At 44.8% G+C, this 124,399-nt stretch overlaps 5 protein-coding genes across 7 annotated transcripts in view; 4 read left to right on the top strand and 1 right to left on the bottom strand.

Moving 5' to 3' along the window:
* The window catches only part of LOC139584225 (potassium/sodium hyperpolarization-activated cyclic nucleotide-gated channel 3-like), a 36,663-nt gene extending 26,439 nt beyond the window's left edge, over nucleotides 1–10,224 (top strand). The window contains exons 6-8 of the mRNA XM_071415829.1: nucleotides 930–1,170; nucleotides 3,451–3,615; nucleotides 6,012–10,224. Of these exons, the coding sequence (XP_071271930.1) occupies nucleotides 930–1,170; nucleotides 3,451–3,615; nucleotides 6,012–7,660 (2,055 nt within the window). The 3' untranslated portion in view covers nucleotides 7,661–10,224. The remainder of the gene's footprint in view (nucleotides 1–929; nucleotides 1,171–3,450; nucleotides 3,616–6,011) is intronic.
* Nucleotides 10,225–17,310: 7,086 nt separating this feature from the next.
* LOC139584220 (pyruvate kinase PKM-like) lies at nucleotides 17,311–42,345 on the bottom strand. Of its 2 annotated transcripts, none has more exons than XM_071415820.1 (11): nucleotides 42,230–42,345; nucleotides 39,383–39,557; nucleotides 38,510–38,601; nucleotides 33,724–33,855; nucleotides 32,154–32,340; nucleotides 31,699–31,969; nucleotides 31,269–31,419; nucleotides 27,232–27,384; nucleotides 23,022–23,188; nucleotides 18,319–18,500; nucleotides 17,311–18,095 (listed from the first exon to the last, which is right to left on the bottom strand). In XM_071415820.1, the coding sequence occupies exons 2-11, from the start codon at nucleotides 39,531–39,533 to the stop codon at nucleotides 17,989–17,991; spliced, it is 1,593 nt and encodes a 530-aa protein (XP_071271921.1). In that variant the 5' UTR covers nucleotides 39,534–39,557; nucleotides 42,230–42,345; the 3' UTR covers nucleotides 17,311–17,988. The 2 variants fall into 2 exon arrangements, with proteins under 2 accessions (XP_071271921.1, XP_071271922.1); XM_071415821.1 differs by having other exon boundaries at nucleotides 42,234–42,317.
* Nucleotides 42,346–57,826: 15,481 nt separating this feature from the next.
* On the top strand, nucleotides 57,827–59,572 carry LOC139584223 (uncharacterized). Its single transcript, XM_071415827.1, has one exon. It carries the CDS (start codon nucleotides 58,445–58,447, stop codon nucleotides 59,570–59,572), a length of 1,128 nt encoding a protein of 375 aa, XP_071271928.1. The 5' UTR covers nucleotides 57,827–58,444.
* A 30-nt stretch (nucleotides 59,573–59,602) lies between these two features.
* LOC139584224 (cytochrome c oxidase subunit 5A, mitochondrial-like) lies at nucleotides 59,603–66,684 on the top strand. The gene is made up of 5 exons (XM_071415828.1): nucleotides 59,603–60,243; nucleotides 63,587–63,706; nucleotides 64,088–64,209; nucleotides 65,746–65,863; nucleotides 66,546–66,684. The coding sequence occupies exons 1-4, from the start codon at nucleotides 60,171–60,173 to the stop codon at nucleotides 65,857–65,859; spliced, it is 429 nt and encodes a 142-aa protein (XP_071271929.1). The 5' UTR covers nucleotides 59,603–60,170; the 3' UTR covers nucleotides 65,860–65,863; nucleotides 66,546–66,684.
* An 806-nt stretch (nucleotides 66,685–67,490) lies between these two features.
* On the top strand, nucleotides 67,491–115,119 carry LOC139584219 (AT-rich interactive domain-containing protein 3B-like). 2 transcript variants are annotated; one of them, XM_071415818.1, is made up of 9 exons: nucleotides 67,491–67,787; nucleotides 69,308–69,946; nucleotides 91,517–91,591; nucleotides 98,356–98,428; nucleotides 110,327–110,510; nucleotides 110,815–111,071; nucleotides 111,443–111,709; nucleotides 112,872–112,967; nucleotides 113,140–115,119. In XM_071415818.1, exons 1-9 carry the CDS (start codon nucleotides 67,764–67,766, stop codon nucleotides 113,277–113,279), a joined length of 1,755 nt encoding a protein of 584 aa, XP_071271919.1. In that variant the 5' UTR covers nucleotides 67,491–67,763; the 3' UTR covers nucleotides 113,280–115,119. The 2 variants fall into 2 exon arrangements, with proteins under 2 accessions (XP_071271919.1, XP_071271920.1); XM_071415819.1 differs by lacking the exon at nucleotides 67,491–67,787 and adding an exon at nucleotides 67,880–68,095.
* The last annotated feature ends 9,280 nt before the right edge of the window (nucleotides 115,120–124,399 follow it).

Genomic DNA, 124,399 nt, shown 5'->3' with positions numbered 1-124,399 from the left:
TACAGTATGTAGAGGATAAGGTTCCATCTGGGACTCAAACCCCTATGACTGCAGTTATTTATCACCCTAATGATGGCAGGGCGTGATGCCTTCATCCCATTGGCTAGTAGATAGGACACATTCGGACTTTGTTGAGGAACGTTTCCGTTCGATATTCTGTGTAGCGACCCCATTAACGTGATTACTTAGCTGTCACCTGTAGACTTCTCCAAATGGCACCCTATTCCCTATTTAGTGCCCTACTTTTGATCAGGGACCATTAGGCTCTGGTCAAAAAGTAGTGCACTACATAGAGAATAGGGTGCCATTTGGGACCGGGTATATGTTTGCTGCAAATAAGGGACATAGTGTATTTTTTTTATTTAACCTTTATTTAACTAGGCAAATCAGCTAAGAACAAATTCTTATTTTACAATGACGGCCTAGGAACAGTGGGTTAACTGCCTCGTTCAATTGGCAGAACGACAGATTTGTACTTTGTCAGCTCGGGGATTTGATCTAAGCAACCTTTACGGTTACTGGTCCAACGCTCTAACCACTAGGCTACCCGCCTACAAAATGTTTATCATGATACCACTAGTGTAAACAAAGATTGAATTGTAATGTAGTCTAATAAATGTCTAAATGTGGCCACGCTTTATGTTTGTCAACAAGTTCATCGTTATGCTATTGGAATGCTATGAACGTGGGATTGTTTTTGTGTTTATATTGAAGATTTGACAGCCTCTACATATGATATATACCAATAGATCTCTGTTCATACGTCTCTTAGAAGTGTCATAGGAGCCCCTACAAAATGTTTATCACGATACCACTACCTCGCTAGCGTCCTGAATCTTATTATCCCGTTGTCATGGTGATTGTTGATGTGTTTTTTGTGTACTTAAAATATAGTTTTATTCTATTTCATGATTTCTGTCTTTTTGCAGGAAATCGTCAACTTCAACTGTCGTAAGCTGGTGGCTTCGATGCCTCTGTTCGCCAACGCCGACCCCAACTTTGTGACGTCAATGCTGACCAAGCTGCGCTTTGAGGTGTTCCAGCCCACGGATAGCGTGGTTATGGAGGGGACCGTCGGCAGAAAGATGTACTTCATCCAACACGGGGTGGTCTGCGTCATCGCCAAGGGCAACAAAGAGACCAAGCTGTCTGACGGGTCCTACTTTGGAGGTAGGAAAGATGTCACCTGTCGCCTCTGTTATAATATCCACACTGACACACTACTAACAATGAAACAATTTGTATCTTTATTTATTTCTATAATCTTTATTTATCTAGGGCAAGTCAGTTTAAGAACAAATTCTTATTTACAAATGACGGCCTACACCGGGCCAAACCCGGACGACGCTGGGACAATTGTGCGCCGCCCCTATGGGACTCCCAATCACGGCCGGTTGTGATACAGCCTGGAATCAAACCAGGGTCTGTAGTGGTACCTCTAGCACTGAGATGCAGTGCATTAGACCGCTGTGCCACTCGGGAGCCCCATCAGTGGTGTAGTGGTAAGACACTAGGTGGATAAATACTGATCATCATTCGTGTTGAGTAAAGTAAGGTTCCCTCTACTTTCAATGCATTTTTCCTCCCATTTTCCTACCATTTTTCCTACCATTTTTCCTACCATTTTTCCTACCATTTTTCCTGCCATCCACTACACCACTGGAAACAATGTACTGTAATTACGTAGCTTTGGGATGGTGAGTATTTGAAGGTTGAAGTTTTAAGTGTATTTGCCATGTGTAATGAATACATTTTGGGATCTTACTCATTGGAGATCTCATAATAAAAACACAAATAAACACAATAAAACACACAAAAACACAATTAAAACACAATTAAAACAAAATTAAAACACAATATAAACACAATTAAAACACAATTAAAACAATAAAAACACAATAAAACACAATAAAAGTTTGAATGTGGACGGTGTCAATACTCGCCCCTGGGGGACCCCGCATCGTTCCGAGATATTTGTTTGATTTATTTATGGAATTTATTTGACAGAGACATTTGCCATTTAATCAATATTTCAGTGTTCACTTAATATCAATGTTGATGTACCGGCGTTAGCCAAATAGGCAAATTTAGCTACATTTGGGCCATAGTTCCTGGGGATGGGGAGTGGAAATAGGATGTTGTCGATACGTAACCCCGGGGAACCTCACATGGGTGCTGGAGGACTTAGGGGGAGATTCCCAGGGATGTTGTTCCCCAAACATAATCCATTTGATTCATTAGATTAATTTATATGACTCTGTGTTACAGACAAGACAATAAATTACACAAATCATCTCACAAAGGGCTTTGGATTTAGTTGAGGTTGAGCTTCGTGGTGGAGTTACCACTGTGTCTATTAAACTGTAACATGAGAATATAATCCATTCAACACGAAGATTAACACAAAACGAAATGTGTGTTATGCCTGTGCACTGTATTGAACATGCATTCATGATCAGCAAAAGATTTGTGAAATCTAATAAATAAATAGATTAAAAAACGAAATAGAACTAAAGGAGGCCAGAAAGAGAGAGAGAGACACACACACACAGACAGACAGACAGAGAGAGAGAGAGACAGACAGACAGACCAGACAGACCAGACAGACACAGACAGACAGGCCAGACAGACAGACAGACAGACAGACAGACAGACAGACAGACAGACAGACAGACAGACAGACAGACAGACAGACAGACAGACAGACAGACAGACAGACAGACAGACAGACAGACAGACAGACAGACAGACAGACACAGAGAGAGACAGAGACAGACAGACAGACAGACAGACAGACAGACAGACAGACAGACAGACAGACAGACAGACAGACAGACAGACAGACAGACAGACAGACAGACAGCTTCCCTTGTTAATACTCCTACATTTTTTTTTACTAAAATGAAACTGTTTTATTTTGCTGATCTGACTGGCGATAGAAGGACCAGATGAGGTCAGAACAAACTGTAAGCTCTAAAATTGCATTAAGTGCTCCGTCTGTGGAGTTAGTCGAGAAAACACGGCTCTTTTTTGTGTTTTATCGACTTATATTGATGATATGATAATTTATTCTGACTCTCTGTCCTCTGGTGCGTAACAGTACAGTACATGGGGCTCATCACACACAGCTCTGTTTCATAATGAGAATATCAGCCATTTTGTTAACAGTTTGTTTTTGGAAATCAAAATATTCATACTGTATATTGTGTTTCCCTTTTACATAGAAATAGGGCATGATGAAATAGGTTTAATATTTAATGTAAATTATATTATATTATATCCCTGTGGCGCTAGGCTAGGCTATTCTAGTCAGCGTTTCTGATGAGAATGATCCCGGATCCGGGATGGGTAGTCCGTAGAGGTTTTAATGTACAGGTGCAGACAAAACAAACGCCAAGTGGTCGGTTGACAATCTATTCTATAACTGAATCATTCTTCCGATCCCTGCAGAGATCTGCCTGCTGACTCGAGGCAGAAGAACGGCCAGTGTTCGCGCCGAGACGTACTGCCGTCTGTACTCTCTGTCTGTGGACAACTTTAACGAGGTCCTGGAGGAGTACCCCATGATGAGACGGGCCTTCGAGACCGTGGCTCTGGACCGGCTGGACCGTATAGGTGACAATTTACAGAGGGCCATCAACCTAGGATTGGTTTCCCAAAGCCTTTCGTAGCTACAGTAGTATGATATTCCTCTCAAGAACCTCTCAACCTAGGATTGGTTTCCCAAAGCCTTTCGTAGCTACAGTAGTATGATATTCCTCTCAAGAACCTCTCAACAACCTAAAACAATTTGTAAAAACGAGGCATATTGCTGTTCTACCATAGTGTGAGTTTGTGTCAGCGAGAGAAATAACATGCTGTGCCAGTCACTGTGCCACTCACTGTGCCAGTCATTGTGCCACTCACTGTGCCACTCACTGTGCCAGTCATTGTGCCAGTCACTGTGCCAGTCACTGTGCCACTCACTGTGCCAGTCATTGTGCCAGTCACTGTGCCACTCACTGTGCCAGTCATTGTGCCAGTCACTGTGCCAGTCACTGTGCCAGTCACTGTGCCAGTCACTGTGCTAGTCACTGTGCCATTCACTGTGCCACTCACTGTGCCACTCACTGTGCCAGTTAGTCCTGTGCCAGTCACTGTGCCAGTCACTGTGCCAGTCACTGTGCCAATCACTGTGCCACTCACCGTGCCAGTCACTGTGCTAGTCACTGTGCCAGTCACTGTGCTAGTCACTGTGCCAATCACTGTGCCACTCACCGTGCCAGTCACTGTGCTAGTCACTGTGCCAGTCACTGTGCTAGTCACTGTGCCACTCACTGTGCCAGTCACTGTGCTAGTCACTGTGCCAGTCACTGTGCTAGTCACTGTGCCAGTCACTGTGCCGGTCCTAGAGCAGCTCTACTGCACTATATGTTATCTATGTACTGTTCTTCATGCATGTTAATTATAACCTGGAAGGATTTTAACTGGCTGAATATGTGAAAAGAAAGTGTGAGAATTAAATTTAGGTAAGCCGATGCTGATATCTTAATCTATCTTAACTGTTTTAATTTCAGAAGGGGAGAGATATCTCGTTGCCCTGAGGTAAAAGCATTGTGTTAAAAAGGCCCTCATTTAGCTGTGGTTTAATGGATGACAGGCAGGGTTTGATAAGCCCTTCTATGGTGTGCAGAACCAAGGCCTCTCTCTAATTCTGTTTCTCTCTAATTCTGTTTCTCTCTAATTCTGTTTCTCTCTAATTCTGGTTCTCTCTAATTCTGTTTCTCTCTAATTCTGTTTCTCTCTAATTCTGTTTCTCTCTCATTCTGTTTCTCTGTAATTCTGTTTCTCTCTAATTCTGTTTCTCTCTAATTCTGTTTCTCTCTAATTATGTTTCGCTCTCATTCTGTTTCTCTCTAATTCTGTTTCTCTCTAATTCTGTTTCTCTCTCATTCTGTTTCTCTCTAATTCTGTTTCTCTCTCATTCTGTTTCTCTCTAATTCTGTTTCTCTCTCATTCTGTTTCTCTCTAATTCTGTTTCTCTCTAATTCTGTTTCTCTCTAATTCTGTTTCTCTCTCATTCTGTTTCTCTCTAATTCTGTTTCTCTCTCATTCTGTTTCTCTCTAATTCTGTTTCTCTCTCATTCTGTTTCTCTCTCATTCTGTTTCTCTCTAATTCTGTTTCTCTCTCATTCTGTTTCTCTCTAATTCTGTTTCTCTCTAATTCTGTTTCTCTCTAAGTCTGTTTCTCTCTCATTATGTTTCTCTCTAATTCTGTTTCTCTCTAATTCTGTTTCTCTCTAATTCTGTTTCTCTATAATTCTGTTTCTCTCTAATTCTGCTTCTCTCTAATTCTGGTTCGCTCTAATTCTGTTTCTCTCTAATTCTGGTTTGCTCTAATTCTGTTTCTCTCTAATTCTGTTTCTCTCCAATTCTGTTTCTCTCTCATTCTGTTTCTCTCTAATTCTGTTTCTCTCTAATTCTGCTTCTCTCTAATTCTGGTTCGCTCTAATTCTGTTTCTCTCTAATTCTGGTTCGCTCTAATTCTGTTTCTCTCTAATTCTGTTTCTCTCCAATTCTGTTTCTCTCTAATTCTGGTTCGCTCTAATTCTGTTTCTCTCTAATTCTGTTTCTCTCCAATTCTGTTTCTCTCTAATTCTGGTTCGCTCTAATTCTGTTTCTCTCTAATTCTGTTTCTCTCCAATTCTGTTTCTCTCTCATTCTGTTTCTCTCTAATTCTGTTTCTCTCTAATTCTGCTTCTCTCTAATTCTGGTTCGCTCTAATTCTGTTTCTCTCTAATTCTGGTTCGCTCTAAATCTGTTTCTCTCTAATTCTGTTTCTCTCCAATTCTGTTTCTCTCTCATTCTGTTTCTCTCTCATTCTGGTTCTCTCTCATTCTGGTTCTCTCTCATTCTGGTTCCCTCTAATTCTGGTTCTCTCTAATTCTGAATCAAATATGACAGCCACACCCAAAGATGACTGCAACAGATACATATACTAATCTTTCTCTCTTTGACTTTCTTCTCTACAGGAAAGAGGAACTCTGTGCTCCAACACAAAGTCACCCAGAACTCAGGAGCTGTGAACCTCCTGGAGAACGCGATCATCCAGAGGATCGTACAGCAAGACCGGGACATGGCCATCCAGAGCAACACCTCTCCCCTGTCCCTGGATCCCGACGCCCCATTCCCCACCTCCACCCCGGGGGTCATCTGGGGTCCCTTGGTCCAGGGCCCCCTCCAGGCCGCTGCAGCCACCACCTCCCTGGCTCTAGCCTTCTCCCACTCCCAGCTCCACGCCCAGCTCCCGCCGATCCTCTTTCACCGTCCGCTCTCTGTCTCCGAGTCGTTCAAGGATCCTAGAGGCCACCATCTGCAGAGGGGCATGTTTGTGGGCGTGTCCAGTGGCTGTGGCTCCGGGGCTGCATCTCCAGGCGGTTCTGTGAAGTTCCGTTCTGGAGTGGACACTCCGATATTAGCCTCGCTCCGGGCGCAGCATTTAGTCTCCACAGCCTCCTCCATTTATCCTCTGTCACCTATAACCTCCATGTACCAGCCCACCTCCTCCATCACCTCCACCGACTTCCAGGCTCAGCCCAGCAGAGCCTCTCCCTTCTCCCTGGGCCAGGGCTCCATCCGGGAGTATCCACCCTCCTCCTGCATGGCCCAGCTCCAGCACCACCACCCCTACGGCCCACCACAGACCCACCAGCAGGAGGCATCAGGGAGGCCCACCATGGGCACGCCGAGATTCCCAGCCCACTCAGCCCCCTCAGGTTCCACCCTAAGCCCTCTCATCTGTAGCTCTGTCAGCCCCATCCTGAGCCAGCTACAGAACTCTCACTCTGACACTACCAGCGCTCAGCAGCACGTCCAGATGGGACCTGGTCATCAGGAGAGAGCAGGCCACCTCCTCCTCCCCCACTGCCCCTACACGACCACAAGCCCTAGCAACCCCACCCAGCACCACAGCTCCAGTGGGTTTCTATCTATATCTATCCCAGAACAGGCCGGCGTTGGAGGTGTCGGAGTCCCATCGTCCCTGGTGCATCACAGTCTGGCAGGCCTCCACCCCAGTCTCCTTCCACAGGTTCTCCCAGAGCACTCTGCTCATTCTTCCTACTTTGCCCTGGCCTCGCTGGCCCAGTACGGGTCAGGGGATGGCTCCCCGGCCTGTACCCCACCGGTAACACACAGCCCCACCATCCAGAGCCCGCTGACAGGCAGGACGGTGCTTCAGCTCCACAGCCAACCCTCCAGCGCCAATGGCTCTCACAGCTCCCTCACCCCACAGACATCATGCCCTCCCCAGGTAGATGGGAGAGGGCAGAGGGCAGAGTCCCTGGTGGATCTATTCACGCAGGATGTCAGGACTATCTCCACTGTTTCCACCTCGGGCTCACACAGCTATCTACCCCAGGAAGCGTCTCTCTCCATACCGTCTCTCTCCATACCTTCAGGGGGGCTTGGTTCCTCTCTCCCCATGATGGGTGGTAGCAGTAATAAATGGTACAGCCCCATCCCAGGGCACGCCACTCCTCTGAGTCACTACACTCCCGTGGGATCTGAACCTCCAACTGCCGTGAGCCAAGAAGCACCGAACTCTTCGCAGCCCATCCCCAGCCGTCCTGTTACATCCGGGGCAGAGTACACCGTCTCCAATCTCCCTTCCAACTTGTGAGGTTTAAAAACACCCTCCTGCCATGCCTGAACTATGGGGAAATTGTCTTCGGTATTGGTATTGTATTTTTTTTTTTTATCGCTAGTGTAGGTTTTATATTATTCAAGGAGGGTGTGAGGGAGTGCGTATCTATATTGCAGGAAAAAGACTTAGGATAAAGATGTATTTTTTTAATGCAGATTGAATGAACAGAGTGAGTTCCCAGCGGGCGAAACCAGTTCTGGTTGTAAGCGATTGGTAATGATGTCATTTCGACCACCTTTGCCCGCTGGGTTAAGTATTTTTCTACAGTACAGTGGTACTACTACTGTACTTTGTTGAATGTGGAGGTACTGTACCAATATGGATCGCTGGATAATATTAAACCACAAGAAAGTATATTGACCAATTTCCGTAAATAAAATATATATTCTAGCCTATATCCTCGCTTTGTAATTTTGTGTTAAAGTATTTGTTAAACATGCATATTTATCTAACCTTTGACCCTAATAGAGATTATAACACCAAAAATATTGACCTTTTTGAATATTATTATATTTTCTCAGTTTATTGTGGTTCCTGTTTCACTTCCTGTTGTGTGGAGAACGTGAGGCCACCCAAAGTTAAGAACTATGACTGAACTGCACTTTGGTAAATTTTCAGAGATTAACTGAAAAATGGAGACGGTATGTCTTCCAATATCTTGTTTTAGACGGATCCTTGTGTTTTCTAAGAATATATGTTTACATTCTGTATACGTTTTTAACTAGCCTAGATATCTAACATAATATCGCATCAAAAGACATGTGTTTAGTGACTGTGGATTTTAAAGTAAACAGTTTGGAAATTAATCATTGGGGTTTGGATGAAAGAAATACAGTAAGCATTGTGAGAATACAGTAATCCTTGTGAGAATACAGTAAGCCTTGTGAGAATACAGTAAGCCTTGTGAGAATACAGTAAATCTTGTGAGAATACAGTAAGCCTTGTGAGAATGCAGTAAGCCTTGTGAGAATACAGTACATCTTGTGAGAATACAGTAAATCTTTTGAGAATACAGTAAATCTTGTGAGAATACAGTAAGCCTTGTGAGAATACAGTGAGGGAGTTGCATTTAGAAAATAAGTAATTCAGCTTTGGCCATTGTCTGTCTGTCAGATTTCCTGCAAGGCACCTCCTCTGCTGACACACACACACACACACACACACACACACACACCCACACACACACACACACACACACACACACACACACACACACACACACACACACACACACACACACACACACACACACACACACACACACACACACACACACACACTTTAACAACTTCTGCCATTGTAGTCTGAGCATTAGTCACAGAATGATAGCCTTGTTTCCCCTATAGGATGCTAAAGGTACCGAGACAGAGGTACATCTGAGGTCTGTGTGTGGACTGGTCGGAATGACTCGACGCAGTAATCTTTGTGTTTGTGTGGGTATACGGACAGTACAGTCAGAGGAACAGTGAATTGAATTAGAAGCTCTTTGTCCATAACAACAGTGGACAGATGGGCAACAGAGACGTTCGCTAGACTTTAACACAAGATAAACAGGAGATAGGGGTGTGTTCATCAGGCACCGAACAGAAGAGAACAGACTGAAACAGGGAGGGACTATCTGGACCTTGTCCAATAAGAAAGGCTAATTTTTGTTTTCTGTTGCAAAAAAATGCTTTTAAAATGTTCCATTGTGTGACCTAATGAACAAGACTCAGGTTTGGATACACAAGGGGCTCTCTTCAGTCTGTATCGCTGATAGAAATGTAATGTTCATTTCCGATTGCGATGATATATGCAGCGTTTACCTTGAATTCAGTCTCAGCTAACGCGGGAACATGGCCTCTAAAATTCAATCGCAGCTGTAACGCTGAACTTTTCGTGATACGGATTGAATAGAGCCTGTGAATGGGGTCACCACTGGACAGTTAAATGTCTGAGAGACAACGATGATGTTTATATTGCACCAATCAAAAGGGTCAGAAGTTGTTACTTTGAGAACAGAGATAATAAACTCCTGGGTGTAATTTTTCTGTATATTTTCCTTTTGTTTCGTTGTTTTATGATTTAAGATTATCTAGTCATTATTATTATCTTATATTTTAACACCTGTTGACAAACTGCTGCTACATATTGTCATGTATTTCCATTACAAGGTTTACTATCCCCTTATCCAGTTATAGAAATGATTGTTCTGGTCTTCTTGACGACATTCTCTACATCATGTTGTCCACAGACATAGGAATGAGACATCTGTTGAATTGATCAATGATGAACTCTTATTTTGAAAAGGTTACTTTTATTCTGAAAAGATCAACAAACCAAGGCCTCTAGATTTCACCCAGTATCTCCATATCTTTTCATCCTGTTATGTGTGTATATAATTACATGTGTTTATGTTTGACTATTTTATTTATCTGACCTCTGACCTGTTTGTCTGACCTCTGACCTGTTAACTGATCTCTGACCTGGGCGAATATTAAACAGATCACAAGGTCATGCCCTTGAGAATCCAATCCAAACGCCAATCCAAGTTGCCTGGTTACTGGGGGTCCCTGGGGGTCCCTGGGCTGGGGGTCCCTGGGCTGGGGGTCCCTGGGGGTCCCTGGTTACTGGGGGTCCCTGGTTACTGGGGGTCCCTGGGCTGGGGATCCCTGGGGGTCCCTGGGCTGGGGGTCCCTGGGGGTCCCTGGGCTGGAGGTCCCTGGTTACTGGGGGTCCCTGGGCTGGGGGTCCCTGGTTACTGGGGGTCCCTGGGCTGGGGGTCCCTGGGGGTCCCTGGGAGCCTGAGCTGGCAGGTGGGGGCAGGTGTACACACACAGTCCTGTAGTGACTCTCTGACTGACCCTATAGGCAGGGATATAAATAACATCAGTCACTACTCAGTCACTACTCAGTCACTACTCAGCCACTACTCAGTCACTACTCAGTCACTACTCAGTCACTACTCAGCCACTACTCAGCCACTACTCAGTCACTACTCAGCCACTACTCAGTCACTACTCAGCCACTACTCAGCCACTACTCAGCCACTACTCAGTCACTACTCAGCCACTACTCAGCCACTACTCAGTCACTACTCAGCCACTACTCAGTCACTACTCAGCCACTACTCAGTCACTACTCAGCCACTACTCAGCCACTACTCAGTCACTACTCAGCCACTACTCAGTCACTACTCAGTCACTACTCAGTCACTACTCAGCCACTACTCAGTCACTACTCAGTCACTACTCAGCCACTACTCAGTCACTACTCAGTCACTACTCAGTCACTACTCAGTCACTACTCAGTCACTACTCAGCCACTACTCAGCCACTACTCAGTCACTACTCAGTCACTACTCAGCCACTACTCAGCCACTACTCAGTCACTACTCAGTCACTACTCAGTCACTACCTACTCAGTCACTACTCAGTCACTACTCAGTCACTACTCAGTCACTACTCAGCCACTACTCAGTCACTACTCAGTCACTACTCAGCCACTACTCAGTCACTACTCAGTCACTACTCAGTCACTACTCAGTCACTACTCAGTCACTGGGCCTGATACTGGTGGTGGATCAACCTTCCATTACTAACCCTCTCCACTCCTCTCCTCCCTCCTACCCCTCTCCTCTCCTCTCCTCCGTCCTACCCCTCTCCACCCCTCTCCTCCCTCCTACCCCTCTCCACTCCACTCCTCTCCTCCCTCCTACCCCTCTCCACTCCTCTCCTCTCCTCCGTCCTACCCCTCTCCACTCCTCTCCTCCCTCCTACCCCTCTCCACTCCTCTCCTCTCCTCCCTCCTACCCCTCTCCACTCCTCTCCTCCCTCCTACCCCTCTCCACTCCTCTCCTCTCCTCCGTCCTACCCCTCTCCACTCCTCTCCTCCCTCCTACCCCTCTCCACTCCTCTCCCTCCCTCCTACCCCTCTCCACTCCTCTCCTCTCCCCTCCTACCCCTCTCCACTCCTCTCCTCTCCTCCGTCCTACCCCTCTCCACTCCTCTCCTCCCTCCTACCCCTCTCCACTCCTCTCCTCCCTCCTACCCCTCTCCTCTCCTCTCCTCCGTCCTACCCCTCTCCACTCCTCTCCTCTCCTCCGTCCTACCCCTCTCCACTCCTCTCCTCTCCTCCATCCTACCCCTCTCCACTCCTCTCCTCTCCTCCGTCCTACCCCTCTCCACTCCTCTCCTCTCCTCCGTCCTACCCCTCTCCACTCCTCTCCTCTCCTCCGTCCTACCCCTCTCCACTCCTCTCCTCTCCTCCGTCCTACCCCTCTCCACTCCTCTCCTCCGTCCTACCCCTCTCCACTCCTCTCCTCTCCTCCGTCCTACCCCTCTCCACTCCTCTCCTCCCTCCTACCCCTCTCCACTCCACTCCTCTCCTCCTAGCCCTCTCCACTCATCTCCTCCGTCCTACCCCTCTCCACTCCTCTCCTCTATCCTACCCCTCTCCACTCCTCTCCTCCCTCCTACTCCTCTCCACTCCTCTCCTCTCCTCTGTCCTACCCCTCTCCACTCCTGTCCCCTGTCCTACCCCTCTCCACTCATCTCCTCCGTCCTACCCCTCTCCATCCCTCTCCTCTATCCTACCCCTCTCCACTCCTCTCCTCTATCCCTCTCCCCCGTCCTATCCCTCTCCACCCCTCTCCCCCGTCCTACCCCTCTCCCCTCGTCCTATCCCTCTCCACCCCTCTCCCCCGTTCTACCCCTCTCCCCCCGTCCTACCCCTCTCCCCCCGTCCTATCCCTCTCCCCCCGTCCTACCCCTCTCCACTCCTCTCCTCCCAGTCCTACCCCTCTCCACTCCACTCCTCTATCCTACCCCTCTCCACTCCTCTATTCTACCTATCTCCTCTCCCCCGTCCTATCCCTCTCCACTCCTCTCCTCTATCCTACCCCTCTCCCCCCGTCCTACCCCTCTCCCCTGTCCTACTCCTCTCTCCTACCCCTCTCCCCTGTCCTACCCCTCTCCACTCCTCTCCCCCCGTCCTATCCCTCTCCACTCCTCTCCTCTATCCTACCCCTCTCCCCCCGTCCTACCCCTCTCCCCTAACCTATCCCTCTCCACTCCTCTCCTCTATCCTACCCCTCTCCCCCCGTCCTACCCCTCTCCCCTATCCTATCCCTCTCCACTCCTCTCCCCTCTCCTACCCCTCTCCCCTGTCCTACCCCTCTCCACTCCTCTCCTCTATCCTACCCCTCTCCCCTGTCCTACCCCTCACCTGTCTCCTACCCCTCTCCTCTATCCTACCCCTCTCCCCTGTCCTACCCCTCACCTCTCTCCTACCCCTCTCCTATATCCTACCCCTCTCCCCTGTCCTACCCCTCACCTCTCTCCTACCCATCTCCCCTGTCCTACCCCTCACCTCTCTCCTACCCCTCTCCCCTATCCTACCCCTCTCCACTACAACAGAGGCGCCTCGTAGATTTGGATTGAATCTCAGATCAGGTCAAAGCCTAGTTAGTAAAGCTACAATCTGGAGTTCATTATATTATATTCCAGACGATTCCCATCCTGATCCCAGAGTACCTTTAAGATGGAGGCGTTAATGTGTTACTGTGTGTTTTATTTCATAAATATGTATTTTATTTTTTCCCCCATTTTGTTCCTTTTGACTTCCCCGTACCGTATGATTCCACGATGACCAATGGTAAACAAATTAATATATATATTTTTTTATAATGTTGAATTGGATGCAATAATAAAATCTCCTTTCTGGTGAACGACTAGTCTCTGTCTGTGATGTTGTGATTCTCTGTATGAATATGAGCAGTGGGTAGGTACGGCGTGAGATTTGAACATCTGTCGAAATTCCATTAGAAAAGTCACAGAGCTTTAATCCGGATTATAATTCTGTTTTTAACTGCCCCGCGACATCTAGTGTTGACATGTCAAATGGACAGGATTATATTCTTTCGTTTTTTATTTCAGGACATACTTTCTGTCATCTAATACACAGAAAGGGATTTGACATTGTGTATAATATATAATAGAAAATAAATTGATTTCATACTGTAGTTATTCATACCTTACATTATACCATACATTCATACCTACCATACCTGTCCAACGAAGTGTATGCCATTGCTTTGGTAATTGTCTGATTACTGGGACCCATTTTTCCTCTAATCCTCTGCCTGTAATGCAGCTGTCAGACCAGTTTAGTACATACCGTATGATTATCAAGGTCATGTATCCGTGTCACGCTAATATAACACACTTGCTAATGGTTTTTTCTCCGTGGCTTTGATGGATAAACTAAATACCTTCAGTTAGATGGTTGGAACGCCGCTCTGGTACTTTTACAAATAACCACTAGATGGTGTGAGACTTCTCTGGAAGTTGTTATTGCGTACGAAAGACAGGAAGTAAAAAATATTTGACATTTATTCACGCAATATTGAGTAGAATATTAACTTATGCTTGCGCTACATTTTGTACCACGTGACTTGGCTCTGGTCCAGGGCGTGCCCACGACTACACATGGCTGACTTACCTGGTATACTTGTCCCAGTGGTTGGGTATATGCAGTTATATGCCATATATTCATGTTCTTTTTGTGGGCATTGCATATGCTCACTTCTTAATCCCCAGGATGCGTATCAAAGTAGTGTAGTGGAGGTATACGCTGTATCATTTCATAAGGCTTTCAAGCGTCTCAAGGAGGTCGACCATTTTCTCGAAGTTGGACCTTCGGGAACGCCTACCATCTGGTTCAGATACGGGAAGGAGACGAATGGTTGACAGCCTTTAACACGACTGATCAATGATCCCATAGTGTTACAGGCCCTGGTCAACGATTTCGTCCGTACCTGTCCTAGACCTGCTGTTTTCAACTCTCTAGAGACAGCAGGAGAGGTAGAGATACTCGTAATGATCGGCTATGAAAAGCCAACTGACATTTACTCCTGAGGTGCTGACCTGTTGCACCCTCGACAACCACTGTGATTATTATTATCTGACCTTGCTGGTCATCTATGAACATTTGAACATCTTGGCCATGTTCTATTATAATCTCCACCCGGCACAGCCAGGAGAGGACTGGCCACCCCTCATAGCCTGGTTCCTCTCTAGGTTTCTTCCTAGGTTCTGGCCTTTCTAGGGAGTTTTTCCTAGCCACCGTGCTTCTACACCTGCATTGCTTGCTGTTGGGGTTTTAGGCTGGGTTTCTGTGCAGCACTTTGAGATATCAGCTGATGTACGAAGGGCTTTATAAATACATTTGATTTGATTTGATTTACCCGTTCGGTTCAGGAGCATGTTCTCCACGTCATGTCCAGGAACATGTTCTCCTGGAGAACCAGTTGTTTGTAAAAGCGGAGAAATTGTGAGTTCCATCGCTCCACGATCTATTTTCTGGGATACGTCATCGCTGCAGGGAACTTTCAGATGGATACTAACAAGGTGAGAGCGGTGGAGGAGTGGCCCCGACCCACATCCAGAGTGCAGCTTCAAGGTTTCCTGGGATTTGCTCATTTCTATTGCCGCTTCCTCCGGGGCTACAGCACCCTGGCTCCCACCCCCCCCCCCCCCCTCTCTGCACTCACCTCCCCCAAGGTACTGGTCCCCAGCTGCTGACCGTGCATTTTCGGATCTCAAGCATCGATTCAGTACAGCCGCCACCTGAATCTATCCGGACCCGTCCCATCAGTTCGCGGTGGAGATCGGCGTCTCGGACGTTGGACTGGGGGCCGTCCTGCCCCAGCGTTCTTCCCAGGACTAAAAGCTGCTTCCCTGCGCTTCCCTGCCCATCGTCTGAATCCCGCTGAGAGGAACTACGACGTGGGAAATCGGGAACTTCTTGCGGTCAAGATGGAGCTGGAAGATTGGAGACACTAGCTAGACGGGGAGGAACATCCATTCTTAGTGTGAACCGACCATAAGAATCTGGAGTATCTCAGCACCGCCAAGTATCCGCACCGCCAAGCGCCTCAACTCAAGGCAGGCTCTTTGGGCTCTTGTTATTTTCTCATTTTAATTTGACCATCTCCCACCACCCTGGATCCTCTCGCTTGTATAGCTCCGCAGCTACACCGTCTGACCCAGAGACCATCCTCCCTACCTCCTGTCTGGCAGCTACACTCGTCTGGGGTATCAAGAACCTGGTCCGCAAGGCGCAGCGTTCCCAGCCAGACCCGGCTAACCGGTTGTTTGTCCCAGATCCTGCCCGGTCCCTGGTCCTGGAATGGGCTCATTCCTCTAACCTTACCTGCCATCCCGGCTCCTGATGGACCCTGACTTTCCTCTGACAACGGTTTTGGTGGCCCAACATGGTTCCTGATGTCGTCACGTTCATCGCCGCCTGCACTGTGTGTGTGCAGAATAAGAATCCGCGGCAAGCTACGGCAGGACTCCTCACCGCACCTGGTCCCATATATCCCTGGGCTTTGTCACTGGTTTCCCTCCATCAGATGGCAATACCACTATCCTTATGGTGGTAGATAGGTTTTCCAAAGTCGCCCATTTCATTCCCCTTCCCAAGTTACCCTCAGCCAATGAGACGGCCCAGCTCATGGCACGTCTTTCCGGATCCATGGACTTCCAGTGGACATGGTCTCCGATTACGGTCCTCACTTCTCACCCCGATTCTGAAAGGCGTTCTGCACCCTCATTGGGTCATCGGCCAGCCTGTCCTCCGGGTTTCCTCCCCAATCTAACGGCCAGTCGGAGCTAGCCAATCAGGACCTGGAGACAACTCTTCGTTGCCTCGCCTTGTCTGTGTATGAATGGCACCACCCAGAAGTCCTTTGAAGAAGTGGCCTGGTGTTGCTGTTTGGTTCCGTTCGCCTTTTACCTTGTTGTCTTGGTTAAAGTTGGAATACGCCTGCAACGCCCTGCCCTGCTCGGCAAAACACCCTTCCCTGCTCGGCCACTGGTCTCTCGCCCTTCAAGTGTTCCTTGGGTTACCAGCCTCCGCTCTTCCCTGAGCAAGAGGAAGAAGTCAGCATACCCTCGGCCCAGATGTTCATCCCCAGCTGTCAGCGTACTTGGAAGAGAGCCCGGTACGCTCCTCTTAAGACCACCTCCAGGTATCGACAACAGGTGGCTTGTCTCCACCCTCCACTAGGTGTCTCCTATTCTTCCGCATTTCCCCGTGTATTTATACCTGCGTTTTCTATTTGTCTGTTGCTAGTTCGTGTTTTTTTTTGTCAGATCTTACCAGTGTGTTTCCCGTTTCTCCTGTTCTCAAGTTTTTTTGTTTTCGGGGAAACGTGTGTTGTTCAATACAAAACCGTCACGGAATGTAGCAAACGTTGAACGGAACTGAACGCACCCCAGACATGTTTCCAATGCGTAAGCTCAGACACACTTTGGAGTTTTACTCCAGAATTAGGAACGCTTTCAACCGTGTATGTCATCTCTTATGTTAAGATTATATCCTAGTTGCTGAAATAACCGTAATACCACCAGACAATGGCCTCTAAAGTTGCTTCATAATTCCTCATAACTCGCATCATTCATTTTCATTGACAATCTTTAGCGTGTCGCAAAAAAAAGGATAAATGTTGGGTGGTTTCGACACTGGCATAAGAAATGTTATTATATTATATGTTAATGAACCGTACGGTCACCACAGCAACATCTGAGGGCAACAAAAGTATATTTAATAGATGGGGGGAAATAACAACAGCAGAGAGGATCAGATGTTCACCTTTTTATTGGATGAATGGAAACCCAGTCATGCCCAGATCCCCCATAACCCTCGGCAACAACATGACGTTACCGTTACCTTTAACATGTCAGTGGAGTCTTACCTGTCTACCAGGTGAGGAGAAGACCCCCCCATAGAGCAGGCTCCTCCTTATATTCATAATCCACGTCAAACGTACTGGACCACAAAGTGACTGACAACGAGCGGCTCTGACATGCAGATGTGTGATTACAGTACAATGTACATATAGGAAAAAAAACACATACTTCATATTGTTCACCGTGAAAACTCAGTCAGGCAGATGTGTGTGTGCTTTCAGTAGGGCGTGTAACCTGTTGAAGGATGACTTGGACACAGTAGGTGAAACACCTATGTAATAATAACATAGGAATTAAGGAGTGTTGGAAAGTGACTGTCTGTGTATGAATGGCACCACCCCAAAAGTCCTTTGAAGAAGTGGCCTGGTGTTGCTGTTCGGTTCCGTTCGGTTTTTTACCTAGGTTGTCTTGGTTAAAAAGGTGGAGTCTAGAGAATCGTAGAGGACAAATAGATGTCTTCTGGTGGGGTGGGGGGGGGGTTATAGGAACAGGAGATGGGTAAAGAGGGGAGGGGTTATAGGAAACAGGGGAGGAGAGGGGAGGGGAGGAGTAATGTTCTTTGGAGTTTGTTCAAGGAACAAGCACAACACGCATGGTGTTGGTGTAACCAGCGCCTGGACGCCATCCGGTCACAACAATGATGACATCTCCAGACTTGAAGAAGTGACGGTGTTTGCCTGGAGGGAAGAGGGGAGACAGGAGGGTGTTAATGGACTGGTCTTTGGTGGGGCTCCAGTGCTACAAGGATCTCTTCAGCCATAGAAATACAGCGATATTTGCTAAATCTTCAAATCTTATCATTATATCTCGAATTTGGTCTTTCTGTATGAAAAGGTCTCTACAAATAAAGTTCAGTATTACTACTTAAACATTGGAATTTAACGCGTTGTCATTACTCACCCATCTCCAAGGCGAAGTTGACGCGGAGGTCGACATCCTCGGCCCAGACATCGTTGGCAGGCTTGGTGTACAGCACGGGGTAGATACCGCGGTACAGATGGGCCTGACGGGCGGTCTGGCCACAGCGGGTCACGGCGATGATGGGGGCACGGGGCCTGTACCTGGACAGCAGATGGGCAGACCTAGAACCAGACACAGGAAGGAACAGCAGGTTAGGGTGTGGAATGAAAACATATATTGCTGTGTGAAACTGCTTCACAGTAAACTTAAAACCGTAATTATTATGTAGCACATTAGAATACTTCTATAAGGGGAAGACACTCTATAGATTATAATAATTATACTATATCTAATGTAACATAATACTATATCTAATGTAACATAATACTATATGTAGTGTAACATTATACTATATCTAATGTACCATTATACTATATGTAGTGTAACATTATACTATATCTAATGTAATAATGATACTATATCTAATGTACCAATGATACTATATCTAATGTACCAATGATACTATATCTAATGTACCAATGATACTATATCTAATGTACCAATGATACTATATCTAATGTACCAATTATACTATATCTAATGTACCAATGATACTATATCTAATGTAACATTATACTATATCTAATGTACCATTATACTATATGTAGTGTAACATTATACTATATCTAATGTAATAATGATACTATATCTAATGTACCAATGATACTATATCTAATGTACCAATGATACTATATCTAATGTACCAATGATACTATATCTAATGTAACATTATACTATATCTAATGTACCATTATACTATATCTAATGTACCATTATACTATATCTAATGTACCAATGATACTATATCTAATGTAACATTATACTATATCTAATGTACCAATTATACTATATCTAATGTACCAATGATACTATATCTAATGTACCAATGATACTATATCTAATGTAACATTATACTATATCTAATGTAACATTATACTATATGTAGTGTAACATTATACTATATCTAATGTAATAATGATACTATATCTAATGTACCAATGATACTATATCTAATGTACCAATGATACTATATCTAATGTACCAATGATACTATATCTAATGTACCAATGATACTATATCTAATGTACCAATTATACTATATCTAATGTACCAATGATACTATATCTAATGTACCAATGATACTATATCTAATGTAACATTATACTATATCTAATGTACCATTATACTATATGTAGTGTAACATTATACTATATCTAATGTAATAATGATACTATATCTAATGTACCATTATACTATATCTAATGTACCAATGATACTATATCTAATGTAACATTATACTATATCTAATGTAACATTATACTATATCTAATGTACCAATGATACTATATCTAATGTACCATTATACTATATCTAATGTACCATTATACTATATCTAATGTACCATTATACTATATCTAATGTACCATTATAATATATCTAATGTACCAATTATACTATATCTAATGTACCAATGATACTATATCTAATGTACCAATGATACTATATCTAATGTAACATTATACTATATCTAATGTACCATTATACTATATCTAAATGTATCATTATACTATATCTAATGTAACATTATACTATATCTAATGTACCATTATACTATATCTAAATGTATCATTATACTATATCTAATGTACCAATGATACTATATCTAATGTAACATTATACTATATCTAATGTAACATTATACTATATCTAAATGTATCATTATACTATATCTAATGTAACATTATACTATATCTAATGTAAAATTATACTATATCCAATGTAACATTATACTATATCCAGTGTAACATTATACTTTATCCAATGTAACATTATACTATATCCTACATTTAGTACACAGCTGATAATAAGGGGAAGACACTCTATAGATTATAATAATTATACTATATCTAATGTAACATAATACTATATCTAATGTAACATAATACTATATGTAGTGTAACATTATACTATTATACATTATACATTTAGTACACAGCTGACTACTGTACAGTGTGTCCATACCAGAGGAGGCTGGTGGGAACAGCTATAGGAGGACAGGTTCATTGTAATGGCTGGGATGGAATAAATGGAACACACATCAGCCATTACAATGAACCCATCCTCCTATATATCCTACCACCAGCCTCCTCTGGTCAATATTGTATAGTGGCGCAGAGTGACTCTGAGCTTTGAATGGAGTGGGAAAGGAGTCAGGGAGAGGAGAGGAGAGGAGAGGAGAGGAGAGGAGAGGAGAGGAGAGGAGTGGAGTGGAGTGGAGAAGAAGGGGAGAGGAGTAGAGAAGGAGGGGAGAGGAGTGGAGTGAGGGACAGGAGAGGAGGGGAGAGGAGTGAGGGACAGGGGAGGAGTGGAGTAGAGAAGGAGGGGAGAGGAGTGGAGTGAGGGAGAGGAGTGGAGTGAGGGACAGGAGGGGAGAGGAGTGGAGAAGGAGGGGAGAGGAGTGGAAGAAGGAGGGGAGAGGAGTGGAAGAAGGAGGGGAGAGGGAGAGGAGAGAAGCGTGGAGAGAAGAGTGGAGAGAAGAGAAGAGTGGAGAGAAGAGTGGGGTGGAGTGTTGGAAAGGGAGTGGAGTGAGGGACAAGAGAGGAGTGGAGAAGGAGGGGAGAGGAGGGGAGGGGAGAGGAGGGGAGAGTTATATTTAACTTCCTAAATGTCAGGGTTCAGGACTGTAAAGGTTGGGAACAAGTTATGGGTCTCTGCTATAGGGCTGAGGTCAGAGGGAGGGATGGGAGAAATCTGGTGACACACTAGCATAAGGAGAATGTACTCTTAAGTCTACCGTTACTCCTTAAGGTCCAACGACCTTATCTTATTTTCTGAGGTAAACTGGCTCTGGCAGACAGCCAAATACTCCACCTAAACGTGAATCGATTCTCAATTGCGATACGGTTCTAGAAAGATAAATCCCTTTACTTTCATATCACATCAAAATAATAATTGAACAAATGCTAAATATACACTTACTGTACACAGTTCTAACCGGCTTTATAAGTTGCAGACGACAGTATTTTTAAGTGACAACACGTTTCTGGCGACCTTCTTCCGTTACACACGGGTTTTCGGGAACATGCTAGAAAGCTAACTATCTGTCGTCCGTCTGGTTCCCTATGAAGGTGTGTTATTAATTAATTAATTAGTAATTTAACCTTTTGCTTTCTTGCTGATATGAAATATACGTTCTTTACGTTTCCCAAGCGATGCGTGTTCACTTTTAGGAGCGAGAGTAGGGGCTCTTAACCAAAGTCACCCCCCAGGAAGAAGACACCTTCATCAATAGGCGCTAAAGGTGGTTAGCATCTATGAATTGGGTTTTAGTGACACAAAGGACTACACAGACTGGGTCTCTGCTACAGGGCTGGGGTGAGAGAGCGGCATGATGGGAGAGTTCTGGGTCCCTGCTACAGGGCTGGGAGAGTTCTGGGTCTCTGCTACAGGGCTGGGGTGAGAGGGCAGCATGATGGGAGAGTTCTGGGTCTCTGCTACAGGGCTGGGAGAGTTCTGGGTCTCTGCTACAGGGCTGGGGTGAGAGGGCGGCATGATGGGAGAGTTCTGGGTCTCTGCTACAGGGCTGGGAGAGTTCTGGGTCTCTGCTACAGGGCTGGGGTGAGAGGGCGGCATGATGGGAGAGTTCTGGGTCTCTGCTACAGGGCTGAGGTGAGAGGGCAGCATGATGGGAGAGTTCTGGGTCTCTGCTACAGGGCTGGGGTGAGAGAGCAGCATGATGGGAGAGTTCTGGGTCTCTGCTACAGGGCTGGGGTGAGAGAGCGGCATGATGGGAGAGTTCTGGGTCTCTGCTACAGGGCTGGGAGAGTTCTGGGTCTCTGCTACAGGGCTGGGGTGAGAGGGCGGCATGATGGGAGAGTTCTGGGTCTCTGCTACAGGGCTGAGGTGAGAGGGCAGCATGATGGGAGAGTTCTGGGTCTCTGCTACAGGGCTGGGGTGAGAGGGCGGCATGATGGGAGAGTTCTGGGTCTCTGCTACAGGGCTGGGTGAGAGAGCAGCATGATGGGAGAGTTCTGGGTCTCTGCTACAGGGCTGGGAGAGTTCTGGGTCTCTGCTACAGGGCTGGGGTGAGAGGGCAGCATGATGGGAGAGTTCTGGGTCTCTGCTACAGGTCTGGGGTGAGTTCTGGGTCTCTGCTACAGGGCTGGGGTGAGAGAGCGGCATGATGGGAGAGTTCTGGGTCTCTGCTACAGGGCTGGGGTGAGAGGGTGGCATGGGAGAGTTCTGGGTCTCTGCTACAGGGCTGGGGTGAGAGAGCGGCATGATGGGAGAGTTCTGGGTCTCTGCTACAGGGCTGGGGTGAGAGAGCGGCATGATGGGAGAGTTCTGGTTAAGGACTGTGCTGCAGTAGCTCGTGGTTCTTGTGAACAGAAACCGAACAGAAAATGAGTACAGAACGGAACATGTTCCCTCACCTGCGTTCTCAGATTAAATCAACTAAAATCTCCAGCACCTGTGGTGAATGCGTAACCAGACTAGCACAGCACAGCTCGGCTCGGTTCAGCTCAGTAGTGTGAACAGGGTATTTGACTGGGCTTAGAGAAGGTGTCAATAACGTCTGTCCTTCCCCTCAGAAGCAGCTTTGAGAAGTACAGAGGTTTGCTGTGTGACTCTCTGGTTCGTACCTGCCAGTCTTGGTGAGCACGATGATGGCACTGGCACAGCACTTGAAGGAAGCCTCGACGGCGCCAATGGCAACGGACTCAGTGGGGTCACGGGTCAGGTGGGAGGTACGACGGATTTCCTCAAACATCTGCCTGTGGTACATAGCGGCCTCTGCCTCACGAGCAATCTGGGGTGGGTAGAGAGAGAGAGAGAGAGAGAGAGAGAGAGAGAGAGAGAGAGAGAGAGAGAGAGAGAGAGAGAGAGAGAGAGAGAGAGAGAGAGAGAGAGAGAGAGAGAGAGAGAGAGAGAGAGAGAGAGAGAGAGAGAGAGAGAGAGAGAGAGAGAGAGAGAGAGAGAGAGAGAGAGAGAGAGAGAGAGAGAGAGAGAGAGAGAGAGAGAGAGAGAGAGAGAGAGAGAGAGAGAGAGAGAGAGAGAGAGAGAGAGAGAGAGAGAGAGAGAGAGAGAGAGAGAGAGAGAGAGAGAGAGAGAGAGAGAGAGAGAGAGAGAGAGAGAGAGAGAGAGAGAGAGAGAGAGAGAGAGAGAGAGAGAGAGAGAGAGAGTAATGAATAGAAAACATGCAATGAAGGTCGGTACAGATTTAGACCAGAATGACTCATTGTTGTGGCTCTGCCTTTTCCTAAGCTAGTTGGTTTGGTACACCACTAATGTAAAGTCCTGAGAACGAACAACTTCAAGATTCAGACAGCAACAGTCATACAGTCGTACAGATTCAGACAGCAACAGTCGTACAGATTCAGACAGCAACAGTCGTACAGATTCAGACAGCAACAGTAATACAGTCGTACAGATTCAGACAGCAACAGTCGTACAGATTCAGACAGCAACAGTCGTACAGATTCAGACAGCAACAGTCGTACAGATTCAGACAGCAACAGTCGTACAGATTCAGACAGCAACAGTAATACAGTCATACAGATTCAGACAGCAACAGTCATACAGATTCAGACAGCAACAGTCGTACAGATTCAGACAGCAACAGTCATACAGATTCAGACAGCAACAGTCGTACAGATTCAGACAGCAACAGTCGTACAGATTCAGACAGCAACAGTCGTACAGATTCAGACAGCAACAGTAATACAGTCATACAGATTCAGACAGCAACAGTCGTACAGATTCAGACAGCAACAGTCGTACAGATTCAGACAGCAACAGTCGTACAGATTCAGACAGCAACAGTCGTACAGATTCAGACAGCAACAGTAATACAGTCATACAGATTCAGACAGCAACAGTCGTACAGATTCAGACAGCAACAGTCGTACAGATTCAGACAGCAACAGTCGTACAGATTCAGACAGCAACAGTCGTACAGATTCAGACAGCAACAGTCGTACAGATTCAGACAGCAACAGTCGTACAGATTCAGACAGCAACAGTCGTACAGATTCAGACAGCAACAGTAATACAGTCATACAGATTCAGACAGCAACAGTCGTACAGATTCAGACAGCAACAGTCGTACAGATTCAGACAGCAACAGTCATACAGATTCAGACAGCAACAGTCGTACAGATTCAGACAGCAACAGTCATACAGATTCAGACAGCAACAGTCGTACAGATTCAGACAGCAACAGTCGTACAGATTCAGACAGCAACAGTCATACAGTCGTACAGATTCAGACAGCAACAGTCGTACAGATTCAGACAGCAACAGTCGTACAGATTCAGACAGCAACAGTCGTACAGATTCAGACAGCAACAGTCATACAGTCGTACAGATTCAGACAGCAACAGTCGTACAGATTCAGACAGCAACAGTCGTACAGATTCAGACAGCAACAGTCATACAGTCGTACAGATTCAGACAGCAACAGTAATACAGTCATACAGATTCAGACAGCCACATTCAAAAGCTAGATTCATACTAGTTTCTTTGAAGGGGCAAGGGGAACATAAAAGAGAGGTAGTCTCCTCGAGTCCACTAGTAAATATAGAATCACTGTGGTCTGCATACCTGAGGTGTTGTGATGCTGATCCTCAGACACATGCTGATTGAGAAATCTGACGACCCCAACGTCCCCATCCAATGCAACATGATGCAGAAAACAGATGCAGTGACAGAGAACAGAGGGATGGAGAGAGAATAGAGGGATGGATAGAGAACAGAGGGATGGAGAGAGAACAGAGGGATGGAGAGAGAACAGAGGGATGGAGAGAGAACAGAGGGATGGAGAGAGAACAGAGGGATGGAGAGAGAACAGAGGGATGGAGAGAGAACAGAGGGATGGAGAGAGAACAGAGGGATGGATAGAGAACAGAGGGATGGAGAGAGAACAGAGGGATGGATAGAGAACAGAGGGATGGATAGAGAACAGAGGGATGGATAGAGAACAGAGGGATGGAGAGAGAACAGAGGGATGGGAGGAGAACAGAGGGATGGAGAGAGAACAGAGGGATGGGAGGAGAACAGAGGGATGGGAGGAGAACAGAGGGGTGGGAGGAGAACAGAGGGATGGAGAGAGAACAGAGGGATGGAGAGAGAACAGAGGGATGGATAGAGAACAGAGGGATGGAGAGAGAACATAGGGATGGAGAGAGAACAGAGGGATGGAGAGAGAACAGAGGGATGGAGAGAGAACAGAGGGATGGAGAGAGAACAGAGGGATGGATAGAGAACAGAGGGATGGATAGAGAACAGAGGGATGGAGAGAGAACAGAGGGATGGAGAGAGAACAGAGGGATGGATAGAGAACAGAGGGATGGATAGAGAACAGAGGGATGGATAGAGAACAGAGGGATGGATAGAGAACAGAGAGATGGAGAGAGAACAGAGGGATGGGAGGAGAACAGAGGGATGGAGAGAGAACAGAGGGATGGGAGGAGAACAGAGGGGTGGGAGGAGAACAGAGGGATGGAGAGAGAACAGAGGGATGGAGAGAGAACAGAGGGATGGATAGAGAACAGAGGGATGGAGAGAGAACATAGGGATGGAGAGAGAACAGAGGGATGGAGAGAGAACAGAGGGATGGAGAGAGAACAGAGGGATGGAGAGAGAACAGAGGGATGGAGAGAGAACAGAGAGATGGAGAGAACAGAGGGATGGAGAGAGAACAGAGGGATGGAGAGAGAACAGAGGGATGGAGAGAGAACAGAGAGATGGAGAGAGAACAGAGAGATGGAGAGAGAACAGAGGGGTGGAGAGAGAACAGAGGGATGGAGAGAGAACAGAGGGATGGATAGAGAACAGAGGGATGGAGAGAGAACAGAGGGATGGAGAGAGAACAGAGGGATGGAGAGAGAACAGAGGGATGGAGAGAGAACAGAGGGATGGGAGGAGAACAGAGGGATGGAGAGAGAACAGAGGGATGGAGAGAGAACAGAGGGATGGAGAGAGAACAGAGGGATGGGTAGAGAACAGAAGGATGGAGAGAGAACAGAGGGATGGAGAGAGAACAGAGGGATGGAGAGAGAACAGAGGGATGGGAGGAGAAGTAGAAACACACAAAGCCAGTAGCATGGTGAGTGTGTAGAAGCCGTTAGTACATAGATCACAAACCAAAACCACACAGTTATACATTACTGTTATATTACAGCTACTTTTTGTTCATTCCCCTGAGGCGTCCCAGCAAACACACAACCAACACCACAACGTTGTCTCAACGTTGACCCTATGTCGCTGTTTGCTGGGACGATTCTGTCTATAGCCAGGTTTCCAGCCACACTTCCTATGTGAGTAAAGTACATGACAGGCCTGATGGTAACGGAACATTTTGTTTTGGGTGAACTTTCTAAAAACACAATTACGCTAGCCAAGGTGGGATGGTTTTTTGTGTCTGTAAAATTAATTATGCACAAATATTGGTATATTACGACTTGTCGGAAAAGCATTTTATTAAGGCTACAGATGAAATAAATGACGTTGAACTTCACAGGGTGGTGAACGTACACGGTGATGAGCTGCATGATGTGTTGTTATGTGTACTACGTCATCACGCACAGCCTTTACATCTGCAACAAGTCACATTTGATGGAAACTCATCTCTGGTGGGAAAACGTCCATATTGTTTTTTACATGCAGATTTGAGTCATATTCGGATGAAAACCTGGTCGCCCAATCGGATGGAAACCTGGTCACATTGACCACTCGTGAACTTGGAATCAGTGACTCTAGGGACTGCTACAGGGAAACATTGTGGATGTTGTGCTTGTGTTGCGAGGAGCCAAGGCAAGACCTGTAAGGGACGCTCTGCTCTCAATCTCTCACCTTGTGCTGTGTGCGGACAGCCTCCAGTGGGTAGTCTCCCTTGGCGGTCTCACCACTCAGCATGATGCAGTCGTTACCATCCAGAACGGCGTTGGCGACATCGGAACCCTCAGCACGAGTAGGGCGGGGCTTCTTGATCATGCTCTCCAGCATCTGGACCAATCAGGAGAGAGGAGAGATCATTAGGCACCAATCAACGACAGGATAGATTATTTACATCGATTCATTTACAGAGAGTGGCCTATTAGGCATAAATCTCTGCCCTTTCCTCTAAGGTTTGGTCAAAGGCTTGAGGGCTCCTCTTAAACCTCAAATACTCCGGACTAGCAACCCTGGTATTATCTGCCATTGAATTCAGTGTATTTGAGTCTTAACAGGTTATCAGACCCTGCTTTGGGTGTGCTTTGCAGACAGGGATGGAAATGAAGCATGTATGAGGGGGTCGAATCAGTGTATTTGTCAAGTGCGTCGAATATAACACACAACACAGTGAAATGCTAATGTTTAAGGAGGTCTAGTCATGTATGAGGAGGTCTAGTAGTTATGTATGAGGAGGTCTAGTCATGTATGAGGAGGTCTAGTCATGTATGAGGAGGTCTAGTAGTCATGTATGAGGAGGTCTAGTCATGTATGAGGAGGTCTAGTCATGTATGAGGAGGTCTAGTCATGTATGAGGAGGTCTAGTCATGTATGAGGAGGTCTAGTCATGTATGAGGAGGTCTAGTCATGTATGAGGAGGTCTAGTCATGTATGAGGAGGTCTAGTAGTCATGTATGAGGAGGTCTAGTCATGTATGAGGAGGTCTAGTCATGTATGAGGAGGTCTAGTCATGTATGAGGAGGTCTAGTCATGTATGAGGAGGTCTAGTAGTTATGTATGAGGAGGTCTAGTCATGTATGAGGAGGTCTAGTCATGTATGAGGAGGTCTAGTAGTCATGTATGAGGAGGTCTAGTCATGTATGAGGAGGTCTAGTCATGTATGAGGAGGTCTAGTCATGTATGAGGAGGTCTAGTCATGTATGAGGAGGTCTAGTCATGTATGAGGAGGTCTAGTCATGTATGAGGAGGTCTAGTCATGTATGAGGAGGTCTAGTCATGTATGAGGAGGTCTAGTAGTCATGTATGAGGAGGTCTAGTCATGTATGAGGAGGTCTAGTCATGTATGAGGAGGTCTAGTCATGTATGAGGAGGTCTAGTCATGTATGAGGAGGTCTAGTCATGTATGAGGAGGTCTAGTAGTTATGTATGAGGAGGTCTAGTCATGTATGAGGAGGTCTAGTCATGTATGAGGAGGTCTAGTCATGTATGAGGAGGTCTAGTCATGTATGAGGAGGTCTAGTCATGTATGAGGAGGTCTAGTAGTCATGTATGAGGAGGTCTAGTCATGTATGAGGAGTTCTAGTCATGTATGAGGAGGTCTAGTCATGTATGAGGAGGTCTAGTCATGTATGAGGAGGTCTAGTCATGTATGAGGAGGTCTAGTCATGTATGAGGAGGTCTAGTAGTCATGTATGAGGAGGTCTAGTCATGTATGAGGAGGTCTAGTCATGTATGAGGAGGTCTAGTCATGTATGAGGAGGTCTAGTAGTCATGTATGAGGAGGTCTAGTCATGTATGAGGAGGTCTAGTCATGTATGAGGAGGTCTAGTCATGTATGAGGAGGTCTAGTCATGTATGAGGAGGTCTAGTCATGTATGAGGAGGTCTAGTCATGTATGAGGAGGTCTAGTCATGTATGAGGAGGTCTAGTCATGTATGAGGAGGTCTAGTCATGTATGAGGAGGTCTAGTAGTCATGTATGAGGAGGTCTAGTCATGTATGAGGAGGTCTAGTCATGTATGAGGAGGTCTAGTCATGTATGAGGAGGTCTAGTCATGTATGAGGAGGTCTAGTCATGTATGAGGAGGTCTAGTAGTCATGTATGAGGAGGTCTAGTAGTCATGTATGAGGAGGTCTAGTAGTCATGTATGAGGAGGTCTAGTTATGTATGAGGAGGTCTAGTAGTCATGTATGAGGAGGTCTAGTAGTCATGTATGAGGAGGTCTAGTCATGTATGAGGAGGTCTAGTCATGTATGAGGAGGTCTAGTCATGTATGAGGAGGTCTAGTAGTTATGTATGAGGAGGTCTAGTCATGTATGAGGAGGTCTAGTCATGTTTAAGGAGGTCTAGTCATGTATGAGGAGGTCTAGTAGTCATGTATGAGGAGGTCTAGTCATGTATGAGGAGGTCTAGTCATGTATGAGGAGGTCTAGTCATGTATGAGGAGGTCTAGTCATGTATGAGGAGGTCTAGTCATGTATGAGGAGGTCTAGTAGTTATGTATGAGGAGGTCTAGTCATGTATGAGGAGGTCTAGTCATGTATGAGGAGGTCTAGTCATGTATAAGGAGGTCTAGTCATGTATGAGGAGGTCTAGTCATGTATGAGGAGGTCTAGTCATGTATGAGGAGGTCTAGTCATGTATGAGGAGGTCTAGTCATGTATGAGGAGGTCTAGTCATGTATGAGGAGGTCTAGTCATGTATGAGGAGGTCTAGTCATGTATAAGGAGGTCTAGTCATGTATGAGGAGGTCTAGTCATGTATGAGGAGGTCTAGTCATGTATCAGGAGGTCTAGTCATGTATGAGGAGGTCTAGTCATGTATGAGGAGATCTAGTCATGTTAGAGGAGGTCTAGTCATGTATGAGGAGGTCTAGTCATGTATGAGGAGGTCTAGTCATGTATGAGGAGGTCTAGTCATGTATGAGGAGGTCTGGTCATGTATGAGGAGGTCTAGTCATGTATAAGGAGGTCTAGTCATGTATAAGGAGGTCTAGTCATGTATGAGGAGGTCTAGTCATGTATGAGGAGGTCTAGTCATGTATGAGGAGGTCTAGTCATGTATGAGGAGGTCTAGTAGTCATGTATGAGGAGGTCTAGTAGTCATGTATGAGGAGGTCTAGTCATGTATGAGGAGGTCTAGTCATGTATCAGGAGGTCTAGTCATGTATGAGGAGGTCTAGTCATGTATGAGGAGGTCTAGTAGTCATGTATGAGGAGGTCTAGTCATGTATGAGGAGGTCTAGTCATGTATCAGGAGGTCTAGTCATGTATGAGGAGGTCTAGTCATGTATGAGGAGGTCTAGTCATGTATGAGGAGGTCTAGTCATGTATGAGGAGGTCTAGTCATGTATGAGGAGGTCTAGTCATGTATGAGGAGGTCTAGTCATGTATAAGGAGGTCTAGTCATGTATGAGGAGGTCTAGTCATGTATGAGGAGGTCTAGTCATGTATAAGGAGGTCTAGTCATGTTTAAGGAGGTCTAGTCATGTATGAGGAGGTCTAGTAGTCATGTATGAGGAGGTCTAGTCATGTATGAGGAGGTCTAGTCATGTATGAGGAGGTCTAGTCATGTATGAGGAGGTCTAGTCATGTATGAGGAGGTCTAGTCATGTATAAGGAGGTCTAGTCATGTATGAGGAGGTCTAGTAGTCATGTATGAGGAGGTCTAGTCATGTATGAGGAGGTCTAGTCATGTATGAGGAGGTCTAGTCATGTATGAGGAGGTCTAGTCATGTATGAGGAGGTCTAGTCATGTATGAGGAGGTCTAGTCATGTATGAGGAGGTCTAGTCATGTATGAGGAGGTCTAGTAGTCATGTATGAGGAGGTCTAGTCATGTATGAGGAGGTCTAGTCATGTATGAGGAGGTCTAGTCATGTATGAGGAGGTCTAGTCATGTATCAGGAGGTCTAGTCATGTATGAGGAGGTCTAGTCATGTATGAGGAGGTCTAGTCATGTATGAGGAGGTCTAGTCATGTATGAGGAGGTCTAGTCATGTATAAGGAGGTCTAGTCATGTTAGAGGAGGTCTAGTCATGTATGAGGAGGTCTAGTCATGTATGAGGAGGTCTAGTCATGTTAGAGGAGGTCTAGTCATGTATGAGGAGGTCTAGTCATGTATGAGGAGGTCTAGTCATGTTAGAGGAGGTCTAGTCATGTTAGAGGAGGTCTAGTAGTCATGTATAAGGGTGTCTAGTCTGCGGGCAACGTGTCGGACCTGTGTGGCGCAGGTGATGGGCTTGCCGATCCTGTTGCAGCGTCCGGTCATCATCTTCTGGGCGATGAACACCTTCTCTGTGGGGATCTCAATACCCAGGTCGCCGCGGGCAACCATGATGCCATCGCTAGCCTCCAGGATCTCATCGAATCTACACAGAGACAGACAGATAGTTATACAAGTCAGTATTATCCAGCATTGGGTATCTATATTTCCAAGCGGCTAAACTGATGCTCAAGACAGTAGGATCCTTCGAGTGGAGATCTCTTACTTTTTTACTTTTGAAAGTACTGAAAATGTACTAAATAGCCACTACAATGCTATCGTGTAGTCAGCGAGGCCTCTCTCTATATCTCACACACACACACACACACACACACACACACACACACACACACACACACACACACACACACACACACACACACACCTGCGAACGCCCTCGTGGTTCTCCAGTTTGGAGATGATCTTGATGTTTTTGCCCTTCTCTCCCAGCACCTTCCTGACGGCGTGTACATCAGCTGCCTTACGGATGAAGGAGGCGAAGACCATGTCGACTCCCTGTTCCACACCGAACTGCAGATCCTGGATGTCCTTCTCAGAGACAGCGGGCAGGTCCACAGCAGCACCAGGCAGGTTCACACCCTTCTTAGAACCCAGAGTACCACCATTTTCAATCTCACAGTCCAGGAAGTCAGCGCCTGGGGACAATAATGTGTGTCAATCACAATGCCACAGCCAGAACAACGGTACAGTAACACGTTTCAACAGGCAATAGAAGAAGGACTTTTAACTTTGGTGAAGCATGTAGCTACTTCCTGTCACTTTCTAGGTTGTGAGAGTGTTATTCTGTTTGCTACAGTAGGATGTCGCTAGGATACTCACCGACTTCCTTGACCTTCAGGGACATGAGGCCGTCGTCGATGTAGACGTGAGCTCCGACCGCCAGGATCTTGGTGATGTTCTTGTAGTCCAGCCACAGGTGCTTCTCGTCACAGTTGTCCTTGTACTTGTCGTCCAGGGTCAGCTTGATGTGAGCTCCCTTCTTCAGCTCCACCTCGGCTTCGCCACTCTGTACGGGGGAAGAATCATGTGATTACACAACTATTACTATAGTATTGTGTACTGTCTATCTCTAAGGGGAAGGACATGGATTATAGTATTATGTACTTTATATCTGTACGGAGAAGGGCAGGGATTATAGTATTATGTACTTTATATCTCTATGGGGAAGGACATGGATTATAGTATTATGTACTGTCTATCTCTATGGGGAAGGACAGGGATTATAGTATTATGTACTTTATATCTCTATGGGGAAGGACATGGATTATAGTATTATGTACTTTATATCTCTATGGGGAAGGACATGGATTATAGTATTATGTACTTTATATCTCTATGGGGAAGGACATGGATTATAGTATTATGTACTTTATATCTGTACGGAGAAGGGCAGGGATTATAGTATTATGTACTTTATATCTGTACGGAGAAGGGCAGGGATTATAGTATGATGTACTTTATATCTGTACGGAGAAGGGCATGGATTATAGTATGATGTACTTTATATCTGTACAGAGAAGGGCAGGGATTATAGTTTTATGTACTTTATATCTGTACGGAGAAGGGCAGGGATTATAGTATTATGTACTGTATATCTGTACGGAGAAGGGCAGGGATTATAGTATTATGTACTGTATTTCTGTACGGAGAAGGGCAGGGATTATAGTATGATGTACATTATATCTGTACGGAGAAGGGTAGGGATTATTGTATTATGTACTGTATATTCGTACGGAGAAGGGCAGGGATTATAGTTTTATGTACTTTATATCTGTACGGAGAAGGGCAGGGATTATAGTTGTATGTACTTTATATCTGTACGGAGAAGGGCAGGGATTATTGTATTATGTACTGTATATTCGTACGGAGAAGGGCAGGGATTATAGTATCTGTACGGAGAAGGGCAGGGATTATAGTATTATGTACTGTATTTCTGTATGGAGAAGGGCAGGGATTATAGTATTATGTACTGTATATGTCTATGGGTTAAGGACAGGAATTATAGTATTATGTACTGTATATGTCTATGGGTTAAGGACAGGAATTATAGTATTATGTACTGTATATGTCTATGGGTTAAGAACAGGGCTCATGATCAATACATACATTCTGATGCCAGTAGTGTTTTACAGTACTTGATGTATATCAGCTTCATGATATCATTGCTTGTTTGTTGTATTTCTTGCTGCTAGTTTGACCAATGCCTTCCTTTTGACCAAATCAAAAGGTAGACCTACACGATAGCGGGTAGGTCATTTTGGTACTACAGTCAAGAAATGTACCTGCTTGTCTCTGTTTTAATTTGTCTGTAAAGTGTATTTGTGATGATACACTTGAACTGAAGTTGGACTTTTCATAAAGATGTACTTCATGGTGAATGACTACTCACGCCCTTGATGAGTCCAGTCCTGATTTCGGGTCCCTTGGTGTCCAGAGCGATGGCCACTGGTCTGTACTCGATGCTGCCGGATCCGAAGCTCTCGGTGGCTTCACGGACATTCTTGATGGTCTCAGCATGATACTGAATAGAACAGAAGATAATATTATTTTTCTCCACAAAACGAAACAATTAAATTCCCACCCCCCCTGAACACCACACTGATGAGAGTCTGGAAAAGAGGGGGTGTCATATTTGTATTTTATTTAACCTTTATTTAACTTGGCAAGTCAGTTAAGAACAAATTCTTATTTACAATGACGGCCTACCCAGAGCCAAACACGGACGACGCTGAGCCAATTGTGCGCCGCCCTATGAGACTACCAATCACGGCCGGATGTGATACAGCCTGGATAGTATCACTTAGACATCAGAGGTTTTAGCATACCATGACACTGCATATACTATGGAAAACAAATTCTATGGGTCTGAGCGTAGAGACTTGAGGAACGCCAAATGTAACTTTAGAACTTTCAGTTGATTTGCCAACCAGCTGGACCAATAGTAGTGCTCAGATAGGTAGTGTGTTGAGATTTTAAATACACTTTAAATTAAGTTTGATTTGATTTACTGTAGGGGGATGTCAAATCATTCAGATACGTGTAACGATTCTCATTTTTGAGAACATCAATCTTACATAGGTATTCCTCTTGTCCAGATGGGATAAGGCAGTGTGGAGTGTGATGGCGATTGCATCGTCTGTGGACCTGTTGGGGCGGTATGCAAACTGAAGTTGGTCTAGGGTGGCCGGTAAGGTGGCAGTGAAATTATCCTTGACTAGCCTCTCAAAGCACTTCATGATGACAGAAGTAGGTGCTACGGGGCGGTAGTCATTTAGTTCAGTTATCTTTGCTTTCTTGGGAACAGGAACAATGGTGGCCATCTTGAAGCATGTGGGGGACAACAGACTGGGATAGGGAGCGATTGAATATGTCCGTATACACTGGTCTGCGCATGCTCTGAGGACGAGGCTAGGGATGCCGTCTGGGCTGGCAGCCTTGGGAGGGTTAACACGTTTAAATGTTTTACTAATGTAGGCCACAGTGAAGGAGAGCCCACAGGCTTTGGTAGCGGGCCGTGTCGTCAGTGGCACTGTATTGTCCTCAAAGCGAGCAAAGAATTTGTTTAATTTGTCTGGGCGCAAGGCGTCAATGTCCGCAACGGGGCTGGTTTTCTTTTTGTAATCCGTGATTGACTGTAGACCCTGCCACATACCTCTTGTGTCTGAGCCGTTGAATTGCGACTCTACTTTGTCTCTATACTGACGCTTTGCTTGTTTGATTGCCTTGCGGAGGGAATAGCTACACTGTTTGTATTCGGTCATGTTTCCAGTCACCTTGCCCTGGTTAAAAGCGATGGTTTGCGCTTTCAGTTTTGTGCGAATGTTGTCAGCAATCCACGGTTTCTGGTTGGGGAAGGTTTTAATAGTCACAGTGGGTACAACATCACTGATCCACTTGCTAATGAACTCGCTCACCGAGTCAGCGTATACATCAATGTTGTTGTCTGAGGCTGACCGGAACATATCCCAGTCCACGTGATCGAAGCAATCTTAAAGCGTGGAATCCGATTGGTCAGACCAGCGTTGGATAGACCTGGGCACGGGTGTTTCCAATTAAGTTCTTTCAGGGCCAACGAGGTATCTGCTTGGGGGGGGGGGGGGGGGGTGAGGGGATATACACGGCTGTGACTATAATCGAAGAGAATTATCTTGGTAGATAATGCAGTCGGCATTTGATTGTCAGAGTGACCATCAGGTTCTTGGTCACCTCCCTGACCAAGACCCTTCTCCCCTGATTGCTCAGTTTGGCCGGGCGGCCAGCTCTAGGAAGGGTCTTGGTGGTTCCAAACTTCTTCCATTTAAGAATGATGGAGGCCACGGTGTTCTTGGGGACCTTCAATGCTGCAGACATTTTTTGGTTCCCTTCCCTAGATCTGTGCCTCGACACAATCCTGTCTTGGGAGCTCTACGGACAATTCCTTCGACCTCATGGCTTGGTTTTTACTCTGACATGCACTGTCAACTGTGGGACATTATATAGACAGGTGTGTGCCTTTCCAAATCATGTCCAATCAGTTGAATTTACCACAGGTGGACTCCAATCAAGTTGTGGAAACATCTCAAGGATGATCAATGTAAATTCAATTTCGAGTCTCATAGCAAACGGTCTGAATACTTATGTAAATAAGGTATATGTTATTTTTATTTATTTTTTGCAAAAATTTCTAAAAACCTCGTTTTACTTTGTAAATTATGGGGTATTGTGTGTAGATTGATGAGGATATATATTTTTTTATATAATCCATTTTAGAATAAGGCTGCAACGTAACAAAATGCGGACGAGTCAAGAGGTCTGAATACTTTCTGAATTCACTGTACATCCATTAAATGCTCACTGCCTCCTGGTATATCGGTGTTGAAAGCCCAACGACATTCAACAAACAGTACTAAGTAGGAGCTGGCAAAGTGCAATTTAATATGTTATGTTATGGCCTAAGCATAGCCACATAGCATAGCAACGTAGCATAGCAACATAGCGTAGCAACGTAGCATATAACCATGTAGCATTGCCAAGTAGATTTAACAAAATAGAATAGCCAAGTAGGATAGCCACGTTGGTTATAACGATGTAGAATATCCAAGTAGAATAACCATGTAGAATATAACCAAGATTAGCCAAGTTGGATAACCAAGTAGTGTTAGCCAAGTAGATTAGCCATGTAGCATATAAACATGTAGCATATAACCAAGTAGTGTTAGCCAAGTAGATTTAACAAAATAGAATAGCCAAGTAGGATAGCCACGTTGGTTATAGCGATGTAGAATATCCAAGTAGAATAACCATGTAGAATATAACCAAGTATAATAGCCAAGTAGTATATAACCATGTAGCATAGCTACATAGCATATAACCATGTAGATTAGCCAAGTAGGATAACCAAGTAGTGTTAGCCAAGTAGTTTAGTCATGTAGCATATAAACATGTAGCATATAACCAAGTAGTGTTAGCCAAGTAGATTTAACAAAATAGAATAGCCAAGTAGGATAGCCACGTTGGTTATAACGATGTAGAATATCCAAGTAGAATAACCATGTAGAATATAACCAAGTATAATAGCCAAGTAGTATATAACCATGTAGCATAGCTACATAGCATATAACCATGTAGATTAGCCAAGTAGGATAACCAAGTAGTGTTAGCCAAGTAGATTAGCCATGTAACATATAAACGTGTAGCATATAACCAAGTAGTGTTAGCCAAGTGGCATAGCCACATAGAATATAACTAAGTAGTGTTAGCTAGCTTCTGGTCCCTAAACAGTTTCTGCCTATAGGAGAGAGACAGACTCAAAGACTCAATGACACTCACTTAACAGTGCTCTATAGTAGACAGACATAGGACAATTAGCCAGGTTGAAATGTAATGATTTGTTTATGTTTTATTTTAGAATAGCAAAGTCTTAGCTATTTTAGCATAGCCAAGTAGCTTAGCGTTAGCTCCTGGTCCCTCTAAACACATTCTGCGAGAACCTGAGACGTGGCTATTTACATCTCCTCCGACCACCTGACCAGTGACAGAGGTCGAGTTTCCTTTTGCCCTTCTGATAATGTCTCTGACCTCAACACATGACAGATGCCATGTAAACAAACATAAGTTCAGATGTCCGCGAAGATGTCTGTCAGAAGTTCCTGCCATTGGGTGTTGCTCTGTCTATCTTGTTTTTCCATGCACCACTACCATTCCCAAACAGACACTAAAATGGTGCCACCACAACTTGCCCTGTGACGTGGCTGTAGGCTCCTACGGCGTCAGATGCTAGCCCTTGACATTACCTTCCTTTCACGTTTTATCTCTAGCCTTAGAACTAGCTCACCTGATTCAACGAGTCAACTAATCATCAAGCAGGCTGAGTACTTGTTCGATGGAACAAGCGTGCACTAGTTCTGGCCTGAGGCAAAAATGTCCAGTCATGGAAGTAATCGCGGAATGGACTGGGAAATCCTGACCTAATTATAACATTGATACACATGTACACGTAACGTCATCCAGTGCTGATACATAGATACAGCACTGAACTTCAGAGTAGAACGTCTTCTTCGGACAAGCAATTAACCGTACTATTGACCTTTGAAAGGGCAATGGAATTCAAATATCAAACGTATCGCTTCGATATCTAATACTGCTGTATGATTTAGGGGTGCACTCCGACCCAGCCAGGGTGAAACAGGTCAAAAAGCCATGACTTTTAAAGGGGAGAGGTCAGTAGTGTGAACCCCAGAACCCTGGCTACCATCTGGCGGCACTGGAAGACAGACTGGCTGACTGGAGGAGGAGGAGGAGGAGGAGGAGGAGGAAGAGGAGCCACTAAAGTGCACGTAAGAGCGTTCAGATCAGCTTACAGACTGACATTTAAAAATCGTACAGTGATAATGTCACAATGAGGGTGGCTGGTGCTGCAGACTCACTAAAGGTTATAGGATGAGGATGGCTGGTACTGCAGACTCACTAATAGGTTATAGTAAGCCTACATCCAAACTGGTCTTTATATTCGGTTGAGTGAATGTCACCATATTGCTTTGACCTATCCTTTCAGACTAACAGGAGTAAGGGCTATGGGAATTCAGCACTGGTCTAAATCCTAGAACAGCTGTGGTGGCCTCAGTACTAGTGTCCTTTCCCTTGGCTTCAGTACTAGTGTCCTTTGCCTTCAGTACTGGTGTCGTCCTACTACTGACCTCATGAGTTCCGTGAGAGAAGTTCATTCTTGCAATGTTCATCCCAGATTTGATCATCTCCTTGGCCATGTTCACTGATCGGGAGGCGGGTCCTGCATGTGGACAAGATGACAAGCAAAGCTTATAGAGGGATATTGTGAAGGTTTTGGAGGGATATACCCCTACTGTGATGGTTTAGGAGGGATATACCCCTACTGTGATGGTTTAGGAGGGATATACCCCTACTGTGATGGTTTAGGAGGGATATGCCCCTACTGTGAAGGTTTTGGAGGGATATGCCCCTACTGTGAAGGTTTTGGAGGGATATACCCCTACTGTGATGGTTTAGGAGGGATATACCCCTACTGTGAAGGTATTGGAGGGATATACCCCTACTGTGAAGGTTTAGGAGGGATATACCCCTACTGTGAAGGTTGTGGAGGGATATGCCCCTACTGTGAAGGTTTAGGAGGGATATACCCCTACTGTGAAGGTTTAGGAGGGATATACCCCTACTGTGAAGGTTTTGTGGCCTATTGTAGGCACACCTCACACAAAAACCATGTGTATAGGATGTTGAGTAGTGTAGTGAGGTTGTTCAGTGGTGAGGGAGTGAGAGGTCATGAGGGGTGAGGTACGGTTGGGCAGTGAGGTGAGGTGAGGGGGGGAAGTAGTGAATAGTGAAGGGAGTGAGGGCGGTTGACTAATGAGGAGGGGTGTTGTTGACTAATGAGGAGGGGTGTTGTTGACTAATGAGGAGGGGTGTTGTTGACTAATGAGGAGGGGTGTTGTTGACTAATGAGGAGGGGTGTTGTTGACTAATGAGGAGGGGTGTTGTTGAGTAATGAGGAGGGGTGTTGTTGACTAATGAGGAGGGGTGTTGTTGAGCTGTACCGATGGTGCAGATGATTCCGGTGTTGCGAGCCACAGCTGGCTCGGAGTCGATGTCCAGAAGACACATGTGCTCCAGGAAGGTGTCGGCCATAGCAGCATGTAGCTGCTGCGTCTGGATGAAGGCAGAGCCCATATCCTTTCCTTTAGACATGATTGGATCGGTGTCTGAGAAATCCTGGAAATGGAGAGAGGGAGAGAGAGGATAGAGGTGTTGAGGAGATCTTTTGACACTGGGTTAATGTTCTACAACCACCTCTGACATATTGAACCAAGCCTCTCTAGATACTCCTGAAAGTTCGAGGTTGGAGAGGTCTTGATATCATTTTTCATGCCAAGTCTATTTATACTGTGTGTGTGTGTGACACTTGGCTTACACAGCTGCTCTGAGTCAATCCCACTGAATCAGGCTTTGATACTAGATCTTTGCACTGCCATGCTACCTACCAACAGACATAGCATATTAATGCTAGAGACATACTGTAGCAATGGAAAATGGACTCGCTGAAGTTTTCGGGTTTACTTTATAATGTGAAAGAGAATAAAAACCTGGAACATTTCAGAGAGAGGGATGGGGGGGGGGCTGAGAGTATTCATAATAAATCATCATAAATTTTACCTCAACTCCGCTTCAACCGATATTACCGATTTATTGATTGTGAATATTGTAACAGAGGTTTTAGTCGAACGTTAGAGGTGCACCAACTCAACTGACAGTGGCTCTGGAAGTTCAGCCTGACAGTCTGAAGGAGGTAGGGACTCAGCTGGCCACACACACTGTAGCAGCACCACCAAACTAGGACCGCAACAATGAGAGCATGTGTGACTGCGTGACTGCACACACACACACACACAGGCGGACAGGCACACCCAGATAACGCCCCCACGTTCCAGTCACCCGTAATGACCAGGGGCATAGGCTCTTGACGAGGAACTGGCCGGTGGCCACTTTTTGTAGGAGGTGGTTCTCACAGTGGGTGGGAAACTTGAGTAGTCAAAAAGGATTTAGCAAATATCACATATTAATTCAACGTTGGGAGGATATTCTTTGCAACCTCAAAATGATTAATTAACTAGTCAGAGCAACATTATACACATAGGTTGGCATAAATGTCATAGAGAACCTGACATGTACCGTGACACCAATCCCATCTATCATAGAGAACCTGACATGTACCGTGACACAATCCCATCTATCATAGAGAACCTGACATGTACCGTGACACCAATCCCATCTATCATAGAGAACCTGACATGTACCCTAACACAATCCCATCTATCATAGAGAACCTGACATGTACCGTGACACAATCCCATCTATCATAGAGAACCTGACATATACCGTGACACAATCCCATCTATCATAGAGAACCTGACATGTACCGTGACACCAATCCCATCTATCATAGAGAACCTGACATGTACCCTAACACAATCCCATCTATCATAGAGAACCTGACATGTACCATGACACAATCCCATCTATCATAGAGAACCTGACATGTACCATGACACAATCCCATCTATCATAGAGAACCTGACATGTACCATGACACAATCCCATCTATCATAGAGAACCTGACATGTACCATGACACAATCCCATCTATCATAGAGAACCTGACATGTACCGTGACACAATCCCATCTATCATAGAGAACCTGACATGTACCGTGACACAATCCCATCTATCATAGAGAACCTGACATGTACCGTGACACAATCCCATCTATCATAGAGAACCTGACATGTACCGTGACACAATCCCATCTATCATAGAGAACCTGACATGTACCGTGACACAATCCCATCTATCATAGAGAACCTGACATGTACCGTGACACAATCCCATCTATCATAGAGAACCTGACATGTACCATGACACCAGTCCAGCTATCAACTGCTAAAGTGCTACTCCCTTTCCTCGCAGATAAAACCATAGCAGACTGTTTGCCTATAAGAAGAGCTACATTATCTGGGGTGACACAGTCACTGGCGTGAGCAGACTTTCAGGGAGACATAGATTCATTCACATGTTTGGAGAGAGAAAAACAACAACATCCAAGTGGGTTTCGTTCTATAGGATTTTATTTTTTACTCTATGAGGATATTGAATTATAGAGCTATGATTCCAGGAGCTTAATAGTGGTTTAGTAATGCACACCGAGTGGTAGGGCTATGTCACCTACAGCTCTAGTGAAACTGAACAGTGGTTTATTAGCACATCGTATCAAAAGATAAGCTTCTGAATACAATGTCATTAAAATAGTAGAAAGCAAATTGTTCCAGGCTCTCTTTTTTTTTTTTTGCTATAGTAGAGGAGAAACATTGAGGATGACAGGAGGTGTCAGTGCATATCAAATAGAAATGCATTATTTCATTGTGAGTCATTTAGCAGACACTCTTATCCAGAGCGACTTATATTATGTCAATAACCAAATTGTTTTGCTTAATATTGCTCAGTTTCAGTCATGTAGGTATCCCACAAATTAAATTATACTTCATCAATGGAGAACATGCATTTGCATGAAACAAACACAATTATTTCACTGTAAAAATTTGGAACACAGGTATAAGTAGTTGTCATTACTTTTAATTGTATTCAGACTGAAATATAAAAATAAATACCCCATATTACACCATAACAATTTGATTCAAAACGTTCTGGAAGTAAAGTAACATTCAATAGTTAAAAGTCTATTACAACCTTTCTATAACCAAAATTGATAGAACAATGTAATTAACTCAAGACAGCTATGTTAATAGCTATGTTAATATTTTTTAGCAATAATTGTCCATCTAATGATAAATGTAAAGTTGATCATTTACAGATGAGGACGCAGTGACTCACCTACCGGGTGAACGTTGCAGGGACCAATGCGCCCACCAGCCGAGCTCTGGCGAAAGATAACCCCCCCAACTGACCGGGACTACTTCCCCAGACGAACATAGGGTATCCCTCCGATGTCACATGGGGTGACTATAGGGCGGAACGGTATAGACGATATTCCATTTATAATCCGTTAATTGTACACCAAATGTTTAATTATTGCTAACAATATGTATTTAGTATGATATATGTTAAAGTCTACGAGTATTTTGGGGGATTATAGACATAATTTTCACCAGCAGAGAGGAATGTTACATAAAAAAATACAAGCGTTCTAGGGCCTTCTCGTTGACAAATCAGAAAGCTTCCCTGCGCTACTTAAAATATGAACTGGAGGTATGTTTGCAAACGACACCATGGATAGTGAGTTCAACTGTAGGTAGAAGTTCATGTTGTCGAGACTAGAGCAGTGCAGGGGTTGCGTCTTCCTGGTCTGTTTTATGGATTTTGTAGTATAGAAAAATATTTTCTGGACAGTCTAAAATTCCCCAAATTAGTCTAAGTCAAACACTATTATTTGTGAAAATAAACTTTTGTAATCAAAAAGTAGTTTGAATGTGTTTTGACATTGGTTGCTTGCTTTACTTTGACATTTTTTATCACAATAAATAATATATAAATAAAAATAAAAAACAAAAGTGAAAAGTACAGGTGCTCAGTCGATGAATTTGCATTCATACCAAACATCCTGCCTTCCAAATAAGCATGGGCTATTCTACTGTATACCGCAGTGGTTCCCAAGCAGTGCGCTGTGGCACATCCGTGTGCCTTGAGAAAACGTGACCTGTAGAATGCACATGGAAATTTTGACTTGCAAGTACTAGTGCTGGTCAGATTAAAACATTAAATAGCACGTGGTTACATTTGTATCGTTCTTTAAAGTCTGGCGCGCTCAGGCTGTGGTTACATTTGTATGTAGAGAATATGTTCATTAATTAATGATTGGTTGGTAATAGAGCTACCCTATAGACAATGATAGAGGCCTCTAGCGGCCAAAAGGCCATTTTAGTATGGGCAGCGCCATTGAGGGCTTCCACCATTTTAAAGTAGTTATTAACGTAGTCATCTGGGTGGGGATTCCTATGGGTTGTAGCCTCAATAGCGCTGCCATTGCTGTCACATACGCTATAATGGCACAGATATGAAGATGAGTCCTCTATCTATCACTATGCATTTTGAGGGCACAGGTAGATGAGCTTTACTAGTGCAGATAGAGTGTGGCTTCTATCAACGTAATTGTCTGCATCATTTCCAATCCCCCATATCCTCCGATCCCCCTAGCCCTAACATCGCTCCCCTAATTGGAATAAACTAATGGACAGGTATACTTTTTTATTTATCACAATTTTCTTTAACCAATTTTGGTCTTTAATGCCGACAGAAAAGTTCCTCACTTCTCCCCCTTCCACTTGCCACTTCCATTTTTTGCAGTAATGCTGCAATTAGTTTGTTATAATTTTGAATAGAGCAGTCATTTGTTAGCAAAGTCATATGTATCATTTTGATTCGTCTGTGAAAACCATTAGCACAGGCAAGTCTGGTTAGGCTTAGCCAGAAGTCAGTTACAGTATTTCTTAATATGGTTCTGAACTTAGCTATACTACAGCCTCTGCCATAGAAACAAACGGAGCATGGCTTTGTATCCGTGGTTGCGCCTTTACAATGCAGAAAACCACTTGTCTGTAGTCCATGTGGTTCAAAACTAAATACCTATTTTACAGGAGCTACACTTCGTTTTTTTCTGGGCAGATTTGCGAGACGCTTTTAAAATGGTTACACACAAATTAACCATCATGAGTAAGGAACTATTAAAAACGATAAATAATATTTCAAATAAACCCTATATAATAACACCGTTTGTCACCAGAGCCTAGATGGTTTGCAGTATGGATCAGATGACTTGGAGGTCATTACCACTGTATAAATCAATAGGGGACATGTTATATCCAAGGTGTGCCACAGTTCAAAAAAGGTTGGGAACCACTGCATCATTACCATACCGGACTATATTTAGTAAAGGATGATAAACTGTGTGGGAAGTGGGCATACTGTCAATCTTTCAAATATGATGAGCTATTACATAAGCCTGTCTGGAGTGCCAGGTGGGCGTGGTTTGCACTTCTGGGATTCTTCTATTGGTTCCATTGCGCCAGACAAGCTCAGTCAAGAACAGCTAAAGTATTTAAAAGGATTCCAAATAGCATTTTAACCCAGGTCTGGATGGTGGCCATTGGCATACTATAAATCTGTGCAGTTATGTAATAACCTTATACCCCTATGGGCCAATGTCAGTAAAACTGCTGGTGAATGGATATGACATTGTATATTTGATAAGACGGTACTGTAAGTGAATAGCTATGAGCTGCATGTCTGTATGTCTGTTCAATACAGAGGCCCGGTCAATAGTAAAACCTATACTGTCTGTATGTCTGTTCAATACAGAGGCCCGGTCAATAGTAAAACCTATACTGTCTGCATGTCCCACTTGAAATACACCCCAGGTCATTAACAAAATGACCTACTTATTTTTTTGGGGGGGAGAGTGGAGTCAGTTACCACAGATGGACCACAGCCTGCTGGAGGAGGGTTCTATATGGCATGACGTGTGGCATGTTGTGTGGCACGACGTGTGGCATGACATGTGGCATGTTGTGTGGCACGACGTGTGGCACGTTGTGTGGCATGTCGTGTGGCATGACGTGTGGCATGTCGTGTTTCGGGTAGCCTTCCACAAGCTTCCCACAATAAGTTGGGTGAATTTTGGCCCATTCCTCCTGACAGAGCTGGTGTAACTGAGTCAGGTTTGTAGGCATCCTTGCTTGCACACACTTTTTCAGTTCTGCCCACAAATGTTCTATAGGATTGAGGTCAGGGCTTTGTGATGGCCACTCCAGTACCTTGACTTTGTTGTCCTAAAGTCATTTTGCCACGACTTTGGAAGTATGCTTGGGGTTATTGTCCATTTGGAAGACCCATTTACGACCAAGCTTTAACTTCCTAACTGATGTCTTGAGATGTTGCTTCAATATATCCACATAATTTTCATCCCTCATGATGCCATCTATTTTGTGAAGTGCACCAGTCCTTCCTGTAGCAAAGCACCTCCACAACATGATGCTGCCACCCCCGTGCTTCACAGTTGGGTGGTGTTCTTTGGCTTGCAAGCGTCCCCCTTTTTCCTCCAAACATAACGATGGTCATTGTGGCCAAACAGTTCTATTTTTGTTTCATCAGACCAGCGGACATTTCTCCAAAAAGTACGATCTTTGTTCCCATGTGCAGTTGCAAACTGTAGTTTGGCTTTTTTTATGGCGGTTTTGGAGCAGTGGCTTCTTCCTTGCTGAGCGGCCTTTAAGGTTATGTCGATATAGGACTCGTTTTACTGTGGATATAGATACTTTTGTACCTGTTTCCTCCAGCATCTTCACTACAGTCAAGGTATTAGAGTGGCCGTCACAAAGCCCTGACCTCAATCCTATAGAACATTTGTGGGCAGAACTGAAAAAGCGTGTGCGAGCAAGGAGGCCTACAAACCTGACTCAGTTACACCAGTTCTGTCAGGAGGAATGGGACAAAATTCACCCAACTTATTGTGGGAAGCTTGTGGAAGGCTACCTGAAACGTTTGACCCAAGTTAAACATTTTTAAAAGCAATGCTACCAAATACTAATTGAGTGTATGTAAACTTCTGACCCACTGGGAATGTGATGAAAGAAATAAAAGCTAAAATAAATCATTTATTCTGACATTTCACATTCTTAAAATAAAGTGGTGATCCTAACTGATCTAAGACAGTGTCAGTCATTTTTTACTTGGATTAAATGTCAGGAATTGTGAAAAACTGAGTTTAAATGTATTTGGCTAAGGTGTATGTAAACTAAATACAGGGTCAGTAGCTATATACAGGGTCAGTAGCTATATACAGGGACAGTAGCTATATACAGGGACAGTAGCTATATACAGGGACAGTCCCAGGGTCAGTAGCTATATACAGGGACAGTTCCAGGGTCAGTAGCTATATACAGAGTCAGTTCCAGGGTCAGTAGCTATATACAGAGTCAGTTCCAGGGTCAGTAGCTATATACAGGGTCAGTAGCTATATACAGGGTCAGTTCCAGGGTCAGTAGCTATATACAGGGACAGTTCCAGGGTCAGTAGCTATATACAGAGTCAGTTCCGGGGTCAGTAGCTATATACAGGGTCAGTAGCTATATACAGAGTCAGTCCCAGGGTCAGTAGCTATATACAGGGACAGTTCCAGGGTCAGTAGCTATATACAGGGTCAGTTCCAGGGTCAGTAGCTATATACAGGGTCAGTTCCAGGGTCAGTAGCTATATACAGAGTCAGTTCCGGGGTCAGTAGCTATATACAGGGTCAGTTCCAGGGTCAGTAGCTATATACAGGGTCAGTTCCAGGGTCAGTAGCTATATACAGGGTCAGTTCCAGGGTCAGTAGTTATATACAGAGTCAGTTCCAGGGTCAGTAGCTATATACAGAGTCAGTTCCAGGGTCAGTAGCTATATACAGGGTCAGTTCCAGGGTCAGTAGTTATATACAGGGTCAGTTCCAGGGTCAGTAGCTATATATAGGGTCAGTAGCTATATACAGGGTCAGTTCCAGGGTCAGTAGCTATATATAGGGTCAGTAGCTATATACAGGGTCAGTTCCGGGGTCAGTAGCTATATACAGGGTCAGTAGCTATATACAGGGTCAGTTCCAGGGTCAGTAGCTATATACAGGGTCAGTTCCGGGGTCAGTAGCTATATACAGGGTCAGTTCCGGGGTCAGTAGCTATATACAGGGTCAGTAGCTATATACAGGGTCAGTTCCAGGGTCAGTAGCTATATACAGAGTCAGTTCCAGGGTCAGTGCCAATACCATATTTACAATGGGGATACTGGAGTGATAGAGGTAGATATGTACAGTGTATATCCTTTCACTGTTTACAGCTGGTCTCCAGCTACCCAGACCTGTCTGATCAGCCTGATAGGGTATACAGCAGGTCTCCAGCTACCCAGACCTGTCTGATCAGCCTGATAGGGTATACAGCAGGTCTCCAGCTACCCAGACCTGTCTGATCAGCCTGATAGGGTATACAGCTGGTCTCCACCTACCCAGACCTGTCTGATCAGCCTGATAGGGTATACAGCAGGTCTCCAGCTACCCAGACCTGTCTGATCAGCCTGATAGGGTATACAGCAGGTCTCCAGCTACCCAGACCTCTCTGATCAGCCTGATAGGGTATACAGCAGGTCTCCAGCTACCCAGACCTGTCTGATCAACCTGACAGGGTATACAGCAGGTCTCCAGCTACCCAGACCTCTCTGATCAGCCTGATAGGGTATACAGCAGGTCTCCAGCTACCCAGACCTCTCTGATCAGCCTGATAGGGTATACAGCAGGTCTCCAGCTACCCAGACCTCTCTGATCAGCCTGATAGGGTATACAGCTGGTCTCCAGCTACCCAGACCTGTCTGATCAGCCTGATAGGTATACAGCTGGTCTCCAGCTACCCAGACCTGTCTGATCAGCCTGATAGGGTATACAGCAGGTCTTCAGCTACCCAGACCTGTCTGATCAGCCTCATAGGGTATACAGCAGGTCTCCAGCTACCCAGACCTGTCTGATCAGCCTCATAGGGTATACAGCAGGTCTCCAGCTACCCACACCTGTCTGGTCAGCCTGATAGGGTATACAGCAGGTCTCCAGCTACCCAGACCTGTCTGATCAGCCTGATAGGGTATACAGCAGGTCTCCAGCTACCCAGACCTGTCTGATCAGCCTGATAGGTATACAGCTGGTCTCCAGCTACCCAGACCTGTCTGATCAGCCTCATAGGGTATACAGCAGGTCTCCAGCTACCCACACCTGTCTGGTCAGCCTGATAGGGTATACAGCTGGTCTCCAGCTACCCAGACCTGTCTGATCAGCCTGATAGGGTATACAGCAGGTCTCCAGCTACCCAGACCTGTCTGATCAGCCTCATAGGGTATACAGCAGGTCTCCAGCTACCCACACCTGTCTGATCAGCCTGATAGGGTATACAGCAGGTCTCCAGCTACCCAGACCTGTCTGATCAACCTCATAGGGTATACAGCAGGTCTCCAGCTACCCACACCTGTCTGATCAGCCTGATAGGGTATACAGCAGGTCTCCAGCTACCCAGACCTGTCTGATCAGCCTGATAGGGTATACAGCAGGTCTTCAGCTACCCAGACCTGTCTGATCAGCCTGATAGGGTATACAGCAGGTCTTCAGCTACCCAGACCTGTCTGATCAGCCTGATAGGGTATACAGCAGGTCTCCAGCTACCCAGACCTGTCTGATCAGCCTGATAGGGTATACAGCAGGTCTCCAGCTACCCAGACCTGTCTGATCAGCCTGATAGGGTATACAGCTGGTCTCCAGCTACCCAGACCTGTCTGATCAGCCTGATAGGGTATACAGCAGGTCTCCAGCTACCCAGACCTGTCTGATCAGCCTGATAGGTATACAGCTGGTCTCCAGCTACCCAGACCTGTCTGATCAGCCTGATAGGGTATACAGCAGGTCTCCAGCTACCCAGACCTGTCTGATCAGCCTGATAGGTTTACAGCTGGTCTCCAGCTACCCAGACCTGTCTGATAGGGTATACAGCAGGTCTCCAGCTACCCAGACCTGTCTGATCAGCCTGCTAGGGTATACAGCAGGTCTCCAGCTACCCAGACCTGTCTGATCAGCCTGCTAGGGTATACAGCAGGTCTCCAGCTACCCAGACCTGTCTGATCAGCCTGATAGGATATACAGCTGTTCTCCAGCTCCCTGTTGTACTCCTTGTTATTCTTGAAGGTATTCTGTCCAGTATAATCTTCTTTTTAACTCCCATGTGATGGTTAACTGGTTTTGAGGTAACTGGTTTCCTGAGGTAAATATATTGTGTGTGGTTGTGTGACAGTGCTGCAGTGTTTAACTGGTTGTGTTGTGTCTCTCTCGGGTTATTATTGAAGGTATTGTGTCTAGTTTAATCCTGGGTTTAAGGTAGTTCACTAACTGGGTTTGTCTCTGTAGGAGGGCTACGCTACTGACCTCTAAAGACGTCCTCAGCTGGACACGGATATAGATTCAGTAAAGGCCAATCTACGCTGACACGGCTGTCTCTGTCAGCTACAACCAGTAACATAGAAGACTAGCCTTGCTGAACTTACTGACATAGACAGCAGGATGTGGTTTTGGTTAACATGGGTACAATGGGAAGGCATCTGCTCTCAACGAAATGCTTGTTATCAATAAATGACTCATGACTTTCTTTCTGTCTTCTTCTTCCTCCTCTTCTCCAGAGAGTGTGGGTCCGTTGACGATGTGGACGTTGAAATGCAAATCAATGTCATCTTCTTAGATATAAAATTGACTTACAGTCCCAGTCGGTATTAAATAGATCTTTGCAGCCCGGACGCCTTGGGGGAAAACAACCCATGGTCAATAAGGGATATAGACGATCTGGTGCCCATGAAATAAGTTATGACACTTTTAAAAAGACAATATAGACAGATATACATTCTATGGATACATCACAAATGGCACCCTATTTAAAATAAATTCTAGAACCCACTTTGAAAAAAAACGAAACAACATTCCACATCTGAGGAGAGGAGTGGCTCTGAAGCTTTAATCAAATCAAATCAAAGGAGAGGAGTGGCTCTGAAGCTTTAATCAAATCAAATCAAAGGAGAGGAGTGGCTCTGAAGCTTTATCAAATCAAAGGAGAGGAGTGGCTCTGAAGCTTTATCAAATCAAAGGAGAGGAGTGGCTCTGAAGCTTTAATCAAATCAAAGGAGAGGAGTGGCTCTGAAGCTTTAATCAAATCAAAGGAGAGGAGTGGCTCTGAAGCTTTAATCAAATCAAAGGAGAGGAGTGGCTCTGAAGCTTTAATCAAATCAAAGGAGAGGAGTGGCTCTGAAGCTTTAATCAAATCAAAGGAGAGGAGTGGCTCTGAAGCTTTAATCAAATCAAAGGAGAGGAGTGGCTCTGAAGCTTTAATCAAATCAAAGGAGAGGAGTGGCTCTGAAGCTTTAATCAAATCAAAGGAGAGGAGTGGCTCTGAAGCTTTAATCAAATCAAAGGAGAGGAGTGGCTCTGAAGCTTTAATCAAATCAAAGGAGAGGAGTGGCTCTGAAGCTTTAATCAAATCAAAGGAGAGGAGTGGCTCTGAAGCTTTATGTTTTTTTATTATTTGATTTTATGCATTTTTATAAATCTGCAACATTTTTGTTCTGGTTCAGTGTCATATTTTCAAGGTTGTGCATTTCATGTTTAATGTGATTTTCTTGCTCTGCACCTATCCTCAACTACCTACCTAGTATGACCAGGACCTATCCTCAACTACCTACCTAGTATGACCAGGACCTATCCTCAACTACCTACCTAGTATGACCAGGACCTATCCTCAACTACCTACCTAGTATGACCAGGACCTATCCTCAACTACCTACCTAGTATGACCAGGACCTATCCTCAACTACCTACCTAGTATGACCAGGACCTATCCTCAGCAATCCTCAACTACCTACCTAGTATGACCAGGACCTATCCTCAACTACCTGCCTAGTATGACCAGGACCTATCCTCAACTACCTACCTAGTTTGACCAGGACCTATCCTCAACTACCTACCTAGTATGACCAGGACTTATCCTCAGCTATCCTCAACTACCTACCTAGTATGACCAGGACCTATCCTCAACTACCTACCTAGTATGACCAGGACCTATCCTCAGCTATCCTCAACTACCTACCTAGTTTGACCAGGACCTATCCTCAACTACCTACCTAGTATGACCAGGACCTATCCTCAACTACCTACCTAGTATGACCAGGACCTATCCTCAGCTATCCTCAACTACCTACCTAGTTTGACCAGGATCTATCCTCAGCTATCCTCAACTACCTACCTAGTATGACCAGGACCTATCCTCAACTACCTACCTAGTTTGACCAGGACCTATCCTCAGCTAACCTCAACTACCTACCTAGTTTGACCAGGACCTATCCTCAGCTATCCTCAACCACCTACCTTCCTACCTACCTACCTACCTACCTACCTACCTACCTACCTACCTAGTATGACCAGGACCTATCCTCAGCTATCCTCAACTACCTACCTAGTATGACCAGGACCTATCCTCAACTACCTACCTAGTATGACCAGGACCTATCCTCAGCTATCCTCAACTACCTACCTAGTATGACCAGGACCTATCCTCAGCTATCCTCAACTACCTACCTAGTATGACCAGGATCTATCCTCAGCTATCCTCAACTACCTACCTAGTATGACCAGGATCTATCCTCACCTATCCTCAACTACCTATTATGACCAGGACCTATCCTCAGCTATCCTCAACTACCTACCTAGTATGACCAGGACCTATCCTCACCTATCCTCAACTACCTACCTAGCATGACCAGGATCTATCCTCAACTACCTTCCTAGTATGACCAGGACCTATCCTCAACTACCTACCTAGTATGACCAGGACCTATGCTCAGCTATCCTCAGCTATCCTCAACTACCTACCTAGTATGACCAGGACATATCCTCAGCTATCCTCAACTACCTACCTAGTATGACCAGGACCTATCCTCAGCTATCCTCACCTACCTACCTACCTACCTACCTACCTACCTACCTACCTACCTACCTACCTACCTACCTACCAACCAACTAACCATGGCCAGGACCTATCCTCAACTACCTACCTAGGATGGCAACTACCTACAGTACTTACTGGAAGCCCCACACAGGTTTAATCAATGTCAATGTCATATTAGCCTGGTTTCTATGCTGTCTTGCCAACTCCTATGGTCGTGGTCAAACATGTTGGCAACAAAACACAAAGAGATCCAGTACCAGGCTAATGCCATATACAGGATCTTAATTTGAGCCAGTTTGCTACAGCAGCAAAGAAAATCCTGCAGCGACAGTATCCAGGTTAATCTCATGTTTTATACAGTATCCAGGTTAATCTCATGTTTTATACAGTATCCAGGTTAATCTCAGGTTTATCCAGGTTAATCTCATGTTTGATACAGTATCCAGGTTAATCTCAGGTTTATCCAGGTTAATCTCATGTTTGATACAGTATCCATGTTTATCTCATGTTTTATACAGTATCCAGGTTAATCTCATGTTTTATATAGTATCCAGGTTAATCTCATGTTTTATACAGTATCCAGGTTAATCTCAGGTTTATCCAGGTTAATCTCATGTTTTATACAGTATCCAGGTTAATCTCATGTTTGATACAATGCCCAGGTTAATATCATGTTTTATACAGTATCCAGGTTAATCTCAGGTTTATCCAGGTTAATCTCATGTTTGATACAGTATCCAGGTTAATCTCAGGTTTTATACAGTATCCAGGTTAATCTCATGTTTTATACAGTATCCAGGTTAATCTCATGTTTTATACAGTATCCAGGTTAATCTCATGTTTTATACAGTATCCAGGTTAATCTCATGTTTTATACAGTATCCAGGTTAATCTCATGTTTTATACAGTATCCAGGTTAATCTCATGTTTTATACAGTATCCAGGTTAATCTCATGTTTTATACAGTATCCAGGTTAATCTCATGTTTTATACAGTATCCAGGTTAATCTCATGTTTTATACAGTATCCAGGTTAATCTCAGGTCTTATACAGTATCCAGGTAAATCTCAGGTTTATCCAGGTTAATCTCATGTTTTATACAGTATCCAGGTTAATATCAGGTTTTATAGTATCCAGGTTAATATCAGGTTTTATACAGTATCCAGGTTAATCTCATGTTTTATACAGTATCCAGGTTAATCTCATGTTTTATACAGTATCCAGGTTAATCTCAGGTTTTATAAAGTATCCAGGTAAATCTCAGGTTTATCCAGGTTAATCTCAGGTTTTATACAGTATCCAGGTTAATCTCAGGTTTTATAAAGTATCCAGGTTAATCTCAGGTTTATCCAGGTTAATCTCATTTTTTATACAGTATCCAGGTTAATCTCAGGTTTTATACAGTATCCAGGTTAATCTCATGTTTTATACAGTATCCAGGTTAATATCAGGTTTTATACAGTATCCAGGTTAATCTCAGGTTTTATAAAGTATCCAGGTAAATCTCATGTTGCCAGACAACAAAACAAACCATTGAACGGCTTGGGGCAAGGCTATTTTCAGATCTGTGTACCGAGGCAGCGACATAACTACAGCAACTGGGACGTTCCTATTTTCTCCTCTGCTATGGAAGGAACGTGCGACTAATCATTTCATTGGACGATGTATACCAATGCGTATCCCGTACATACGACTAAGAAAACTTGAAATGTCTGGCCATTAAAATGTATCTCTTGCAGGTCTTCCTTTTTTTTACTGAAACTAACCTGTATAACAATCTTCCTTCAGAGGAAGAGCTATGATGACTGCAGGAAGCTCTGGACAGTATCATGACCGTCAGGGAGATGACACACAGGTGACTAATGTAAACGGCAGGTAGCGACAGGTAGCCTAGCAGTTAAGAGTATTGGCCCTAGTAACTGAAAAGTCGCTGCTTTGAATCTCAGAATAGGCCAAGTGTCAAAAAAAAAAATCTGCCGTTTTGCCCTTGAGAAAGGCAGTTAACCTCCAACAACAATTCCTCTCCAGGCGCCGATGACTTGGACGTCGATTAAGGCAGCCCCCCCCCCCCCCCCCGCACCTCTCTGAATCAGAGGGGTTGAGTTAAAAGCGGAACACCCATTTCAGTTGAATGCATTCAGTTTTACAACTGACTAGGTATCCCCCCCTTTCCAACTGACTAGGTATCCCCCTTTCCCTATACAACTGACTAGGTATCCCCCCCTTTCCCTTTCCAACTGACTAGGTATCCCCCCCTTTCCAACTGACTAGGTATCCCCCTTTCCCTATACAACTGACTAGGTATCCACCTTCCCTATACAACTGACTAGGTATCCCCCCCTTTTCCTATACAACTGACTAGGTATCCCCCTTTCCCTATACAACTGACTAGGTATCCCCCTTTCCCTATACAACTGACTAGGTATCCCCCTTTCCCTATACAACTGACTAGGTATCCCCCTTTCCCTATACAACTGACTAGGTATCCCCCTTTCCCTATACAACTGACTAGGTATGCCGTTTCCCTAAACAAATGTACACTAATGTCCAATTCAGTAAGACTACTCTCACTGAAATTAAACGTTCAGGGTCCATATTCATCAAACAAGAAACAAATGGACACCATAGATCGTCTTGCTCAACCCCCTTTGCTGCCATGGCTCACATCAAGCAACAGATGACAATATTGTCAAGCTACCGCTGAACAAGGGAAAGCTGAGACAATACCGCTGTTCATTCACTTTCTGGAGGTACACATCTGAATATATGTGGACGACATTGTAAAAAAAAAAAACAGCTGCCAGTGCAATGTGTAATCAATGCTTTTGTGTAATCAATACTTTTTCAGGGGGGGGGGTTACTGTACCCGAATCACATTGGCTCTGCCCAAACTAGCCTACCACATTGCACAACTTCCGCCTTATACACTGTGTACTGTACACACATTAGGAACACCTTCCTAATATTGAGTTGCACACCCCCCACCCCCCTTATTTTGCCTGGTGTCGAAAGCGTTCCACAGGGATGCTGGTCAGTGTTGACTAATGATTCCCACAGTTGTGTCAAGTTGACTGGATGTCCTTGGTGGACCTCTCTTGATACACACAGGAAACCATCATTACTTTAAGACATGAAGGTCAATCCAGAAAATGTCAAGACTTTTGAAAGTTACTTCAAGTGCAGTCGCAAAAAACCATCAAGCACTATGACGAAACTGTGATGAAGCTCTCATGAGGACCGCCATAGGAAAGGAAGACCCAGAGTTACATCTGCTGCAAAGGATAAGTTAATTCGAGTTACCAGCCTCAGAAATGTCAGCCCAAATAAATGCTTCGCAGAGTTCAAGACACAGACACATCTCAACATCAACTGTTCAGAGGAGACTGAGTGAATCAGGCCTTCATGGTCGAATTGCTGCAAAGAAAACACAACTAAAGGACACAGATAAGAAGAAGAGTCTTGCTTGGACCAAGAAACACAAGCGATGGACATTAGAACGGCGAAAATCTGTCCAAATTATACATTTTTGGTTCCAACGGGGGAGGGGGGGGGTACTGTCACGCCTGCTCCCGCTCTTCCCCCCTGGCGCTCAAGGGCGCCAGACTCCCCAGCCGGACTCCCTAGCCGGGCTCCCCAGCCAGGCTCCCCAGCATTGCACACGCCTGCCATCATTACACACACCTGCCCCCCCCCGTCACCCGCATTATTATTGGACTCACCTGGACTCAATCACCTCTGTCATTACCTTCCCTATATCTGTCTGGTTCCCAGCTCTATTCCCTGCTTCTGCATTAATGTTCATATGTCCTTGTATACCCGTGTGCTGAGGCTGTTTCTGTCCTGTTACCTGTCTGTTCCTATTAAATGTTTGACTCCTCGTACCTGCTTCTCATCCGGCGTCGGTCCTTACATTCTTACCATTTCCACACCCACCAATTAAAAAGTTGCAGAACTTCCCATCGCAGTAAATCTGTTTTATTAATCTTTGAGGTGAGTTTAGCATATTTTCCTGATGTGCATGGTGTTAAAATAACACCCACATATCGAAACCCTTGTCTAGACCAATGAAAGGACAGATCTTTATTCAACTGATCTCCGGTACTTTTGTATAATTTTTAGCCTGTAAAAATAAAAATTCCGTACTACGTCACCTATGTGCAGATATGTGCAACACGTCATTGCTCGCTCTCTCTCTCGCTCTCTCTCTGCTGTGTGTCTATCTTGCTAGCTGTCACTCAAATAGCGAGGGGCTGACACTCATTGGCTAGAATTCTAGTTGCTAGGGGGCTGGCCCACGTGGGGGAAAATGTAAGGCAAAACGTAGAATCACAGCTTCCAGAAACGGGGGATTTCGTTTTTTTTTTTTAAAGGATTTTGTGGCGAATTGAGGTAATAAAATATTTCTGCTCATAGATTACATGTATGATCTACACATTGACATATCCAGCCCAAAGCTGGAGGTTTAAAAAAAATACCTAGTCGTTGCCAAAGTTCCCGGAGCATGTCTTTAAAAGTTTGGCAGAGTGTTTTCCCATTGCTTGTTACCCAGTCTCTCTAGCCTCCTGAACTGAACCATTTCAGTATTTTGCCACAAGGTGGCACTGCAGGCTGTTATACAGCGTGTACGGCAGGTGACATAAGCCGGGTGCTCCAATTTCACAGCACAGTGGAGTGCCATCAATGTCCACCAGAGGCAGATACAGACATGTCGGCAGCTGTGCTGTGTGATTCTGCTTTTGCCTGTTCTCTCCAGGGACCGAATGTCTGTGCTCAGTGTGAGAGACAGTGATTGGCTGTCTGGGGAGATGGGTCTGTGCATTCTGTGAGGCAGAAATTCAGCATTATAACACTGCACTGGTTCCATATGAGCTCCTCTGCAGCTGCCTCGTGTCAGGTCACTTTACTACTCTGGGATGAGGGAGTAGGAGAATCAGGTCGGCTATTGTGTAGATAAACACAAGGTGAGGTGATAGGCGGTTCACCGCCACGTCATAGAAAGATGAAAGGGTCGTATGTCCTGGCAAAGATCTATCTACCTGTTTCTGGGCTCTTATTACTAACCATGTTAAAACAATGAACTTGAGTGCAATCATCTTAATAATTGATAAGAAAACTTCCCATTTTAATGTGCCAAATTACTTTCCTTTTCTGGGTCACTCAGCAGTGAGGGCTATGAGGTGTGATGAGGATGGGGACTGCTGAGTTGTTCACCACACTCCCCCTGTGTTCCCCTCCCCTCAAAAAGAGATCCTCCGGGCAGTCATTTCCCCAACACCAGATGGCCCTCTGTGTGTGTGTGTGTGTGTGTGTGTGTGTGTGTGTGTGTGTGTGTGTGTGTGTGTGTGTGTGTGTGTGTGTGTGTGTGTGTGTGTGTGTGTGTGTGTGTGTGTGTGTGTGTAGGAGGCCTACTTACCATAGGCTATGTCAGCTGTTCATATTTTAATGGCTTCCAAATGATCTTATGTGTCTCATGTTATCATGCTGCCAAAGCGGTGAAAAAGAAATACACAATGCCTCTCTGAACTTGTATTTTACTCATTAACTACAGGTTCTTCCAGCCAGGTGTCTGCCTTGTTTTTGACAACCCATTTGAGAGACTTTGAGAGACAGTGTAATACATGACTAGGTACTATCTCTCATTTCATGTTTCCACAGCTTAGTCTTGTTTTAATGCCTCATTGCATCATATTAAAAACTATGTTTAATCAGGCATGTTCAAACACACACACAGACAGACAGACAGACAGACAGACAGACAGACAGACAGACAGACAGACAGACAGACAGACAGACAGACAGACAGACAGACAGACAGACAGACAGGCAGACAGACAGGCAGACAGACAGACAGACACATACACACACACACACACACTGATTCAGGATAGGACAGCCAATGGAATGTCTCTCTCTCTCTCTCTCTCTCTCCTCCTCTCTTTCTCTCTCTGTGCTACAACTTACCCCAGCATCAGTCGGAAAAGGAGGTAAACCTTACAGACATACCCCAGCATCAGTCGGAGTCGGAGGTAAACTTATTTCCATCTAGTCCAGTGCTTTGGAGGAGGAGGAAGATTATCATCGTCATCGTAGCTTCCTGAAAACCCCCCCAAAAAAGGGATTTACTAGGGAATTCAGCTTTCAAAAACTGACATGCATTTTTCAAAGGATTAGAAAAGGAATCAGAGCAAATGGAAGTTGAGGGACCCTCTAACACCGGGGTAGGCAACTAGATTCAGCTGGTGGACGATTTTTTGTTGGAGCGGATGGTTGGGGGGCCGGAACATAATTATAATAATTTGTACATTACAAATTGACCACAACTAAGCCCAAATAGAGATTGTATTTGAAAATAACAATAATTTCATACTTTGATTACATTGATTTTACTGTCTTTTTTACCCCCCAAAAAAACTAAAACCCTGAAAAAAAATAAGAAACAAAAATCACTCGTGGGCTGGTTTTGGCCTGTTGCCGACCCCTGATTTGGCCCGTTGCCGACCCCTGTTGCCGACCCCTGCTCTAACAAAGCAGCAGCATCTCACCCACCATGACTACATGCACTTTTACCAGTATGAAACCAATCCAGTCTGCGTTCCCTACCCCAGAACTGCCTTCAATTTCTTCATTCTCTTCCTCATTGCCTCAACTGGCTGGCCAGAGCGGCTTCAGGAGAGTCTGCACCACAGATGAACCCACTGCCTGTCCAATCCCTGGACTGGCAGCAGGCGTGCTCGAAATGAGAGTGAAGGAAGGAAGCAAGATCCGAAACCTCTTGGGATTTGTAATGGCTCGTATGCAGAGAGAGGGACAGGAAGTGGATGGGAGTCAGATTCAGACGATGCTGAGTGTGAAAGAGGGAGTGACAGTGGACAGGATTCAGATGGGGAAGAGGCAAGGAGAGGGAGTCATGGACAATGGCCGGAGTCGGACCCGGACCGGGCTGAGAGTGAGACAGGTGGTTTTCACTGGATCAGGTAAAGGGATCACCAAAACCATAACATGTGTTGAGATCCTGAAACGGAAACTGGGAGGACTACACCAGCTATCCAAGCTCCACTACAAGACTGTGAGTGAGGTGTGGGAGAGTCAGGAGACTGACGTGACACCCAGGTCCAGGATGACTGTTCATAAGACTGTTCCTGCTATCAGTATCCTGCTCTCCAAACACCCACTGGACCCACGTGAGCCTGGGTATCAGCCCCCAGAAACCCTGCTTGATCCTAGCTACCAACCCCCAGGGTACCAGCCTCCTAGGTATCAGCCCCCAGGGCACCAGCCTCCTGGGTATCAGCCCCCAGAAACCCTGCATGATCCTAGCTACCAACCCCCAGGGCACCAGCCTCCTAGGTATCAGCCCCCAGTGACGCTATGTGACAGTGTGAAAATTCCACCTCGACCACGGCTCGAATTCCGCGAAACACAACTGTTGTCAAGACCACTGACCCAGAAAAGCCAAACCCCTTTTTGGTTCCAGAGTGCCGGTACCTCTAGTTCTCAGGAGGGCAGTAGCGATGCACGGAGCTGTACGCCACACCTGTATGCCGCCTCGGAGAAAGAGAGGAAAACAGCAGGAGGAGAGACACTCTACAGTCCTTGTTCATACATGTTGCCTGGTCCTGAAGCCAAGAGAACCTTCATGGAAAACCACCTGTTCCCCTCGACTCCCTCAACTTGAAAGAAACTTGAGTTCCATCTGCTCTGTGCTCCTGTTAGACACAACAGAGAAACAGAGGAAAGTGAGGAGACAACTGGAAGAGATTGCTTTTGAGTAAATGTTTAAATTCTAGAATAGATTATTAAAGGTGTAGTGGGTTAGGAACAAATAGTAAACGCCTACTTTTTCAAATTATATTTCAGTAGTTTAGGAAAAATGTCTCATAAAATGATGGCAAAATGCTAAATAAATGTAATTTATGTATGATAACGTGCAACAACAAAAAAAAAAACGAAAAATATCGTAATTTTAGGACCTTGTGCTGGTTAGGTCTTCAGCTGCTAGCTAACGTCCTTGAATTTGTCACTAGTTACCACAGCCACAAAGTCCTAAACCGAGCCCATTTCTACAATTTCTCTTCTAAAAATCTGATTTGAAACCTAACCACACTGCTAATCTTATGCCTAACATTAAATAAAAATTAAAAAATTAAACAGATTTTTGTTTTTAATATTTTTTACGATATAGCAATTTATTTATTTATTATTGGCTGTCTTAACTAGTGACAACCACGTTGTTGCGCCAAGACTTGTCTCCTTTAGCTGGCTGACCCATCATCATGTTCAAAGCCGCCGTCCGTCTTTCAGTGTCCGGTGCCCGGAGGTTGACCTGGACACGGCTTGGGTGTACAGGTATTCTTGACGTTTATTACTTTTATGTACAAATTTCGTAGTTTAGGACACGGTTCACGTGGTGTTTCGAAAGGAAATCAGGGTCGGTAGGAGTTCTTGGCTAGTTAGCATATTGCTATTGGCACCCAATCAGTGGCCGATGGTTTGCAAAATACAACAGTTTTGGGGGAGTACGTAGTTCTAGACGTGGTTAAGAATAAGTTATTTACTTGTTTTCTACAGAAAACAAGTGTACTAATGTTTGACAGCGCGGTTAAATATTCAACTGGATTTTTGTTCAGTGTTCTTGCAATGACCGACTGTGCCTTGAGGCTTGGGCCTGTTGCTAACTAGTTAACGTTAGTACACTAGCTAATTCCATTGCATATATTTGGGTAACGTAGTAGGCGTTAATTAAACGCCTGAAACTAGATAACCTAGTCTTAACGAGTAGGGGGGTCGCACTTTTCAACCAATTAAATAAATGTGGGGGATTTAAGATGGCGCGTCGCCCTATACCTCAGTTCTTCTTCGATGTGGTTTAACGGTGGTTGGCGATAAATATTTCATTACCGCCACCTACTAGACTGGAGTATAACTCCCTTATACTTTGCTTGAAAAATATCAGTCAATAACTACACTACCATCTATCACTAATAAACAATCACCCTACTCCACTATTTAAATATATGTAATCCTACCTCAAACCAACAGTCTGAAAAGATGGGACACTACCACAACACACCCTGTAACTCTTCTGAAGTCAAGTCTTGCACACCCAAATACCTCTCTTTACCTGCCACAACAACCACAATTTTCTGTGACTTTACATTCCAACCCTGCAGTATAATTGATAACCAAGGCTATAAATGCTATAAAAAAAATATCTTTCCGAAACATAAAGTACCATTCAAAAGTTTGGACACACCTACTCATTCCATGGTTTTTCTTTATTTGTACTATTTTATACATTTTAAAATAATAGTGAAGACATCAAAACTATGAAATAACACATATGGAATCATGTAGTAACCAAAAAAGTGTTAATCAAATCTAAATCTGTTATATTTTAGGTTCTTCAAAGTAGCCACCCTTTACCTTGATGACAGCTTAATCATCACCTGTTTGGCTAAGTAGGCTGTGATTCGATGATAAATTAACAGGTACCCGCATTGATGATATGCAACGCAGGACAATCTAGTTAACCTAGTAATATCATCAACCATGTGTAGTTAACTAGTGATTATGATTGATTGATTGTTTTTATAAGGTAAGTTTAATGTTAGCTAGCAACTCACCGTGGCTCCTTAAGATGCTGCTCTCGTAACAGGTGGTCAGCCTGCCACGCAGTTTCCTCGTGGATTGCAATGTAATCGGCGTCCAAAAATGCAGACTTTACCGATTTTGTTATGAAAAATTAGGTCCGGTTTCAAGTTATCGGCCACTAGTACACACTGCTGTGACATGCCCATGAACGTGACACCTAGAACACCTCAATGTATTCGGCACAAAAAAGCTCTTAACGGCATAACTCATGTATCCAAACATTACTTTTGTCAGGTAAAGAGTCTGAAGCAAAGCTCTAAAGAAAAGACTGTGTCACCTCTGTTTTACCACACTCCACACTGGATCTGCGTTGCACCAGACGAGCGAGCGTCACAAACATCAGGAATCTTAAACTTTTAAATTGCAACACCTATCCCAGAAATCATTCCCTTCAATGGTTCCATGTACCTAAGGGCAAAGCAAGATACAGGTCTTTCCCCCAAATTGCATCGCATGGAGCGCCTGTTCCCTCTGATCTGAAGAAACGCAAACAAACACCACAAGTCCACTCCTCCTCTCTGGTTGTGTCTCCTTGTTTAACTTAACGTCCAAAAGCGGAAGTCGCGTCACAGGCTCTTTTTCTATTTTCCCCAGAAACCAGAAAATCCAGTCGTCTGCAGAGGCTAACGTTAGTAAAAAAAGACAGTACAGTATTAAGACGGGTAGAAACGGCTTCTCCAATAGAAATCCCAGATCACGCTTGTAGGTGATGTCATGGCAACATTGGCTAGCTAAGCGCAAGCGCGTAAACACGTGTCTTCGGGTCTAACGATCGTCTCGCGCCGAACTGCGCATGTGCGGGCCGTAAAAATCGAAGTCACCCCTTTTGATAGGAAGTTGTTTTTGATGAAAATTGTAACGTTTGTCACTTTCACGAGGATGGCGTAATGACATGTTCAACAACTTAAGACATTAAGCTCGAATCTAGGTTGTGCCTTCTTTTTTTTTCTTTTTTTTTTTGTAATTTTACATCTAAAGAACAATTGTTGACTTCTCAAATCCCAAACCTGGTCTGTTATGCAAGCGTTGTTATGTTGCGCCTCTGGGTTTAAAAACTCTGTGGTTAGTATATGGCGAATCCTAACTAGCTAGCTTGTTAGCATTTGTTAGCAGATGGCTAGTCACCAATGTCTGTTTTAGCAAGCGAAATGTTCTAGCTAAAGTTGGCTAGTGTTAATGTTACATACATACAGACAGGAGTTGTTGTTGTTCAACTCAATGCTGATCGATTGTGTTTATGAACTAAGAACTGTAGCTACTAGCAGCATAACTAGATAGCAAACCAGCGGTGAAGTCATTAGTCCAAATTGTAGCAAACAGATTTTCTTTTACAACGAACTAGAGTTTCTATTGGACAAATTCGGGTAGCTAGCTAGGTCCCTCCCCGTTTCATACCGTTTGGTTCCTAGTGAAAGACGTTACACCCTAGCTTGGCTAGCTAGCCACTAGCTAGGCCTACTTCTTATAAACTGCTGGTTTATTTTGATGCTGCAGTACACTGCATAGCTAAGCCACTCTTGCCATATCAAATGCCTGTACTGACTGACTGGCTAGCTAGCTAAGCTAAGTGGTAGCAACATCATCGAAAAAGGGTTCGATCCTCAAACGCCTAGCTGAATGTGAAACATCTGCCCTCAGTCCTTCAACTGAACTGCCCTGTTGGACTGAATAATACATAGTGAACAGTGGTATTACTGCCATCTAGCTTAGTAGTTAGGTAGGTCTTACCAGTACACTGGCAAGGATCCAGCTTGGACTTGATCTAGCCAACAATACGCGGGAGTGGATAACCTTGCCTGGGTGTGACGTCATGAGTTTTTCCAGAATACATGACAGACTGGGCTACATAGCACTGTACAGCACCTTTTGGCTTTGTGATACCCTGTGTGATGCAAAGCACTTTTCAGCGAAAAACAAAGTAGCTATAAATCTTGTCTCTTATTCTGTGAATTTAAATATTTGTCACATTTCTGACTTTACATGTTTTATTTTATTTTATAATGGATGTTTTTTTTCTTCTAATCTGTTCATTCTTCAGCTCCCCTGGCTCAGAGGTGTTACTCACATGGTGGGAAGCAGGAGACGGACGACGAGTTTGATGCCCGCTGGGTCAACTATTTTAACAAGGCGGATATTGATGCATGGGAGCTGAGGAAAGGTGAGTGACGAGGAAATCACCTGGTAGCCCCGGGATTATAAAGAGGAGCATAGTGCACTGCTGCATTGGTGACTTGGTGGTCTGTTCACATACAGATTTTATAGTTGACTAGAGATCAGTTGTTGTCAACGTGTTTTGGTTACTGAACCCCAATCGCCATTTTGCTCTGCCCTCTTATGATTCTTCCCCAGGGTTACTGCCCTAGATGAACAAAATTTAGAGGGAGGATTTCGAGTCACAATTATATAATTTTGGACTCTCGCAGACCCAAGAGACCCAGCCTCATAGTCTTTGAGAGAAGCAACTGTTTAAAAAAGATTTGCGTCTACCTCTTCTACCATCCTGTGGTAACTGACCCTATATTCACCGTCGTTTGTCCAGGGATGAACACGCTGATTGGATACGACCTGGTACCCGAGCCAAAGATCCTGGCCGCTGCCCTCCGAGCCTGCCGCAGGTTAGACGACCTGGCTAGTGCCATTCGCATCCTGGAGGCTGTCAAGGTGAGGGGGGGGGCGACAAATGAAAGCGTACGTTTTTGGTAACAGACGATCTTGTTTAGTCTTGTTACCTGGCTAGTGCCATTCGCATCCTGGAGGCTATCAAGGTGAGGGGGGGACGGGGACAAATGAAAGCGTACGTTTTTGGTAACAGACGATCTTGTTTAGTCTTGTTACCTGGCTAGTGCCATTCGCATCCTGGAGGCTGTCAAGGTGAGGGGGGGGGGAGACAAATGAAAGCGTACGTTTTTGGTAACAGACGATCTTGTTTAGTCTTGTTACCTGGCTAGTGCCATTCGCATCCTGGAGGCTGTCAAGGTGAGGGGGGGGGAGACAAATGAAAGCGTACGTTTTTGGTAACAGACGATCTTGTTTAGTCTTGTTACCTGGCTAGTGCCATTCGCATCCTGGAGGCTGTCAAGGTGAGGGGGGGGGGAGACAAATGAAAGCGTACGTTTTTGGTAACAGACGATCTTGTTTAGTCTTGTTACCTGGCTAGTGCCATTCGCATCCTGGAGGCTGTCAAGGTGAGGGGGGGGGGAGACAAATGAAAGCGTACGTTTTTGGTAACAGACGATCTTGTTTAGTCTTGTTACCTGGCTAGTTAGCTAACAATAATTCTGGCTATGCAACATTTGGATGGCACAGAAAAAGGGATAGATAGCCTACTCAGAGATACTTCAATGGTAGGATTAATATGCCTAATCAATCTAAATCAGATTCAAAAATCTTTTTTTGGGGGGAGAGAGATTTCCTCTTACTGCAACAATGAAAATACAGATCATTTATGTATTTAAATTCCGTACTACATTCCTCCTGCCAATCACAGGTAGACCTTTGGTTCTGAGCATATCGGCTATTTTCTGCAGCAGCCTTAACTATTACACTGTAAAACGTGTGGCGTTCAATGTGTTGTAATTGAGTAGAGGTGTGAACCTGAAAGTCAATGGTTGGGAGAATTGCAGAGTTAATTTAAAATCATGCCATTGAAGATTAATGCTTTTTCCCCCCATATGAATACATTGTTTTAAGTTATTCAAGTATAGATTGCTATAGATTACCTGTAAATTACCAGTAGTTTTGTCATAGATTACCTGTAAATTACCAGTAGTTTTGCCATAGATTACCTGTAAATTACCAGTAGTTTTGTCATAGATTACCTGTAAATTACCAGTAGTTTTGCCATTAAATTACCAGTAGTTTTGCCATAGATTACCTGTAAATTACCAGTAGTTTTGCCATAGATTACCTGTAAATTACCAGTAGTTTTGCCATAGATTACCTGTAAATTACCAGTAGTTTTGCCATAGATTACATGTAAATTACCCGTAGTTTTGTCATAGATTACCTGTAAATTACCAGTAGTTTTGTCATAGATTACCTGTAAATTACCAGTAGTTTTGTCATAGATTACCTGTAAATTACCAGTAGTTTTGCCATAGATTACCAGTAGTTTTGCGACACCAACTATTTCTTATATCATCTTTAGCCGTCACCCCATTGGTCAAAACAGTCTGTGTTTACTTATTGTCTCCCCAGGACAAATCTGGCCCCCACAAAGACATCTACCCGTACCTAATTCAGGAGCTGCGGCCAACAGTAGATGAGCTTGGTATCTCCACACCTGAAGAGCTTGGCATGGACAAATTATAAATGGGTAGGTATCGAATGGACATGCAGTGACCGGCAACCTGAATTCCAGATGAACCCCGACGTAGAGGTCTTCTCGGGTCTAAAAGTTAAACGAGGACAACCAGACCTCGACCCAATTTGGACCAGAGTGACAAAATAAATTGTTTATCAGCTAAGTTGCTCTTCTGGTTAACAAACAGGTCTTCATATGTTGGCTAGGCCTTCTATAAGTCAATAAATTAGCGCAATGTGAATAGTCTGGGAAGCCATTTGATTAGACGTTCAGAGGATCTTATGGCTTGGGGGTAGAAGCTGTTTTAGAAGCCTCTTGGACCTAGACTTGGTGCTCCAGTACCAACCTCCAATTGGATATCATAAAATTGTGGAGAAAAAGGGTGAAAGTAAAAAAATATAATTAAAAATAAACTGTTGACCAATCACTGCCAAAAGGGTGTAGACTATGGGTCTGAACTTGTGTGTTTCCGAACAGCCGGAAAAACCCTCACCCAAAAACGCCACAAGATGTCGTCATAGTATATGCAGGAACACTACCGACCTTTTTAGGCTAGGAAGCATGCGGACTCCTTTAGACCTATCCAAGGGGCAAGGGGTCGACTTGGGATTCAGGGTTAGTCTTTTGAGACAAAACTAGGCCTCTAATCTAACTGAAAATCTTCTGTCTGTTTCTCACTCCCTGGTTTTCTCAGGACTGCTGTTGATGTCTCTGGGAACCTTGTACTTTAGTCTTTGTCTCCTTGTATATTAATATGTGTGTGAAATTTAATTTGGGCCTTTGTTTGTAAAATATTGATGAACCTAATAAAGAATATATATTTCTTGAATGTGTCACAGGCTGCGTTTTCACTAATTGGTATTTTTAACAATCAGATCTGATGTGAATGTAATTGGTCAAAAGACCAATTGTTGGAGAAAAATAACAGTATTTGGCTGCCTGTCTAAACGCAGCCATAAGTGTGTGTGTGTGTGTGTGTTAGTGTCATTAATACGATATGATACAATAACTTTGTCCATTTTTAAATGGAAAATAATTGTGTATGGTCAGACGGAAGAAGAAGCGATACATCCCACTCGCTGTTTTTTATTTTATTTTCTGGTTCAATGAAAGACGATGAACTGAGTAGACCAGACCCACCTTGTATTGCATTGGTGCTAGTACATTTTCTTGCCACCAGGGGGCAGAATAGTATTGTATTGTACAGATTTGTATACGCGCTCATTGCGCTGAAGCGCATTGATGGGGAGACTATATTCAACATGGCCAAAGAATATACTTATTTATGGATATGTAGTTTTTTTTTCTCACAAATATTAAAAGCATTATGGCATAAACATGGTATGTTTTATAGTTGGAATGATGCTATACAAGGAAATCGATAACCTTACGAAATACATTACGTATTTCTGATGGTGTTGGTTACTAAGTTAAAAAATCTCTGTTATGAAAAACAGCTCCACATAGCAAGCTACCGTGACATAATTGATTCTAGAAACACTACTCATAGTCATGCTATTTCACCTTGCTGTCAGACGAGCACTGTGGTAAGAACTGACCAACACGAATGTTGCAAAAGCTTAAAACGTTGGCAAATTAAAACGGTGAAAGAGGCACAACTTTTTAAGTAGGCTGGGCCTTGTCTTATTACATGGGGGGGGTGTAGCTATCAAGCCTATGATGTTTCCCCCCCATGCGCAGGCAGCGGTCAGGGGAGGTGAGGCCCTGTCATTTACCAACTACGCTGGCCTCGCTGCTCTTCCAATCATATCGTAGGTTACAACATATACAGGCGTTATATTCATTTCTACCGAAAGTTTATAGCAAACTAAATGGTCATGTAAATTGGATTGCGTCGGAGAGGAAACGAGTGGAAAAACCACGGTAACTTTGGAAAGGACTGGAGGGAAGGATGGACAACTCAAAAGCGCAAATGGTGAGTTTTGATCGAGTCATCTCGCGGCTGGCTGACTTTCATTTGGCACCGTGCCCCATGTTAGTTAGATACTGTAATAAACAATTGGGCAACAACGGACGTGGAAGTGATATGTTGTTGTTTAACACTTTTGAACCATATTTTATAAACTATGACGGGACAACATTGTAACCTATTCGGTGAATTGCTTACCTCGGAAGTATTTTAACCTTGTTGAGGGAAAACAACTTTGGAACATTTTTAAACGACTGTTGTACACGTCATGCGTTTGTTTTTACCATCCGCCACCGGGCAGAAGAGACTAAAAGGTATCACATTTAGAAATAGTTTTAGATTAATACATTGTAGTCGATAGTATCTCGTAAAATAAACATTCCATAACGTTTCCTATCCCACCTTGTAACAGTACAGTAATCATATGTATACCAATCTGTTGGCATTGTTTTACTGTAATGTGACCACGCTTGAGATTTCTAATCAATACCTTTGAGCCACTTCACGTGCCAGTGTGTCCCCCCCCCCAAAAAAAATTAAAGACTACCAATGGTAATTTCGATAATGGCCTATTTTATGTACAGCATTTGGTTTAATTAATCATATTTTCCATATTGACTATTTTTTTAGGTTAAATACATAGTGCTAGGTAAAGACCCTGCTTTTCAATAAAAATGCATCCTCTTGGACGCTTTTAAAGTAAACTTAACATGCAGATTTTTTTTTAACAAAAGCCAATTATAGGAATGTTGTTGACTCTTTCACTGACGCCATTTTCTTTCAGGTTAACTATGTTCACAGCTAAGCTAGCATTGTGTAGGTTAAATTCGGCTAAGGGCTGTCCTTAATCAACAGGCAACGCGTAGTGCCAGAATACAGCCCTCAGCCGAGGTACTGTATATTGGCCATATATCACAAACCCACTAGGTGCCTTTATTGCTATTATAAACGGGTTACCAACATAATGAGAGCAGTAAAAGTACATGTTTTGTCATACCAGTGGTATATGTTTAGATATACAAAGACTGTCAGCCAATCAGCATTCAGGGCTCAAACCACCCAGTTTATAAATACCACGCAACCCTGTTACACCCATGCACTGACTACATACTGTATAAATAAGATATTCTCTCTTTGGACAAAATCTGAATATATTTGTGTTTTTTTCTTTCTTCTTCTCTAAGCCAGGGGTATTCAACTCTTACCCTACGAGGTCCGAAGCCTGCTGGTTTTCTGTTCTACCTGATAATTGCATACACCTGGTGTCCCGGGGCTAAACCAGTCCCTGATTAGAGGGGGAACAATGGGAAAAATGTAGTGGAACTGACTTCGCGGTCCAGAGTTGAGATTGAAGGCTCTCTAGGCTATAGATGACACAAAAGAACAAATAAAATCTCAGGGGGAATATATACGCATGTATCTTTTTGTACAATATTTTAACTCTATACATTTCTCTGTGGTAAAAAAATAAGATCGTATCCTTGTACAATGTATTTACTCTGTACATTTCGTTCCTCTCCCTGCAGCCCAACTTACCCCAGGAGGCTGGGGGTGGTCTGGGTAACCCTGCCGGTGTCAGACTAGAGGCTGTGATGGAGCAGCTCCAGAGACAACAGGAAGCCAAGCTGGAGATGGACCGGCAGGCGATACACCTCCGTCAGGCCCAGAGGACGTTCGCTAAACACGTAGCCGTCGCCCGGGTCACTGGAGACCCCCTGGACTCTACCTTCCTGGGCAAACGGGTGGAAGGAACCGGGACAGGAACGACTCCTCAGATGGGTCAGCAGCAGACAGAGGCTGGTGGCAGTAACAGCAACACTCAGAGCTGTGCGGATAGGGGGGACGATAACAGAGAAGAGGGACTGGGAGGTAAGGAGGAGGAGGATGAAAAAGAAAGGATGGAATGTGAAGAAGAGGTTGATGATGTTGGAATGGCGCATGGCCACATGACAAAGATGTCTCCCCTTCAGCAGGAGCGTTCCTTATCATCTTTTCGTCGGTTTTCAACCTCTCCATCAGCGGCTGCCAAACACAGAGACGCTTCCCCTCCAATGAATCTAAAGCGAAGGTCTGGGGAGAAGGACCAGTCTACCACGGAACAGCACCCCTTCACATCACCCAATGGATTTGGAGATTGGAGGTTTGATGATGGAACATTTAAGCAAGTATGTTGTATTTCACTCCTCAACCCCTTAATTATTTATTTATTTAGGCAAGTCAGTTAAGAACAAATTCTTATTTTACAATGACGGCCTAGGAACAGTGGGTTAACTGCCTTGTTCAGGGGCAACACGACAGATTTTTACCTTGTCAGCTTGGGGGATTCGATCTAGCAACCTTTCGGTTACTGGCCCAACGCTCTAACCACTAGGTTACCTGCCGTCCCTACCCTCTAACCACTGGGTTACCTGCCGTCCCTCCCCTCTAACCACTAGGTTACCTGCCTCCCCCCTCTAACCACTAGGTTACCTGCCGTCCCTACCCTCTAACCACTAGGCTACCTGCCGTCCCTACCCTCTAACCACTAGGCTACCTGCCGTCCCTACCCTCTAACCACTAGACTACCTGCCGTCCCTACCCTCTAACCACTAGGTTACCTGCCATCCCTACCCTCTAACCACTGGGTTACCTGCCGTCCCTCCCCTCTAACCACTAGGTTACCTGCCTCCCCCCTCTAACCACTAGGTTACCTGCCGTCCCTACCCTCTAACCACTAGGTTACCTGCTGCCCCATCTATAAGAGGTTATTAGAGATGTTGTTTTATTGCAGAAAGCCTGCAGTATGTTTTTTCACTTTAAGGGAAAGGGGTTTCTTCAGGGAAGGGGAACCTTGTATGAGGAAACTTGTGGTGTATTTTACTTAGAATGTGCCGCAGGTAGAATGTGCTTCAGGTGTCCCATGTGCAGCAGGTAGAATGTGCAGCAGGTAGAATGTGCTTCAGGTTTCCTGTGCAGCAGACAGTCCAGTCCAGCAGCAGACAGTCCAGTCCAGCAGCAGACAGTCCAGTCCAGCAGCAGACAGTCCAGCAGCAGACAGTCCAGTCCAGCAGCAGACAGTCCAGCAGCAGACAGTCCAGCAGCAGACAGTCCAGCAGCAGACAGTCCAGTCCAGCAGCAGACAGTCCAGTCCAGTAGCAGACAGTCCAGTCCAGCAGCAGACAGTCCAGTCCAGCAGCAGACAGTCCAGTCCAGCAGCAGACAGTCCAGTCCAGCAGCAGACAGTCCAGTCCAGCAGCAGACAGTCCAGTCCAGCAGCAGACAGTCCAGCAGCAGACAGTCCAGCAGCAGACAGTCCAGCAGCAGACAGTCCAGCAGCAGACAGTCCAGCAGCAGACAGTCCAGCAGCAGACAGTCCAGCAGCAGACAGTCCAGCAGCAGACAGTCCAGCAGCAGACAGTCCAGCAGCAGAACAGTCCAGCAGCAGACAGATCCAGCAGCAGACAGTCCAGTCCAGCAGCAGACAGTCCAGTCCAGCAGCAGACAGTCCAGTCCAGCAGCAGACAGTCCAGATCCAGCAGCAGACAGTCCAGCAGCAGACAGTCCAGTCCAGTCCAGCAGCAGACAGTCCAGCAGCAGACAGTCCAGTCCAGTCCAGCAGCAGACAGTCCAGTCCAGCAGCAGACAGTCCAGTCCAGCAGCAGACAGTCCAGTCCAGCAGCAGACAGTCCAGTCCAGCAGCAGACAGTCCAGTCCAGCAGCAGACAGTCTAGTCCAGCAGCAGACAGTCCAGTCCAGCAGCAGACAGTCCAGCAGCAGACAGTCCAGCAGCAGACAGTCCAGTCCAGCAGCAGACAGTCCAGCAGCAGACAGTCCAGTCCAGCAGCAGACAGTCCAGTCCAGCAGCAGACAGTCCAGTCCAGCAGCAGACAGTCCAGCAGCAGACAGTCCAGTCCAGTCCAGCAGCAGACAGTCCAGCAGCAGACAGTCCAGTCCAGTCCAGCAGCAGACAGTCCAGTCCAGCAGCAGACAGTCCAGTCCAGCAGCAGACAGTCCAGTCCAGCAGCAGACAGTCCAGTCCAGCAGCAGACAGTCCAGTCCAGCAGCAGACAGTCTAGTCCAGCAGCAGACAGTCCAGTCCAGCAGCAGACAGTCCAGCAGCAGACAGTCCAGCAGCAGACAGTCCAGTCCAGCAGCAGACAGTCCAGCAGCAGACAGTCCAGTCCAGCAGCAGACAGTCCAGTCCAGCAGCAGACCTAACATTGAATCCACATATTTTTTACATCCTCCAACAGTTAGTTTTTCCTCTCATGATTTAATTTGAACTAATATCAAATCAGTTTCTTCCTATGTTAGTGAAAAACACAGGCTATTGTGTACTGTTGGCCTCCTGCCAAATGCTATACAGTCACTTTCAATTACTGGTTCCTTATGACTCCCTACTGTTTGATTACATCCCATAATACCTCACAGTAAGGGGACGAAAAGCTGGGAACCTCTTTTCTTTTCTTTTTTTCTTCCGTTGCATTGTGTTTCATTTCATCCCTCCTTTCTCACTGTTTACCTAGTCATGCTGAAAGTTAAGGACCGGACACGCTGGGACACTGCCACCTCTTCTCTGGCAGCCCGTGATCCTAGAATAATAGAATAATATACATTATAAACTGGTTGGTTTGAGCCCTGAATGCTTATTGGCTGACAGCCGTGTTATATCAGACCGCAGGTATGACAAAACATTTATTTTTACTGCTGTAATTACATTGGTAACCCGTTTTATAACAGCAATAAGGCACCTTGGGGGTTTGTGGTATAAGGCCAATATACCACGGCTTAACTATCCACTTACCAAAACAACGCTTTTATCCAAAATGACTTCTAGTAGACTAGAGTGCATAGAGACTCATTTAAAAAAATAAAGTGTCTCTTGACATACTGTTAACATAAGTCGTATAGCTGCAACACACGCAGGATTTGGTTCTGAGATCGCTACATTTTTAGTAGGGGTACGGGGGGATACTTGTTGGACATGACTGTGGCGTAGCTTGAAGCACTACCCCCGATGCTCTTTTACCAAATGAGCCAGCTCTGCCAGAACAGCACGGCCTCTGGTCCCATCAGCCTACGCTGCCTCCAGATCCTTCACATGACAGTCGGGCAGAGAGCTCAGAGACGTGTTGTCATGGCGACTAGCCCACAGGAGGGAGGGGGGGTATTCAGACGGATGCTCCCCTGGGGTTTTCCCGCTTTCTCCCGGTGGTGTGACTTCTTGGATGCGTCCCAAGAGGCACCCTGTTCCTTATAAAGAGCGCCACTTATGATGATGATGGCACCGTTTTTATTGGCTTTTAAGAAAAATTTGATTTTGATTTTTGACGGCGCCCTGAAGCCTCATTTTTGAACCGTTCATATACGTTTCTCACAATATTCTGGCATACATGGCAAACTCTAGGATTTTGTGTGCGCAACAAATTTATTTATCAAACCGTCGCATGGAACGTATTCGCATGTTTTCATCGATTAAATCAGAGGAATATAATTTGTGTGCGCCCGTGAACGAGCGTTACAAACCCCCGCATGGGAAAACGCCCTCCATTCACCTTTTTTTTTAATGTAAACAAAAACACCCACGTTTGATGAATGATTTGGAAATGTTGGAATGTCCGTTTTCTAAAATAAAGTGGAATAACAAGTTTGATCACATTTCTGTATAGGTCTGAGCAGAACCTGTTTATCCTTTTGCAGTGACTTTCAAACTACACTGAACAAAAAATATAAATGTAACATGCAATCATTTCAAAGATTTTATTGAGTTACTGTTCATATAAAGGAAATAAGTCAATTGAAATACATGTATTAGGCCCTAAATCTATGGATTTCACATGACTGGGAATACAGATATGCATCTGTTGGTCACAGATACCTTTAATAAAAGGGAGGGGCGTGGATCAGAAAACCAGTCAGTATCTGGTGTGTTCACTATTTGCCTCATGCAGCACAACACATCTCCTTCACATAGAGTTGATCAGGCTGTTGATTGGTGGCCTGTGGAATGTTGTCCCACTCCTCTTCAATGGCTGTGCGAAGTTGCTGGATAGTGGCAGGAACTGGAACACGCTGTTGTACGTGTTGATCCAGAGCATCCCGAACATGCTCAATTAGTGACATGTCTGGTGAGTATGAAGGCCATGGAAGAGCTGGAAGATTTTCAGCTTCCAGGAATTGTGTCCAGATCCTTGCGACATGGGGCCGTGCATTATCATGCTGAAACATGAGGTGATGGCGCCGGATGAACGGCACGACTGTGGGCCTCAGGATCTCGTCACGTCATCTCTGTGCATTCAAATTGCCATCGATAAAATGCTATTGTGTTCGTTGTCCGTATTTTATGCCTGCTTAAACCATAACCCCACTACTACCATGGGGCACTCTGTTCACAACGTTGACATCAGCAAACCGCTCGCCCACACGACTCCATACATTCTGTCTGCCATCTGCCCGGTACAGTTGAAATCGAGATTCATCCATGAAGAGCACACTTCTCCAGCGTGCCAGTGGCCATCGAAGGTGAACATTTGCCCACTGAAGTCGGTTACGACGCCGAACTGCAGTCAGGTCAAGACCCTGGTGAGGACGACGAGCCCACAGATGAGCTTCCCTGAGACGGTTTCTGACAGTTTGTGCAGAAATTCTTTGGTTGTCCAAACCCACAGTTTCATCAGCTGTCCATGTGGCTGGTCTCAGACAATCCCGCAGGTGAAGAGGCCGGATGTGGAGGTCCTGGGCTGGCGTGGTTACACGTGGTCTGTGGTCGTGAGGCTGGTTTATGGTAGAGAAATTAACATTTTAATTATCTGGCAACAGCTCTGGTGAACATTCCTGCAGTCAGCATGCCAATTGCACACTCCCTCAACTTGAGACATCTGTGGCATTGTGCTGTAACAAAACTGCACATTTTAGAGTTGAGTTTTTATTGTCCCCAGCACAAGGTGCACCTCTATATTGATCATGCTGTTTAATCAGCTTGTAATGCCAAACCTGTCAGGTGGATGGATTATCTTGGCAAAAGAGAAATGCTCACTAATAGGGATGTGAAAAAAATTGTGAACAAAAAAAAAACATTTAGAGAAATAAGCTTTTTGTTGTTGTTGTTGTGTCTATAGGAACATTTCTGTGATCTTTTTATTTCAGCTCGTGAAACGTGGGACCAACATGGTAGCGAAAGTAGATGCTTCAGCCCTTCTGAAGACGTATTCTTGTTTCAGTATCGGATGTTTATATCTCCTATGATGTCATGCTCCTACCATGCAGAAAAACTGTAGCCTACCTAATACTGTAATAATTTTTTTTATTAGGCTACAGGTCTATTTACTTCTCGAGCGTACGCATGGGTCTGAGCTGTACTTGTAGATATGTACACACCGAAAGTAAAAAAAACATGGATAAATACCAACCTTTTACGTGGGGAAAAACTGGCGCACGCCAGGTTGAAAGTATTTTGTACGTACACACTTTTGAAAAGTTGTGTATTATTTAGGCGGGCTGGGACGATACCAGTGGCGCGATACTCGTGTGAGTGTTGGGGCAATTAGTATTTATTTTTAACACTAAGCGGATTTAACTTCATCAGGAGAACAGCAATGATGTTGGAAACAAATCATTATGTTGTCATCCAGTCACACATTTATTTTCCAAGCTATAGCACACAATATTTGACATACTGCATTTTAAAAAAAATGTAAAAATTTTTTTTTAAGGAGTTTTGTCTGCTTGGTGTTTTTTTATTTTTACCATGGGAAAAATTATCACAGCCCTACTGAATAGGGAACATTGTGCCAATTGCGAGGCTGCTCTGCACACAGAAGGGTTAGCCACTGTCTTGGCCACTGTCCAAAACACACTGTTAAATGAATGAGAACTACTAGAGAGCAGCTGGTTCAGAATGAGATGTACATGGCCATAAAGTGAGGGGATAGTATTTGACTGAATGACCCCACACACACACACACACACACACACACACACACACACACAAATAAAATGTTTTATAACAATCCAAGTATTTCAGTTGCAAACCTTAAATAAAGAATGAAAGGTTGGACATAGACTGAGAAACACTTTAAGAGTTTCAGTTAGCTGGGTGTAGTGGGACTTAGCTGGGTGTAGTGGGACTTGGCTGGGTGTAGTGGGACTTAGCTGGGTGTAGTGGGACTTAGCTGGGTGTAGTGGGACTTAGCCTTGTGTAGTGTAAAGTCTTCCACATGTTTTCAGTTCAGCTGGTGCCTAGTCGAACTCAGCTAGGCGAACCTGACGTGTGTGCTCGCATACTGCTCCCTTTAAAAGACCTTCGCTTGAAAAACGAGAACAAAAGCGGAAATAGTACTATTTGTCCATCTTGAGACACCGTAGCCAGTATTCACTTCCTCAACATAGTCAGAATTAATATAAGATAACAGAAATCTTTTTTTTTTCTTCACAAATCTTAAAGAAATATACTTCCCTAACTCATTCTCCCCCTCTTATTCAAACCTGTCTCTCAATGATAAAAGCCTGTTGAAAAATAGTTTGAGTTAAATGGGTGTATTCAAGAATAGGTCTACCTCCATTGTTTTCATTCCCTTTCATCTTTACTGCACCCTATAGAATTGTATTCCTCTTTGGTCACGGGGTCAGATGTCGTTAAAGCCGGGGGGGTGGAGAGCCCGACTGATTTGATGGCTCTGTCTGTCTAAAAAGGCGAGCAGATGCCATAAGTAATTTTCCAAACGAGAGAGTTGGAGGATGGGTTTTCATTTTATTTTTCTTCTTCACAATAGATGATTCAAACCCAGATAATCTATACATGTACCCGATAGCTTTATAACCAGAGCCTTAACGTGTATGTTTGGCTCAGGTTAAAAATATAGGGGCTTGTTTCCCAGAAAGATTTGGCCCTGTCCTGTTCTAAAAAGCTATTTTTAGTGGATATTTGCCAATGAGCTTTTTAGACTTAATCTGTGTCTTGGAAACAGACCCTAGCATCTATTTAACTATGTTCATATTTCATAAAGTAGCATGTATTTAACTATGTTCATATTTCATAAAGTAGCATGTATTTAACTACGTTCATATTTCATAAAGTAGCATGTATTTAACTACGTTCATATTTCATAAAGTAGCATGTATTTAACTACGTTCATATTTCATAAAGTAGCATGTATTTAACTACGTTCATATTTCATAAAGTAGCATGTATTTAACTACGTTCATATTTCATAAAGTAGCATGTATATAACTATGTTCATCCACTTTTTAATATTACACTCTTTTACGTAATGTCCGCCTGTCCGCTGCTGGATCTGTGTTACACACACACCCGTCCCCCTAACCAGGCCCCACCACCCCTCCACACTAATCCCAGTGTGATTTTTAATGTGGTTTAATCACAGACCCTGGACAGTAGTGGGCCTACAGCCCATTATGACCTGGCCGTGCTGCTGGCCATGCTACTGGCAACATGCTATATTATGTGAGGGATTGATTCATTCATTCATTTAACGTTGCAATCTGTTGGGGCCCATGCAGTTTAATGATGAATGATGCGCTAAGGAAGGTTAGCCTATTTTATATAGTTTTAATGGTCCTCTAGACCAGTTGGTAGAGGGCGGTCCTCTGTAGCTCCAGTTGGTAGAGCATGGTCCTCTGTAGAGCACGGTCCTCTGTAGACCAGTTGGTAGAGCACGGTCCTCTGTAGCCCAGTTGGTAGAGCACGGTCCTCTGTAGAGCACGGTCCTCTGTAGACCAGTTGGTAGAGGGTGGTCCTCTGTAGACCAGTTGGTAGAGCGCGGTCCTCTGTAGACCAGTTGGTAGAGCGCGGCCCTCTGTAGACCAGTTTGTAGAGCATGGTCCTCTGTAGACCAGTTGGTAGAGCACGGTCCTCTGTAGAGCATGGTCCTCTGTAGACCAGTTGGTAGAGCACGGTCCTCTGTAGACCAGTTGGTAGAGCGCGGTCCTCTGTAGACCAGTTGGTAGAGCGCGGTCCTCTGTAGACCAGTTGGTAAAGCACGGTCCTCTGTAGACCAGTTGGTAGAGCGCGGTCCTCTGTAGACCAGTTGGTAAAGCACGGTCCTCTGTAGACCAGTTGGTAGAGCACGGTCCTCTGTAGACCAGTTGGTAGAGCGCGGTCCTCTGTAGACCAGTTGGTAGAGCGCGGTCCTCTGTAGACCAGTTGGTAGAGCACGGTCCTCTGTAGAGCACGGTCCTCTGTAGAGCACGGTCCTCTGTAGACCAGTTGGTAGAGCGCGGTCCTCTGTAGACCAGTTGGTAGAGCACGGTCCTCTGTAGAGCACAGTCCTCTGTAGACCAGTTGGTAGAGCACGGTCCTCTGTAGAGCACGGTCCTCTGTAGACCAGTTGGTAGAGCGCGGTCCTCTGTAGACCAGTTGGTAGAGCGCGGTCCTCTGTAGACCAGTTGGTAGAGGGCGGTCCTCTGTAGACCAGTTGGTAGAGCATGGCGCTTGCAATGCCAGGATAGTGTGTTCGATTCCCGGGAGCACCCGTATGTGAAATGTCTGCTCGAATGATTAAGTCACTTTGGATAAAAGTGACTTTTAAAAGTGGGCATATATTAATAATGCCCACTTTTATCTTCCACAATCGGCACGTTTGCGTAGTTGTTTAACATGACTTTAAAGGGGTCTTTGAACAACAATTACATGAGACCAAGAGTTAGTATTGAACTTCTGGTATTAAAAAATAAAATGTTTAATTTGTTATTCGTCTTAACGATGTCTGATTTGAAATAAATTAAGCTCTAGTCTAAATTCATTTTTGACTCATTGACCACCCCTTGGTCTTTGCATAAATCAGCTGTTGCTCGGCAATGCTTTGTGGCAGAGCTTGGCACAGCTGCACAGGATCAATAGAGATTATGTAAGACACACACGTCTCTGATTTTTAGTTTTTTGTTCTGGCATCGTTTACGTTGATTGATTGAGGACCAACTGTCTTGTGTGATACAAGATGGTTTATAAACCAAGCAAAGAAAAAGGTTCTGTCTATACATGAGTCCTTCTTGCCCCACCCTATGGAAACAGTTTTCATTCTTCAGCTAGTGGGAACGCCCAAGGGGGCCAGGAGAGGTGTGTGTGTGTGTGTGTGTGTGTGTGTGTGTGTGTGTGTGTGTGTGTGTGTGTGTGTGTGTGTGTGTGTGTGTGTGTGTGTGTGTGTGTGTGTGTGTGTGTGTGTGTGTGTGTGTGTGTGTGTGTGTGTTTGAACATGCCTGATTAAACATAGTTTTTAATATGTTTAGTGTGTGTGCGCACGCTTAGTCGTCATGATTTACAACCTTTTTAATACGTTTCTCTAAGTACCTCATAAATGCTACTGAAAGGGGTGGTGGCTAGCTGAGGATAGGTGGGATAGTGTGTGTGTGTATATAACTCTGGAGAGGGGTAGTAGGGTGTGTATAACTTAGGGCTAGGCGGTATACTGTATTTTACTATATACACCGGTATTGATGCATGGACCGGTTTGGGGTTTTACTTTAACTTCTATAACGGTATTTGAATGTTTGGTTTGTTAAAATGTGATACGCCGTGTGTAACGTTCATTTTTATAGTTTACTCCGCTACTTGAGTCATCCCTCCCCTCCTCTCTCTGACACTGGGCCAATTGTGCGCCGCCGTATGGGACTCCCAGTCACGGCTGGATGTGATACAGTCTGGATTCGTACCAGGGACTCTAGTGATGCCTCTTGCACTGAGATGCAGTGCCTTAGACCACTGCGCCACTCAGAAGCCATGACCAATATATATTATCCTGCTAATAGCCCATCCTAGAAACGTTGTTTGCAGAATTCACAGCCTGCTACGCTTGTGGAAGACAGGGTTGATGATAATAATACTTTGCCCCCCCTTCCACATGTCAAAGGTTCCAATTGATAATGTTTTTTTATTATCAATTAGTATATTTGAATTTAACCACAATATTTGTTGTATTATTTGTTCCATCTTTTCTGGTGGATTAAACTGAAATTGCAATCAATCATGGCCGGTTGTGATACAGCCAACCTAAGAAATACATTTGACGATAGAATTCTCCCCCTACCCTCCTTCTCGGCAATTGTCCTGCTAATAGCCACAATGGCGCTGTACAACGTGACCGTGCGTGTTTACCTTCATTAGCCTACTTTGTTCCAATATTTCTGTCATTCAGTGATATTTATTCCCATAGCAATTTGTCATGGATCCATAACTAAATAAACATCTGCATTTAGAAAGAGTATTTTTAATCATTATTTTATTAACGAAAGTGTAAAGATGCTGTTGAAGAAATACTGTACTGTACAGTATATGCTTTAGCCGACATTTTGCGGTTGCATGAGGTCACCCACGCGCACTTTAAACATTTGGATAATAAAGCATTTAAAGTATTTTGAAAGATTAGAAGCCGCCTGCATTTGTTTATTAGGCTACTGTGCAGTCTGACAAGTAAGCATAGCCTACAATACATACTGTAGTGAACATGGTAAAGTGCCTAATTCCTTTACATAAGGGAGAGCAGGCCATGTCCAGACTTTCTTAACTTTTTCTTAACTCTGTCTTTAATGCTTTTTCAGGTTGCATCAGACATGGACAGTACTACAGTTAGTACACTTGGGGAAAAACAAATGTTTAAAAACCTGTTTTCAAAATGCCTCCAGCTGTCCATCACTTCTGTAAATTAAACACACAGCATCTTGTTTACATTCTTTATTGTAACCACAACGTCACAAATAATTTATCTACTTTTCCAATTACTTTTACAGTTTGGGATTTACAAATGTGCGCTTTTCATGTTCTTTTTTCGTTAAATCCAGTTCGGATTTAAGTGTAACTTCTGATTGACGGCTTTAGTGAGAGATCTAATGCTCTAATATTTAATAATTTCTGCCCTCCGAATTCATATCTAAGGGGCATTTTTTGCGCCATTATTAGTAACATTGTTTTAGTTTGAACGTGCAGACTGGCACTAAGAGCAGCGGGAACGTTTCCCTAGTCAGCGTCATTATTAGTAACATTGTTTTAGTTTGAACGTGCAGACTGGCACTAAGAGCAGCGGGAACGTTTCCCTAGTCAGCTCCATTATTAGTTACATTGTTTTAGTTTGAACGTGCAGACAGGCACTAAGAGCAGCGGGAACGTTTCCCTAGTCAGCTCCATTATTAGTGCAATGCCCCTTAAAGTGTTGCTCTGTGCTACCCAGTGGGGCGGGGCGGGGCAACCACTGTATATATATAACTCTGGAGAGGGTTAGTAGTGTGTGTGTGTGTGTAACAAAACTCTGGAAAGGGGTAGTAGTGGTACCAGCCTCCAGAGAAGTTGTGTCCTCTTCACAACTGTCTTGGTGTGTTTGGATCATGATAGGTCCTTAGTGATGTGGACACTAAAGAACTTGAAGCTCTCGACTCACTCCACTACAGCCACGGGGATGGAGGCGTGCTTGGCCACTCACCAGTCGTGGGTGAACAGGGAGCACAGGAGGGGACTGAGCACACATCCCTGAGGGGCCACCGTGTTGGCAAATGTTTTTGCTGCCTAACCTCACCACCTGGGGGCATCCCATCAGGAGGTCCAGGATCCAGTTGCAGAGGGAGGTGTTTAGTCCCAGGGTCCTTAGCTTAGTGATGAGCTTGAAGGGCACTATGGTGTTGAGCGCTGAGCTGTAGTCAATGAACATCATTTTCACGTAGGTGTTCCTTTTGTCCAAGTGGGAAAGGGCAGTGTGGAGTGCAATATTGATTGCATCATCTGTGGATCTGTTGGGGTGGTATGCGAATTGGAGTGGGTCTAGGGTTTCTGGGATAATGGTGTTGATGTGAGCCATGACCAGCCTTTTCAAAGCACTTCATGGCTACAGATGTTAGTGCTACGGGTCGGTAGTTATTTAGACAGGTTACCTTGGCGTTCTTGGGCACAGGGACTATGGTGTTCTGCTTGAAACATGTAGGTATTACAGACTGGGTCAGGAGAGCGGTTGAAAATGTCAGTGAAGACCGCTGGTCAGCGCATGCTCTGAGTATGTGTCCTTGTAATCAGTCTGGCCCTGCAGTCTTGTGAGTGTTAAACTGTTTAAAGGTCTTACTCACATCGGCTATGGAGAGCGTGAGCACTCACCCGTCCGGAACAGCTGGTACTCTCAGGCATGATTCAGTGTCGCTTGCCTCGAAGTGAGCATTGAAGGCATTTAGCTCGTCTGTTATGCTCGCGTCATTGGACAGCTCGCAGCTGGGTTTCCCTTGGTAATCTGTGATAGTTTGCAAGCCCTGCCACATCCGACGAGCGTCAGAGCTGGTGTAGTAGACTTCGATCTTAGTCCTGTATTGATGCTTTGCTAAATGGAAAGTATTTGATCGACTAAATTATTGAAGTCTGGAAAAATAGTAGCTAGGTACCTGAATGCTATTATTTTTATTTTTTTTAAACCTGTTCTGTTTTCTGCTCTGGTGTGAATGGTTTACCTATTATGTTAAACAGTAAGCAGTCAGAATAGAAAGCTTAGGTAATCACTAAAAGTAGATAACTAAGGGGAGTTCTTTGTCAATTGATCCATAGTGGCTTTCACTATCTCAATAGCAGGAAATTCTTTATTTTATTTTAACTCGGTTACCGACTGAGTCATTCAGTCAGGGCATGGGGCATTTGCTTCCCTGCCAATAGATCAGTCCGGTCTTTCGGTCGTGTTGCCCCGGGTGGCCAGACTGACATTATTAGAGTAATATATAGCCACATGCCTGGCTATTATAGCTGCTTTATGTCAACAACTCACAGGGATATGGCTTTACAATGGAGTGGATGTATCTGTCTGTGTGGACGGGCTCAAACATACAGGGCTTTTCAATAGATTTTGTGAAGATGGACTGTTCCTAAAGAATATCCTCGACCCCCAACTGTTTTAGGTTTGGCGGTCTCCAAATTGAATGTGTATCTGGCAACCTAACCCAACGAATAAAACACTCACACACGTCAATGTCTTTTTTTACAGAAAAATATATTTTAAAAAATTGGATTTTGAGTTTGGTTACCCTATTCTTACGGTACACAACACTTTCCTGACAAGGTGGCACACCCGCCATCTTTCACATTCAAAACTCTCAAACCTTTATTCAAAACACGGTCACGCAGAGTCTAGACATCCCAGCAGGCCTTTCCACACTGTTGCACATCTCAGCCTTTTGCGAACCCTAACCCCAACCCAACCCAGGCCTCCCGCCACTCTCTACTCACATTATTTACACCCCGTACTGTGAGATTGTAGAACGAGTGATTCTAAACATCATTATAATTGCGTTGTGTCAGATAGCATATGAGGAGGAGGGTTGGGGATGGAACGATGTCACATTAAACTGCCTAATGAGCATGGGTGTGCCCCTTATAGAACCCTATTCCCTACATAGTGCACTACTTTAGACCAGAGCCCTATAGAACCCTATTCCCTATATAGTGCACTACTTTAGACCAGAGCCCTATAGAACCCTATTCCCTACATAGTGCACTACAGTGGCTTGCGAAAGTATTCACCCTCCTTGGCATTTTTCCTATTTTGTTGCCTTACAACCTGGAATTAAAATTGATTTTTGGGGGGTTTGTATCATTTGATTTACACAGCATGCCTACCACTTTGAAGATGCAAAATATGTTTTATTGTGAAATAAGACAAAAAAAACAGAACTTAAGTGTGTATAACTATTCACCCCCCCCCCAAGGTCAATACTTGGTAGAGACACCTTTTGTAGCAATTACAGCTGCAAGTCTCTTGGGGTATGTCTCTATAAGCTTGGCATATCTAGCCACTGGGACTTTTGCCCATTCTTCAAGGCAAAACTGCTCCAGCTCCTTCAAGTTGGATGGGTTCTGCTTGTGTACAGCAATCTTTAAGTCATACCACAGATTCTCAATTGGATTGAGGTCTGGGCTTTGACTAGGCCATTCCAAGACATTTAAATATTTCCCCTTAAACCACTCGAGTGTTGCTTTTGCAGTATGCTTAGGGTCATTGTTTTACTGGAAGGTGAACCTCCGTCCCAGTATCAAATCTCTGGAAGACTGTAACAGGTTTCCCTCAAGGATTTCCCTGTATTTAGTGCCATCCATCATTTCTTCAATTCTGACCAGTTTCCCAGTCCCTGCCGATGAAAAACATCCAGCATGATGCTGCCACCACCATGTTTCACTGTGGGGATGGTGTTCTCGGGGTGATGAGAGGTGTTGGGTTTGCACCAGATGGCCAAAAAAGCTCTATTTTAGTCTCATCTGACCAGAGTACCTTCTTCCACATGTTTGGGGAGTCTCCCACATGCCTTTTGGCGACACCAAACGTGTTTGCTTATTTTTTTTAAGCAATGGCTTTTTTCTGGCCACTTCCATAAAGCCCAGTTCTGTAGAGTGTACAGCTTAAAGTGGTCCTATGGACAGATACTCCAATCCCCGCTGTGGAGCTTTGCAGCTCCTTCAGTGTTATCTTTGGTCTCTTTGTTGCCTCTGATTAATGCCCTCCTTGCCTGGTCTGTGAGTTTTGGTGGGTGGCCCTCTTTTGGCAGGTTTGTTGTGGTGCCATATTCTTTAAATGTTTTAATAATGGATTTAATGGTGCTCTGTGGGATGTTCAAAGTTTCTGATATTTTTTATAACCCAACCCTGATCTGTACTTCTCCAAAACTCTTGTCCCTGACCAGAGCTCCTTGGTCTTCATGGTGCCGCTTACTTGGTGGTGCCCCTTGCTTAGTGGTGTTGCAGACTCTGGGGCCTTTCAGAACAGGTGTATATGTACTGAGATCATGTGACAGATCATGTGACACTTAGATTGCACACAGGTGGACTTTATTTAACTAATTATGTGACTTCTGAAGGTAATTGGTTGCACCAGATCTTATTTAGAGGCTTCATAGCAATACATATGCACGGACCACTTTTCTGTTTAAATTTATTTTATTTTATTTTTATTTATTTTTTAAATTTCACTTCACCAATTTGGACTATTTTGTGTATGTCCATTACATGAAATCCAAATAAAAATCTATTCAAATTACAGGTTGTAATGCAACAAAATAAGACAAACGCCAAGGGGGATGAATACTTTTGCAAGGCGCTGTACTTTAGACTAGGGCCCTATAGAACCCTATTCCCTATATAGTGCATTACTTTAGAACAGGGCCCATGTCATGCCTCAGATTGTATAGATCTCTCACACTCTACCCAGAGCCATGTATAGATACCCTATATAGCCAATGGCTTTGACATACCGTACGCAGTACACCAAGAAAATGCTACGCAAAGCCCCACTGCTAGCTAATGTGGATTTAGTTCATTAGACACCAAACTGAAGAAAATGGACTAAAACGGAGAGGAACTACCTGAACTTGTCCATTACGAAACACCATTTTTTTTAAACGTTTTTGTTTACGGTTGCATAACTTTTCCCGTTGCGTTACCCTGTTGAACAATACCATGGTTAGTAGCATGAGTTCAGTGAGCTGGTTGAGACACCAGGTGGAGTAGATCATTGTGTCCTTATTAAAGCCAGGAGAACTAACAATATCTTTAACCAAATCCACAGCTGTATAAATGGAGAAGGTCTCTCATGGGTGGGGGGGGGGGGGGTCACTCTATGCAAATAAAGGTGAACACACACACAGTTTCACAGTTTCTATCCCTGAACCATGAACTTTGTTATATAGCTGGTAGAAGATTGAGAATTTGGGTCAAAGTGCAGTAGCTGTGTAGTGTTACTGACTACAAGGCCAATGTTGTTACAGGCTAAATTGAGATTGTGTGTCACTGGCCAACCATACCCCATAATGTCAAAGTGGAATTATGTTTTTAGAAAGTTTTACAGATTAATTAAATGAAAAGCAGAAATGTGACCCGATTCAGGAAACTAGGCGTATGTCGCAAGTCACAACTTCACAGGAGAGCCGTTTGAACATAAAAAATATATTTTTAAATGCATGATTGTCAAGCATTAGCTAGTTACATTTTCAGATATTACACGTTTCTAATTTTGACAAAGTGGTTTCATTACAAGCTAAAGTTTACTGTTAGCTAGCTAGCTAGCTAATGTTAGCTGGCTGGCTCCCTAGCTGACGTTATTATTCGTATCCCAGAGCTGTGTGCTGTTCTAGTTAGAGCCTAATGTTAGCTAGCTAACATTGAACATGGTTGGTTATCTCCCAGCACTGTGCCATTGTTGGCACTGTTCATTGTTGTTTAACTAGCTAACGGTGGCTGGCTGGCTCGTTAGCTAACGTTGCGTGACGTGTGTACAACATCCGTTGAATATGGCCGGTGTCAGTAAACGTCTGCAAAAAAAGCGTAATGAAATTGTTGCCAGCAGAGCTCGTTAGACTGTTTTCATGTTATCCAGGAGGTAAACAAATCATCCGCCAGAGCGTCAAGTGTGCGCTCTGAGAGCGAAACGAGATGGGTGGGGCTAAAGCTTAAGAGGGTGTGAACGATGCTGAATGGGTGTAGACAAAGAAGAGCTCTTCACTAGATACCAAAACATTCAAAGTCCATTTTCTCAAAAGTGAGTTTACAAGTTGATCAATTTTCAAACCAGAATTACTTTCCCATTGTTCCTCAAATGCAGTGTATAATATACCATTTTGTAACTCTGAGTCTCTACTTTTATCCAATGTAAAAAATAAATAAAAAAACACAGTTTCAAGTTTTTGCTACATAAAACCGAATCCAAGTCATGAGTCACAAGCCTAAATAAGGTCAGAAGTAAAAAAAAATTGCTTAACAAGTCAGTGCCTTCGGAAAGTATTCAGACGCCTTGACTTTTTCCACATGTTAGTTTTATTCTAAAATGGATGAAGTAAAAAAAAATATCCTCAGCAATCTACACACAATACCCTGTAATGACAAAGTGAACAGGTTTAGAGTTTTTTGCAAATTTATAAAAAATTAAAAGTTTTTTTTTTTTTTACGTAAGTATTCAGACCCTTTGCTATGAGACTAGAAATTGAGCTCGGATGCTGTTTCCATTGATCATCCTTGAGATGTTTCTACAACTTGATTGGAATCCACCTGTGGTAAATTTAATTGATTGGACATGATTTGGAAAGGAACACACCTGCCTATATATGGTCCCACGCTTGAGAGTGCATGTCAGAGCAAAAACCAAGCCACGAGGTCGAAGGAATTGTGCATAGAGCTCCGAGACAGGATTGTGTCGAGGCACAGATCTGGGAAAAGGTACCAAAAAAATGTCTGCAGCATTGAAGGTCCCCAAGAACACAGTGGCCTCCATCATTCTTAAATGGAAGTAGTTTGGAACCACCAAGACTCTTCCTAGAGCTGGCTGCCAGGCCAAACTGAGCAATCGGGGGAGAAGGGCCTTGATCAGGGAGGTGACCAAGAACCCGATGGTCACTGTGACAGAGCTCCAGAGTTCCTCCGTGGAGATGGGAGAACCTTCCAGAAGGACAACCATCTCTGCAGCACTCCATCAATCAGGCCTTTATGGTAGAGTGACCAGGCGGAAGCCACTCCTCAGTAAAAGGCTCATGACAACCCGCTTGGAGTTTGCCAAAAGGCACCTAAAGACTCAGACCATGAGAAGCAAGATTCTCTGCTCAGATTGAGCTCTTTGGCCTGAATGACAAGCATCACGTCTGGAGCAAACCTGGCACCATCCCTACGGTGAAGCATGGTGGTTGCAGTATCATGCTGTGGGGATGTTTTTCAGCGTCAGTGACTGGGAGACTAGTCAGGATCGAGGCAAAGATGAACGGAGTGAAGTACAATGAGATCCTTGATGAAAACCTGCTCCAGAGCGCTCAGGACCTCAGACTGGGGTGAAGGGTCACCTTCCAACAGGACAACGACCCTAAGCACACAGCCAAGACAAAGCAGGAGTGGCTTCTGGACAAGTCTCTGAGTGTCCTTGTGTGGCCCAGCCAGAGCCTGGACTTGAACCCGATCAAACATTTCTGGAGACCTGAAAATATCTGTGCAGCAACGCTCCCCATCCAACCTGACAGAGCTTGAGAGGATCTGCAGAGAAGAATGGGAGAAACTCCCCAAATACAGGTGTGCTAAGCTTGTAGCTTCATACCCAAGAAGACTTGATGCCTTAATCGCTGCCAAAGGTGCTTCAACAAAGTACTGAGTAAAGGGTCTGAATACTTATGTAAATGTGAAATTTCTTTTTATTTTATAAATTAGCAACATTTTCTAAAAACCTCTTTGTTCTTTGTCATTATGGGATGTTGTGTGTCGATTTGATTACGTTTTTTGGGAAAAAGTCAAGGGGTCTGAATACTTTCCGAAGGCACTGTAAGTTGCGTGGACTCACTCTGTGTGCAATAATAGTGTTGAACATGCTTTTTGAATGACTACCTCGTCTCTGTACTCCACTCATACAATTATCTGTAAGGTCCCTCGGTCGAGCAGTGAATTTCAAACACAGATTCAATCACAAAGACCAGGGAGGTTTTCAAATTTCTCGCAAATGTGCAACTAACCCAATTTTGTAAAAAAAAAATGGTACCATATTTAACGTAGCCTATTTTGAAAAATCTTTCCAGCTCTTTCCCTTTCGATAACCACTCGGCATGAAAGGGGGGAAAAAATATAATGCTCTGGTCGGTGAAAACTTCATAAAATAGTCCTGATTACTTCTTATCCCTTGTGCAAATAGCCTACAGCTTTTGTCTGTCTGTCCGGAGCTCACTGGTGCGGAAACTCTGAGGGCCCAGAATGTTTTATACTAGGTTGCAAGTTTGCTAGCACAGGGGCTGACCAATTTAATAGTTGATACAATGTTTCAAGTTCCTTGCAGACAGGCCGTGCGTAGCCAATGGGATTTGATATGTATTATCAGGATATTTTCTACCTGCGGGCTGCGTAATTTATATTTGTTGGCATAATGTGGGCTATTTTAACATATTGGCTATGGCAATAGAAGTTTCTTTTAGATTTGTATTGTATTGATTTTGAGATGAAGACCTTTTATTTATATACTGAACAAAAATATAAACACAACATGCAACAATTTCATCAACGATTTTACTGAGTTACAGTTCATATAAGGAAATCAGTCAATTTAAATATATTCACATGACAGGGCAGGGGTGGGGCCATGGGTGGGCCTGGGAGGGCATAGGTTCACCCACTGGGGACCTGGCTCTCTAAAATGACGTTGGAGGCAGGTTAGGGTAGAGAAATGAACATTAAGTTCTCTGGCAACAATTCTGGTGGACATTCCTGCAGTCAACATGCCAATTGCACGCTCCCTCAACTTGAGACATCTGTGGCATTGTGTGACAAAAAAAAATCACATTTTCGAGTGGCCCCCGCATAAGGTGCACCTGTGTAATGATTTAATCCGTTTCTTGAAATGCCACACCTGTCAGGTGGATGGATTATATTGACAAAGGAGAAATGCTCACTAATATGTAAACAAATTTCAGCCATTTCTTTTTGAGATATAAGCTTTTGGAAAATTTCTGGGGTCTTTTATTTCAGCTCATGAAACATGGGACAAACATGTTACATTTATTCTTTGTTCAGTATAAATTCAATAAAACTAAAATGTGCATATGAAAGTCATAACTGGCAGGCAGATCAGTAGAAATGGTACGATAACGTGGCTAATGGCTTTTCCTAATGGAAAAGGTTGCCGACCGCTGGTGGTGTTTTATTAGGATCCTCAGTAGCTGTTGCAAAAGCAGCAGCTACTCTTCCTGGGTTCCACACGAAACACGAAACACAATTCAGAACATTGATAGACAAGAACAACTCAAGGACAGAACTACAGAAATATTTATTTTAATCACACGTAGCCTACATATCTATGTATACACACAAACTATCAAGGTCAAAGACCATCAGAAATACTATCAGATCTCCAAAACGTGTAGCCTATTACCGTCAACTTCAGGAGTTTAAAGGCAGAATTTGCGAAGGCCAGCAGCAGCTGGAGGAGGGGGGGTCGGGGAATGTATTTAAAAAATAATATATATATTTTTTATTATTCTGGTTAGGCTATATTGATCTCTGGCTCCCTCTTTAGTAATTTGTGTGTTTTTCATTTTTAATCACAGTGCTTAAAGCATCAGACAAGCTCAGTAGCCTACATATGGTTGATTTTATTAAAACAAGGTGTGTCTATATATGGAAAAAATATACATTTTAAAGAACAGATGACTCTCGGTCGATCAATACTTTTGGGGGGGGGGGGGGGGGCAGCCCTAATTTCGTTCCAATTGTGAGTTTTGTCAATTTAGTCATTGTCTTCTTGTTTGGAGAGTTCCTGTCAATGTTCAGGACGTGCATATGTTTATGCATAGGAGTAGGCCTATAGGCTACCTGGCCTGCGTGCAAATGTAGGCATATAAATGTGCCTATTTGTGAATCTGATAGTATTTCTTATTGTCTTAACGCACCACCACAAATGAGCTGTTGAGCTTCTCAAAGTAATGTTTTCTACACCTCAAACAGCAAGCAAACAAAGTGTTTTTACATCCATTGAGGATGACAATAGTTCCTCAATGTATTTTAAAAAATCTTTCCAGCTCTCTCCCTTTCGATTACCACTCAGCGTGAAAGGGAAAAATGTCATGCTCTGATCCAGTGGAAACATCATAAAATAGGCCTACCTGATTTACTTCTCATCCCTTGCGCAAATAGCCTACAGCTGTGTCTGTTCTGAGCTCACTGGCATGAAAACTAAGGGCCCAGAATATTTTATGCAATGTTGCAAGTTTGCTAGAGTGAGCTTCAGGCCCGAGTTAACAATGTTTCAAGTTTGGCTACACATGGTCTGTTTTGCAACAATGTGATTTATAGGATATTTTTATCAGGATTTCTTTCTACCTGCGGGCTACAATTTTTACATAGCTGGCAGTGACAACATAAGTTATTTTTTAAAGTTTGTATAATTTTGATTAACAACATGACAATGATTTTGAGATACGAAGACATTATATATGAAATCTGTTCCACCAAAAAAAATTGTGTATGAAAACCATAACTGGCATGCAGATTGGTAGAAATCTTCAGTTAAATTGGCATTCTACATGAGAAAGGTTGCCGATACCTCCTGTAGCTTATTACAGGCAACTTCAGGAGAGTAACGGCAGAATCCGCGAAAGCCAGCTGGAGGAGATTGGTCAGGTTAAGGTTTTTTTCCCCTTCTGGTTATCTTGATCTCTGGCTCCTCCTTGAGTCATGTCTTATTTCATCTAACAGAGCGCTTAAAGCATCAGACAAGCTCAATGCAAATAGTTGATTTTATTTAAACATATATGGTGTGTCTTTTTATGGAAAACTACACTTTTTCGATTGGTCGAAACAGTCGGACAGTCCTAAAATATTGTACAATCCAAGTGTGAAAAGCTCTTAGAGACTTACACAGAAAGACTCACAGCTGTAATCACTGGTGATTACCAAGGTGATTCTAACAAGTATTGACTCAGGTGTGTGAATACTTACGTAAATGAGATTTCAGTATTTAATTTTCAATAAATGTGCAAACATTTATAAAAACATGTTTTCACTTGTTTTATTGTATTGTGTGTAAATGGGTGAGGGGGAAAAAAATCGATTTGAATCCATTTTGAATTCAGGCTGTAACACAAGAATGTGGAATAATTCAAGGGGTATGAATAATTCTGAAGGCACTGTAACTCATTATCTAACTAACTGAACAACTAATTAAATTAAATGTTTAAATAAGCATTTATTAACGTAAAAATAAAGCCTTTTATCAACCCTTGGTGATAAACTAACTGATCAATTAAAACCAAAATAATCATGTTTATTGTGTTTTTAACAGAAAGGCAGTGTGGGCTGGGCGGAGGAGAACGAAGGAGGCAAAACAAGAGGAGAGCCGTCCCGAGACTTTGCAAAGGTAATCAGATTGGATAAAATGTTCCGACCGATATAAGCCCGAAGATGCATTAAACTAAACTAAAAGCTCAAGTAAAACTAGTCCACACAGACCATCTGAGAAAAGGTTACGTTCCAGTTCTTTACCCTTCTCCCAAAGTGTACACTACGCCCTCATGGATTTAAAAGGAATGGACTGGTGTAAGGAACATGGTGGAAAGTACTCCCTCCGACTATGCTTGCACCAGTCCAATGCCTGTACATGCATGAGGGGGGGAGTGAACAAGTGCACACTTTGTGGTAAAGGGTAGAGAATCGGAATGCAGCCCTAGACTCAAAAGTTCTCAAATCTGAACCAGTCCAGATGAAAGGGGGATACCTAGTCAGTTGTAAAGGGGGATACCTAGTCAGTTGTACAGGGAAAGGGGGATACCTAGTCAGTTGTATAGGGAAAGGGGGATACCTAGTCAGTTGTACAGGGAAAGGGGGGATACCTAGTCAGTTGTACAGGGAAAGGGGGGGATACCTAGTCAGTTGTACAGGGAAAGGGGGGATACCTAGTCAGTTGTACAGGGAAAGGGGGGATACCTAGTCAGTTGTATAGGGAAAGTGGGGATACCTAGTCAGTTGTACAGGGAAAGGGGGGATACCTAGTCAGTTGTATAGGGAAAGTGGGGATACCTAGTCAGTTTTACAGGGAAAGGGGGGATACCTAGTCAGTTGTACAGGGAAAGGGGGGATACCTAGTCAGTTGTACAGGGAAAGGGGGATACCTAGTCAGTTGTACAGGGAAAGGGGGGATACCTAGTCAGTTGTATAGGGAAAGGGGGGATACCTAGTCAGTTGTATAGGGAAAGGGGGATACCTAGTCAGTTGTACAGGGAAAGGGGGATACCTAGTCAGTTGTACAGGGAAAGGGGGATACCTAGTCAGTTGTATAGGGAAAGGGGGGATACCTAGTCAGTTGTACAGGGAAAGGGGGATACCTAGTCAGTTGTATAGGGAAAGGGGGGGATACCTAGTCAGTTGTATAGGGAAAGGGGGGATACCTAGTCAGTTGTACAGGGAAAGGGGGGGATACCTAGTCAGTTGTACAGGGAAAGGGGGGTACCTAGTCAGTTGTATAGGGAAAGGGGGATACCTAGTCAGTTGTACAGGGAAAGGGGGGGATACCTAGTCAGTTGTACAGGGAAAGGGGGGGATACCTAGTCAGTTGTATAGGGAAAGGGGGGCATACCTAGTCAGTTGTATAGGGAAAGGGGGGATACCTAGTCAGTTGTACAGGGAAAGGGGGGGATACCTAGTCAGTTGTACAGGGAAAGGGGGGTACCTAGTCAGTTGTATAGGGAAAGGGGGATACCTAGTCAGTTGTACAGGGAAAGGGGGGGATACCTAGTCAGTTGTACAGGGAAAGGGGGGGATACCTAGTCAGTTGTATAGGGAAAGGGGGGCATACCTAGTCAGTTGTATAGGGAAAGGGGGGCATACCTAGTCAGTTGTACAGGGAAAGGGGGGCATACCTAGTCAGTTGTATAGGGAAAGGGGGGATACCTAGTCAGTTGTACAGGGAAAGGGGGATACCTAGTCAGTTGTAAAGGGGGGATACCTAGTCAGTTGTAAAGGGGGGATACCTAGTCAGTTGTAAAGGGGGGATACCTAGTCAGTTGTAAAGGGAAAGGGGGGATACCTAGTCAGTTGTACAGGGAAAGGGGGGATACCTAGTCAGTTGTATAGGGAAAGGGGGGATACCTAGTCAGTTGTATAGGGAAAGGGGGATACCTAGTCAGTTGTACAGGGAAAGGGGGATACCTAGTCAGTTGTACAGGGAAAGGGGGATACCTAGTCAGTTGTATAGGGAAAGGGGGGATACCTAGTCAGTTGTACAGGGAAAGGGGGATACCTAGTCAGTTGTATAGGGAAAGGGGGGGATACCTAGTCAGTTGTATAGGGAAAGGGGGGATACCTAGTCAGTTGTACAGGGAAAGGGGGGGATACCTAGTCAGTTGTACAGGGAAAGGGGGGTACCTAGTCAGTTGTATAGGGAAAGGGGGATACCTAGTCAGTTGTACAGGGAAAGGGGGGGATACCTAGTCAGTTGTACAGGGAAAGGGGGGGATACCTAGTCAGTTGTATAGGGAAAGGGGGGCATACCTAGTCAGTTGTATAGGGAAAGGGGGGATACCTAGTCAGTTGTACAGGGAAAGGGGGGGATACCTAGTCAGTTGTACAGGGAAAGGGGGGTACCTAGTCAGTTGTATAGGGAAAGGGGGATACCTAGTCAGTTGTACAGGGAAAGGGGGGGATACCTAGTCAGTTGTACAGGGAAAGGGGGGGATACCTAGTCAGTTGTATAGGGAAAGGGGGGCATACCTAGTCAGTTGTATAGGGAAAGGGGGGCATACCTAGTCAGTTGTACAGGGAAAGGGGGGCATACCTAGTCAGTTGTATAGGGAAAGGGGGGATACCTAGTCAGTTGTACAGGGAAAGGGGGATACCTAGTCAGTTGTAAAGGGGGGATACCTAGTCAGTTGTAAAGGGGGGATACCTAGTCAGTTGTAAAGGGGGGATACCTAGTCAGTTGTATAAGGAAAGGGGGATACCTAGTCAGTTGTATAAGGAAAGGGGGATACCTAGTCAGTTGTAAAGGGGGGATACCTAGTCAGTTGTAAAGGGGGGATACCTAGTCAGTTGTACAGGGAAAGGGGGGGGGATACCTAGTCAGTTGTACAGGGAAAGGGGGGATACCTAGTCAGTTGTACAGGGAAAGGGGGATACCTAGTCAGTTGTACAGGGAAAGGGGGATACCTAGTCAGTTGTAAAGGGGGGATACCTAGTCAGTTGTAAAGGGGGGATACCTAGTCAGTTGTAAAGGGGGGATACCTAGTCAGTTGTAAAGGGGGGATACCTAGTCAGTTGTACAGGGAAAGGGGGGGGATACCTAGTCAGTTGTACAGGGAAAGGGGGGGGATACCTAGTCAGTTGTACAGGGAAAGGGGGGGGATACCTAGTCAGTTGTAAAGGGGGGATACCTTGTCAGTTGTAAAGGGGGGATACCTAGTCAGTTGTAAAGGGGGGATACCTAGTCAGTTGTAAAGGGGGGATACCTAGTCAGTTGTATAAGGAAAGGGGATACCTAGTCAGTTGTACAGGGAAAGGGGGATACCTTGTCAGTTGTAAAGGGGGGATACCTAGTCAGTTGTACAGACAAAGGGGGGATACCTAGTCAGTTGTACAGACAAAGGGGGGATACCTAGTCAGTTGTACAGGGAAATGGGGGATACCTAGTCAGTTGTACAGGGAAATGGGGGATACCTAGTCAGTTGTACAGGGAAAGGGGGGATACCTAGTCAGTTGTACAGGGAAAGGGGGGATACCTAGTCAGTTGTACAGGGAAAGGGGGGATACCTAGTCAGTTGTACAGGGAAAGGGGGGATACCTAGTCAGTTGTACAGGGAAAGGGGGGATACCTAGTCAGTTCTACAGGGAAAGGGGGATACCTAGTCAGTTGTACAGGGAAAGGGGGGATACCTAGTCAGTTGTACAGGGAAAGGGGGGATACCTAGTCAGTTGTACAGGGAAAGGGGGGATACCTAGTCAGTTGTATAGGGAAAGGGGGGATACCTAGTCAGTTGTACAGGGAAAGGGGGATACCTAGTCAGTTGTATAGGGAAAGGGGGGATACCTAGTCAGTTGTATAGGGAAAGGGGGGATACCTAGTCAGTTGTACAGGGAAAGGGGGATACCTAGTCAGTTGTATAGGGAAAGGGGGGATACCTAGTCAGTTGTATAGGGAAAGGGGGGATACCTAGTCAGTTGTACAGGGAAAGGGGGATACCTAGTCAGTTGTATAGGGAAAGGGGGGGGATACCTAGTCAGTTGTATAAGGAAAGTGGGGATACCTAGTCAGTTGTACAGGGAAAGGGGGGATACCTAGTCAGTTGTATAGGGAAAGTGGGGATACCTAGTCAGTTTTACAGGGAAAGGGGGGATACCTAGTCAGTTGTACAGGGAAAGGGGGGATACCTAGTCAGTTGTACAGGGAAAGGGGGATACCTAGTCAGTTGTACAGGGAAAGGGGGGATACCTAGTCAGTTGTATAGGGAAAGGGGGGATACCTAGTCAGTTGTATAGGGAAAGGGGGATACCTAGTCAGTTGTACAGGGAAAGGGGGATACCTAGTCAGTTGTACAGGGAAAGGGGGATACCTAGTCAGTTGTATAGGGAAAGGGGGGATACCTAGTCAGTTGTACAGGGAAAGGGGGATACCTAGTCAGTTGTACAGGGAAAGGGGGATACCTAGTCAGTTGTACAGGGAAAGGGGGGGATACCTAGTCAGTTGTACAGGGAAAGGGGGGGATACCTAGTCAGTTGTATAGGGAAAGGGGGGCATACCTAGTCAGTTGTATAGGGAAAGGGGGGATACCTAGTCAGTTGTATAGGGAAAGGGGGGATACCTAGTCAGTTGTACAGGGAAAGGGGGGGATACCTAGTCAGTTGTATAGGGAAAGGGGGATACCTAGTCAGTTGTACAGGGAAAGGGGGGGATACCTAGTCAGTTGTACAGGGAAAGGGGGGGATACCTAGTCAGTTGTATAGGGAAAGGGGGGCATACCTAGTCAGTTGTATAGGGAAAGGGGGGCATACCTAGTCAGTTGTACAGGGAAAGGGGGGCATACCTAGTCAGTTGTATAGGGAAAGGGGGGATACCTAGTCAGTTGTACAGGGAAAGGGGGATACCTAGTCAGTTGTAAAGGGGGGATACCTAGTCAGTTGTAAAGGGGGGATACCTAGTCAGTTGTATAAGGAAAGGGGGATACCTAGTCAGTTGTATAAGGAAAGGGGGATACCTAGTCAGTTGTATAAGGAAAGGGGGATACCTAGTCAGTTGTACAGGGAAAGGGGGGATACCTAGTCAGTTGTAAAGGGGGGATACCTAGTCAGTTGTACAGGAAAAGGGGGGGATACCTAGTCAGTTGTACAGGGAGGGGGGATACCTAGTCAGTTGTACAGGGAAAGGGGGGGATACCTAGTGAGTTGTACAGGGAAAGGGGGGATACCTAGTCAGTTGTACAGGGAAAGGGGGATACCTAGTCAGTTGTACAGGGAAAGGGGGGGATACCTAGTCAGTTGTACAGGGAAAGGGGGGTATACCTAGTGAGTTGTACAGGGAAAGGGGGGATACCTAGTCAGTTTGTGCAGGGAAAGGGGGATACCTAGTCAGTTGTACAGGGAAAGGGGGGTACCTTCATAGGTACAGGGAAAGGATAGGGAAAGGGGGGATACCTAGTCAGTTGTACAGGGAAAGGGGGATACCTAGTCAGTTGTATAGGGAAAGGGGGGATACCTAGTCAGTTGTATAGGGAAAGGGGGGATACCTAGTCAGTTGTACAGGGAAAGGGGGATACCTAGTCAGTTGTATAGGGAAAGGGGGGGGATACCTAGTCAGTTGTATAGGGAAAGGGGGGATACCTAGTCAGTTGTATAGGGAAAGTGGGGATACCTAGTCAGTTGTATAGGGAAAGGGGGGATACCTAGTCAGTTGTACAGGGAAAGGGGGATACCTAGTCAGTTGTACAGGGAAAGGGGGATACCTAGTCAGTTGTACAGGGAAAGGGGGATACCTAGTCAGTTGTATAGGGAAAGGGGGGGGATACCTAGTCAGTTGTATAGGGAAAGGGGGGATACCTAGTCAGTTGTACAGGGAAAGGGGGATACCTAGTCAGTTGTACAGGGAAAGGGGGGATACCTAGTCATTTGTATAAGGAAAGGGGGATACCTAGTCAGTTGTACAGGGAAAGGGGGATACCTAGTCAGTTGTACAGGGAAAGGGGGATACCTTGTCAGTTGTACAGGGAAAGGGGGATACCTAGTCAGTTGTACAGGGAAAGGGGGAGTACCTAGTCAGTTGTACAGGGAAAGGGGGGGATACCTAGTCAGTTGTATAGGGAAAGGGGGGGATACCTAGTCAGTTGTACAGGGAAAGGGGTGTGTGTGTGCGTGTTGTGTGGGGAAAGGGGGATACCTATAGTCAGTTGTACAGGGAAAGGGGGATACCTAGTCAGTTGTACAGGGAAAGGGGGGATACCTAGTCAGTTGGAAAGGGGGATACCTAGTCAGTTGTACAGGGAAAGGGGGATACCTAGTCAGTTGTACAGGGAAAGGGGGGTACCTAGTGGTTGGGAGGGGGGATACCTAGTGGGTTGTATAGGGAAAGGGGGGGGATACCTAGTCAGTTGTATAGGGAAAGGGGGGGGATACCTAGTCAGTTGTATAGGGAAAGGGGGGATACCTAGTCAGTTGTATAGGGAAAGGTGGGGATACCTAGTCAGTTGTATAGGGAAAGGGGGGGGGATACCTAGTCAGTTGTATAGGGAAAGGGGGGGGATACCTAGTCAGTTGTATAGGGAAAGGGGGGGAATCAGAGAGGTGGGGGGGGGGGGGGGCTGCCATAATTGACATCCACGTCATCCGCGCCCGGGGAACAGTGGGTTAACTGCCTTGTTCAGGGGGCAGAACAACAGATTTCTACCTCGTCAGCTCAGGGATTCGATCCAGCAACCTTTCGGTTACTGACCCAACGCTCCTACCCGCCGGGCTACCTGCCGCCCTGAGTCAACATTTTCTCAATGGCCTGTGTGGACCTAACACTGTATAGTGGACGGGGTAGTATGTCTGAATAGCGAATATACATAGAATCATGATTGGATGGTTATTAACTAAGTTAGTTATACAGTTGATTATAAACTTAGTTATAAAGTTATTAACAAAGTTAATTTTCATCCCCAGCTGTATGAACTGGACAGTGACCCAAACAGGAAGGAGTTCCTTGATGAACTGTTTGTGTATATGCAGAAACGAGGTAAAGCTGCTTTGTTCTCTAAGCGTTGTACTGTAAAACCAGTTCTGCTGTAGTGGAAAGCATTTTCCTGGGATTCCACACTTTTAGATTGTACATTATTTTATTTTTTAAACTCCATAAAATGTCATCTTATCCATTTCCTCTTTCTGTTCTTGACAGAGTTTTTCAGGATCTTAACCTCATGTCCGAGGAGTCATGTCTACGGGTTTGAGTCCCCTCTAAGCAAATAACTTTTTTTACCAAAGGTTTCCTGAAATTCTTCCAGTTACATTTTTAGACTGAATTCATAGGAAAATAATCAATATCACGCACATACACAATTTAACCATCTATTCATGGTTTATGAATGCAATATATAAAACAATTGTTGCTGCAGTTAAACTGTGGTTAGACAGTTTTAAATCTTCCAATTCAAATATAATCAAAGCTATGGTCCATTCTTTCCAACTTAGAATAATTTACCCACTAGCCCTCCCGCCGCCAACCTTGCTCCATATGTGTAGTTGGGTATGGAGGGGGAGAGGAGCAGGGATTTATGGAGAGGGGATGTTTGGGTTAAGGGGGCCTATGTCTGTTTTAGGCCTGATGGATAAATGAGCCTCTAGTTCAGGTCCCCTTCTTTTCTATAACATAATATGACTGACAGATTGTATGGAGATACAGTATATATGAATGTAAACAAGTTGTCTCGTACGGCGGTGAATGAAACAGTGCTATTGTCCTCATCAACATGCTAGATATTTGACCTCTGGAGATGTCTAAGTGACAGGGTAGCCTAGTGGTTAGAGCATTGGGCTAGTAACCGAAAGGTTACAAGTTCGAATCCCCGAGCTGACAAGGTACAAATCTGTCGTTCTGCCCCTGAACAAGGCAGTTTAACCCACTGTTCCTAGGCTGTCAGTGAAAATAAGAATTTGTTCTTAACTGACTTGCCTGGTTAAATAAAGGTAAAATAAAATAAAAAAGCATAGCTGAGAGCGTCAAGAGAGGAGAGACTATAGTCTATTAGTAGCTAGGTGTCCATCCAATTGGCGACCAGATTTTCAGGTAAATATTTAAAAATAAATCTGCATAAAACAATTGTGTGCATTTTCCCACCCGCTACGTTTCCATCAAACTGACTTATTGCGGATAAAAGGCTGAGCGTGATGACGTAGTGCACAGAACAATTACTTTTGCGCTTAAATTCCCATGTACCGAATATAAAATAAAAGTTAAATGGGTTTCCGTCGCATTGTCAAACTCTACTGATCGTTTTGTCACAAAAACTGTTATATACAAATGCTATATACAAATATATATACAAATATATACAAATGTGTTATATACAAATGCTCCTACTCTTGTCTTGGCATGTGAGCTCTAACCAACAGCTCACCGATACAGTGTGGGTAAACTCCCTACAGTGCCTTCAGAAAGTATTCACATCTTCATATTTTTGTGGTGGCTGCATCATGTTATGGGTATGCTTGTCATAAGCAACAACCAACTTGACAGAGCTTGAAAATAATAATAATGTGCAAATATTGTGTGTTTATACTTATGTAATGTGATTTCACAACCTCCTCAGGCTTTTGGAGTTGCCTATACACGATCAAGCAAAATAATAGGCCTATACTTTAGGCTACAGTATTGCATGCTAAATGTTTCTGATCAGTGATTGATGAGCAAACAAATAGATTTAATTATACCACCTTCACTTATTTGCCCAGCCATAGAATTAACCAAATATACAGATGGCGATTCAGTGAAATGAAATCACATTGTTGGTAATCAAGCCTACTACTGTTGTGTCGTCTACAAACTTGATGATTGAGTTGGAGGCGTACATGGCCACGTAGTCATGGTTGAACAGGGAGTACAGGAGGGGGCTGAACACGTACCCTTGTGGGGCCCCAGTGTTGGGGATCAGTGAAGTGGAGATGTTGTTTCTTACCTTCACCATCTGGGGGCGGCCTGTCAGGAAGTCCAGGACCCAATTGCACAGGGAGGGGTTGAGACCCAGGTCTTCAAGTTTACTGATGAGTTTGGAGGGTACTATGGTGTTGAATGCTGAGCTGTAGTAAATAAACAGCATTCTTACAAAAGGTATTCCTCTTATCCCATCTGGACAGGGCAGTGTGGTGGCGATTGCATCGTCTGTGGACCTATTGGGGCAGTACGCAAATTGAAGTGGGTCTAGGGTGACAGGTAAGGTGGAGGTGATATGATCTTTGACTAGTCTCTCAAAGCACTTCATGATGACAGAAGTGAGTGCTACGGGGTAATAGTCATTTAGTTCAGTCAGTTACCTTTGGGTTAACGCGTTTAAATGTCTTACTCATGTCTGCCACGGTGAAGGAGAGCCCACAGTCCTTGGTAGCGGGCCGCGTCGGTGGCACTGTATTATCCTCAAAGCGGGCAAAGAAGGTGTTTAGTTTGTCTGGAAGCAAGACATCGGTGTCCGTGATGTGGCTGGTTTTCTTTTTGTAGTCTGTGATTGTCTGTAGACCCTGCCACATACGTCTCGTATCTGAGCCGTTAAATTGCGACTCCACTTTGTCTCTATACCGACATTCACTTGTTTGATTTCCTTGTGGAGGGAATAACTACACTGTTTGTATTCGGCCATATTCCCAGTCACCTTTCCATGGTTAAATGCGGTGGTTTGCGCTTTCAGTTTTGTGCGAATGCCGCCATAAGTTTGAAAAGCGTCGAGAGTCTTAGTAGCGCTAATAGGACAGTCAATATGAACTTCGGGAGCCTAGTCCTCAGATTTGCTTTGTTAAAATCCCCAGCGACAAAAAATGCAGCCTCAGGATATGTGGTTTCCAGTTTGCATCAAGTCCAGTGAAGTTCTTTGAGGGCCGTCGAGGTATCGGCTTGAGGTGGGATGTAAACTGCAGTGGCGATGGAGGAGAAATCTCTTGGGAGATAATATGGTCGGCATTTAATTGTGAGGTATTCTAGATCAGGTGAGCAAAAGAACTTGAGTTCCTGTATGTTGTTACAATTACACCATGAGTCGTTAATCATGAAACATACATCCCCGCCCTTTTTCTTCCCGGAGAGATGTTTATTTCTGTCGGCGCGACGCACAAAGAATCCTGGTGGCTGTACCAACTCTGACAGCATATCCCGAGAGAGCCATGTTTCTGTGAAACAAAATGTTACAATCCCTGATGTCTCTCTGGAAAGCAACCCTTGCCCTAATTTCATCTACCTTGTTATCTAGAGACTGGACATTAGCGAGTAATGTACTCGAAAGTGGTGGGTGGTGTGCGTGCCTCCGAAGTCTGACCAGAATGCCACTCCATCTTCCTCTTCTGCGGTGACATTGTTTTGTGTCAGCCTCTGGAATCAGTTCAAATGCCCTGGGTGGTTCGGACAAAGGATCCGCTTTGGGAAAGTCGTAGTGCTGGTAAGTGGATGTCGCTCTGATATCCAATAGTTCTTCTCCGGCTGAATGTAAGAATTTATTTTGGGGGCTAACAATGTAAGAAATAATACATAAAAAAACTAAATACAGTAATCCCTCGTTTATCGCGGGGGTTACGTTCCGAAAATGACCCGCGATAAGTGAAATCCGCGAAATAGAAAACTTCTTTTTTTTTTACAATTAGCAACTATTACATGTATACAAATACAGTGACTCACGTGTAGGCCGTTTCACTGCTCTTCAGACTGGGCCGCTGCATCCTGACTGCGCTCTGCAGTGTTCTCTTCTTCTGAAGCCCGCGGTGCAGGTGTGTTTGTTCGGGAGAAGAGCATAGTGATAGGCAGCTGTTGTCGCTCTTTTTTCTTCTTTGCAAAAAGATCCTTGTACACCGACATGCCACCATCGATTACGTTGGAGAACTGTAATGAACGGCTCATCAAAGGGTCCCATTCCTCAGCTACTCGCTTAAGTTCAGTGGCCATTCGCACCATGGTTGCTAAGCGACCAAGCGTTAGTCCTTCCTTCCTTCCTGGCCAACTTAATGTAAATTTGCCAAGCTGTTTTATGTACGTACACATAACTGCACGAGACGACAAAATGATAGCACAATTCGTAGCATGTTTTGATACAAGAAGCGGGAGTGAGTTTTTAGCGAATCAGAATGCAGAGCACAATGCACCAAAAAAAAATAAAAAATGCATTATGAAAATCCGCGAAATAGCGAATCCGCGATAAGTGAACCGCGAAGTGGCGAGGGATCACTGTACTGCAAAGTTTCCTCAGGACTAGAAGCAAGGTGGCATTAGTGAGGTTGGCAACTGATGTTAGGCGATCAGGCCTGGCTCGTAGTCGGCGTTCCAATTCATCCCAAAATGTTCGATGGGGTTGAGGTCAGGGCTCTGTGCAGGCCAGTCTTCCACCCCGATCTCGACAAACCATTTCTGTATGGACCTCGCTTTGTGCACGGTGGAATTGTCGTGCTGAAACAGGAAAGGGCCTTCCCCAAACTGTTACCACGATATGCACTCCAATAGTGAATGGAGGTCGCTTTCCCGCTGGTTCCTTTTTCAGGCTACTCCGGTTATTTCACTCCACGCATCAACCGCTGTTTGAGGAACATATACAGCCTCTTGCTGCATGACAGGTGATATTCCGCCCAAACTGTGTATGCCATGGACTCTCCAACCCTGTTCCTGCATTTACCCAGTGCTTAATTTGGGAAACCTAGTGAAATATAACGGCACAATCATTATTTTAATACATTTTTTCTCGGTCTTGGGCTCGTAGGCCTATGCGTAGACATGAACTCTATGCGGATGGGTGTTTTGAATCATCCACCTTAGAACGTGCTGTCCATTTCATTGTGTTAGGCTTTGAAACAACATCCACAGTGACCATGGTTTCCACTCTGTTTCAACCTGTCGTTGAAATTCTTTCTTCACACTGATCCATCACAGTGAGGTGAGTTTTAAAAAGCACATACTGTTTATGTTTGATGTGATTTTCCATTTCATTTGCATTGATGGCAGAGTGGTTAGAGGGACAATAGAGCCCTGAGTACCAGACCATTAGGACCTGATGGAGGAACAATAGAGCCCTGAGTACCAGACCATTAGGACCTGATGGAGGGACAATAGAGCCCTGAGTACCAGGTCATTAGGTCCTGGTGGAGGGACCATAGAGCCCTGAGTACCAGACCTTTAGGACCTGATGGAGGGACAATAGAGCCCTGAGTACCAGGCCATTAGGTCCTGGTGGAGGGACCATAGAGCCCTGAGTACCAGGCCATTAGGACCTGATGGAGGGACAATAGAGCCCTGAGTACTAAGCCATTAGGGCCTGATGGAGGGACAATGGAGTCCTGTGTACCAGACCATTAGGACCTGATGGAGGGACAATAGAGCCCTGAGTACCAGACCATTAGTGACCTGATGGAGGGACAAAATAGCCCTGAGTACCAGACCATTAGTGACCTGATGGAGGGACAAAAGAGCCCTGAGTACCAGACCATTAGTACCTGGTGGAGGGACAATAGAGCCCTGAGTACCAGACCATTAGGACATGGTGGAGGGACAATAGAGCCCTGAGTACCAGGGCATTAGGACCTGATGGAGGGGCAATAGAGCACTGAGTACCAGGCCATTAGTGACCTGATGGAGGGACAATAGAGCCCTGAGTACCAGGCCATTAGGACCTGATGGAGGAACAATAGAGCCCTGAGTACTAGGCCATTAGTGACCTGATGGAGGGACAATAGAGCCCTGAGTACCAGGCCATTAGGACCTGATGGAGGGGCAATAGAGCACTGAGTACCAGACCATTAGGACCTGATGGAGGGACAATAGAGCCCTGAGTACCAGGCCATTAGGACCTGATGGAGGAACAATAGAGCCCTGAGTACCAGGCCATTAGGACCTGATGGAGGGACAATAGAGCCCTGAGTACCAGGCCATTAGGACCTGATGGAGGGACAATAGAGCCCTGAGTACCAGACCATTAGGACCTGGTGGAGGGACAATAGAGCCCTGAGTACCAGGCCATTAGGACCTGATGGAGGGGCAATAGAGCACTGAGTACCAGGCCATTAGTGACCTGATGGAGGGACAATAGAGCCCTGAGTACCAGGCCATTAGGACCTGATGGAGGAACAATAGAGCCCTGAGTACTAGGCCATTAGTGACCTGATGGAGGGACAATAGAGCCCTGAGTACCAGGCCACTAGGTCCTGATGGAGGGACCATAGAGCCCTGAGTACCAGACCATTAGGACCTGATGGAGGGACAATAGAGCCCTGAGTACCAGGTCATTAGGTCCTGGTGGAGGGACCATAGAGCCCTGAGTACCAGACCTTTAGGACCTGATGGAGGGACAATAGAGCCCTGAGTACCAGGCCATTAGGTCCTGGTGGAGGGACCATAGAGCCCTGAGTACCAGGCCATTAGGACCTGATGGAGGGACAATAGAGCCCTGAGTACTAAGCCATTAGGGCCTGATGGAGGGACAATGGAGTCCTGTGTACCAGACCATTAGGACCTGATGGAGGGACAATAGAGCCCTGAGTACCAGACCATTAGTGACCTGATGGAGGGACAAAATAGCCCTGAGTACCAGACCATTAGTGACCTGATGGAGGGACAAAAGAGCCCTGAGTACCAGACCATTAGTACCTGGTGGAGGGACAATAGAGCCCTGAGTACCAGACCATTAGGACCTGGTGGAGGGACAATAGAGCCCTGAGTACCAGGGCATTAGGACCTGATGGAGGGGCAATAGAGCACTGAGTACCAGGCCATTAGTGACCTGATGGAGGGACAATAGAGCCCTGAGTACCAGGCCATTAGGACCTGATGGAGGAACAATAGAGCCCTGAGTACTAGGCCATTAGTGACCTGATGGAGGGACAATAGAGCCCTGAGTACCAGACCATTAGGACCTGATGGAGGGACAATAGAGCCCTGAGTACCAGGCCATTAGGACCTGATGGAGGAACAATAGAGCCCTGAGTACCAGGCCATTAGGACCTGATGGAGGGACAATAGAGCCCTGAGTACCAGGCCATTAGGACCTGATGGAGGGACAATAGAGCCCTGAGTACCAGACCATTAGGACCTGGTGGAGGGACAATAGAGCCCTGAGTACCAGGCCATTAGGACCTGATGGAGGGGCAATAGAGCACTGAGTACCAGGCCATTAGTGACCTGATGGAGGGACAATAGAGCCCTGAGTACCAGGCCATTAGGACCTGATGGAGGAACAATAGAGCCCTGAGTACTAGGCCATTAGTGACCTGATGGAGGGACAATAGAGCCCTGAGTACCAGACCATTAGGACCTGACGGAGGGACAATAGAGCCCTGAGTACCAGGCCACTAGGTCCTGATGGAGGGACCATAGAGCCCTGAGTACCAGACCATTAGGACCTGATGGAGGGACAATAGAGCCCTGAGTACCAGGTCATTAGGTCCTGGTGGAGGGACCATAGAGCCCTGAGTACCAGACCTTTAGGACCTGATGGAGGGACAATAGAGCCCTGAGTACCAGGCCATTAGGTCCTGGTGGAGGGACCATAGAGCCCTGAGTACCAGGCCATTAGGACCTGATGGAGGGACAATAGAGTCCTGAGTACCAGGCCATTAATGACCTGATGGAGGGACAATAGAGCCCTGAGTACCAGACCATTAGTGACCTGATGGAGGGACAAAAGAGCCCTGAGTACCAGACCATTAGTGACCTGATGGAGGGACAAAAGAGCCCTGAGTACCAGACCATTAGTACCTGGTGGAGGGACAATAGAGCCCTGAGTACCAGACCATTAGGACCTGGTGGAGGGACAATAGAGCCCTGAGTACCAGGGCATTAGGACCTGATGGAGGGACAATAGAGCCCTGAGTACCAGGCCATTAGGACCTGATGGAGGGACAATAGAGCCCTGAGTACCAGGCCATTAGGACCTGATGGAGGAACAATAGAGCCCTGAGTACCAGGCCATTAGGACCTGATGGAGGAACAATAGAGCCCTGAGTACCAGGCCATTAGGACCTGATGGAGGGACAATAGAGCCTGTACAGAGTGCATAAGAGGAGATTACCGCAACTCAGCGGCCATGTGGAATGTTACTGCCCTTGGTGTGACCACCATGTGCCTCATGCAGCGTGACACATATCCTCCTCTTTGATCAGGCTGTTGATTGTGGCCTGTGGAATGTTGTTGTCCCACTCCTCTTCAACGGCTCTGCAAAGTTGCTGGATATTGGAACACTCTGTCGTGTTCCAACACGCTCAATGGGTGACATGTCTGGTGAGTATGCAGTCCATGGAAGAACTGGGACATTTTCAAATTCCAGGAATTGTGTACAGATCTTTGTGACATTGTTTACGTTATCATGCTGAAACATGAAGTAATGGCGACGGATGAATGGTATAACAATGGGCCACAGGATCTCATTGCTGTAATTTTGTGCATTCAAATTGTCATCGATAAAATGCAATTGTGTTTGTTGTCCGTAGTTTATGCCTGCCCATACCATAACCCCACCATGGGACACTCTGTTCACAACGTAGACATCAGCAAACTGCTAGCCTACACAATGTCATACATGATGTCTGTCTGCCATATGCCCGGTACAATTGAAACCGGGATTCATCCGTGAAGGGCACACTTCTCCAGCGTGCCAGTGGCCATCAAAGGTGAGCATTTGCCACTGAAGTCGGTTACGACGCCAAACTGCAGTCAGATCAAGACCCTGGTGAGGACGACGAGCACGCAGGTGAGCTTCCCTGAGACGGTTTCTGACAGTGTGTGCAGAAATTCTTTGGTTGTGCAAACCCACAGTTTCATCAGCTGTCTGGGTGGATGGTCTCAGACGATGCCACAGGTGATGAAGCCAGATGTAGAGGTCCTGGCCTGGCGTGGTTATATGCGACCTGCGGTTGTGAGGCCGGTTGGACGTACTGCCAAATTCTCTAAAACAACGTTGGAAGGCGGCTTTTGGTAGAGAAATGAATATTCAATTCCCTGGCAACAGCTCTGGTGGACATTATTGCAGTCAGCATGCTGCAACAATTGTACGTTCCCTAAAAACTTGAGACAACTGTGGCATTGTGTTGTGTGACACAACTGCACATTTTAGTGGGGTTTTATTGTCCCCAACACAAGGTGCACCTATGCAATGATCATGCTGTTTAATCAGCTTCTTGATATGCCACACCTGTCAGTTGGCTGGATTATCTTGGCACAGGAGAAATGCTCATTAACAGGGATATAAACAAATTTGTGCACAGAATTTGAGAGGTACGCTTTTTGTGAGTATGGCACAATTTTTTTTCAGCTCACAAAACCAACACTTTACATGTTGCGTTTAAAAATATATATAATTGTTCAGTAGAACATTTTATTTTATTTAACCATTATTTAACTAGACAAGTCAGTTAAGAACAAATTCTTATTTACAATGACGGCTTACCAAAAGGCCTCCTGCGGGGACAGGGGCCTGGAATTAAAATAAAAAATAAATACAATATAAATATAGGACAAAAGACACATCACAACAAGAGAGACAACACAACACTACATAAAGAGAGACCTAAGACCACAAAATAAGATGACAACATAGCAAGGCAGCAACATATGACAACAACATGGTAGCAACACAACATGGTAGCAGCACAACATGGTAGCAGCACAAAACATGGTACAAACAATATTGGGCACAGTCAACAGCACAAAGGGCAAGAAGGTAGAGAAAACATGCTGGCAAAATGTTCTGATCAGTGATAATAAATGAACTAGACAAGATAATCATGAGCAGCACTTCCATTTACACTAGCTAACATTTCCACAACCCCAATTGTAGCCAAACCAATATCCAAACGGAGATTCAGTGAAAAGAAATGTAAAAAAATCTGACATTGATTTATCAAGACAAGTCCCCACGCTTGTTTCAAAGCAGCGCGAAGCGGTGCTGAAATAGCTGACCACGTGCGGGGTTAGGCTACTGCTTCGAGTCCTATTATAACTATTGGATCAATCAATCAATCAAGTTTATTTTATATAGCCCTAACACCTTCCTAATATTGAGTTGCACACCCCCCACCCCCCTTTTTTTGCCTGGTGTCGAAAGCGTTCCACAGGGATGCTGGTCAGTGTTGACTAATGATTCCCACAGTTGTGTCAAGTTGACTGGATGTCCTTGGTGGACCATTCTTGATACACACAGGAAACCATCATTACTTTAAGACATGAAGGTCAATCCAGAAAATGTCAAGACTTTTGAAAGTTACTTCAAGTGCAGTCGCAAAAAAACATCAAGCACTATGATGAAACTGTGATGAAGCTCTCATGAGGACCGCCATAGGAAAGGAAGACCCAGAGTTACATCTGCTGCAAAGGATAAGTTAATTTGAGTTGCCAGCCTCAGAAATGTCAGCCCAAATAAATGCTTCGCAGAGTTCAAGTAACAGACACATCTCAACATCAACTGTTCAGAGGAGACTGAGTGAATCATCAAATCAAATCAAGTTTATTTTATATAGCCCTTCGTACATCAGCTAATATCTCGAAGTGCTGTACAGAAACCCAGCCTAAAACCCCAAACAGCAAGCAATGCAGGTGTAGAAGCACGGTGGCTAGGAAAAACTCCCTAGAAAGGCCAAAACCTAGGAAGAAACCTAGAGGAACCAGGCTATGAGGGGTGGCCAGTCCTCTTCTGGCTGTGCCGGGTGGAGATTATAACAGAACTATGCCAAGATGTTCAAAATGTTCATAAGTGACAAGCATGGTCAAATAATAATCATGAATAATTTTCAGTTGGCTTTTCATAGCCGATCATTAAGAGTTGAAAACAGCAGGTCTGGGACAGGTAGGGGTTCCATAACCGCAGGCAGAACAGTTGAAACTGGAATAGCAGCAAGGCCAGGCGGACTGGGGACAGCAAGGAGTCATCATGCCCGGTAGTCCTGACGTATGGTCCTAGGGCTCAGGTCCTCCGAGAGAGAGAAAGAAAGAGAAGGAGAGAATTAGAGAGAGCCAAGATTTTCAAAATGTTCATAAATGACAAGCATGGTCAAATAATAATCAGGAATAAAAGTCAGTTGGCTTTTCATAGCCGATCATTAAGAGTTGAAAGCAGCAGGTCTGGGACAGGTAGGGGTTCCATAACCGCAGGCAGAGCAGTTGAAACTGGAACAGCAGCAAGGCCAGGTGGACTGGGGACAGCAAGGAGTCATCATGCCCGGTTTGCCGTGACGTATGGTCCTAGGGCTCAGGTTCTCAGAGAGAGAGAAAGAAAGAGAGAACGAGAGAATTAGAGAGAGCATACTTAAATTCACACAGGACACTGGATAAGACAGGAGAAGTACTCCAGGTATAACCAACTGACCCTAGCCCCCCGACACATAAACTACTGCAGCATAAATACTGGAGGCTGAGACAGGAGCGGTCAGGAGACACTGTGGCCCCATCCGAAGATGGAGTTGCCTTAAAGCAACAATTTGATGCCTTCAATTGGATAAGCGTACTTTATTACAATAAATTCACTGACGTTTTTTGGGGCTTTGACCCTGGGTTAAATAGGTGTTAATTTGACATATTACTGTAGCTAGATCAACAGACACTACTGTATAACCTACTGTGTTTTGGAAACATGAGCTGTCAGAATGTTATTTATGTTCAGTGTTATGAAGTCTGGCCTCATTTTAAATCAAATTCGACTGCCTAAATCTTGGCCGCATAGGCATTGAGTGACTCCTTCCATCTTGGATCTTTAGACGCATGTAGAGCAAATTAAACTGGGCATCTCCAGGCACTCTAGTCAACCGCATCCCCATCATGATATCTGCCACCATCTTGGATCTGTAGACATCTAGTTTCAATTCTTCTACCTCTTTCTCCAGGCACCCCGGTCAACCGCATCCCCATCATGACATCTGCCACCATCTTGGATCTGTAGACATCTAGTTTCAATTCTTCTACCTCTTTCTCCAGGCACCCCGGTCAACCGCATCCCCATCATGGCTAAGCAGATTCTGGACCTGTACATGCTCTACAAGCTGGTGACGGAGAATGGCGGCCTGGTGGAGGTCATTAACAAGAAGATCTGGAGAGAGATCACCAGAGGACTCAACCTGCCCACCTCCATCACCTCAGCAGCCTTCACCCTCCGCACACAGTGAGTCTACACTCGGGCGTTAAGCACCAAACAGAAGAAAATGCTGTGAAATTGAGTCATTAAACAGGGAGGTAATCTGTAAATGGGTCTTTGTGTTAAAAAAAAAAGGATTGACCCGAGCAAGATTTCCTAATTTGCGGCGTAGATGTGCGCATCTTCAATTAAATGGAAAGCGAGCTAATTTGAGGTCAGCGAAGCTACACAGAACCTAGCTAGGCCAATCACCTCATGATGGAAAAGTACTTCTAAATACAGAGAGAGAGAGAAAAAAATCCAACCACTGCCTCGTCCTACGTTCACCCAGGTATATGAAGTACCTGTACCCGTACGAGTGTGAGAAGAAGGGGCTGAGCTCTCCAGGCAAGCTCCAGGCTGCTATAGACGGTAACCGGAGGGAAGGCCGAAGACCCAGCTACAATAACAGCCTGTACCACTTCTCCACCACCGCCCCTGCCCACCCACACCACTCCCTCCTCTCTCCCTCCAAGATGCCCCACCACTCCTCAGCCGGTCACAACGGCCTGCACACCTCCCCCAGCCCATCTCTGAAGAGATCTGCAGGTGTTTAAGCGTTTTGTTTTTTTTAAACACATAAATGTTTTGATATGTAGTTAGGTGATTAACATGGATGATTTCCTGTCACCAACATGTGACTAACTTGTGATGGGCTACATCGTTCTGACACCACATTTATATAAAATAAATGTGGTGTTATGGCGCCCTCTACTGTCAGATTTATTCAGACATGATCACTGACCATCCACATAGCATACACCTGATAAGGAAATAAATTACTGACCATGTTTTTAAAATCTAATCTAATGGCCTTGTTTTGAAAACATTGTTGAATGTTGAATATTTCAAATGTTGACATTTGCGGTGTGACATTAATCTATGGGAAAAAAATACTCCCCCCATCTGTTCCCTCTCAGAGGAGATGTCGACCCCCATGCCACCAAGCCATCTACCCGTGGCCAACGCTCTCTCCCTGGGGCAGCAGCATCTAGCTCAGGCCGCTACCCTGGAGCACCTCCGAGAGAAACTGGAGAGAGGAGGAGAGGGCCCAGACAGGAAGATGGCTCGCTTGGTCATGGAGGAACAGCAGAGACTGATGCAACGGGCGTTCCAACATAACCTGTTGGCTATGGCCTCTCACTTCCACCCCGGCATGAAGCAACTCAACAACAACAACAGACACGGTCAGTACTGGGCTGGGCGTGTTGGCTACCAATTAGTTCAGTCAATCAAAAGTATTTATAAAGCTCTTCTTACATCAGCTGATATCTCGAAGGGCTGTACAGAAACCCAGCCTAAAACCCCAAACAGCAAGCAATGCAGGTGTAGAAGCACGGTGGTTAGGAAAAATTCCCTAGAAAGGCCAGAACCTAGGAAGAAACCTAGAGAGGAAGCAGGCTATGAGAGGTGGCCAGTCCTCTTCTGGCTGTGCCGGGTGGAGATTATAACAGAACATGGCCAAGATGTTCAAATGTTCATAGATGACCAGCATGGTCAAATAATAATAATCACAGTTGTTGTCGAGGGTGCAACAGGTCAGCACCTCAGGAGTAAATGTCAGTTGGCTTTTCATAGCCGATCATATCTCTACCGCTCCTGCTGTCTCTAGAGAGTTGAAAACAGCAGGTCTGGGACAGGTAGCACGTCCGGTGAACAGGTCAGGGTTCCATAGCCGCAGACAGAACAGTTGAAACTGGAGCAGCAGCACGGCGAGGTGGACTGGGGACAGCAAGGAGTCATCAGGCCAGGTAGTCCTGAGGCATGGTCCTAGGGCTCAGGTCCTCCGAGAGAGAGAAAGAGAGAATTAGAGAGAGCATACTTAAATTCACACAGGACACCGGATAAGACAGGAGAAATACTCCAGATATAACAGACTGACCCTAGCCCCCCGACACATAAACTACTGCAGCATGAATACTGGAGGCTGAGACAGGAGGGGTCGGGAGACACTGTGGCCCCGTCCGACGATACCCCCGGACAGGGCCAAACAGGCAGAATATAACCCCACCCACTTTGCCAAAGCACAGCCCCCACTCCCACTGGAGGGATATCTGCAACCACCAACTTACCATCCTGAGACAAGGCCGAGTATAGCCCACAAACCCAAGGGGGGGCGCCAACCCGGACAGGAAGATCACGTCAGTGACTCAACCCACTCAAGTGACGCACCACTCATAGGGACGGCATGGAAAAGCAATGAATTAGTTGTCATATTCTAGGGCTTACAATAGTCCGCTCTAACCTGATCTCAGATCTGTTTTGTATTCATTGTCAAGCCAAACATGTTTACTCACATAATTGAATTGTAAACTTTTAACTCCTGACTGTATCTTTGTCCCACCTCAGAGAGTACTGCCAAGCAGGACCTGTCTCGTACTATCTCCAGTAACGGGGTTGACAGCATCAGTGTGTCTGTGGAGGTCAACGGAACACTCTATTCAGGTTAGTAAATGATGCTGCAATGTTGTTTTAAATGTAAAAAAATTCTTGATACATTTTAGATCCGCCCAGAAAGGATTGCTAGCCCTTTACTCCGTAGGTCACTGTGACATTTTAACTTGTCACACAGAGTCCCACTACTGACTACCAATTTGTGTTCTTGTCTCCCCTGTAGGAATGCTGTTTGCCCAGAACACTCCTAGTGCAGCCTCTGTGACGTCTGAGACCATGCCTCCTGCTGAACAGAGTGGTTGCGGTGTCCTCTCCTCCTCTCACAGCCCCTCTTCCTCCACATCCTCCAAGGGACCCAACTGACCGCAGTGTTCCAACACTGGACGCCACCAGTCTCTCTCTCCAGTATACTCATGTTATTCTACTGTCCTGTGTTAAGGACAAAACTGGTGTTCAATCAAATGACCTCTTCTCTAGTCAAACTGGACTAATCTGTGTTATGGGATGACAAAATAGGGGTTGGATTTGGAGAAAGTAACTCATAAAAACAAATGTACATGTCAAGATATTGAATGTACATTTCACTGTTGTCTCTAGTTAAATATCTACAACTACCACTTCCTCCATGGTCCTTCACTGAATACACATTTGTTTGCATAGAAACAATGCATTCTGGGAAAATCTAATCTTACAGCCAGGTGAAGAAGCAACTTGAATTGTTTTTTATTTTGGTATGTTTAATTAGTAGATGTTCTATTTTTATTTTTTTTTCTCAATGTTTTTATATGATGATTATCATGTATTTTCGTGTAATACTCATAATTGCTGTATTATTTCTGTATGTCAATTCATCGGCTTTGAACGCTACAGTGCTAAGTGAAGAACTGTTTCCCATAGTGCCACATATGCAAACTGCTTGTGAACAGCCTAATGAATTTAAGTCAAGTAAAGAGGACTGAAGATTGGATTTTAGTTTTCTGATCAGGTTTAAACATTTTAGAAGAAAGCAAAAATCATGATAGCAAAGGTTTGTATAAAAGCAGGTTTAAAAAAAGAAAAGAAAAAAGAAATACTGTATGGTGATTGGCTATACTCCTCAGCTGATTTGTTGTCTCTACCTCATTCGTGGTTTGAACATTATGGTAGCCACCATCACTTCTGTTTACAAAATGTGTTATTATAACCATCAACCAGACAATATGGATGCCAATAAGGGCTCTCATTCATTTTAACTTTCCTGGGTGCCTGGTGGGTGGAGTCTACACCATCCTAAAGAGTGAGCTCCCCCAACTTGATCACTCGCTGAGGTAATCTATACACCTCTTACCTCATTTTGAAGGGGAAGTTCAGTATTTTACAAACTAACGTTAGATGGTTCCTCACCCTGAAAGTCATCTATGGCCCTTGAGAAACTGTACTTTCAGGATGACGAACCATCGACCGTTAGTTTGTAAAATACTGAACTTGTCCTTTAAAAAAAAAAAAAAAATGGCTTTCCATTTCAGGAAGTAACTTTCTCAGGAACTCCATATGGACCAGGAAGGACTCAGCACAGATCATATCAAACACCCAGAGAATGTGTCTTTAAAATACTCAGGTAAAACATTCAGCATTCGTACAGTGTGACACTGAAATTGAGTCTCTTTTGATGGTTTCCCTCATGACATCTGCGTCATGGGAGCTGGGTTGTGTTCATTAGGACAAAATTATTTGAAACTGGAAGAAGAAGAAGAAAAAACTGACAATTTAGTTATGGGACAAGACCAGGTATTCTTGTTTGGTGCCTAATGAACACGACCCTGGAGTACTTATGACCCACTGGGCAGAACCATAAAACTCAGGGGATGAGCTAAGCTGTCTATCTTTCAGACCAGTCATTGGTCAGGGATCTTATTTAATATAATTGTATACGTACAATCACAGGGCTGGGCCACAATCATAACCTGATAAAACCGTACTGAATGTTGTCAACTCTCCACTTTCACTTTACAGAAACATTCCGTCTGGTTTAACCAACAGTCATGTATATCTCACACAGAATGCCTCTCCAGCTGTACTATAGACAGACCAAAGGACCGGTTTTGTGTATTAGTGAGGAAACCAGTCGACTGGTTTTTTTTGGGGGGGGGGGGGGTATTTGTTCGCTCAATGTATTCTGATGTGGACAGGAGGAGGAACTAAATAAATCTCCTTGAGGAAATAAGTCTGGTGTAAAAATAGTTTTTTTTCACTTAGTATTGTTATTCGTGTTTACGTAGTCTAGACCTAACGCCTGGTTGGCCTTAATGCTTTTAACGAAGGCAGTTTATAAATGTTTATTAGCACCTGACATAGATATGTGTGCTGATAATGCTTTCTGAAGAGACTATCCATAAGGAGTGTTACTGATTAGACTGCAGTATATGAATTAGTGGCCAGTTGATGGTTGGCATTGCCTCCCGTACGGAGACTCTTATCCAGCGACATCTCTAGCAGAATGCTTCATCTCTTTCTCTGAGCTCTGTTTATTTCAAACGTGTTATTACTGTGTTATTACTGTGTTATTACTGTTATTACTGTGTTATTTAAACCGATCTAGATGAGCTTATTTAGAGTAACCTCACATAGAGAGCTTTTTAGTCGTTTTTTTTAAATGTCAAATTGTGTGGTCGTGTTACCGTAACCTCACACACATACATCAACCTCCACAACATCTTAAAGTGTGTGCGTCTGTGCGTGTGTGTGTGTGAGAGAGAGAGAGAGAGAGTGTGTGTGTGTGAGAGAGAGAGAGAGTATGTGTGAGAGAGAGATATGGGGAGAGTGTGTGGAATGTGAACTTTACTTCCTGAACTCTGATGCACAAAAGATGGATGGCTGGGGACATGCTAGTGGAAGTGACCTCTTGTTGGCCGTAGGGATGGTGTGTGTATGTGGAGGGGCGGTGTAGCGTGTGTGTGAGGTCGGTACTAGTGACTCTGCTGGAATGGTATCTGGAGCACCGGTTTCATTCACCCTCTAACCTCCCTCTCCCGGCCCCTGCATCACTCACCGGGGAGGACTAACACCACAACAGACTGCTAAGTCTCTGTTGAAGAGGGAATTACCAAAGCCTGTATCATCTCTGGAATTACTGTCCTGTCTGAATTGAGTCTGGATCAGAGAATGTTGGAGAACTGAGAGAAGATTGACTAACCCATCGTTGAAGCATCACAGTTTTTATTTTGTTATCTCAATGCACAAAAGAAAGGGTATCTTTTACACAATGGAAGGGAGATGCACCAGGACAAATGGAAGATGCACCAGGACAAATGGGAGATGCACCATGACAAATGGGAGATGCAGCAGGACAAATGGGAGATGCACCGTGACAAATGGGAGATGCACCATGACAAATGGGAGATGCACCATGACAAATGGGAGATGCACCGTGACAAATGGGAGATGCACCGTGACAAATGGGAGATGCACCATGACAAATGGGAGATGCACCAGGACAAATGGGAGGTGAACTTGGGGATGCTGATAGAAGCACTGTACCATAGAAGACCCAAGCTGATTGGCACCAGTTGCATAATGTACCGGTTGGATCTTCCCGTCTACTGTCATGTCATCCAGACATCAAGGAGGACCCTGTGATGGTGTCAGACACAAACACAAATGTTTTTGTTTTTCTTTTCTATGTGACTTTCTCATGCGGTGAAAATAAAAGTCTTGAATTGAATTTGGCCGGGAACAAAGAAAAAGGCATCGGATTGGTCAGGAGCCCGAGAAAGAGGCATCGGATTGGTCAGGAGGAGAGAAAGAGGCATCGGATTGGTCAGGAGCCCGAGAAAGAGGCATCGGATTGGTCACGAGGAGAGAAAGAGGCATCGGATTGGTCAGGAGCCCGAGAAAGAGGCATCGGATTGGTCAGGAGGAGAGAAAGAGGCATCGGATTGGTCAGGAGGAAAGAAAGAGGCATCGGATTGGTCAGGAGCCCGAGAAAGAGGCATCGGATTGGTCAGGAGGAGAGAAAGAGGCATCGGATTGGTCAGGAGCCCGAGAAAGAGGCATCGGATTGGTCAGGAGCCCGAGAAAGAGGCATCGGATTGGTCAGGAGCCCGAGAAAGAGGCATCGGATTGGTCAGGAGCCCGAGAAAGAGGCATCGGATTGGTCAGGAGCCCGAGAAAGAGGCATCGGATTGGTCAGGAGGAGAGAAAGAGGCATCTTATTGGTCAGGAGCCCGAGAAAGAGGCATCGGATTGGTCAGGAGCCCGAGAAAGAGGCATCGGATTGGTCAGGAGCCCGAGAAAGAGGCATCGGATTGGTCAGGAGCCCGAGAAAGAGGCATCGGATTGGTCAGGAGCCCGAGAAAGAGGCATCGATTGGTCAGGAGCCCGAGGAAAGAGGCATCGGATTGGTCAGGAGCCCGAGAAAGAGGCATCGGATTGGTCAGGAGGACAGAAAGGACCTCAAAGACCAAAACGCAGGCTCTTGGCAGAATGCAAACATCCTCCATCCTCACTGTTCTGGATTCTGTGAACTGGAATGGATGTTTAGAAATGGAGTAGAGTACCTACCGGATTGAATCTAACGCTCTTCTGTTTGCTGCACAGAATGACATATCCATCCCAAGCCCGTGGTCTTCTGGAGCCTGGGGACTGTATTCTGCTGTGGATGGTGTTTTTAGATACCTCATATCTAAACTCAGGATCTTTTCTGAACAGAATGTACCATCCATCCTAACTCTTAGTCGTGAACTGAGAGTCCTAACTCTTAGTCGTGAACTGAGAGTCCTAACTCTTAGTCGTGAACTGAGAGTCCTAACTCTTAGTCGTGAACTGAGAGTCCTAACTCTTAGTCGTGAACTGGATCATGGCTGTTCAGATGGAGTGAACTCCGACTCCCACGCCGCATATTTCTGTGGAGCTTCCCTGTAGGGCCCTAGAGGATCACTGAAGACCAGCAATGTTGAGGCCCTCTGCTCCACTTGGAGCTGAAAGGAATACATCAAGTCCCACTAGGACTTATAGGAACCCTAGAGCGTCCCTTTACAACCACATAATCATCCTGAGTAGTCTTCTGGATACAGTATACTGGAGTAGGAGTTTAGCTATGGAGTAGTCTTCTGGATACAGTATACTGGAGTAGGGGTTTAGCTATGGAGTAGTCTTCTGGATACAGTATACTGGAGTAGGGGTTTAGCTATGGAGTAGTCTTCTGGATACAGTATACTGGAGTAGGAGTTTAGCTATGGAGTAGTCTTCTGGATACAGTATACTGGAGTAGGAGTTTAGCTATGGAGTAGTCTTCTGGATACAGTATACTGGAGTAGGAGTTTAGCTATGGAGTAGTCTTCTGGATACAGTATACTGGAGTAGGGGTTTAGCTATGGAGTAGTCTTCTGGATACAGTATACTGGATGGAGTTGGGGTTTAGCTATGGAGTAGTCTTCTGGATAAAGTATACTGGATGGAGTTGGGGTTTAGCTATGGAGTAGTCTTCTGGATAAAGTATACTGGATGGAGTTGGGGTTTAGCTATGGAGTAGTCTTCTGGATACAGTATACTGGAGTAGGAGTTTAGCTATGGAGTAGTCTTCTGGATACAGTATACTGGAGTAGGAGTTTAGCTATGGAGTAGTCTTCTGGATACAGTATACTGGAGTAGGGGTTTAGCTATGGAGTAGTCTTCTGGATACAGTATACTGGAGTAGGAGTTTAGCTATGGAGTAGTCTTCTGGATACAGTATACTTGAGTAGGAGTTTAGCTATGGAGTAGTCTTCTGGATACAGTATACTGGAGTAGGAGTTTAGCTATGGAGTAGTCTTCTGGATACAGTATACTGGAGTAGGAGTTTAGCTATGGAGTAGTCTTCTGGATACAGTATACTGGAGTAGGGGTTTAGCTATGGAGTAGTCTTCTGGATACAGTATACTGGAGTAGGAGTTTAGCTATGGAGTAGTCTTCTGGATACAGTATACTGGAGTAGGGGTTTAGCTATGGAGTAGTCTTCTGGATAAAGTAAACTGGATGGAGTTGGGGTTTAGCTATGGAGTAGTCTTCTGGATACAGTATACTGGAGTAGGGGTTTAGCTATGGAGTAGTCTTCTGGATACAGTATACTGGAGTAGGAGTTTAGCTATGGAGTAGTCTTCTGGATACAGTATACTGGAGTAGGAGTTTAGCTATGGAGTAGTCTTCTGGATACAGTATACTGGAGTAGGAGTTTAGCTATGGAGTAGTCTTCTGGATACAGTATACTGGAGTAGGAGTTTAGCTATGGAGTAGTCTTCTGGATACAGTATACTGGAGTAGGAGTTTAGCTATGGAGTAGTCTTCTGGATACAGTATACTGGAGTAGGAGTTTAGCTATGGAGTAGTCTTCTGGATACAGTATACTGGAGTAGGAGTTTAGCTATGGAGTAGTCTTCTGGATACAGTATACTGGAGTAGGGGTTTAGCTATGGAGTAGTCTTCTGGATACAGTATACTGGATGGAGTTGGGGTTTAGCTATGGAGTAGTCTTCTGGATACAGTATACTGGAGTAGGGGTTTAGCTATGGAGTAGTCTTCTGGATACAGTATACTGGAGTAGGAGTTTAGCTATGGAGTAGTCTTCTGGATACAGTATACTGGAGTAGGGGTTTAGCTATGGAGTAGTCTTCTGGATACAGTATACTGGATGGAGTTGGGGTTTAGCTATGGAGTAGTCTTCTGGATAAAGTATACTGGATGGAGTTGGGGTTTAGCTATGGAGTAGTCTTCTGGATAAAGTATACTGGATGGAGTTGGGGTTTAGCTATGGAGTAGTCTTCTGGATACAGTATACTGGAGTAGGAGTTTAGCTATGGAGTAGTCTTCTGGATACAGTATACTGGAGTAGGAGTTTAGCTATGGAGTAGTCTTCTGGATACAGTATACTGGAGTAGGGGTTTAGCTATGGAGTAGTCTTCTGGATACAGTATACTGGAGTAGGAGTTTAGCTATGGAGTAGTCTTCTGGATACAGTATACTGGAGTAGGAGTTTAGCTATGGAGTAGTCTTCTGGATACAGTATACTGGAGTAGGAGTTTAGCTATGGAGTAGTCTTCTGGATACAGTATACTGGAGTAGGAGTTTAGCTATGGAGTAGTCTTCTGGATACAGTATACTGGAGTAGGGGTTTAGCTATGGAGTAGTCTTCTGGATACAGTATACTGGAGTAGGAGTTTAGCTATGGAGTAGTCTTCTGGATACAGTATACTGGAGTAGGGGTTTAGCTATGGAGTAGTCTTCTGGATAAAGTAAACTGGATGGAGTTGGGGTTTAGCTATGGAGTAGTCTTCTGGATACAGTATACTGGAGTAGGGGTTTAGCTATGGAGTAGTCTTCTGGATACAGTATACTGGAGTAGGAGTTTAGCTATGGAGTAGTCTTCTGGATACAGTATACTGGAGTAGGAGTTTAGCTATGGAGTAGTCTTCTGGATACAGTATACTGGAGTAGGAGTTTAGCTATGGAGTAGTCTTCTGGATACAGTATACTGGAGTAGGAGTTTAGCTATGGAGTAGTCTTCTGGATACAGTATACTGGAGTAGGAGTTTAGCTATGGAGTAGTCTTCTGGATACAGTATACTGGAGTAGGAGTTTAGCTATGGAGTAGTCTTCTGGATACAGTATACTGGAGTAGGAGTTTAGCTATGGAGTAGTCTTCTGGATACAGTATACTGGAGTAGGGGTTTAGCTATGGAGTAGTCTTCTGGATACAGTATACTGGATGGAGTTGGGGTTTAGCTATGGAGTAGTCTTCTGGATACAGTATACTGGAGTAGGGGTTTAGCTATGGAGTAGTCTTCTGGATACAGTATACTGGAGTAGGAGTTTAGCTATGGAGTAGTCTTCTGGATACAGTATACTGGAGTAGGAGTTTAGCTATGGAGTAGTCTTCTGGATAAAGTATACTGGATGGAGTTGGGGTTTAGCTATGGAGTAGTCTTCTGGATAAAGTATACTGGATGGAGTTGGGGTTTAGCTATGGAGTAGTCTTCTGGATACAGTATACTGGAGTAGGAGTTTAGCTATGGAGTAGTCTTCTGGATAAAGTATACTGGATGGAGTTGGGGTTTAGCTATGGAGTAGTCTTCTGGATAAAGTATACTGGATGGAGTTGGGGTTTAGCTATGGAGTAGTCTTCTGGATAAAGTATACTGGATGGAGTTGGGGTTTAGCTATGGAGTAGTCTTCTGGATACAGTATACTGGAGTAGGAGTTTAGCTATGGAGTAGTCTTCTGGATACAGTATACTGGAGTAGGGGTTTAGCTATGGAGTAGTCTTCTGGATAAAGTATACTGGATGGAGTTGGGGTTTAGCTATGGAGTAGTCTTCTGGATACAGTATACTGGATGGAGTTGGGGTTTAGCTATGGAGTAGTCTTCTGGATACAGTATACTGGAGTTGGGGTTTAGCTATGGAGTAGTCTTCTGGATACAGTATACTGGAGTTGGGGTTTAGCTATGGAGTAGTCTTCTGGATAAAGTATACTGGATGGAGTAGGAGTTTAGCTATGGAGTAGTCTTCTGGATACAGTATACTGGAGTTGGGGTTTAGCTATGGAGTAGTCTTCTGGATACAGTATACTGGAGTTGGGGTTTAGCTATGGAGTAGTCTTCTGGATACAGTATACTGGAGTAGGAGTTTAGCTATGGAGTAGTCTTCTGGATACAGTATACTGGAGTTGGGGTTTAGCTATGGAGTAGTCTTCTGGATACAGTATACTGGAGTAGGAGTTTAGCTATGGAGTAGTCTTCTGGATACAGTATACTGGAGTTGGGGTTTAGCTATGGAGTAGTCTTCTGGATACAGTATACTGGAGTTGGGGTTTAGCTATGGAGTAGTCTTCTGGATACAGTATACTGAAGTTGGGGTTTAGCTATGGAGTAGTCTTCTGGATACAGTATACTGGAGTTGGGGTTTAGCTATGTAGTAGTCTTCTGGATACAGTATACTGGATGGAGTAGTGGTTTAACTATGGAGTAGTCTTTTGAATCGAGTAATCTGGAGTAGAAATTCAGCTATGAAGTAGTCTTCTGGATCGAGTAATCTGGAGTAGAAGTTTAGCTATGGAGTAGTCTTCTGGATCGAGTAATCTGGAGTAGAAGTTTAGCTATGGAGTAGTCTTCTGGATCGAGTAACCTGGAGTAGAAGTTTAGCTATGGAGTAGCCTTCTGGATCAAGTAATCTGGAGTAGAAGTTTAGCTATGGAGTAGTCTTCTGGATCGAGTAACCTGGAGTAGAAGTTTAGCTATGGAGTAGCCTTCTGGATCAAGTAATCTGGAGTAGAAGTTTAGCTATGGAGTAGTCTTCTGGATCAAGTAATCTGGAGTAGAAGTTTAGCTATGGAGTAGTCTTCTGGATCGAGTAACCTGGAGTAGAAGTTTAGCTATGGAGTAGTCTTCTGGATCAAGTAATCTGGAGTAGTGGTTTAGTTATGGAGTAGTCTTCTGGATCGAGTAATCTGGAGTAGAAGTTTAGCTATGGAATAAGCTCTATGGAGGTGTGGTTCCCTCTAGACAGGGTTGGGGACTGGGTAGTAACTGATTACATGTCAAATATTGTCATCAGATTACAAGATATTTTATAAAAATGTAATGATTATGACTTGTTGGACTACTTTGACATTGAGAAAGGAAAAGAAGACAGAAATAAAATACATTATGAAATTTTTCTGTTTTCTCAATGACATTCAATTCAGCATTGAAAAAATACGCAAGTCTGACCACAAGCTAGAACCCCCTATGATGACACACCAGCATTTGATGGATTCATTCTGTCTTCTTCTTTCCCTCTTAAAGGGAATCAGATTATGATCCAAAAGTAATCAGATTATGTTACTGCGTTTGGGGTAATCCAAAAGTTACGTTACTGATTACAATTTTGGAAAGGTAACTAGTAACGGATTACATTTAAAAAGTAACCTACCCAACCATGTCTCTAGAGCCTGAGGGCATCACTGGAGATGCACTGTTAAAACCCTCCGCTCCACTTGCAGCTTAAAGTAATAAATGAAATCCAATACAGTAGGACCATAGGCCACCATGCCTTACCACGATGAGGAGTAGCCTGGCCAGACCCGGTGGCAGACTGGTGCTGTTCTGCTGTAAGGGAAGGATGGAGAGCATCATGGTTCTGCTGGCTGCTCATACAGGTCCTGTTCACCAAGCAGCTGGGAGGTACAGTTCAGCAGGGAGGTATGGTTCAGCAGGGAGGTATGGTTCAGCAGGGAGGTATGGGAGGTATGGTTCAGCAGGGAGGTATGGGAGGTATGGTTCAGCAGGGAGGTATGGTTCAGCTGAGAGGTACGGTTCAGCAGGGAGATATGGTTCAGCTGGGAGGTATGGTTCAGCAGGGAGGTATGGTTCAGCAGGGAGGTATGGGAGGTATGGTTCAGCAGGGAGGTATGGTTCAGCAGGGAGGTATGGTTCAGCAGGGAGGTATGGTTCAGCTGAGAGGTAAGGTTCAGCAGGGAGGTATGGTTCAGCAGGGAGGTATGGTTCAGCAGGGAGGTATGGTTCAACACGGAGGTATGGTTCAGCAGGGAGGTATGGTTCAGGAGGGAGGTACGGTTCAGCAGGGAGGTTCAGCTGGGAGGTATGGTTCAGCTGGGAGGTATGGTTCAGCAGGGAGGTATGGGAGGTATGGTTCAGCAGGGAGGTATGGGAGGTATGGTTCAGCTGGGAGGTATGGTTCAGCTGGGAGTTATGGTTCAGCAGGGAGGCATGGGAGGTATGGTTCAGCAGGGAGGTATGGGAGGTATGGTTCAGCTGGAAGGTATGGGAGGTATTGTTCAGCTGGGAGGTATGGTTCAGCTGGGAGGTATGGTTCAGCAGGGAGGTATGGTTCATGTTTTGTAAGGCTACAGCATGTCTGTGACAGAATACCATGCCATATAGATTGCTTTCATTCGGGCCATCAGATTGTTTGACCTTTTCAGCTTTGACCCCATGTAGAGCCTGACCTCCCAGGATGTGTCGAGCAGTAGAGGACTGAACCTCAGCCCACAGGTCCAGGTCCAGCTGTTTATGCTGCTCCAGTATCAGACCCTGGCCCAACACTAGGAGCACCTGGTAACCCAACCTCACACACACTAGGAGCACCAGGTAAACCAACCTCACACTCTAGGAGCACCAGGTAACCTACTCTGTCTCTCTGCGTCTCTGTCTCTCTGCATCTGTGTCTCTGTCTCTCTGTGTCTCTGTTTCTCTGCATCTGGCCAACCTCACATATAGGACCACACCCATACACTAGGAGAACCAGGTAACCCAACCACACCCATACACTAGGAGAACCAGGTAACCCAACCACACCCATACACTAGGAGAACCAGGTAACCCAACCACACCCATACACTAGGAGAACCAGGTAACCCAACCACACCATACACTAGGAGAACCAGGTAACCCAACCACACCCATACACTAGGAGAACCAGGTAACCCAACCACACCCATGTGCTAAGAGAACCAGGTAGAACATCTTTCCATCTC

This window comes from Salvelinus alpinus, chromosome 9 (assembly GCF_045679555.1).
Source record: "Salvelinus alpinus chromosome 9, SLU_Salpinus.1, whole genome shotgun sequence".
NCBI classification, from domain to species: Eukaryota; Metazoa; Chordata; class Actinopteri; order Salmoniformes; family Salmonidae; genus Salvelinus; species Salvelinus alpinus.
This window is presented reverse-complemented; position numbering and strand designations above follow the sequence as displayed.

Coding starts and splice junctions, on each gene's coding strand:
- LOC139584219 (XM_071415818.1), top strand. CDS start 67,764: ATGGACAACTCAAAAGCGCAAATG. Junction 69,947..91,516: donor ATGATGGAACATTTAAGCAA/GTATGTTGTATT, acceptor TGTTTTTAACAG/AAAGGCAGTGTGGGCTGGGC. Junction 98,429..110,326: donor TGTGTATATGCAGAAACGAG/GTAAAGCTGCTT, acceptor CTCTTTCTCCAG/GCACCCCGGTCAACCGCATC.
- LOC139584220 (XM_071415820.1), bottom strand. CDS start 39,533: ATGTCTAAAGGAAAGGATATGGGCTCTGCCTTCATCCAGACGCAGCAG. Junction 32,341..33,723: donor GGACTGGACTCATCAAGGGC/GTGAGTAGTCAT, acceptor TCCCCCGTACAG/AGTGGCGAAGCCGAGGTGGA. Junction 18,501..23,021: donor GTGCTCACCAAGACTGGCAG/GTACGAACCAGA, acceptor GTCTGGTTCTAG/GTCTGCCCATCTGCTGTCCA.
- LOC139584223 (XM_071415827.1), top strand. CDS start 58,445: ATGACTACATGCACTTTTACCAGTATGAAACCAATCCAGTCTGCGTTC.
- LOC139584224 (XM_071415828.1), top strand. CDS start 60,171: ATGTTCAAAGCCGCCGTCCGTCTTTCAGTGTCCGGTGCCCGGAGGTTG. Junction 63,707..64,087: donor TGCATGGGAGCTGAGGAAAG/GTGAGTGACGAG, acceptor TCGTTTGTCCAG/GGATGAACACGCTGATTGGA. Junction 64,210..65,745: donor GCATCCTGGAGGCTGTCAAG/GTGAGGGGGGGG, acceptor TTGTCTCCCCAG/GACAAATCTGGCCCCCACAA.